The sequence below is a fragment of the Neopsephotus bourkii genome, unplaced genomic scaffold (assembly GCF_033783945.1).
Source record: "Neopsephotus bourkii isolate Nb327-2 ecotype Australia unplaced genomic scaffold, CSIRO-AGI_Nbou_v1 NB_1350, whole genome shotgun sequence".
Classification (NCBI taxonomy): Eukaryota; Metazoa; Chordata; class Aves; order Psittaciformes; family Psittacidae; genus Neopsephotus; species Neopsephotus bourkii.
Window position 1 is genome coordinate 2,915,298 of NW_026901829.1, and position 144,179 is coordinate 3,059,476.

The 144,179-nt window shown below is 39.6% G+C and overlaps 1 protein-coding gene across 3 annotated transcripts; it reads left to right on the plus strand.

Moving 5' to 3' along the window:
• The first annotated feature begins 3,345 nt into the window (after positions 1–3,345).
• On the plus strand, positions 3,346–96,650 carry USP25 (ubiquitin specific peptidase 25). Of its 3 annotated transcripts, XM_061366701.1 has the most exons (26): positions 3,346–3,603; positions 26,288–26,365; positions 27,400–27,544; positions 36,879–37,002; positions 45,635–45,797; positions 57,300–57,386; positions 61,987–62,124; positions 62,966–63,042; positions 63,780–63,853; positions 65,306–65,454; positions 68,889–69,016; positions 69,767–69,862; positions 70,155–70,316; positions 72,762–72,970; positions 73,674–73,744; positions 77,403–77,631; positions 78,662–78,859; positions 80,324–80,463; positions 82,549–82,662; positions 84,542–84,637; positions 88,036–88,214; positions 89,015–89,093; positions 90,162–90,241; positions 94,675–94,798; positions 95,443–95,638; positions 96,051–96,650. In XM_061366701.1, the coding sequence occupies exons 1-26, from the start codon at positions 3,559–3,561 to the stop codon at positions 96,221–96,223; spliced, it is 3,354 nt and encodes a 1,117-aa protein (XP_061222685.1). In that variant the 5' UTR covers positions 3,346–3,558; the 3' UTR covers positions 96,224–96,650. The 3 variants fall into 3 exon arrangements, with proteins under 3 accessions (XP_061222685.1, XP_061222686.1, XP_061222687.1); XM_061366702.1 differs by lacking the exons at positions 82,549–82,662; positions 84,542–84,637 and having other exon boundaries at positions 3,352–3,603; XM_061366703.1 differs by lacking the exons at positions 3,346–3,603; positions 26,288–26,365; positions 36,879–37,002 and having other exon boundaries at positions 27,416–27,544.
• Positions 96,651–144,179: the final 47,529 nt, after the last annotated feature.

A 144,179-nucleotide genomic window follows, 5' to 3' on the forward strand; every position in this document is an offset into this window, starting at 1 on the left:
AGTGAAACAGAGCTCAGCAGGGACCATCACTGAGCCTGTGTCACCCTCTCTTTTGGGCCTGCACAGCTGTTCACACAGCCAGTCAGTGAACCATTTTGGGGAACTGATCTGGCAGAAGAAACCAACATCTTTGCTGGGGGGAGGAGTTCAGGGTGTAGTTCAGGTTGGTCTCTGAAGCAGCCCTGCTGGGGAGGAAAACATGCAAACAGGGGTAACCTTGCTGAGGGGATCAAGCATCTGAAGGCAGAGGTCGTGCAATGCATTGCCAAATGTTTAACACCCAAATCCTGCAATATTAAAAGGCGAGGAGCAACTAAGGGGGAATATGATAGGCTTCTGGAAAAATACATATAGCTATGCCTTATGCTATTTAAGATATTAAAAGTACATTAAGGTACATTGCCCAACTTGTAACTGACCATAAAAGCAACAGGAAGGTATAAAAAAAAAAAAAAAAAAAATTCAGCTCTTGAGACTTGTAAGCAAATGTCATCATGCAGCCTCTGATCACTTCCCTTTCTGTGCACTAGTACCATCAAGAAGACTAGAAGGAAGATAGTTGCAGCTCTGGAAGTGTGACAGCTAAAGGATCACTAGCAACAGGAGCTCAGAAATGTAAGCCTGTGGGCTCTTTGTTAACGGAGCATGTCTCAGAAATAATACTTGCAGGTACTGCTCTGTAAGAGTTTACATGATACAACAGAAGTGGGAAAAAAGCAAGTCTCCTATATGGTTCTTTTTGTGCTGTACCAGTGCAGGTGTGACAGCTTTTAGATTTGAGTTGTCATGTGGAATTCTTTGCTAGGTTCGAACAAAACTCATCTGGGCTCCAGTCAAGGGGAGTTGAAGGCTGAAAAGGAAGGAAGGGTGAAACGAAGTAATTTCTCCTGAAACAGTAGTTTCTTACAGTATTACAGGATCTAAGGAATACTAATACAACCAAGTTACGAGTTCTTTCTCAATTGTAGACCTGTCAAAATCATGTTTTCTGATGAGGTACAAATTCCAGTCTTGTGCTCAGTGTACTTCATATAGAGCTTGTGCTGCAAATGGAACACAAAACTGTGTTCTGTCTAGTTTCCAGCAACACCATATGTACAACAGAATCCTAATTTGCATGGCTATGGTTCAGATTATGTCAGGATTTCAATGATGAGTCCCTGTCTCGGGAGTGGATTGCTCAGCTTTTTTTTTTATTTTAAAGAAAGTGAGTAAGGGGAAGTGAGGAAGCCCTTAAGTGGTTTTTTTTTTTTTTTTTTTTTTTTTTTTTTTGGGGGGTGGGGGGAGGAGGAGGGTGGGGTGGAGGAAGAACAGAGTTTAATGCAAGATAATACTTTGTCATCCTATCCTGATTTGAAATGAACAAAGAGTAAAATTTCTTTCCAACACCTTTTTGGACACACTCTATCAGTCAGGGAAGCTATTTTATCAAGTTAAATGAAACAAAGAGGACTTGAAAAAATAAATGCAAGATGAATGTATGATTTTTTAAATGCTGCATTGAAGCAAATATTATCAAACAATGTGAACAATGAGTAGCTTTGATGAAAATTATCTACACACAAATAGTGCAGCATACGTAAAGAACACAGCATAGAAGATGTAAAATTGTATGAGAAAGAGCATGACTCTGTACTGGAAGAGGACAAGAGGAACTGGCCTAGCATGCCAGCACAGCAGCCCTACAGAAAAGTTTTCCTTAAAATCCCCCAAACTGCTCCTGTTACCTTTCTTACACATAGCCATCAGTCTGAGCAATTTCTTCCCTTATCCCCAGAGTAGTAATTTGCAAGCCATTTCTCATCTCACTATATTATCTGAATAGTTTCTTGTCTTTAGCATGATAAATTATTTGGGAACATTAATTTTAAAATCCACCTTGTATACTGCAGCATAGAAGGCACAAAGCATTAAAACTGATACAATCTAAGAGCAACAAGGGCAAATATTGATCAAATTGCACAGAAGCTGCAGTGGAATAAGGCAGTGTTTGTAGGCTCCTACAAGCTGTGCTCCTGTTGTACTTTAAGCCCAAGCTCTTCCAGTGATGTTATTACTCGATAATCTCAGGTTTAAAAAAATTCATACTCTGCTGTGGGGCGAGGGGGGAACTGAATTACAGAGTTGTAAATGCTCAGGCTCTGTGTGACGAACGAGCAGTAGTCACAATTCATTTGGTTGCATTAGGCTCCCAGCGCACCGGTTTTAGGTACTTGGACCCATCAGAATCTGCAGCTCCCCTCAGCTCTCCCTGCAGCCCAAGCTTCACTCGTTGGAGACATGTACCTGAGGTGAAGTTTCCACGTACCGTGCAGGCACTCAAAAGCTGGGGTGGGCTCCTCGGCTGCCGTTCACCTACTGTTGTCCTAACGCAGTCTGGGCGGCCCAGCGTCCCCGTGGTTCTACCGGGCTGGCTTTCCCCTGCCTATGCCGATGCCCAAAGTCGAGTCTTTTCCTTCCCTGCCCTTTACTCTACAGAGCGGAGTAATGGAGTGGCAATTGCTTTCCTCATACCCTTTACCTGCGATGCCAAAATTCAGTGTGGCTGGCCGAGACCTGAAACCCTCCCTGCACTTCAATCAGCAGTGAAACAGTTAAGGACGTTCCCGTTTAAGCTGAATGTCGAATGCCATCACCTCCCGGCTCACCCAGCTAAGCCTAAACGGGGAGGGGAAGATGCACAACTTCAAGCGCCGTTTGGTGCCGAGGTTTGTGGCCGACACGAGCAGCCAGCGCTGGAACTGCCCAACAGTTTCCTACAGACCCCGAGAAGCGCCGGGTGCTTGCCGCCAAGGCACGCCAGTGGCTGTCAGACCGCAGGGCTCGACACCCTCGCCCGCACGGCAGGGGAAAAGCCCGCAGCTGGCCCCCAGCGGGACCGAGGCGCTCTGGGTTTCGCTGCTCCCCCAGCCAGGCCGTGGCTCTCCCGGGCGGCCGCTGCAGAACGGGAGAAACTCCGCTTCCCAGCGGGTCGCAGCGCGGAGAGCTGCCCCTTCGAGAGGCGGAGGAGCACTTATACCCAGAGGAGGACGCGGGGTGCTTCTCAGCGGCTCGGGGCGGCCCAAGGGTCCGGGCTGCTCCCGATTGGGCCACAGCCAGGCCGGCGCTATCCCGCCAAGATGGAGGCGGCCGGTGCAAATACGGCGGGAACGGGCAGCGGGGGACCTGCGGCCTGTGGGAGAGGGGGACGGCTGTGGCTGCGGCGGGGGGGCTCAGCCCGGGGCAGGTGCGCGGGGCGGCGCCGCCGGGGAACCTCTGCCGAGCGGTGGCGGTGGCCGAGCCGAGGGCGGGGCTGGCGGCAAGCTCGGCGCTCCGGGCACGCTGGGCGGTGGCAGGGGCGGCCGCACTGGGAGTGACAGCGGGGCCTGAGCGGAGCCGCGCTGCCCGATGCCGGCCGCCCTCCCGCCCGCTTGGCGGTGACTCCGGCTCCCCCTCCTGCCCCTCCTTCTCCACCGCCTCCCGCTCTCCTCGCCCAGCTCGGGCCCGGCCCAGCCGCTGCTGCACGGCGCCGCCGCCGCCCGCCGAGCCCGGGGCGCAGCTGGGAGCCGTGTGGGGGCCATGACGGTGGAACAGAACGTGCTGCAGCCCGGCGGCGCCGCCAAGGTGAGACACTGCCACGGCCCTGCGCTGCCTGCCCGCTGCGCCAGGGCCCGGCCTGGGAGCCGACTGCGCGCCCCTTGCAGCGTCTCTGCCCGCCGGCCTCACCGGGCCTGGCCCATGCCCTCTTCCAGATCTGGGGCCACTTCTTTCTTACGGGGCCCCCGCACCCGGTCCCCGCCCCGCCGGCAACTTTTTCCCCCTGCAGCGTGGCTGCAGCCTCCCCATCCCTCGCCGCCTCCCTGCCCTGCGGGAAGGTTCTGTCGGCCGGGGGTATGGTGTATGGTGGGGCGGCCTTCCCCGCTCCGCGGCCTCTCCCGGTCCCCGCCGCCTCAGCCCCGGGCTGAGGCTGGGGTGACCTCGAAGCCACCGCGGGGGCGCGGCCGTATAGCGGCGGCTTCCGCCACCCCGGCCCCGGGTCGGATCAGCTCTGAACTAGGCTTGGTCTTCACCCCTTCTGTGTCCTGACGCTCCCCGGGCGGGCGGGCGGTCAGCCCCAGGCTGGGACGGCGGCGCTAGGGCCCCGGGCAGGCCTTTTCCACTTAGAGAGGTGCCAGGTAGGGTAGCAGGACGGAGGGAGGAGGGGTGTGTGGTGGCGGCGGCGGCGGCGGTGGTGGTGGTGGTGGTGGTGGTGATGGTGGTACTGGCCGTACTGGCGGTACTGGCTGAGCCCCAGGCACGGTGTCTGCCGTGGGCCGCGAGGTAGATGCTGCACATGCACGGCGTGACCCTGGTGCGCCGGCATCCGTGCCTGCGAAAGGTGAACGCTATTTCTAGCGAGTGACACACGGCTCTCCTCCACGCTCTCCTGCTGGGTGAAGGAGTGCTGGGTTTACGGACTCGTATTAACTGGGGTCGTGAAATGGGATTCAGTGAATGGCAGCGTTTGTGAATCTTCCTCTGAGCACGAGGAGTTGCTGGAAAATGTTTCTCCGTCTTTTTTTTAGGACACCTTCTAAAGCTCTTTCTTACTTAAAGTGAACTGAACTGGCAAGAGAAAAAGAAACCTAAAGCTAAATCACCACACTTTTAAAATTATCTTTTATTTTTTAAAAGTAGCTGTTGCTGATTATTGCAACTGTTCTGGTTAGTAGTATTACTGCCTCTTCTTCCCTATATATATTTTTTAATGACCTGTGATGCTTTTACAAGAGGACAAAAGTAAATGTGCTTTGGTATAGTCAGTGCTGAATCTAAATGGCTCCAGCTGTAAGTGCGGACAGTGGGAATGCAGTGATTAAGGTATTATAATTGGTTAAAGTGGCACAACTTATGTTCAAGAAGCTCATTTGGAGGAAGAGGCATGTCTCACCAAGCTGCTATCCTAGTTCGAAGTAGCTAGCACTGATTGAGGCCTTTTCATCAGGAAGGCAGTGGTTGAACACTTACTTTGTCCCCTGGTTCCTCAGTCGGTTTTTTCAGTTGGGGTGTGCTGGCAGGTGGAGTAGCAGAGTTTTGTTGCCAAGTCCCATGTTATCTGTGTGTCTTCTGTGTTTAACAACTTTATTTGTTGCTGTGCACCTGTCAGCTCTAGTAAGCAGTGTTACCTTTTACAAAACCTGTTGAAGATTTACTTAAATATCCCTTAATGATCACAACAGATACTCTGTTATTTAATACTTGGTAGACGCTGGTCAGAGCTGCCTGTTGCACTTTCTGTCAATAATCTCGAAGAGGAAATTGTTACCATTTTAGCTAAACTGCTACTTGCAGGTCAGTAGTTCAGCATTACTTTAGTTTCAAACTGAGGATACGCCTAAAGGGTGGTTGGAGATTGTGTTAGTTCACCTAATAATCCACACTGCAGTGAAAAAGAAAATTAGCAACAACTCTAAACTTGTAATTGGCATCTATGGATGATGGTTACTTGTCTGTGTGTCTAGAGAAACTGTATAAAACAACAAGACCTTTTTCAAGGAAGGGATTTTCTTTTTTATTTCTTCTGTTGAATCATCTTATTATGATATCTGGAACTCCTTGTTGCCTATTTTATCCATAGTTGCGTTTGGGGAGGGAGGAGGGGTAGGGGGAGGTGAGAGAGGAAAGGAGGCCAATCTTGAGAATGTTTCGCAAAACAAAATATTATCTGACTCCAAAGTGCCTAATGAGACTAATAAATAGCTAACTAGATGACAGACTTTAGCATTGTTTGGCTTATTTGCATGTAAGAAGAAAAATTGTCAAGGTAGATTGACTGATGCGTGGTTGAAAGGTGGGTTGGTTACCATACTGTCATCTTCCCTCAAAAGGAGAAAATCCCGTGCTCCACAAATAATGAGTTTGTTCTGGAGACCTCAAAGTTTGTTATGATTGTTTTCTGTTAGTGTGAAGAAACCACATACAAGCAGAAATATATTGGATTTCCAAGAGATGCTTGAGTCATCAGCATACCTTATGCAGAACTACGGTTCCCAACATTGTTCATCAGATGTTTTCTTTACTGTCATACAGGAAGTATGTGTCAAACTTGGAGTTGTAGGTTTGTATTAATAAATGCTCCAACTACAAACAGCCCTTTTCCCACTGAAGCTATCTTTAGTTCATTGTGTAGTTAAAGCATCTGTTTTGGGTCACAAGATATTTTTTATGTTTACTGGTCATCTTGGCTCCTAGATAAAACTTACAATTTATCTCCTAGAGCAAATAATTAATCATGTTTCTGTCATTGCTCACAGGTCTTGTGTGCTGCTCTAATGTCATTAGGCGTCTCTAGGTTATCAGTGATATTTGTATTAAGACTAAGGCATGTGAATAAAAGTAAATGTCCTGCGAAGTTAACCAAAATAGTTGCTCATTTTGTTCTGTCTGTATTTCTGTCCAGTAAAACCCTTTTTGTCAGGCATTTTTCTGCGGAAGAGCTAATGCATGTATGTTGCAGGGTTCCTTGGGGGCAGCTTGCCCTGGTGCACCCGGATGTCAATTTTCCTCCCAGAGGAAAAATGTCCCAGGCTGGCCGTTGTACTGCACAGACCCTTCCCTTGGCCCATGTCCCTTCCTTTCTGGTTTTGGCAACATGGGTTGGGGTGGATGCTGATTTTACTAGTAATTGGAAGAAGTGATGGAGAGAGGTCATACATGTTTCGGCAATGTCTCAGTTCTAATAATTACCATGATGGTCATCTTGGAACAGCAGATGGAAGAAGCTGGGTTTTAAAAGGTGATGCTTAGCTGGCCTCTCAGCAGTGTGTATTATCAAGTTCTGCTGCTTCTGGAAAGAGACAGGCCAAGTATTGGTTGATACGTCAATTTAAAGGCTGGTTTATCTATTTTGATTTCCCACACCCACTGTTATTGCAGACCTGTGATTCGGCAGCATATTGGCAGTGTAATCACAGGAGCAGTAGAATAAAGTTAGGTGTGTCAGCTCAGCTTTTTGGTGTTTTTTTTTTTTTTTTTTGGTGTGTGTGTTTTTTGTGTTTTGTTTGTTTGTTTTGTTTTGTTTAAAGCAGCACAAACCTTCACAAATATTTACCACTTGAAATAATACCTGCCTTAAAGCAGGGTCTAACACTGCTTACTTCTCCCTTGCTCTTTTTCAGGGTAGTAAGGAGAAAATTGTACTAGCTCACGTGTGTGCTTCTGCTCTGCTTATACCATGCATTTGAGGTGTTTTAGTACTGAAAGATTTAGCTAATGTGGTACTTACTGCTTACTGAAAGCAATAGCCGCTGCTTAATACTGTGGTAGTTGTTCATATAAAATGTGATAGTCATATGTCTCCAACAGTTGAAATAGGGATGTTGATGCAGAGCTGAATGGCAGGAGGTGATCACAAAGGATACCTACTGAGGACTTGGTATACAAGGAAGATATTTTGGGAGTTGTGCTCATTTTTTTTTTTTTTTTTTTTTTTTTTAAATCTCCATAGGTGGCAACCTTCTAAGGGTGCAGCCTTTGAAATCTTTGTGCTTCAGTCAGTTGAGTTCAGGGTTGCCTGACTGACCATTTGTCTGGTGGAATCGGGAGGCTTCAGGCTCCTGCTCTCATTGCATAGCCAGAGCCTCTTTTGCCTGTGAGCAGCATGCAGGTGTCATCCTGTACCTGAGAACTGCACTCTGGTTCGTCTAATGAGGATGGGTTACATATCTCCGTGAACGGGCTGTCTGTGTTTGAAACGTATGACAGGCAGGTGAGCTTGAATATGGGATGACCTGGTTCTGCTGGTATGGTTATTGAAAGCTTTATTAAGTCTTTTGTCCAGGATGGGCAGAATAACCAGACTGATTTACTGAAAGTGTTTGCACCAGCCACTGAGTAATTTGCAAGATTATTTGAAGTGCTATGGAGTTATTGAGATATTCACATCTTGTAAAGTATTAAAAAAAAGAGTTCATAAAAGGAGTTTGTATTACTTCTAGTTACGCTTTCTGCATAGATTCTTGTCTGTGTTTTCTGAAAGGTAGAGTAAGGTGCAAAGGTCAGGGATTCAGAGTAATTTTGAAAGCCCTTATCAGACTGGTATGCTGAATGCTTCCGGTTTTGTGAGTGTTCTGATGGGTTTTGCTGGGAGGGTGGAGGTGTGGTTAAGTTTGGTCGTAGGTGGTTTTTTTGGGGAGGGGCTGTTTCGATATGCAGTCCTGCTGAATCGTGGATTTTTTTATCGGTATGATATGAATATGCACCTTTCCAAAACCTTTAATAGCAATTTAAAGCCTGTTGCATTCTAGCAGACCTTTGAAAAAACTTCAGTAATTATTCCTATTGTGGTAGCAGGAGTTGACAACTGTAGTACAACCATGAGCATCTGTCTGAAACAATGTATTTAAGTATCTTTTTGGTTCACACCTTAAAATACCGCTTCAGAATGTGAAAATGTAAAGTTTATACATTTTCCTGTTAACCTTTTGTAGTACTACTTCTTAAGAAAAAAACCCCATTTTTTTAGGATAACCCTGTATCTACAGAAGCAGTCACAGAAGATGACAAACCCCATCAGCTTCATTAAAGGGACAAAACCATGTCTCAAAATAGAAAATATTTCACGTTTTTAGGAATGCTTTGTTAAAGACAAGTGGGAAGATAATTGCTTTTCTTGCACTCTTATGCCTGAAAAGACAGGTGAAGGTAGGAAGCAGCATCAGTAGTCCTGTGAATTTAGTTGGCATTCATGAACTTCTCTAACTGAAGGGGAATGATAGAATGAAGTATGTGATTTCTGTTCTGGTTTTGGTTTAATCTTTTTTTTTCATCTGGCTGAGGAATCTCCCCATGTGTCAACAGTCTGATTATTCAGTCAGCAAGGAGCTGGCTACATAATTTCAGTGCTGTGAGTGGTTGGGCTGAGGGAAGTGCTGGATGCGGGTGGGGTGCAGTAGCCAAATTGTCAAATCAGCCCAGTGCCCGGACCTGCTTGGAGGCTGCCTTTTCAGGCTGGGCCGAGATCTTTGCAGAGGTGTCTGGGAGGTTTCTAGCCCTCATACATCATCTGTGTCAGGAATTGTTTGGGGTGCTGCATCAGTCACCCCATCCCAGCTGTTGCTGGCAGTGCCAGTGATGGGGGGATTATCGAGGTGCCCACATGCTTGTAGAGTTCCTTAATGTTTTATTTCTCTTTGCTTGCTGTAGTGAAACTGCTGATTTGCAATTCCCAGCTGGACATCTGGCAAAAGCTAAGAGTCAAATGTGACATTCTTGATAGTCCTTAGCATAAAAGGTAAACAAAAAGCTTAAGGGCTGTGTCTTCACTTACATGTTTTCATGTAGGAATGAATTCCTTTAAAGGTCTGACTTTCTGGTTTTGTGTGTTTGGTTTTCTTTATTACTGACTTCTTGTACTTCTGATGGAACAGAGCTCTTAAAATTCTCTGTGTGTGTTGCCAGGACGTGGACTGAGACAGGAAAGTCTTTTCTGCTTTCACTGATTAGGAAAGCTGCGTATGTGGGAGCAGCTTTCCTGGGAAATGAAAGTATCCTGAGTGCTTTCACTTTCTTATTCTTCTGTCATAACCAGTGTGATTACGTAAGAGTGGGGAAGATTGTGTTGGTTCTCAGTGAAGGTTTGCATTGTGTGTATTACCAGTGTAATGATGTTTTGGTCTTTAGCAGCAGATACGCACTTGTAATTTCAGCTTCTCACCAGGGGGCTGTTGACTTGTGTGTGGGGTAGCAGTGTAGCATCATAATCTAAATAGCAAGCCAGAGTAATGTAGGAGAGGCTGTTGTGACAATGTATTTCTGAATGATTTTATGAGTTCAGGGTAGACTTCAGTCTGTTTTTCCCCACCTTAGGAAATAAAGACCACTTCTGTTTGCTGGTGATTGCACTTCAACAGTTGGGGTGCTGTTAAAGAAGTCTACATCTGCAAGAGTAGAAGATATTTGACTGGAGTGAATGTCAGGTCGGTTTCACCTGCTAGGTGAAACTAATATAACTTGCATGTAACTTTTGCCAGAGAGCAAAGTGTGCAGTAAGTGAGGTGGTAACTCCACGTGTTCACTTGGGGGCTGTGAAATGTGCCAAGTTCTGGTTTATGGGTGGTCAAGTATAATTAATAGGGAAAAGCTAGTACCGTGAGTCACAATAGTTGCATGTAAAACTATGTAAAGTTGAGACTTAGGGTGAATTCTTCATATTTTTTATTATTGAAAAAAAAAGGGGGAGAAAATACAGTGACAAAATAGTATAAAGCTGTGAGGCTGAAGTGAAGATGGGGTGGTGAGATGGTTTACTGCTGAACAGGATAGCGGGCTCATGGCTTGCATGATGGTACAAACTCAGGGCTTCATGCGGAGTAAAAGGAAATACTTTTTCCTGTTTCCTGCATCGGGTTGGCAAATGGCATCTCTTGCTGGTTTTTGAAAACCCTTGTAGCTCATAATTTGGCAACACAACCTTCTGAACGGTGGCTTGTCAGATTTTTGAATGTTTACTTACATTAACACTGTGCTGAATATGAATGTTGTCAGAAGCTGTATTGTGCCAGCATACCTCAGCCAAGATTGCAGGTAGAATGGACAGCAGCTGTACCATGGTTGAGTACAGTCACCATCTAAAATGTAGCATTTTTTTACAGTATTAAAATATGTGCACTCTCATTTTACTGCAGGCTTTAGATCTCTTTACCATGAGGTTTCTTTAGGACTTCAAAACTTGGAATAAACTAAGAGTTCTACAGACCATTAACAGAACATTTCTTTTAGAATCATCTTGTCCATAGCACCTTTCAGTTCTATATTACTATCCCAGTTTTCAGAAGTGAATAAAGGGAATGTAAGCCTCTCTTGTTGCTGCAATGGGTTACACCTCCCTGGACGGATATTCTGGGCAAGTATGCTGGTCTGTGCGCTGGAGTAGGTACAGTGTTGTGCTGCCTTCTGCTGATAGCTGCAGGGCTGTGCTTTCTGGGAGAGGGGTGGATTTAACATCCTGAACAACATAGTAGTTTTCCTGGTGAATGTGGTGCAGAATCTGTGGGTTTAGGCTTTAACATGAATGAGATGTTAAATAATGTTTTGAGTCAGTGTTGAGATTCTGCTGAAGTGCTGTGAAGGAATAATTGGATCCTAAGATGGTGTCAAGGACAGATTGATTCAAAATGTCGTGAGTAGGACATTGTGATAACTTAAGTGGTCCAATGCAGGCTTTGTGAGGTCTTGCCTGTTTAATTATAGACTGGTTTTGCATGTATTTAGTAACATCATCAGTTTCAAGCATTTGAAAATCACAGTGAAATTATTTAATCTGCTTAGACTCTTGCATTTTAAGAAGGCACTGATTTATTTGTTTTCCAGTTAGGTTTCACAGTTTTCATTCTTTTGAAAATGTTTTTGCCTACATGCTTTTGCTTTTCTTTGCCATAATGGATGAAATTCAGGAGCATGTTGAAAACAGTGAGCAAGAGAGTTTTCCTAAAACCTGATGTTACCTGATGATGGGTCTTTAACAGAAACAGCACTGTTGTGAGAAGTGGCAACACTGAGTGCCCAAGGTTTTAATGTAACTCTCTGAAGCCAAAATATTGTAGAGATGGAATCTAGAGAACAGATGATGTGGCTGGAGTGCAAGTAGGTTAACTTTGGCAACATCACCTGACGCAGATTTATGTATGTAAAACCTTTTTTTTTTTTTTTTTTTTTTTAAGGCAGCAGAAATACCAGTATGCAAATTCTAATAGTTTTTATTCTGAGAAGCACAGCTTTGACTTGATGTTTTTGTTTATGGTAGGTTTCTGAATTACTTTAGCTGGTGGATTCTTGCTGGAAAAAATTATACCCTACGCAACATTTCTTCTGAAATGTTTCTGCTCTCTGCTAATTGGCAACAGTCAAGCTTATCAAAGTTTAGGTGTCAAGCAAATGCAAATTGTGCTTAGAATATCCTTGAGTAAAGCTTTTTTAGCCATCAGGTGAAAGCATATTTTTAAGCTTTACAGTAAGCATATGTAGACAGAATAGTCATAGTATTTAATAAAAGCTTTTCAGGGAGGCATTAATGTTTTCAAGGCATGATCCATAGCTATTTAAATTTAGTTGACATGTATCTTACCTTGGTCTAGGCAGAATTCATTGAAATTAATGCACATGGAATAATGGCATTGTATGCCTCTGTAGTTCCTTGCTACCACTGATGTGTCATTTCACTCCCATAGTCCAGAGGGCTCCTTTTAATAAAAGCAGGGTGTTTACTTGACATTAGGGTCTAAGTCCAAGATACAAAAGTTTCGGATCATGAGTTGTGTAGTTATATTTAATGCCATCTATTACTTCTGGTGAATGCTAGGCTTGAGTTTGTGATAGCTATTCTCACAGTTGTATGACTTCAAGAAAAGCCAAATACCTGTGCTGAAAACTCCTATTCTTATTCTTAGACAAAAAATTACTCTAAATTTCAGTAAAAAAAAAAAAAAAGAAGTTGAATTTAGTTGGGGTTCTACTGGGATTAAGCCAGAAAAAAAAATGCTGTGTGGAAATTGAAAATAGTATTCATTTACATTCAGGTGAACACTTTGAGGGTGCTTTAAAGTAAACAGCTAGAAAAGGCTGGGTATACACAGGCACGTGGCATTCTTCATCTTCTTCAGAAGAGGAGGAGATGGTGAGAACAGACTCCTACTCCACTTCCCTCTTCTGTTTGGTTTCATTTTATTCCTCTGAAAGTTAACTGCTTCAAAACGGAAATTTCTCCTGGGACTGTGGGTGTTGGAAATGTACCTTAAAAAAAAAAAAAAAATAAAACCACTTTTCAAAGTACATAGGTATAAATGGCGTGGTTAGAGGACTGAATACTGTGTACTTCGTTGTATCCCAGAAATCTTAGGTTATGACTGAGAAAGCATTCCTGTGTTTTGCAGATTTTAACTTTTGCTTTGTTTTGGTACAGAATCATGGGAAAATATGTAAGAGAAAGCTTTTAAGCTTGTAAATATGTTTTTTAAATTTTTTTAGTTTCTTCTTAAACTAAATGGTTTTTGGGCAGCTTTGCTTGCAGAGTTATTTCCTCTCTTCGTATTACCTACTTGCCCATTTGTCAGCTGCTTTTCTTCAAACTCTGCTTCTGTCTCTCATGTAACTTCTCACCTATTTGAGGACCATGCCATTTTCATTTAGAGACTTTACTGTTTTGTTTCCTTACATTAGAGCTTTTTAATTATTTGGTGGTAGTAATTGGCAAGCTTTTTTAATTCAGACACCTAAGCTTATAACTCTCTCTTGTCTGGGTTGTTTTTTTTTTTTTTTGTTTGGTTTTTTTTGTTGTTGTTGTTGGTTTTTTTTGTTTTTTTTTTTTTTTTTTTTCTTAATGAGGCACTAGAATTACGTCCTCTCTCTCTCACTGTATTCCTTTACTTGTTTGGAAACTAAAAAATAACCAGTGTCTTACTGGCAGCTTTTAAAAGTTCCTTCTAGTCCTGCATGTGTTTTGTGGGACTTGATGCTGAAAGCCACAGAGCATCTCTTGTGACAGTCCTGGCTGGACTCAGATTTGCTATAGATACACCATCCTGGAGATGTTCAAAGCCAGGCTGGATGTGGTTCTGGGCAACCTGATCTTGTTGAAGGTGTCCCTGCTTGTTGCAGGAGTTTTGGACTAAATGATTGTTAAAGGTCCCTTCCAACCCAAACTATTCTGAGGTAATTGTCCCTTCATCTGAAGCTGACTGGGCTGTTTCTTTAGGTATAGTCTTCTGGTCCACTGGGTAACCTCTGGTAAAGATTGGCAGATTTCTGCATCATCACCAGTTGCAGCTCTTACTAACTTGGTATGTTGCCTTGAAGCTTTTTCTGTGGGTGACTTACAGATGACTGGTAAATGTACCACCTACTTCCCAGTGCTCAGTGAAGGTACGTATGCAGTATACAGACTCTGGTGCTTTAATACAGACCAGGGAAGGAGTTTGCAACTGCCTGCTGTCCCCAGCAAAGATGCCAAATACTCTGTTCCTTTGTGACCTTACTGAGTAGAAAAGGGTTGAAGAATTTGCTCTTTGAATTTATTATCTCTATTGGATGGGGAATGTGTTGGCATAGTACTGCTGCTAGGAAAACAGCACAGAATTTAAAATTTTTGTTTCAAATTATTTTTCAGAAATGTAAACTGCTTAGAGGAGTCTTTCATACCCCTTTTACTCAGGTCAGCCTACGGAGTTTCAGCTAGTGAAGGATGGTGGAAAGTTACCAGTGGTGATAAGACCACCACTGAGACAAGGAAGACAGGACTGAATTATAACAAATTGGGATCATAAACTAAAGTTGTTGTAAGTTTCTTGAGACCGTGTCCTAACATGTTAGAATATAACACATTCAGTTTTCTGTGGCAGCTGAGGCAAATGTGTGTTTCAGTGTAAAGTAATTAAAAAATCATTAAAACCAAACCAAACCGAAAAAAACCAAACCCAAAACCCAAATAAACAAACTTGAAACAAACAACCCAAACTAACAAAACACTGCAAACAGAGATTCTCAATGTTATGTTTTTTTTTTTCTCCTTGAAAGAAAGCAGCCTAGAAAATGTCAGGTTGCCTTTGTGGAGTGCACTGCTGAATTTATAATTGAATTTCTTCAGTTGTGAGGTTGTAAAATTATATGCTGATCATTGGTATAAATCACAACACATCCTTAAATACTTTAATGTCACTGCTGTGTTTGAGGCTCATTTTAATTCTAATGTCATCTGCATCCGTTATGGTTATTACCTAATGCACGTGAAAGCTGCTCGCTGACCTTCACAGGCCAGCAGCCTGTGGTGTTGCAGCAGCCTTTCTGCTGGGATGCAGCACGTGCCACTGGCTTCCTGGCATTTCACCCAGAAAAGGCTGGAACTGCTGTCAGAAACCTGTCACCTTGCAGGCAACCTGTTAATACTGCCCCAAATCTTAGCTGATTCATGTCATCTGTAGGCTCATTCTTTGCAGAGAACTAACAATGTATGTCTCTTCATAGGACTTGGTTTTAGATGATTACTAGGGGTAGGATAAGCTGTTAAATAGTTTTACTGAATGCTGTAAATAATGGTGTATAACTTTTCTGATGGAATTTCCTCTTGTAATGCACCTTGGATTAAAAGTTGGGGTGGGGGTGACTGTAAGACCTCACTGCAGTGGGGTGGAGGTGCTCCCCTCTGTTGCTGTTCCGCAGCCTCCTGTGTTGTTTCAGCCTAATTTCTTCTGGTCCGTGGAGTGGGCAGCAGCAGGCAGCACTGTTGGGAGCTGTGTGCGAGCAGGATGGAGAGCTGGGGTGCTGCTGAGGCTGTTGGGGGGCCCTGGGGTTGGTGGCCTCGTGTTGTTGGGGCTGTTGCTGAGAGACAGGAGGGCCGGCTTGCCTGCGTACATGCATACTCTGATCACAGGGCCTGTTTCCTTAGGAAATCGGGTTAGTAATTGCTTTTTTCAATCTGACTAAACGGAAAAGCCTTTATTGAAAGGCTTTCTGTTACTGTATTTTTTTTTCCCCCTCCTATTCAAAGCAGACGGGTGAGGTCTTTGCCCAGATGTGTCGCTGCTGTTGAATACTCTGCATAATACAGACCTGTCTTATAAAGTGCAATTTAACTTTTATTTAGGATTTCTTTTTTATAGGATTGCTGTACTATTCTAAACTTTGTGTGGAAAAATTTGTTTATGAAATCCAACCTGGTACTGCTTACCTAGGGCATATGGGGGAGTTGTTCAACATGAGCTGGTACCTCTGATACCTATGCTATTAACAGTTAGTGTAAATGAAATCTTTTTGTTTGTGAGTACCTAAACCAGGGAGTAAAGAAGAGCATATGGAATTTCAGCTTTTGCAGGCTCAGACACTCATTTGATGGTGTGCATCTTTGTATGAGTGTGCATTCATTTGTATGGTGTGCAGCTTTGACCAACAGGAAACAACCAGGAGCATCAGATCCATTACTGTATGAATTTTATATTAATCTTTTTTTTTGGAGTAAGTTTTCTACAGTAGTGCCTAAGTAGGTCAAGGACTGCAGAAGGCTTTTTCCCCCTTCAGTTTCTTTCATATGATAAAACCAGGATTAAAATAAAGGCAGTGAAACAATTCCCTCTCAGGAGGCTGCAGCTCCACAACAGTTTAATGTAGTGGAATTAGGTGCAGCCTTAGTCTTGTCCTCTCCCTTGTCCCACCCCTGGCTCCTGCGAAGTCAGCAGGAAATTAATTAAAACCAGAGAGCATCTTTCTGATGGTTTATTGAGAGCCTGGTCTGGCTTGCCAGGGGTTCATGTAAGTGGCAGTGCTGGCTCAAAGGGAGGAGTGGCTCGTGGCCAGAGCAGGCTGTATGTGGCAATAACAGCCTCTAGACTGGGCAGCTCTGGCAGCAGCTACAGCCAGGGAAGGACAGCTGACTGATCAGAAGCAGCCTGTGGTCTGACAGCCCCTTTGAACTTCATTGTTTGCAGGCATTGCAGAGGCTGGGATCCCACCAACCTGAGGACACTTGCAGCTTACAGAGTTGGTCTGCTTGTTCATAGAGTTCCTGTTATAATGACACTGAGGAGAATGAAGGGGCTAGCTTGATATTGTTTGTTTTTGTTTTAGGAGTTCTGTATTATGCAGAGCAGGATGAGATTATCATGATGGCTATTTGGAAAAAACAAAACCCTAAACAAATAAATCCACCACCACTCCCCCCAGTAAATAAACACTTGAATGGGCTAGCAGGGCTGCCCTCTCAATTTGACAGTTGGCAAATAATAAATGGGTGATGAAAGGACTGTGAAGAGCCTCAAACTTGAGGCAGAACAGCTTTTGTTTGGTGTGATGAGTTAAACTGGTTGGGATGCAAAAGAAAAAAAAATCTTGGAAACTAAAATGTAGGTCTTTGCAGTATTGTTTTAGACTTCAGAAAGACAAGATGTCATGAAAGGCATTCCAAAGGACATTTTTAATAGCTGCTACAGTAAAATAATGATACCCTGGGCAATAGACTTTCCTGTGAGGAGAAAGCTTGTGCCTTGGTGATACTACCCGGGCAGACACTGTAAAATACAGTATTTAGGCATGATGGTAAATGTATAAAAACAGAAGAAAAAACAAAGTAGCCAAGAGTGATTGGAAAGTATGTGTGTATATTTATGTTTGTGTGCGCACACACAGCTGTCTGTCTCTTGTCCTCGAGCTTTCTTCTCCTTGCTATTTGTATCACGTCACCTATCATTAAGTCCAATGGCTTTAATTTGCTGTGGCTTGTGCATAATGTTGACAGCTCTCTGGATATTGGAGTATGAATGTGTTGAGGTGGGACTGGGTTGTGGACCGAGGCTGGTGCATGCCACTGCTGCATGGCACTGTCCAGCTGTTGTCTACGGGTGGGCTCTTGGAGGAATCCTTCTGAATTTTAAGTGTAGTTTATAGATAATGTGTGCTGGTGCTTTGAAAGATCCCCCTCGCTGCCACCAATAACCAGTCACGCATCAGATTTGGATCAGAGCAGAGAGATTTTTGCTAATTACTGTCACAGTTATTGGAGTGTGCATGAATTGAAAGGGATTTTTGGTGAAGCAGATTTTCCTGTGGCTGTTCAAGTGCATACAACCTGAAGCTTAACTTACATCTAGTTAAATGAAACTAAAGATCTCACTGGTTTTACTGTAGTTAATTAATTTTTAGAGCTGCTGTCATTACTATTGGGAACTTCGCTATTGTGCTGAGCAGGGTGTAAGAAACCATGACGGTAGTTTAAAACACACAGACCTCAGAAGTCTCAGTAATTTTACATTTCTGACACCTCTTATGTTTTCACTAAGTACAAAGGCTGCTCTCCTTTCTTGATTGTCAGCCTACCACTGAAGCTCGTTTAAGAGTGGTTGTCAGTAAGAGCTAGAAATGTGAAACTAAGCAATTTTTTACATGCTCCTTCACTCAAGCAACACTGTTCATGAATCAGTTCATGGAGTAATTTTAAGACAGAGCTTCAGTTACTTTTATGTTGTTTGTTCCTCTTTTGGTTTGGAGGGTTGGTTTTAAGCCATGTTGCTTTGATGGAAATGACAAGATTGTTGATCCAGTTCATGCTTCTTTGTCATAGATCACACCATTTATTATTCTTGTAAGTTAGTTTATATGGCTTTATGGCCTCGTTAGTGTCTGTTCTTGGTTTGTCTTTATAATGGCTACTCATCTTGCCTTCAGCTACTGTTTCCTTCTTTTGTTGTTGGTGGTGGTGTGTTGTTGTTGGTTTTTTTCTTTTCTCCACTGGGGAAAACTAAATCTCTTGGTACTGTAAACTGAGTATGGTTGGTTGTACTCCAGGTAATAGACCTGCAAGGCAGCTGAGTTGGAGTCCAGGGCTGAGTTTCAGTGCTTTTTTGGCCTGAGGGAAAACGAGACAAGATCCACTAAATGAGTTCAAGGAAGTGCATTTCTGTTCCTTTCTGAATGTTCTCCATACTATTATATGTACTTAGTGGTGCCTTTTCCAACTTTGGCACCCCAGATTTTTAGCACCCTGAAATTTGCTTAGGAAGATCCATATAATAAGGTGATGCTTCCCTCTTGCTTTATTCTTCCCACCCTCTCCCACCCCAAGCTGTGTAAGAAATCTGGCTTCAGTGTCTCATTCCTTCTCTGTGTTGTTTATGTGGGGTTTGCCTTATATTTACTGTCAGTAACTACAAACCAGACTCCTCAAACCTCGCTTTACAATCTCAAATCTCTCTTTACAATTTCAAAAAAGTGTAAAAGTAGCTTGAATTAAAATAAATGCGTTATATGTTGAGAGTACATGAGACTCAGCCACATGGGAGGCTCAGAATAGTGAGCGTTTACATGAATGCATGCTCTCGTGTTGTGTAGAATCCTTAGTATTAAATCTTGAAAGTCATTGAGAAGTCACTTGTTAAAGCATTTTCAGTTGAAGCAGTACAGCTTTGCTATTGTTCATAGAAATGTAGTGAGAGTATTCTGAATGTTGTCTTATGATTAATACAGTTATATAATACTGTGATTAAGTAGGATCCTTTCGTTTTTTAGGGAGGACTGTATGTTTGCAAGTAATGCACTCTGTCCTTTTCTGCATTTTATTTGGTCCAGGCTGTGGTTGACTGAAGGTTACAGCCATATGCTGTGCCCTTTTGCTTCCCTGAAGGAAGTTTGCTCTCAGTCCAGTTGCAGATAAGTGATTACCCACTTTGCCCAAGCTGCTGCTGTAATTGGCAGGTTTTGGAAGTCTGTGCAGAACAGTCCTGGGCTGAAAATCCGTGGTCTTGGTGCTTGTCCTCTCTCCCCACTGGTGAATTTTGTCCAAGCCAAAGCTGAGATGCATTTTGCATTTGTATGTGTATAAAAAACTGTCTTTATCTACTTTCATAGAGAATATGATGTCATGCAAGAGGTTTCCTTTTCCATGACAGAGCAAAAGGAAACCTAGTTAGCACATAACAGGCAAGGGAACCTAACTCTGCTGTGCTTTAAGAGGTGCTGTAATAATCATAGAATGGTTTGGGTTGGAAGGGACATTGAAGACCACCCAGTTCCAACCTCACTAGACCAGGTTGCTCAAAGCCCCATCCAGCCTGGCCTTGAGCATTTCCAGGATGGGACATCCACAGCTTTTCTGGGTAACTTGTGCCAGTGTCTCACCTCCCTCACAGTTAAAAAATTCTTCCTAATGTCTAATCTAAATCTACCCTCTTTTAGTTTAAAGCTGTTTCCCCCTTGTCCTGTCACTACGTGCCCTTGTAAAAAGTCCCTCTCAAATTTCTTATCAGCCCCCTCTAGGTACTGCAGTGCTGCTTGAAGGTCTCCCTGGAGTCTTCTCTTTCTCCAGGTTGAACAGCCACAACTCACTCAGCTTGCCTTCACAGGAGAGGTGCTCCAGCCCTGAGATCATCTTTGTGGCTCTTCTCTGGACTTGCTTGAGTAGGTCCATGTCCCTGTTGTTTTGGTGGCCCCAGAACTGGACATAGTACTGCAGGTGGGGTCTCATGGGAGCAGAGTAGAGGGGGAGAATCACCTCCCTTGACCTGCTGGTCATTATCTTTTTGATGCAGTCCAAATACAGTTGGCTTTATGGCTGCGAGTGCACACTGTTGGGTCATGTTCAGTTTCTCACCAGTCAACACTCTCAAGTCCTTCTCCATGGGATTGCTCTCAGTCCGTTCTCTACCCAGCCTGTATGTGTGCTTGGGATTGCTCTGATCCAGGTGCAGGACCTTGTGCTTGGCCTTGTTGAACTTCATGGTGTTTGCACTGTCCCGCCTCTTGAGCCTGTCCAGGTCCTTCTGGATGGCATCCCTTCCCTCCAGTATGTTGACTGCACCACACAGTTTAATGTTGTTGGCAAGCTTGCTGAGGGTGCACTCAATGCCACTGTCCATGTTGCCAACAAACATGTTGAACAGCACCAGTCCCAGTACCGTCTCCTGAGGAACAGCATTTGTCACTGATTTCCACTTGGACTTTGAGCCACTGAGTCTGACTATCCAGACAATTCCTTGTCCGCTGAGTAGTCCACCTGTCAAATCCATGTCTCTCCAGTTTAGAGACAAGGATGTTGTGTGAGACAGGGTCAAATGCCTTGCATAAGTCCAGGTAGATGACATCTGTTGTTCTTCCTTAATCTGCCAGTGCCGTAGCCCCATCATAGAAAGCCACCAAATTTGTTAGGCACATTTTGCCCTTAGTGCAGCCATGTTGGCTGTCACTGATCACCCCCTTATTGTCTATGTGTCTTATCATGGTTTCCTGGAGGATCTACTCCATGGTCTTTCTGGGAACTGAGGTGAGACTGACTGGTCTGTAGTTCCCCAGGTCTTCCTGTTTTCCCTTTTTTAAAATGGGGGTTATGTTTCCCCTTTTCCATGAAGTGTGAACTTCACCAGACTGCCAAGACTTCTCAAATATGATTGATAGTGGCTTGGCCACTTCATCTGCCGGTTTCCTCAGGACCTGCGGGTGCATCTCATCAGGTCCCATGGACTCATGCACCATCAGGTTCCTTAGACCATCTGGAACCTGATCTTCTCTTGCACGAGGTACCTTAAAACCAGTGCAGAGATTTATCTTGGTCTTTGCAGTAGCAGAATACTGCTTTAAAAAATATATGTATACATATACCCAGTTTTTCATTTACATATTTATATATATATGTTTATTTTGCACACCAGAGAGAAAAATCTTGATGGCAGAGATGCTAAAAGCCTTCTGGAGTTTACTGTTTTCTCTGTATTTCAACTTAGTATCTTCATGGAAGGAGTTTGTTTTTATTTGCGTATTTGGAACTTGACCAACAGTTTATCTAGAAGATGGCTAATGTATCTGTGTTGCTGGAAGCCATAATGCTCAGCAGTGTATGTGGGCTTTTTAACTCTTCCTGGGAGATATGATTAATGTGGCAGAAAATGACATTTACAGTAGTAATTGAGGTTCTTTAGCTTGCTTGTCCTTTGTATGTTGGTTTGTTTGTAGCAGAAGCATAAAGATTTTATTTATAGAGGATTATCTTGTTCTAATTTCTGTGATCTTCTCATGAGAGCAAAATCATATGAAGAAACCAGCTTACTAGTTGCTTGTCTCCAGGTGGTACCATTAGCATGTTACATTAAAATTGTCTTTAATATAAAATATTTTATGCAATGTCATTTGGGTTTTCCTCCAACAAATAGCTCTTACAAACTGATGTTGCACGGGAAAGTAAAGTAAGTGGGTTTCATATGGAGGGACAGAGTCAAGATGCTGTTCTCAGCAGTTGCGTTCCCCCTTCCCCTTTCTTTTTGCCTCTGGTACAAGTATTCAGCCCTTGGGAAGAAAGGGATTCCCATAGTTCAATTTAATTATGTACTATTTAAATGAAGTGCATAGTGAGGCAGTAGGCCCTGTTTTCTTTTGATAGTGTTTGGACCATCTCATTTATTACTAATTGTACAATGTTTTCTGTTCTTGGAAGCTGAAAAAGGTTGTTTTCTAAGGTGGAAAGTGCTTGTGTTGCAAATACAGATATTTGGATATGCCATGAATAAAGCAAAAGATTACGTGTATTTCTTTAGAAGCTACAGAGGTGAGAAAATAAGCAGATCAAAAGGTAGTTATCTTTGTCCCCTAAATTTAGCTGCGGTATAATTCAGAATTAGTCAATTTATGAGATTTACTGTGTCCAAAACTTCATTTATATAATTTAGCTTTTTTCTCTGATTTTGACAAGTTATCAGAGCTTATAGTACTGTCACAGAACTAATTTGGGCACAATATCTCCTTACGTAGACAATACTGTAAATCCTTTTCTGCTTCAGTAGTGCTGGCACAGCTACTGAGTATGCTATTGTGTGAGGTTATAAACCAGATAATCTTAATTGGGCATTTCCTGAGAGGAAAGGAAGATGACTGAAAAAGGAAAGAATTGGAAATAGGGGCATGCATTCCTAATATACGAATTTGGCTTCCATCCAGGAAAAGGGTGAGAATTTCCTGTTAGTTGAAAACTTCCAAGAGCTGAAAGCCTGGAGATACATACTGCATACCTCGAGGAGCCAGAGGAAGGGGAAAGGCTGGGAATAGCTCATGCATGAAAGCCCTGGGGAACTGATTGCTGTGGCCTGTGGTGGGACCAAGGGGTGTGAGCAGCTGGATCTCAGGGCAGTGATAGCATCAGGAGACTGTCTCCTTTTTCTGGCCAAGGATTTAGGTTACCCTATAGCAGCTGTGCCAGCAAAGTGTAGGCCAGGTCCTGAAGCCTTTTTAGAGATGAGTCAAATGCAATTCAAACTACATGGAGTGTATGTGGTACATATATATGCGCGTATATAATGTACCACATTTGGTGCAGCACTGCAGATGCATATAGAGTTTTGACTCGATTAGCTGGAGGATCCGTACTATATAGATAAATTATGGAATCTGTCATGTAAATATGAAGAAAGACAAAAGTGAATACAGGCATATAGGATTCAAAATAATTGAAGTGGATTTCTTAGCACCTGTACTTGCACCTGGAATAGTCTTTTGGGATGTGCATTTGTATACGTTAACATTCATGGACATTTGAGGGTCAATATGCTTCAGTCATTTCAGCTCAAGTTAGCCCAAGCTCCAGGAAGAGTAAAGCTTCTAGGCTAGATATAATCAGAAAGAGCATTAATAGGAGTAAGGAAGGTGGCTTGCTTCATATGTAGAAGTCTGTCCTAAGTATTGTATTAAATATTAGTTATGGTACAGAAGAGACTTAATCATTTAGCAGTTGCATTAGAAATTGATCTCCAAGCTTCAGTCATAGATAATGGTAAAATCTTTGTAATATTTTTAAATCATCCTATGTGCCACACAATAGGCTGTACTAAAGGAATATAATTCAAAAGAAATGAACTTTATCCGGTTTGCCTTTAGCAATCTAGTACAGACGCAGTAAATTAAAGTTACATCAAGAATTAAGTAATAACAGCTCTCTGAATATGTGTACAATTGTGTTTCATAAACCTCCTAAGTGAAAAGAAAAGCAAAAAGAAAACTGGATCTCAACCGCTAATCAATGAGTGGGGAAAAAAGGTTTGATAGGGGTTACTTGCACTGTCACTTGTAATGAAAGGAAATAGAATTGCCTTTGTTAACACAGTTTTGTGGGTGATAACGTATCAATATCGTGGTAAAGGAGAATAATGGCAAAGTTAAATGTGCAGCTTCAGGAAAGGTCTGTACACAGTGAAGATGATGCATATTTGAGGGGATAAGGGGAAGATGGTGAATGTGTGGAATAGAAGGCTGCCAATGGAATGGTGAGTTAAGGAATTTTTTAGCTCCCTCAAGTAGTTTCAGAATTGTTTGTGAAGACCTCTTTGTTGGCACATATTAAGAGAACACAGGTGGAAACTTTGAATCATACTCTTTTGTTGCTTTGTTTTTATCTTTTTCTTCCTCCTTTTTGGAACTCAATGAGAGATTAATGACAGCTTCTCCACATTTACCTGAAAAGTCAGTAATGTCTGAACCAGGTGTTTGTGGCTCTAAAGCAGTTCGGCACCATTTGAGATACTCGGGATAACTGTTTTTTTTCCTCTTAATTTATGTCGTTTGTAACTGGGATGCTTATGGATTCTCTGTGTTCTTCACTTAACTACCAGTTCAGAATTTTGGAGCAGAGTGCCTTAAAATCTTGACCTGAAGAAAGTATATTTAGGTACTTAAATCATCTCTTTATGAGAAAGGAACATCTCTGTCTCTGGGCCTGGTTTTGATCTGTTAAATGTGTATGTCCTTGGGAAGGGGGCCTTGAACCACAGCTTTACACCAGAATACTGAAATCTGGATATAAACTACAGGTCTCTAGGTTTTTAAGTGACAGCTGTGCTCATAAATTGACAGCCAATATTTTGAACTGCTAAGAGATTGTCTGTTGGTAAACTGTGTCTCTTCTCTCTTTTCCCAGTTTTTGTGAACAATGAATATTCTTCAGTGAGCCTTTCCAAGTGTTGTATCTATAGTTGGAGATAGAGAAATCTGTTATAACTTGTTATGATAATTTATAGTGAAACTATTTTCCGTTTTATTAACCATCATGTTGGTAGCAAATACAAAAATAAATCCAGTTTGCTGCCATGCACTGCCCTTGAATTGCTCCTGCCAGTTTTAATGCTTTGTAATTACTTTTCCCAAATACTTTATTTCTTTCCTTTGCTTCTTGCCAGACCCAGGGGCAGGAAAGCAACTTTATAGGGAAAACAAGCCCTGCCTTTGTACAGTGCTATGAAATGCACAGAGTAAACAAATGAGGGGGTGAGGGATGGGGATAGAGCAGGAGTTTGTTTCCCTGCATCAGATCACTTTCCTTGTGCCAATAGCAGGGTTTTTAAAAAGCAAAGACAAAAAATAGAGGGCAAATTGGATTGTTAGTAATGTCCCTTAGGATCATAAATGAACAGAAGATTGTGTACATAATTCATAAACATCCTGAACTATAAGCCTTCTATTTCAACTTATTAGGGCATGAAGTAGCGCCTGCCAGGTTAATTTCACACTGGGGAATTCAGCATTCATGCAGTTCTTAATTTCCTCCTCTGTACAAAGCTGTGATAAGGAGAGGATAAGGGTATTTGAATATTTGATTCCAAATACTTAGTTTTAAAGAGAAGCATTGTAGAAATAGCTGCTAGCCAATTGTAGATGGTGGTTTGTTATTTTTTAATGAATATGGAGAGTAACAAGAGAACATTTATTTGTCACTGATAGGAAATATGCTTTTTGTCTAGCAAACAAATCTCTGTACTTTACAAAATCTTCTCTTTTATAGATTAAATTGTTTTGAGTTGAGGATGTGGTGGGCAAACAATAAAAAAGAAAAACCACTTGCAAATACCACTGAGCTTTTCTCCTTTTCCCATTTGCCAAAGAAAGAATGGAATTTCTTAGACTGGAACAATGATCAGTCCTCTTTGTTTTCATGGATTTAATGTTTCGGATGGTTTTAATGGTTAAGTGGAGTTCAGGGATTCTTCCACGCTAGTGCCTGCTTTTTGCTTCTGTGGTGTGATACCTGAGCATGAGCAGAGGGAATCGGCTGTTGGCTCTAAACAGGAATGTGACCGGATTATTCATTAAAAAAAAAAAAAAAAAATAATAAAAGGGCCAAAAATTCTCATCAAGTGAATATTTAAGAGACATAGAATGTCTTTTATTCCATCTCCGTGTGTTACTTTAAACTCAGTCATGGATGTTGACTGATGTGATTTGAGAGAGTTGGATTTAACTGGTCTAGGAAGGTGGTTAAGATAAATTGTTAAGGTTTTGCTTTTGTCTGTTTTGTTTGATCATTTTTACAGCATTTCTCTTAAAACAGAAATGATCAGTAGAGAAAAATTTCTTACTTTTGAGGTTGGAATGGCTGGGCAATATGTATATTAAAGAAATACTGTGATTGAGAGTAATTGGGAGTTGAAAAAACTGGTTTTGGTGAGAGTTCAGTCAACCATTTCCCCTACTGCCTTGGAAGACCAAGCTTATTTATTCAGGTGAGCCAACTGTGGCTTTATGTAGGTCCTTAAACCCATGTTGCATAGGCTCACTCATTATAATTCTTTTTGTTTTACAAAATAAAAGCCAAAGCACTATACCCCACCAAAAAAACCCATTACATTTGGGAATTGAAAGGGCCCAAGTTGCAGAAACTAAGACAAACTTGAATAATGAAGACTACACTGCTGTGGTGCATAAAACTCATGGGGAGATACTTTTAAAGGTTATAGAGAAGCATACTGTTGTAAGTTAATTGGTTTTGCTGTTATTTGTCTCCTATTTTCATGATTTTTTTTCCTTTTTTTTTTTTTGTTTTTAGCACCAGCAAACATTCTTAAATCAGCTGCGGGAGATCACTGGGATCAATGACATCCAGGTTTTACAACAGGCACTGAAGGTAAGACGGATGTCTGACTTGTAGCTGAATGTATACATCTTATAGCTGCCTGTGAAAACTCTAAACCCCACCCTTTCTTACCCTTCCCTTCTCAGCTTTTAAATACTTTTTACATTTATTTTGGGGAGGGGAAAAAATACCTAATAATGATGGCTCGTTCACTTTAGAAGGAATCTTGATCTGTTTTGGTAGGAATAAATTAATTTTTTTTAATTAGTATTAATACATAAATGTTAACATAAATCAATCTGGTGTTAAAAAATGGGAAGATGGGAATGGTATGACTTGTCTTTAACCTTTGGCTAAACTGTTTTGAGAAACTTTGGGGCTACTACAGCTGGTCAAGTGTTTTCTTGTCAAGGTGTAGGACGAAGAGCTCTTCTTGAACTTGCCACCCTTTGCTAATTTGCTATTCTTTCTTTCTTTTTTTTTTTTCTTTTTTTTTTTTATTTTAACCATTGTAAATTCTTTCACCGCATAGAAGAATTCTTTGATGCAAGTAAGGAATGGCAGGTCTCTCTGTGTTCTGTTTCCTCCAATATATATCTATAAATAAAATCTCCCTCAAGCAGAGGTTTTTTGGGCATTTAGACATGGTAAATAAGGATTTAGTGAATTTACATCATAGATAGCAGTTCAGATCCAGCATAAATCATGTATGCACCTGCCCCTCAAAAGCCAATATTTCTGGCTTTAAAAAAAGAAATGGTGGATTTTCAGAAGAATTCAGCTGAATGGTGTTGAAGGCTGAGTGTGTACTGATTATGCTTGTTGAGGGGTTAACCTGCTCTACAAGACCTTTATTTTCTTTCTGAAATAAGTGGAATTCTACCAAAGTAAATTTTATAAGATGTTTTATCTTTGTTTTGATTAAAAATATGTTAAGTTTGGAAACTTCATTTTCTAATCAGTATTTCACCTGACAATACAATGTATCATTGATCTTCTGAGCTGCTTGTAATGGCATTTGCTTTTGAGGAAAACTTAAAAAAGGGTGAGGGGACTCTTATATCTTGTTCTGTTGATACTTAAAGGACAGCAACGGTAATCTGGAGTTGGCTGTGGCTTTTCTTACTGCAAAGAATGCCAAAGTTCCCCAGCTAGAGGAGGCAACTTACTACCAAACAGCCCTTCCTGGAAATGACAGATACATCAGCGTGGGCAGCCAGGCAGACACCAGTAGGTATTTTTTCTTTTTATAAGTTTAGTATAAAGGCAAGGAGACTAAAAACTTGCCTGTGAGATGGCTGTTAATATGCTGCTAGTTTTTACTTAACAGTTTTTTTATTATTATGTGTTCTTTCTTTCTTTAAATGGTGTTTGTGGTTTTTTTTTTTTATTATTATTTGAGCTATCTTCACCTGGTACTGATGTATGATACTGATCAGAGGGTGAACAACAGGGTTTTCAATCTTTTTCCATGATTTTTCCTATCATAGGATTTATTTTGGGGTGATGCAGTAAATAAGGCGAACGCTGGGTAGTCTTCTGTCAAAATAAAATAGAATATGTGAATGTCTATCTTAAGTTTATTAATCTTTAGCATATTAAGAGTTGCTTCTCTGTGGCTGCAGTGACTTTCCTAAAGAAAGAAGTGAGAGTTTAAGTGTGAGTTTGTAATAAAAGAGGAGGTATTTTATATGTGAAATCAACATAAAATATACTTAGTTTTAAAGATTTTTATTTAGTTGATACAGGAGGTCCCTCAATCTCTGTTTCTTTGAGCCATGCGAGCAAAGCTTATGCAAAGCATAGTCATTTTTATGGGGGGCGGAAATGTGTTAAGCATATTAAATGTGTTCTGCAAATAAATACAGAAAGAATATGAAAGAATAAGTCAGAGGAAGTTCTGTAGTGGAAATTACTTCTGTAATCTGAGTTTCTTGATACTGTATTTACATCCCAACATTCTAAATACAGATGTAGAATATTTCAGTTATATATTGATACTTCGACCATGTATGCAGTACAGCTATGTCGCTTTTATTAAATGAGTTATTTAGCTTCACCCTCAGTAGGGATTTTTCTCTTTCGTTTCACTAATACAGCGGTGGCTACAGTGGCACCATTGTAGAGAAATTTAGTTAGGTCTTCTTGTCAGCTGCACAATTGTTGGGGTTTTTGATTTTTTTTTTTGTTTGTTTGTTTTTATTAGAAATGAGTTTATTCTCAGCATCTCAGATCTGAAAACTGCATTTAAATCCTTGGTGTTACTAGTAATCCTGTATGAAATGCACTGAATGCATTATAGGTAGCTGTATTATCCTCTCAGTGAATTGCGGGGGGTGGTTTAAGTTTCCCCTCCCTTGAAAGAAAACACACACAAGGCCCCCTGTGTATTTAATTGTCAATGTCAGCAAATGGACATCGGAGAAATGGAGACTATTTTCAACAAACTTACCTGTTGTCAGTTGTTGTCACAGTCTCCATTGTTATAGTGTCCTGTATAAAAGACCTGCTATGGCAGTGGAATGGTAAGCTGGATTCTCTTGCAGTCCATGTTTAATTAGATTTATTAGTAATCCATTAATACAAGTGTTTAGTTTTGTTGTCACTTACTGTGCTATGCAGCCTTACTTAACATGTGAGGTGACAAGGGATAGAAGAGGGAAGAGTCAAGCCTGCAGAGTCCACATTGCCCATGACTGATGATCAAACTAAACAGAGTCAGTCTCGAGTTGTGCATTCCAGGCTGATTTTCAGGATTCTCTTTTCTGGAGGGCTGAAGGCAGACCCAGATTCCTTACAGGTTTATAGCACTATAGGTCACTAATCAAGAAGCTGTGGAAAAAAGTTTTTTTTCTTGTTACTGTGTTGATTTTATTTTATTTTATTTTTTTTTTTTTTTTGCGGGAGGGCTGGAGAGAAAGGGGGAAAGTGTTTACATCTTTAGTGTTTGGTCAGGTCTTCACTGGCAACAAAGATGAGAGTCCTTTGCCAGCCTTCACAGTTTTAGTTAGATTGGAAGCATGCTATGATATGAAGGCATCTTGGCCTTTTCTTCACATTGGAGGATTGACAGGGTAAGAACTAAACACAGCACAAGAAAAGTCTAAACCAGTCTGATCATAGAGCTCTCCTCATAGAGATCTAGTAAAAGCTTCCTGCAGAAACCTGCAGTTCTCTTGTGATCTGCTTGCATGTCATGATTTTGATTATGAATTTAAAAAATGCACTATGCTTAAAATGTACAAGTTTCAGGGCCCTTTATTAATAAGTACTGTCATGTAAGGGAGTAACATGAAAGACAGCAGATGGTTTTGGAGAAGAGAATGGAAGGGTGGGCATAAATGAAAAACATCTGCAACCATCATCACTCCCTTCTGCAAATAACACTATTAGCAGTTCTCAGCAGCTATGCTGAGTGAGCTTTGCTGGCAATATCTTGCCTTTCAAAATTGACTCCCTTTTACTATCCCACGTAGGTATAATTACATGAAGATAATTATAACTCACCCTTACTGTTCCTTACTGCTTAGCTACCTCTATGTGTTTGGAACTTAGAATGTTATGAGTCACTGAGCTTCACAGTCCCACAAAGTTAAGTCATCCAAACTTGGGATGAAAGCAAGTTACAGATAAATATCAGATCTGTTTTATGCCACAGAAAACCTTCAGCCGCTTACAAAGGCTTTTGAACATACGCCTTGCATTAAGGTACATCAAATGTATGTTGTGAGCTTGACTGGCTACATTTCTTTGAAATGGTTACTTAGTTAAGGGGTAAAATAAAAATGTATATGTATGAGCAAATAAATGGGCGTCTAACAATCAGCAATAGGCTGAATTGTGCACTGGCTCTTGCGAAAGTGACCGTGGGTCATTCAACTGTTTGTGTGTTGTATTTTGTATGTTAGGAGGTATAAGAAAAGCTGATTTCTCTTATTAGCAAATGCAACATTTCATCAGTTGCAAAAAATATTAATGAATTTACGTAAAATTTACTCCATCTTTAAAAGCAAAGGATGACTTGCACAATCAGTGTTATTCATTATGCTTGCCTTTTTGCCTGTTAAAAAATGGCATGTGCAAGCACCTGCAAGTGTAGCTTTTCAATGTCAAGAGTGATGCATGCTTTATCTGATACTTTTGCAAAGGTTGCGTTACTCTTTTGGAATTATTTTTGTAATTATTTTGTTGTTGTTTTTGTTTTCCTTCTGCAGTCTGCTAGCGAGCAGAAGGTGCATTAGGGTTGCAGTGTACAAATGAACACACCTTTTAATCTAAGATCACTTAAATGTTCTGTTTAGTAGTGTAAGTCCTAGGCACTGCACTTCAAGCAAAGCAAAAGACGTTTAGTAGTACTTTGTAATATTTCCCTGTATTGATTTCTCTAGAAACCTTTTCTTTTCCTCCATTTGAGGTAATTCAATGTATTTTCATCTGTGGCTGCACAACAGAACTGTTGCATTTTTAAGCATCTATCAGTTTCCTTCTTATTAATTGAGAAACTTCCAGAACCCATGGGTAAAGGAAGCAGCAAAATGAAAACATGCATTTTAGAAGTTGTATTGTCTTCTTATGCAAGAGCTGTCAAGACAAATTCTCTCCCTCCCTTCTTTTGAAAACTCAAAATACTTTTCCACAAAACCTGAATTATTAGTCTTCACAATAGTACATTCCACAGCTGAAACAAAAGATTTCAAGCCATTTTATAAAGACATAGTACAATGTCACTATAAAATGTCATGCACACCAACTTGAGGGTTGTAGATTTCATCACTTCTGGGACCTGGCTTTTTATCTCTTCCTCTTCCTAGAGCCTGGGTCTTTACATAGATTTCAAAAGTCAACCATTTCCAAGGAGGCAGACTTAACTGCACCTAAAACCTCCCAAAGGGTTGTTTATATAACATTTTTTAAAAAACATTCTGTTCTATAGATTCTGAAAAGTTTATGATTTGTTTTGGTAATTCACTGACCTTATTGTAGAATCTTAGTGTCTTGCCTTAATCCCTCTCGCTTCAGCTGAAGTCTTTTTATTCCTTGTGCTGTCTCATGTGGAGATTGTAATACACTTCATTCCTTTTGTCTCAGATGAAGTGTTTTATGCTCAAATGTGGTGTATCATAATATCCCCTCAGACTTTTTTCATAGCTAAACTAGAGAGCTCAAATTCTTTCCAAGGCTTTGAATGTTATTCCTGTACCTGTTGTTACTTTTTTTTTTCTCTTCTAGACCTGTAATAGTTCTGCCTTTTTTATGAATTGTGACATTCAAAACAATAAACAAGACTTCAGCTGAGTTCTTAAGAGAAATGGACGAATTGCTATAAATGTCTGTTGTAGTACTCTGATAACATACCTAAGTGTAACACTTTGTATTTTTCAAGTGCTGCGATGATGTGAGTTGCAAGTTGAACATGAGTCGGGTGCAGCTCCTAGGTCCTTCTTGGCACAAGTCCTAGTCAGTCCTCATTTTATAGCTGTGCATTTTATTGTTACTGTGAGTAGAATTTGATGCTAGTTTCTTCTGTCAACCTACTCAACTCAGATCTCGCTCTCTGACATTTCCTTCTATTTCAGGGATAATGTGACGTCTCCATCCATGTTTCTGGGAGTGTCTCTAGCTTGGTATGGCAGGGTCCCTGCTTTAAAATGTCAGGAGTCTTGTACCTTGAGGTCCTCCTTACATCTTACAGATTCAGTTGTTTCTTTGTTCCATCCTGCCTATACTTTCTATTGCTCTCAGTGTGAATCATCAGTTTAAGGTGTTATCATCCTGGGATAGTGTAAATGCAGCTGAGATGAGAAAGTTCCTGTGAGATAGTGGTGACCAACATTTGCTAGCTGTTTCATTAACAGAGCTGTTTGAGTTGGCTGAGTAGCTTCTGGGGTGCTCCATACCCTTTCCTCATCCAGTTTTAACCAAAATTGGCATATATAGCCAATTAAAATCCCTTAAATCTTTATGTAGGAGCCCAAGACATTCATGATAGAATAGAATAGAGGGTAGAATTTAGGATCTTGCTTAGCTCTGCTTGTAATAAACAAAACTGATATAGTCTCAACTTCAGTGTTTTTTCTTTTTGTGTTGTTGCTGGTGCTGAAATTGGAGTCTTGTTGCTGTATTTCCATACTTAGAACCTGTCCTTTGAGCCCATCAGGCCTGTCCCTTCATTTTCCTCTCCCTTTGCCAGCAGTTGCATCACTGTGATTGTTTATTGCCTGTCTCTGGGTTCAATTGCTGCTTCAGATCTGTCTCTCATGCAGTTGCCCAGCCTGCTCAAGTTTGAAGTTCCTACTCTCTGCCTCCTCCTGATATAAGTAACCAGTCAATAACATAGCAATTGTTTTAATGACCTAGGCAATTACCAAGTAAGAACCATTTATTTAAGTCATGATAGAAACTTCCTAAGCAAACAGATTGATAAGAACTTTGTTTTTTTAGAAAAGAAGATATATGGGGATAGATAATAGTGTGTGAATTTACTACATATACACTGATATATTTGTCACAAATTTCAGTTTACAACTTAGAATTGCTTTATAGAATTACAAGCGATGTTAAATTCTTTGGATCTGATGTACCAGAACCACACATCATTATATAACAACGTTGTAAACCAAAAATACATTTCTTAGTAAAGCAGTTGATTAATTCTGCATGTTAATTTTAGTTGAATAAAGGTCATAAATGCACTAAGGCAGACTTTTGATGAGCAGTTTCTTCATTCATAGAGTTTTATTTTTTCAGAAGCAAATTTTTTTGTTTGTTTAGTAGTCATGGTTTAGTTAAGAATGTTTGCGCTTTCTAAGGCTGTGTGATACACACAAAGAAGTATCTCTGAGCATAAGCAAGTGTATTGTCTTTAAATGTTCTGTGGCCTAAATGAGAGGAGTATTACAAAACTGGCATATGTAAATTAAAGTCAGGTGACTACAAATTTGGAGAGGTGGCATTCTTAAACCTTAATGAAATGCATTGTTCAGCCTGTCAGAGGAAACTCATGTGTCTGATAAATACTTTGTATAAAAGTCAGCTTTTACTCCCTGCCCTCCCCTTTCAAACTCAGGTCTTGAACACAAAAATCAGTAGGACACATAGGAAACTTCAGTAGGTCAGTTTCATGATTGAATTCCAGTAGTAATCGCTATAAAATAGAGAGTCACAGGTTCACATTAACAATATAAAATTGAAGAGTAATAACTATTTTAAAACTAGGTTAATCTTTATTAAGATTGTGAGAAAAGACAAGGTGATCATACTTGTAGAATAACTGCTTCAAAATTTGACAGTTTCACAAAAAAACCCAAATCAAAACAAAAAAACCTAAAGAAAAACTCAAAACCAGAACATGTAAGAATTTACAAAACATGAACATATTTTTAAACAAACAAAAAAATACTACTGCATGAATTTGACATAATGCACATTTGTATAATCTATAACCAAGTGACAGGAATGCAAACTCTGCAGACAAGCTGATATATGTATTTTTTAAGAATTTAGTCTCTGACTGTTTCCCTTCTGTTATGACTCCTGTTGAGATCTCCTCTTTATAATCCTATGGTTTAGGATTTAAGTCATACATGAGCTCTTGCAGCTTAGTGAATTACTGTGTCAGCTGAGATGCTGAAGAAGGCCTTGAACCTACTCCAAGTACAGCAAACATGAGCTAAAATACATGACTTTAAATCTCCAGAACATTTTTATTTAATATTTGCCACAAACTAAAAGCTTGCGTGGAGTAGATTACCATGAGTCAGCTGATATTTGGAACTGTATTTTTCTGATATAAGTTATGCTAGTTAAGCCTTCTGTGACATGAATGAGTTGCAATACTCACATGTGGTGGTAGTATCTGGGAGCAGGTCTTCACTGTATTGTCTCTCGTCATGCATATTTGGAGCAATGTATATGTGAAAACAGCATTTCTAAAGAGAATCCTGTATTGTCTGCTCCAAAACTTTTGCATGCCAGAGGAAACTGTTGTGTCAGTCCACTTCCTGAAAGCAAGCGGAAGTCAAGGGTTTGGGATTTTGATATTAAAGTGATGCAATTATTGGTGATATGAATGGTAGTAAACTTCTGAACACACACTTATGAAAGATTAAGGAGCCAGGGAGGTGCAAAGAAGTGGAACAATTTAATGAAAATGTGAGGTGCATTTGACCTTGATGGATTTTTGGATAGCAGTGGGACCTTTTGTTAACCACAGAATTTTCAGCTGGGCTATGAGTTCTTTTCTGGTAAAACACTTCCCATATAAAGGAGTGTACTTCTTAGTCTGAATTTCTTATTTATTGTTGTAAAAGAATTTCACCACTCTGACCTGACTAGAGACTGTTAAAGGAAGGGATATTTCCCTCTGTAAGTAATCAGAGTAATCCTGTACTTCTCCATCAGCATGTGTGACTGCTGGATTAAGGCTCATTCCATCTTCAGTTTTGACCACTCTTACTAGTTTCAGGAAAACAACTTGTCTCCAGTGGGATGAGGTGTTTGTGTGTGAATACATGCAAATGAGTAGAAAATATAACATGAGCACTACATTTTAGAGTGTAATAGGTAGTGTATGGTCATGCCATCCTCTCATCGCTGATGACATTTCTAGCCTTTCACCTGTAGAACAGAGCCATGCTTGCTTGTGACCCTGGTTGAGTTAGTATTTAGCCTGAATTACCTTGTTCTCATCTCATATATCAAATTTCTCTGGGTGAGACTTCTGCTGGTGATTGTTGTAATTCCTTAGGAGGAGAAAGAAATTGTGAAGGAGAATTTCAGACATTTGAGCTGAACTATCCTGATACGTTGAAAGGTCTGAGCTGACTATAAAAGACATAAGAAAAAAAAATGAAAAAAAAAAAGTGAAGTGTTGCTTTTGTGGCCATAGCACTTTCCCATACTTCCAGATAACAGATTGCCCAGTTTACTTTGCAGGTAAGAACGCTTCCTTAAAAGGCTCACTAAATAAAACAGAAACTCAACCATCTTCACTGGGGAAAGCAGGGCAAAGTTTAAAGCTAGCTGTTGAAGATGCTGGTGTTAAGAGAAATGTTTCTTTTATGACTTCTATTCAGTTTCGGCTTTCTGTGAGGACAGGTCATCCTGTTTTCTATTCATATGTAGCTATAGCAGTGATTTTTGTATCATAAGTTCAGTGTTTTATTTCAATCCAGTGAGAAATGTCACAGACAAGTAGGCTCACGGAAACAGGGAAAGCTGTCTTGACAGCAAGTCAGCCCATCCAGGAGAAAAGTCAGAAGCTAGATGGAGAAGCTGTTTGGGTATGAGTAATTGAGCTGGCTTGGGGAAGAAGAAATTCAGACAAGCTTATCATCTGTTTTTGTGAGCAATCATCAGTTTCAAATCTATATCTCTTTCTCCCAGCCTTTTAGCTTCTAATGTCCATACTGCTGTCTGGAGATTAGTCCCTTTTGCAGCTGTTGGGGTAAGCTTTGGCCTTGGAGGAGGGAAACTGAAATCAGCCAGCGCTCTATGTGTGTCTGTTTAATACTGCACATGAAAGTCTCTTTTGCACTTTCTCCTCTCTTTCTGGATGAATTTGCAAAATGAGACTTTTGCCCTTGAAATCATGATAACCAATGACCTTGGCTTTTCTGAAAATCTTGTGCAGTTGAGGGACATTCCTGTTGGCCCTTGCTGCTCTGAAAGCATGGCTATGCTGAACAGGGGGATGATTTGTGTTACTGTGTAATGTGGGTAGGGAACCCCCTCTTTAGGAATGGCAGTGCTGTCAGGAAACGAGATTTTCTGGGAATGTTGGCATCTGATTCTTTAAATAATGGGATTAGAGAGGGAGGCAGAAGTCGGTCTTTGTCATCTTCCTTTACAGTCAGTAGCCCATTCAGCATTCCCCATATGTCCAAGTATGGATTCTCATTTTACTTCAATATTTGTTTTCTTAATTCTGTTGAGATGGGGTACTTCCAGAAGACAGAAATCTGGTGTAAATGCATTCAGAGAAGCAATTCAGAGACAGAATAGAAAATAATTGGGTTAAGTAAGGACCTCTCCCACATGTTACGAAACTGTGTGAAAGTATTTGGTTCACCAGTGAACAGAAATACATATATAATTTGGTGCTATACTGGGAAAACTCTGTACATGTTCCTCTGTTAGGAATGTAAACCAGCTATGCTCAGTTAAGGTATTCTTTTTAAGAGCAGGCTATTTTCATCGTCTGTTCCCTGGAAGCAACGCATTATTGTAGCTAAAGTAATACATTTAAGTGTATTGCTTTAAGAGGGCTTTCAGAAACCATGGATTCCTAAATTTGTCCCATAGGTTTGCAAAACTTAAGACCTTTAGGAGGATGGGAGAATATTGCCTGTCATATCTTAACAAGAGCAAGCTGCTGAGGCTTTTATCTGACTTGGAGGTGGAAGGGAGACATTAGCAGGGTTAGTAGTTGGAAAAGTTCAGGACAAAGGAGGGATGGACTGGAATGGCGCTCAGCAATCCACTTGGGCTCTCTCTCCTCTACAGTAAGACTTGCCTTTCATTCTGTTTCACTTTTAATTTTGAGAAAGATAGTTTTGCTTTTCAGATGTGATTGATCTCACTGGAGATGATAAAGATGATCTTCAGAGGGCAATTGCCTTGAGTTTGGAGGAATCAAACAGGGCATTCAGGGAGACTGGAATAACAGATGAGGAACAAGCCATTAGCAGGTAAACAAACAACTTATATAAAGCAGAAATTAAATTAAAGAGTTGGAGATTGGCCTGTATTGCTTTTTTTTTAAACTTTTAATTTAACAAAAAATAACTTGTTTACTTTCACTTATGCTACTGATATGCCTGGCTTCAGGATGTTGCTTTAATGTATTGTATGTTCTACACCAGAAAATAGTCTGTTATGTGGGTGTGCTAGGATTTAATAGTATGTTTCATGTTGGTGTATTTGTTTAAATATTGAGGAAGTAGTTGGAGGTAGAGGGTATACAGTCATATTTAAGTAGGACCTACAACTTTTGTGTATCAGGTAAAAAGCAAAAAAACCCCAAATTATAATTAAGTAGTTAATAAATTATTTGTCCTGTTTTTTGCAGTGTTCATTACAGTAACATTTTCTTACCCCTGTACTAAGGCTGAGATTGAGGGAGGGGGTAGTAATGCTGTAACTTGAGTATACTAAGAGCAGCTACTGCATTTTAGCTGATAAAGTATGTTATTAACCTGTTTAACAAATAGGATTTATAAGCTTTGAGTGAAGTTAACTTCTTGTTTTAAAGTTTTATGAATGTAATTTTCTCGACTTGGCTGTGATAATAGTCTATAAGTTACCCTTTAATCAGATTTTTTACAAGATTTTTTTGAATACGTGTGTTTACATATAAATATAAATTTAATTATGAAATATTCAGGACTTGAACTAAGTGTGGGTATAGGGATGTTGGTGGTTTTCATCTGTGTCTGGCCGTGGGAGAGAGATGTTTGTTTTCACATTTGTGGCTGGCCTTTTTCTAGGAGAAAAGAGCAATGATTTGATCCTTGTGTTAGAAGGTTAAGTACTGCCTTCTTGCAAAGGCTGATTTTATAAAAAAAATATAATGATGGGGGAGATTCACCTCAATAATTATTTTCCTCAGTTAACTTGATTTGACAGACTAAAATTTTTACCAGCAAAGTCTATCTCTGAGAATGTTACTTTATCCCCAGTCATTTCCTTTTTCCTTTTGTAAAACAAATGGACTAGTTGTGAGAGTAAGCATATGCCTTCGTTGCCCCCATTTGTGATAAAAGCCATCTTGTTTTATGAATTTCAGGTAACATATTTCAGGACAGAAACGTGGGATGAAAGGGATTTTATGTTCTGTTAGTAATTGGAAGAATATTTAAAGTGGTGTGTTGTGGGTTTGGTTTTTTTGGGGGGGCGGGTTGTTTTTGGTGTTTTTTTTTGGGGGAGGTGTGGGTTTGGTTTGGTTTTTTTTTTTGTTTGTTTGTTTTTCCCCTAAGGTCTCAGTATGTGCATGTATATGAGATTATGGTGGAAGTTCTGATTAGTTCTGATTCAGAAGTTCAGCTCTTGCATCTTCCTTTTTGAAGGACAGAATCCTCATATTTACCAGAGTTGTGGTTTAGTCAGGCACTAAGAAAGATGGACTTATTTCTGGATATGGAAATCTTTTGCCTTTTTTCCCCCCTCCCCAGGCCCTGACTGCTTTTGCTGTGCTCACTTCTTGAGAGCCTTGAAGCTTTAGAATGTTTCCTATAGACTTTGTTTTTCAACTTATCGAACTAAAAAGTCTCTCTTAGTCTTATTTGCTTAGCCAATAATTAAATATAATAAATACATTCAATTTAAATGGTGGTATATTTCTGGTTGCAGAAGATAAAGCGTGCCATTCTTTTTTCCCGTATATTCGAAGGCATACAGACAATCTGTTCAGTTATATACCAAGAAAATGCTGGTCTTTTGGATGTATATTTGATGGAAAAATTACGCACAATAGTATATGCCATACAGAAATGCTCACTGAAAGATCCAGAGTGTATCATGACATAACAAAGGGAATGGGACTTTGCTTGTGAATGGAGGCAGGGAAGAGTGAGAATCTTGGTAGTTTTGGCAGCATTGAGGTATCAGATCAACTCAGTTACATACAGTTCAGCCTGAGTTGATGGCAAATTATGTCCAAGCTGTACAAATACAGGAAGTTCAGTACTGAATTCTTGATCCAAATTGTTCAGGCAGTTTCCTTAAGGAGAGGACTTCAGACTGTTATATAAAAAAAAAATAAATAAAAAATCCCTTTGTAGTTAACACCCCACAGAAGAATGTTGGCATTCCAATAGAAAACACAGTATCTGTGCAGGACTTCTCAAAAAGTAGAACACTGTGGTTGTAAACAAGTCAAGCTGCAGCCATTTGCTTTTGTTTTTGTAGGTTAAGTAAGAGACAGAAATAAAATAAGTCAATCTCGTGGTTTAACCCCAGACAGACAGCTTGTTCACTCACTCCCCCCCCTTCTTGCCCTCCCCCTATTCTCGGAGGGACGGAGAGGAGAATCAAAAAGAATGCAACTCTCCCAGGTTTAGTAACTAAGGTATAACACAAATCACTACTGCTACCACCACTAATAGTAATGATAAAGGAAATAACAAGGGAAGAGAATACAACATCTCATCGCCAGGTGACCGATAACTCGCCCCCCCAGCCCGACCAATACCTCCTTCAACCCTGCAGTCCACTTAGCCCTTCCTGGTAACTCCCAATTACATCCAAGGCATGATGTGCCATGGTATGGAATACCTCTTTGGTCAGTTTGGGTCAGGTGTCCTGTCTCTGCTTCCTCCCAGCTTCCCTCCTCCCTGGCAGAGCATGAGGCTCGCAAAGTCCTTTGGCCAAACCAAAACATCATTGTTTTCAGCTCTGTTCCCAGCTGAAAGTCAAAACACAGCACTGCACCAGCTACCAAGAAAGAGAAAAATGACTGCTACTGCTAAACCCAGGACATTATCCACCCCTTATTCCATACCATTCATGTCATGCTCAGATCCTACATTTTCAATATACCAGCACTCTTACCTAAGTGCACTCTCATCATAGTGCATGGACCAGATCCTATAAAGCTGCTGAGTCCATCTCATCCATAATGTCAGGCTCCATCTCTTGCAAGTCTTTTCAGAGCACAAGAGGCTATGTGCAGAGTTCACACTTGTGAATAACCTGGGCAATAGTGTCCATTGCTAAGTCCACCCCTCAATCATGAGTCTATCTCTATGTTGCATCTCTGCTCTGTTGTCCTTAAGGATCATGGGCCCACCAGGCTCAAAATAATTCACTGTCCCCTTCAGCAGTTTCTGCAGCTTGTAGCTGGGGACTCCATACAGCTGCCTTCCATCTCCAATGCTTCCAAAACACTGGAGGGGCCCAGTGGACTTGATACTTGCCCATACTGTCCCACATGCCCTACCACTCATGGCTGTCCAGCCTTGGGGGAAACCTCTTGGTCCTCCCATATCGTCGTCTAACCCCAGACAAGACCCAGACCTGACTCTGCTTAACTTTTGAGATCAGACAAAGTGGTGGTGGGTAAAACACACTCTGCATGTGTGCCAACATGCTGATCCCCATCACAATCAGCAGGCAGGTCCCAAGGGTACCCAAAAGCCATCCAAAACCTTCAGAACTCTCAAGCGATGCTGCTGTACTTGTCACTGGGGCTGGTGTAGCTGCTGTGCTTGCTGGCTCTCCCACCACCAGCTTCTCTTTTCCTGAGTCCAGCTCTTCCTCCTCTGCCTTGCTGGGAAATGCTGCGGGGTCTCCTGCGTCCTCCTGGGGCTTGGCAGGCGGCTTCCGGGGAATGCTCTCTGCCGTCGCGGGGCTGGGCTCAGCCGCGGGGCTCGGCTCCTCTGCCGCCTTCTCCCGCTGCTCGGCAGCTGCCTCCTTCCGCTCCTCTACCGCCCTGACCTCCTCCACCAGCAGCAGTTCCCTCGCGGCCTCTGGCCCTGCTCCCGCTCCCGCTTGGGCCCCGGGGCCGCTCTCCCTTGCCGCTTCAGCAGCAGCCGGCTCCCGGGGCCACTCCCCCTTGGCTCCCTGTGGCCTCACGCAGACGGAGGCGAGGGCGAGGACCAGGACGGTGAGGAGCAGCCAGACGGCCAGGGACCAGTCCACAGCCACGTCCGTCCCGTCCTGCTGCTGGAGCCCGCCAGTGTTACAAGTGATTGCCATAAAGTACAGTGAGACAGGAACCTTAGCCCAAGCCCCACACTTGATAAACGCTAACACAGCAAATACCAGCTCTAAGTAATGTACTGCATTCTGAAGCTGTGAGATCAAGAGGAACAACTCTGAGAGCCAGTAAATCAGCATTGTGACGAGTAACTACCAATCCGGTCAGATCTGTCGTTATCTCAACCCCTTGTGCCCCATGTTGGGCGCCAAAAAGAACTGTCGTGGTTTAACCCCAGCCAGACAGCTTGTTCACTCACTCCCCCCCCTTCTTGCCCTTCCCCTGTTCTCAGAGCGCTGGTGAGGAGAATCAAAAAGAATGCAACTCCCACGGGTTGAGATAAGAACAGTTTAGTAACTAAGGTATAACACAAATCACTGCTGCTACCACCAATAATAGTAATGATAAAGGAAATAACAAGGGAAGAGAATACAACACCTCAGCACCAGCCGATCGATAACTCACCCCCCCCCAGCCTGACCAAGCACCAACCGATACCTCCTCCAACCCTGCAGTCCCCTTAGCCCTTCCTGGTAACTCCCAAGTAAGAGAAATAAAACAAGTCAATGTCGTGGTTTAACCCCAGACAGGCAGCTTGTTCACTCACTCCTCCCCCTTCTTGCCCTCCCCCTACTCTCGGAGGGATGGAGAGGAGAACCAAAAAGAATGCAACTCCCACAGGTTGAGATAAGAACAGTTTAGTAACTAAGGTATAACACAAATCACTACTGCTACCACCACTAATAGTAATGATAAAGGAAATAACAAGGGAAGAGAATACAACACCTCATCACCAGGCGACCGATAACTCGCCCCCCAGCCCGACCGATACCTCCTCCAACCCTGCAGTCCACTTAGCTCTTCCGGGTAACTCCCAGTTCCCTCCTGGGCATGACGTGCTGTGGTATGGAATACCTCTTTGGTCAGTTTGGGTCAGGTGTCCTGTCTCTGCTTCCTCCTAGCTTCCCTCCTCCCTGGCAGAGCATGAGGATCACAAAGTCCTTGGCCAAACCAAAACATCATTGTTTTCAGCTCTGTTCCCAGCTGAAAGTCAAAACACAGCACTGCACCAGCTACCAAGAAAGAGAAAAATGACTGCCACTGCTAAACCCAGGACAGTCAATAATAAGCAAATTAAACTATGGACATCTTACATTTTAAATAATGTAGTAGGTGTGCAATTTTAGATAGGCTTTTCTGTGGAGGTAATTTTTTTTTTGTTTTTTAAAGGTATTCATAGAGGCTTGGAAGCTAATTTGCACTGATTTTGTTAAGGTTTCCAAGGGAGCATTAATGGAATTTCTTGACTTGTGTAATAAATGTTTTAATGTGCATAGAATTTGTCTTCCTGAATGTAATTGCCTTGTGCTGCTTAATGCGGACAGATCTGATTACTATGTAGGTGTTGAGAGGAGTGCAGCTGAAATGTCCAAGTGTCCAAGCTGAACATCTTGTACATGGCATGTTTAAAGTTTTCTTACTGTTCCCTTTTTAAGTCTCCCAGTGAAATGTGCATGATCAGTGTATTTCCTAATATGAAAAAGTTTCTTCTGTTTATATTACTTTTCACGGATTTTCATGGAGGATGAGGCTGGCCAGATAGGGCTTCACTGAGGAAGCTACTAGGCTATGACTGAAAGGAGAAATTAGCTGCCCTGTGTTGTGCCTAGTGTAGTAGCTATATTAAAATGAAGCCCATACTGTAAGTTTATATTATATATATATGCTCATATATATATATATATATAAGTTTAGAAGGATGTGCACAACCCTTAGGCACTTTTTTTTTTTTTTATTAGATTATGGTCAATGAAACTCCTGCAGTCCCTCTGCACTGTGGTTAAGCATTGTGTGTATAGAACAAAGGTGGACCTGGGGAGGGTTAAAAGGTTTGGGATATTCCTGGATGTCCAGCTGTAAGAGAGTCACAGGATAAGGACCTTTCCTTGTTCCTTTAGCTGAGTAACAAGCCACAGTGGGCTTTTCCACAGCACGTTTAGTGGGCTTCTACAGAATAGTTTGGCTGAACTTTTGAGCTGTGAACTCACTTTGCCCAAGGCTTATTGCATTGCCTGGCTAGCTCCATGCACGCAGCTTTGCAAAGCTGCTGGGCTGTGCCCAGCTTGTTACAGAGAGAAATAAAACACTGCTTTCAAGACCCATGCTAAGCGTGGCATTAACTAACCCTTGCTCCTAACAAGATTCCAACACTTGGAGGTGGGGAAGCCTTTGGTCCTGTGAGGCTATGGAAATGCCATACCCTGCATGCAGCTTATGGCTCTGCTGCTGTAGCCTCCAAAGGTCTCAAAGAGGGTTTTTTGGCTACATAATCAGAATTGCTAAAGCCTTGTAGTAACTTTCTGGAAGGATGCTCATTTTGTTAAGAGCAAAGTGTGAGTAAGATTCTTTCTCAAGGTGGTCTCCCATATCAGGGTTATATGAATATAATGTAGTGAACCTAATAGTATAAGAGGTATACTCACTATGCAACTTTTGAGCTTCATTAGGTTTCTGTTTACTGAGCTCACTTACTTTGGTTTGCATCACAGCTATCATCATGGCTAAAAATGAATTTGACACATAGGCTGTGCAGGTATTGTATGTGTTGAGAACCGATAATGTTACAAGTAAAAGTGAGGAAAAATACCATGAAGCTTTGAGAATCAAACACTGTTAAGGCACAGGAACAGACTAGAAGTGGAGCTAGAGTAAGTCTTTTACCTGCTAAAGAAATACAAAATGCAAGGAAGAAATTTTAGTAGGTATTTAAGTTGATAAATGGTAAAACTCTTGAGATTAGGGAACTGTTCCAGATTGAGAATATATGTATTTTTTTTTTGAGCTTGCATTTTGAAATATCTTGAAATGTTCTTGAGCTTGGTGGAAAAAAAAAAAGTTTGTTCCTCTGAAACAAAAAGGCTATGGTGTAGGTATTGTAGTCCTGTTAAAATATTTTCCCAGTCTTTCAGTCTTCCCATCAGTTTTAAAGGTCCATTTGACTTAGTTTAAAGAATTTTTAAGTAATTCTACCTGAATGAAAAACCACTTGAAATACACGACATTTATTTTGAGTTAATTTTTAATGTCCCCATCAAATAACTTTTACTCTCACAGCAGAGATACACATCATCACTTTTGAGGATTGTATCAGTGAGAAGGGAAATTAATTTGCTATTTCTTTACATTTTTGGGGGGTGCTTAAGAGAGAACTTTATTGTGAAAGACTCTTGTAGCTTACCAGTTTTAGGTTCTTCCTGAGATACATTGATGCAAAAGTGGTATTTATATCAAATGGTGCCTCAAATTCTGAATGCGTCTATTTCTTTCCCCCCAAATAAGTAGAAATAACAATTTAGTATGCTCTCCAAAGCAGTTATCTACAGTAAATTCATATAATGCTTCATATCTTGTAAGATAGCTTTTCTTTGTCAGGAGCATAGCTTGAAATAAAAATTTACAGTTAGGAAACTGAGTGACTATGTCATGTGTGTGTTCTCCCTCATGCTCCTTTGTTTTTTCTAAGGTGTTCAAACTTTGTCCTTTAGGAACTCAGTTTACAGACCTGCCTAAACCTGCCTTTTCTTGAAGTTTAGTGAGTCTAGAACTGAAGGGAGCAGCCCTTCATGTTGCTGAGACTGCTTAGATGCTTGTCATGCAGCTTCTGAAATCCTGTGCTTGGTGAATGTAGTATTTCAATAGCAGCTCAGCCTTTTGTATGACAGTCAGACTAGATGGTTGGGGGTAGTGACTACTCTATTAATAGTGCACACGCTAGGCAACTTTGCTTATGAGTTACATGATCTGAATGTATCCACTCCGTCTTTCTATTTACAATATGAGGCTGCTACAAATTGCCTTCAGGGTGTTTTGTCACCAGTCTAAGGACATGTGCCAGTATAGAAATACTGTGTTGAGTGAAGCTTGAGCTTGGGAGTGTAATACGTATAAGATCTTATGCCATGTGAAATATGTACATTCAGCATAAGTCATGTGGGAACAGTTTCCTGCAAACTGTGTGGTCACTGAACCATGCAATTAACTTGCTGGGTGGCATTTGAAAAATTGTGGGGAGATGCCTGTCCATGGCTCATAAAGTAATTACTCGCTATGTAAACTGATTAATACAATTGCATAAGGTGCAAGCATGGAACCTAAAAAGGCTTAATTCATTTTTGAAAGTTGCCCAGCTAGCTTTGGTTTCCTATCAGTAGAATAAGTATTGGTGACTTTATACTTTGCGCTCCAATAAAAGCATTCGTAGATGAAAGCACTGCACTTAATAGTTCTCCCTAAAATTTCTTGTTGTCCATCTGATTTCAGTCTGGTTCTTAAATAACTGATGACTGACAGACATAGCTCTTGCATTGAGAGCTCTCACAGGAAATTCACTCACTCACTAATACCATTTTCCAAAAATAATGGAACTACTGTAATATACCTAAAAGTAATACAGCGTCTTATGTTTGAAGATATACTATTGCATGTAAATGTAAAACCAAGCTCAGCAACAAGTTAGTGAATGATGTAATAATGATGCCTGCATTAGTAACTGAAGTTGTACTATGCCTGTTTTGTTTTTTTGTTTTTTTCCCTTGCATTTCCCCCCCCCCCTTCTGTTCCCAAAGAGTTTTAGAAGCCAGTATTGCAGAAAATAAAGCAAGTTTAAAGAGGACGCATCCAGAGGTATGGAGTGACTCTCCAAATCCTTATGATCGAAAGCGGCAAGACAACTGCCCAGTAGGATTAAAGAATGTTGGCAACACATGCTGGTTTAGTGCTGTCATTCAGGTAAGCACCCTCTTCAGTTAGCAAACAGTACTCTTCATTGTATTTGTTGTGAGGTGAATTACCTTATTTTAAGTGGGTAACTGGGGATTTTAGGCCACTGCATGAGATGGTTTTGAGCATTACTTATTTATTGCATCTCTTAACATGTTCATCCATTAGTCTGACTGAAGTGGAGAAAGTACTATAGCATAACTAAGTGAAACTTCAAAATGTTTCTTATTAAAAAGCTGTTGAGGACCAGGAGTTTAGTCTCTGAAGATCCTGGGTGTCTGCAGCTCATGCTGACATCAATAACAATTATGGATGCCTAAAAACTGGAAAATTAGATTACAGATGAGGACCAGACCTTTTATGTTTAAAGGAGTGCATGCAAGTGACTGAAAGGAGGTGGCTAAGAATGGAGGTAGGTAGAGAAAATGAGACCCCCTCAATTGTGGAGTGCTTACTGGAATAGCTTGTAACAGGTGAGTAGGGTAAAAGAAGGATTAACTGATAGAAAAGGAAACTTCAGAAGGAGTAAAGTGAAGGTCTGATATGGATAAGGTCTGGTATGGATGCAGTTGCTTCTGTAAATAATCTGTAGGTACATTGAAAAGCATCTGAAACCACAGAAAACTATGGTTGAAAGTGTAATACAAGAGAGATAAATTTCTCTTTAGTCTACAAGAGGCAAATTCAGCATATTGTAACTTTTCAAAGTCTGACATTTTAAGAGGAAGCAAATAAAGTATTTAATACCAATTTTTAACACATTACTATCAGACTGAAACACTTCATATAAACTAATACAGTTACTTCCATGCTGGTGGTTGTTGTACTTCAGGCTGAGTCCTTTTAGATCAATGTTCTGCCTAGCAATTTCAGCAAATGGATGTTTACAGATGAGAAGACATGATACTGCTCTGTTAAAGCATTGCCAAGCCTCCAACTGCTTTCATCTTGGGGGAGTTTCTTTATATTTCGCAGTTTTAATTACTGCGAACCTAGTGAACCTCTCTTTTATGTACTTGCCTCCCTTGAACCTTACAAGTGTCTTGCACCGATAGGGTCCTTTGGATAGGAATTCCATAGTTGTGCTTCCTGTTGCATAAAGAGCTGTCTTGTTTTTGTTTGTTCTTTTAACCTGTCTCCCACAAGCTTTGCCTGGTGGCCTTCATGTCTCCTGGTGTCAAGGCAGTTGAAAGTTGATTGCTGTTACAATTTTGTGGACTGCTGTGATAATTTCTCTCAACAGGTCTCTTTTTTCCAAGATGGTTGCTGAGGAGCTGCCTATATAGAATCTGTTCTAACTTCTGATCCACTTTGTTGCTGTTCTTCAGAAACAGATCTTTTCTAGCTCTAGTAGCATTTTAGTTAGGGGACCAGGAAAGTTTGCAGGGTGTGAGTGAGCTATTATGGTATGGTGGACAGAGACAAGCTCTTCAGGACAGACAAGTAGGATGACAAGGAAGGGTGTTGCCTTCTTTGAAAAGGAAAAGCTGAAATGTACGTGGCATTTGTGTGGGACAAGATGACATTTGATTCTGAGAAAACTCCAGGAACTTGCCAACAAAGTTTTAAGTTGACAAGCAGGTATTCTTTATTGCGGTGCCGGGAGACACGGGGGATGGCTGCTCCAAAGAATACCTGCTTGTCAACTGAAAACTTTGTTGGCAAGTTCCTGTTTTTGCTCAGAATCACAGTTTACCATGAAAGTTTGTGGGTCACTAACAGAAAAGCTGGTAAAGGTACCATCATAATTAGGCTGTTACAGACCACCCACCTCAGGATGAGGGTGTGGACAGAGCTTTCTCTAAAGTCAACTCTCTGAATCACAGTCTGTGATTCCTGTGAGGAACTTTAATAAACATCCTGACACCTGCTGGAAGTCCAGCAGAGCAGGACACAGCAAAACAGATTTTTGGAGAATACCACAACTTCCTGATAGAAATACTAATGGGCCAACTAGGGGTGATGCGCATCTGGGTATGCCATTCCCTGAAAAGGAAGAACTGGTTAGATGTGTAGTAATTTGGGTACTCTTGACTACAGTGACCACAAAATAGTGGAGTTCAACATCCTGATGCAAGTGAGGAAGGAGTAGTAAGGTGCAGACCCCAGACTTCAGGAGAGAAGGCTTTGCATTCTTCAGGAAGTTGGTATTTGGGACCCCACAGGAGGCAGTTCTGAAGGGCAGAGGAGCTCAGGAAAACTGCTAGCATCCTCTTATTGCAGAAGGGGTCCATTATGCTCCTCAGAGAACTCAGGGCCAAGCTCCAATACAAGCAGGCATTGTGCAGCATCTGGAAGCAGAGATGGGCTGCTAAGGAGGAGTTTGGAGATGTTGCCCAGGCATGAAGCAGTGATGTTAGGAAAGTGAAAGCTGACCTGGAACTGATACCTCAAGGGGTGTCTAGGGTAGGGGTTTTGATGCTACACTAGACAAAAAAGTCTGAGCAAGGGGAGCACAGTTCTGTTATTGAATAGAGCAGGTGACAGAGTGCTTTAAGAAGCGAAGGTACTCAGTGCCTTGCTTTGCTTCAGTCTTCACTGATGAGGTCTCCAAGACCACTGTGCTTAGTTGGCAGAGAGGAACTCTGAATATGGTTAAGGATTGAGTCAGAGATTACTTGAGGAAACTTCACCTATGTAAGTCCACAGGACCCATTGAGCTGCATCCAGTGGATGGGGAGAATGGGGGAAAGGCTTAGCAAGGCCACTCTTATCATATTTGAAAGGTTTCTGATTAACTGCAGATTGGCCAAAGTCAACCTGGGAAGTTATGGGCTGATGTGTTACCTAACCACTGAGAAGATGGAGCCAGGCTTTTCACAGCAGTGCATATTAGGAGTATAAACAGCAATGGGAGTATGTTAAGAGAGGTTTAGAGAAGCTTTTTTTTCCCCATGGCGACAGGCAGGCAGTGGAGGTTGCTTGGAGCGGCTGTGCAGGCTCTGCCAAACCTTGAAGGCTTTTAAGGCATGCCAAGAAAAAGCCTTGAGCAGCCTGACCTGAGCAGGAGGTTTGACAAGAGATTTTCCATCAGTCCCTTCTGAGCTGAATTACCCTGGAATTCTATAGTAATATTTTCAGTTTAATTCTGTTCTCATTTCTTAATTATTTTATCCTGCTTTTAAGTACTTCATGCGTAGAATGATACTTTCATGGAGCTATCTATTGTAAATACAACGTTTTGAATAGTAATAGTTTGGTGCCCCTCATTTTCTGTAAATTTTGTCTGCTTTCCACTGTCTGTCTCTGCACACTTATCTCTGTTGAATCCATCTCTCTTACTACATAGTCGCTCAGTCCCATATGATCCTTCTGTCAGCTGGTATTTGCCAGCTCTTGTTTTTATTACACTGTGTATCTCTGTACTGAGCAAACTTGGTCATCTTGCCGCTTGCTCTCTCTTTTGGATCTCTTCTGAATTTTGCTTTCCAGCACAGACTTCAGCACAGACTTAGTGAATTTGCAATAACTTCCCTTCAGGCTGGAACAAATAGGTTGCTCATGCCCTTTTCCTTTTTGATTGCCTATTTGTCTGTGCCTGTGCCTTCCATCTTTACCTCATCGCTGCTTAGTTAAAAGCTTTTGTTCGATATTTTCTTCACAGATTGCTCTGAAATCCTAATAGATACATAAATTGGTTTGCTGTTACCCATGTTCTTTGTGACTTCTTGGTGTTGGGTGGGTTTTTTGTCCTTTTGTTTTCATTTGTTTAGGGTTTTTATTTGATTGGGGGGTTTTGTTTGGTTTGTTTGTTTGTTGTTTTTTCTCTTATGGGCAGGATTTACTTATCTGCAGGTAATGGTGTAGATAATGAAATGAAAAGACTTCTTAATTTGTTCTACCACTTTCCTTCACACTTTACACACCTTATGCTCTTAGGCCTTTTTCCTTTCAGCATCTAGTAACTATCAGGTGATTGAATTATCTGTTTTCTGAGCTCTTTGTTTCCTTGTTAATCTGTCCTCCTTACCTTATTCTTTATGCATATCTCTTTTTCTAGTAGCGGAAACATTGTCTTTGGTGCTAGTATAGAGAAACATTTAATTTCCACAAAGCTCTTCGTGGAGTTATTGTGATGTAGTGTTTTACCTTCTCTGTCATATAATTACCTTTTATGTACCATTGTAGTCCCAGGGTCTCAAGGTGACTGATTTTATGTGTATGTGCATTTCTCTGAAACATTTGCAGTTTCCTGTGTATAAATTATATATTTTCAAGGAAACATGAATTTTAATTCATTAGTAACAGAGATGAGAACAGAGGCTAGAGAATGTTAAAACTTATGCTAGACCTATGATCTCATGTTATTTATACCCAATGTGCAACTTTATACCTTGAAAACAGATTATAAAGAGGGCTGGCTAGTTCTTATGGTCACCACCCATATTACGTGAAATTCTGTGGCACTTGGAATTATAAAAGTTTGATCCTAAAAGATAGTTAAGCTTCTGTATTTAGGTCTATAGCATGCGATTCAAACAAACTATTGAAATATTTATAACTTAGTTGAAAATTTAGGTCATTAATTTTGTCTGCCAGGCGGGAAGACTTGTGTTTCAAATAAGCATCCCAGGAAATTTAATGCATGTTAACTTAGAGCATTAGCTAATACCATATTTATTTATCCACAGGGCAGATTGACTCCTTAGGTTGCATTGACTATGTATTATCAAGCTTTCTTTAGGAGACTTTTGAAACCTGACACATCACATAGGTCAACAATATCTAAATGTTAACTACTGTCAGTCACAATGATATATTGTGTAATGTAATCTAAAACTAAATTGCAAAGTAAGAAAAATATTCTTCTATTTAAGGGGTGCTTGTTAAGGAAAAATAAAGCTTTTGGCATTTTGACGGTTTTGTTATGCAATGTTTATTGGTTTTGATAGCCACCAATTTGCTGATTTAGTCAAATACATTCATCAGTGCCGTGGTATATTGACACTGAAAGCGTGAAATTACTTATGTTTGCTGTGAGTGACAGCAAATGCTAACAGATTCAAACATTGCTAGAAATATCGCCTTTTAATCTGTATTTATTTGTGCATTAAGAAATATGTACATGTGGAAGTCATCCTCTTTTGTAGGGGAAGAGGGGAGTTTTTCTTCAGATAGCTCCAAAACAAAGTTTTGCTTTCAACAATTACATTCATCACTATTAAAATGAACAGGTAGTATTTTTCCACAGTATAGCTTCTAAAAATCTGTCCTACTGTTGAAGACTTTTGACTTGATTATAACTTCTATTTAAAATTAAGTCCCCAAGAAAATATGTCAACACAAAACTGCATTAAAAAATGAAGTTATGCCACAAACTTATTTCGGGTTGTGCATTTAGGCAAGAAGTTGGAAACTGTAACCATGTAAGGAAATGTTGGCTGTTATTTTATGTCCTAACTTTTTTTATTTTTATTTTTTTTGATCTTGCTTTGAACATGTCATAGAGGAGTGGTTGAATGGCATTTTTTGCCAAGAAACAAGCGTAAAGTGAATTCTTCTGGACACATATCATACTTATCTGTCTTCTGAATTGTAGTCATGTTCTGAGTTTGTTGCTATAAACAAGTAAATGTTCTCTTAGTGCAGGCTGGTAATACCATGGCGAGCTGTTTGTTTAAAATGTTGACTTAACCCAAGCCTGCTAGAGGTCTTAAGTTAGTTTGACTTTCTAGATCAAACAATATGAAAGCTGCTTTCCATTTTTTTCCGTATTGCACCTCAGTTTTTTGTAAAACCAAAATATGACAGCTTAAAACTGCATTTTATACTTTGGTTTTGAGCTGTTTGGAATGCTGGTTGATTGGCTGTTTATAAGTAAAAATGTCCTTTTTGAGATACTTTCCAAAGCACTTAAGATTTGAAATTGAATCTCTCTGTGACTTTGAAAATACATGTTATCTTGACTTCTCACATGGTACACGTAGGGTTCTTCTGCTGAAGCTCAGCCATGACATGGTCTTAAGATGTCTGTAGGAGCTTTGTTCTGGAGAGGGGGAGAGAAAAAACTCCTCTTCCTATGCTTTTAAAATGAACTTTGAACAGGAACCTGCTCAAGTCTCGGCTTTGAAGCTGTTTTCCTCTCTCATTTCCCTTTCCCTTATGTGCAATTTTCTAAAGAAGGTAAGGATTTTTATGAAGGCTCTTGACTGCCGGATGCTCAGTGCCTGGAAAGAAGCAATATCAGGAATTTGAGTGTTTTACTTGTTTTCTTAAGTTTGTGGGTTGTTTTTTTTTTTCTAACAGGTAGAACACAAAACAGGGCTAACGTGCTTAAGATAAAATACATTTTAAATTCTCTGTAGTCTTGTTATAGTAATTTTTTTTCTACATCGATTAAAATATGTTAAAGCGAATTTGCATATGCATATAGCAGTCAGTTTCTTTTTGGTTTAAGCATTATAGGAAGAATTATTATTGTAAATATGCTTGCTGACTTCTATTGCTATGTAGTGCATGCATAGGCTCAATTATAGGCCTGATGACCAGTTTTAATGCCTATCATTTGTCTGTATTCTGAAAACAGGATTTAGCACTTAACATGAATAACACATGCACAAGTGGAGTGAAAGGCAGCCCCAGTGTGAGTTACAGGGGTTGCTGGGTAGAAATGAGCATAGCGTGGGCCTGTGCAGTGGCAATAAACAGCCACCTCATGGACTTAAGTGTGAGAAAAGCAGGTGCAAGAATATGAAACAAGGTAAAATTGTAAATTAGATCAATAAATAGAAAAAGTGGGGAAGGTCTTAAAGAGTTGGGAGAATTGATTCTCTCAAATTAGTGTTACAGAATCCAAAAGACTTGAAAGTTGGAGAGAAGTAGACTTGCCTGCCAGTGAAATTGCTTATGTTTTTGCAGTACGGAGCTTTCAAAACTAATACTCAGTCTAATGAGTGCAGGGGTGTTAAGTCACTAATAAGCCTAAGTGCACTATTTAGGAGTACTTTTATTTTGAACCCTGAGCACTTCAAATATTGATGACAAGTAAATTTAAAGTTCTTAATGTTACTGGAAGGAACATATGGTAATGCATGCTGGTGGGAGCATACACAGCATAGAGTTCTGCATTTTCTTTGCTTTAGATTACTGGTATGAATAAAAAGTTAACCCTAATATGGCTGATCTACCTCACTAAGCCTAGTCTTAGACACAGTAAACCACCAAAATTGTTTATAAAATGAAGTGAGAACATAAGTCTGTTTTTTCATGTTGACAGAGGCATACTACTAATAATATACTTAATGACATAGGCAGAGCTCTATATTTGTTTTTTATATTTAGAACAATAATATACTCATCCTTTAAAATTGCTCTCTGCTTGCTACACAAAATGAAGGTAGATATGGCCTCGCTTTGTGGCTTTAAAATCTGCATAAATGTAAAACTGGAAATGCATAAAAGGCCCCAGATGACAAACTGAGGCAAATGCTGTATGTTAATGCATATAGAATCTTTTAACTTGCACAAGATCTTGTTTTAGCTAAGTACCAGTACCTGAAGCAGTCCATATAAGAGCTCTGAAGGAACATACTTTTCTTCCCTCTGCTGAAGAGCTGCTTTTCAAGCTGTACTAAGATATTTTTAGTTCTTGGTTACTAGCCACATTAAGTCCTTCCTAAATTATATTTGCCGAAGTTCAAGTTAGTCTTTGCATTTTTCTCCTGGTAAATCTCAAGCCATGGCACTAATCTGAATGAATTCCTAGCCAGTACTGACATGCCTACTGACGTGTAGGTGTCATTATACACTAGTCGTGGCATCCTTACCTGTTGTTAATCTGCTTCACTTCGGTAAAAGGGAGCCTTCTGTTCTTGTGGCCTGCCACAAGAACAGAAATTGTACAGCTTTTCTTGGAGCTGTTCTAAGAGAAACCTGAATGATGACCACATTTCACAATATGCTGGTGGTGTTCCAACTGGGCACAGTAGGCATGTCCTATGTCCTATTTTGTTTGCTAAACTTCGTTAGTAACCGTAGTGGGTTTGTTTTCAGTTTTTTATAAATTACTTACTTTTCTTACTTACCTTAGGAGAGGTTTGGGTTCTGCAGCCGTTACAGCACTGGTCAAATGTTGTTCATTCTACTCAAGCATCCTATAGAAGATTTTCTGCCAAACGAGAATGCTTTTGGCATCTTGCGATCTGGTTTAGAATTAGTAGTCTGAAAACTCTGCAAGTATTGTGGATGACAGTAACTTTACTATTTTAGGACTCTGCTGGTGGCTCTTAATGATCTGTGTTACATGCCAAGCTTTTATGGATTTAATATGCTGACTGATTTATATTCTTGCAATGTTAATGCGGTTCTTGAATGTTAAGAATTAATCCCTTACTCGGGCAACCTGTATTCTGCCAAGGTCCTTATGTTTGATAATCCTAGACATTAAGGGGGTGAAAGGGATAAGCAGGGTGTTTTAGGTGAAACCAAGCAAGCTTATGTTCTGAAATTGTGTTTGGACACATATATTTGGATATATAGCGTGGGTAGACATTACTCAGAAAAGTGACTGGTTTTAGTATCTTACTGAAGACTACTTACTGTAGTTTTGAAGCTACAACTTTGCCTAGTTCTCTCTGATACGACAGAAAGTCCGTCTACATTGTCACCACCTATAGCAGGGGAAAGCCACAGTATATCTGTTGTCATTCAGCACGGTTAATTTGAATGTCCCAAACTAACATGGGATTTTTGTTGTCGCTTATTCTCATTTGCTTTTACCATCTTGTTCAGTCCCCAGACTGACAAAATAAGGGGCAAGTATTCTAAAAATCTGTTGACTTTCATGGCAATTTCGATTGATATAACTTATCTGAGCCTTAGCTTGGTTGAGTTTCTGGATGATAGCTTTTAAAATAGGTTTAAATACACTGGAAAAATGCACCCACCTTTTAGAGAATTTTTCTTGCATGCATGAGTTTTGCATACTTTACACTGGTAAATTTTAAACCTATTTGACCAAGGCCAGTAGATAGGAAGTATCTGCCTTTCAGGTTCAGCCTGTTTTCATGCACTGGGACTCCTGAAACCTTTTGTAGCTGAAGCCAAGTGGTAAGTTCTGCCCCATGCAATGTGTTTGGAAGCCCAGTGCTCTGGCCTGGGGCCAGCGGGTGGTACTTGGGTCAGGGGTAATCTCTGCTGCTTTTCTCTTGGTGGCTGCAGAAGAACAGCCTCTGCTCCATGATGTTGCCTACCCTGGGTGTAGGAAGTCCAGTCAACAGATGGCACAGCAAATGGGGAGTTGTTTTGTCTAGCCTCTTCCTGAAGTACTGGCGTGGTTGGCCATGGGAGCCCTATGTTGCAATGCTGGGCTTAGGTGAGCTCATTTATATCTCCTTACTTCAAGAAGAATGGTAGGTTTGTCCTTGAGGTACTTTGGGCACAAAAATTGGTTGGTCTTAGGCACACATTGTATATTTGTTTACACTTACACTGGTACTGTTCTGTTAGCATTAGTGGTGTTGGCAGTAGATTAACTGTAAGCTGTGCCTCAGGGCAGCTACACACAGCATAAACTGTTCCAGAGAAGTTTTTATTGCATAAGAATATAAGAAATATATTGCATAAGAAATTTTGAATACAACAAAGCTGAAGCAGAAAAGAGCATATCTGACAATCCTCTTAATTATTTTCTGCAGCTTGCAGAAATAGGTTCGTTCATCTTAGTGATGTGTGGAGTTACATGTTCAGAGCTTAGAGTTCTCTATTAAAGAAACAGGGTTTTTGTGAAAACTTGTGAATTGAATGCCAGGCAAAATTTCTCAAATTTAGTACAATTTTCTGTACATAATTTGTGGATGTGTAGTATTAAATTGGCCACCTCAGCTGCTTGGGACTTTGATGGCACTTGGATTAGTCATAGAAGTCAGTCTTTGGATGCTACATTTCAGCAGCTGGTTTATTTTGTATGTAAGACATTGCTATGTTTTGCTTGATGAAGAGCCCACCAGTGGAATGCTGTTACATCATTAAATATAACTTCAACTAATATCAACTTCTAGAATGACACTTGAATTAAATATTAACATTTTCTATGCTTTGAGTAAGTAAACAAAGGACTGTGTGTTTTAATCTCACTTCTGTGCAAGGACGGATAAAAGGGGAACCTGTATCTTCAACAGCAAAAGAGAAAAAATGAAAAGCTTGACTGCTTAGTTGTCTGTATTGGTTTGGCAAGGTCAGAAAGATGTGGTTTTGGTTCCTGTTATTTATTTATTTATTTCTAATGATTTTATTTTTAAATCTAAGAATGTTAGGGAAGACTGTTTCTGCCTTTTCATTTTGCTGGAATTGCTGTGTACTGTATGGTGTGAAAGAGGTTAAACTTGGTACAGACTCACAGGAGAGTCAGGAGTGTTGCAACTTTTCACAGACTCATCGAGTTCTTTTTCCTTTCAACATGTTCAAAATTACTACAGTAACTACAGTGCCTCTACACAGTTTGAGTTTCACTGTGGGCTTAAAATCCTCTTAAACCTGCTGTGGTCTGTTACTTAAGTCTTTACCTGTGTAGAGCAAGTTGTGGGATCAAAGGCTATTGCTTGGGTAGGCAAGCTCTGCCTTTCAAAATTAAATAGCTAATATGTGATTGGGGGGGGGCCCCCCCCCCAGTAGCTAATTATAGATTGTAAAAGCAAAGGGTATGAATAGGAGGGCAAATCTTTTCTGTGCTTCTCTCATGGGCATGTTTAAAATACTTCAGACTTTTTCTGATACTCTTTTTTCATCAAAATGCTAGTCTAATGAAGTGAACATCAGTTGAAGTGCTTTCTGCCTGTACAGAAAAGCAATGATGCAGTTACACAAGTGCTGAGGACTTCAGTTCTCGGTCATTGCTTTGGACTTTTATTTTTGCAACCCGGAGTTGTCTTGTTCTTGTATTCTCTTGGCTTCAGGCTCTGTGTTACACTGTAGGATTATTTGTGGGTGACAGACACCTGTTTTCATGTCTTACTGACCATAAAATGAGAATGTTACCAATTCCTTACCTGAAAAGATGTATAACCCAGTTTCCTTGCTCTAATGTACATCACTTATATCCTCTAATAATGGGGATATCCTATAATAAAGGGGGAGTGGACAGAATGCAGTTAGTACAGATAATTGCAAGTGGCTTTAAACAGCATATGTAGAGATGTACTCCCTCTACACTGAGGTGGTAGATGATAGAGGGGGCTATAAGGTGAATTTTACATGGTTAAGCAGGCTTTAATTTCAAATTGAAAACTGGCAGTTATACAAGTAATACAATTTTTGTTGTAAAAAGTAATTTACCTATCATCTAAAATTATTGTTCCATCTATGGGATAAATGTAAATGAGTTTTTTTGCTTAAGCTGTTTTTTTGGTGGAAATACATTTAGCAAAGTGAAATGATCTAACTTCTGAAATGAAACCTTAGCATTTCATATTTTTAACATCTCATTTATTTCATAAAGGCACATTTAGAAGAATTTTGTATTGTTTGTAGAAGTGCTTAGAATTTTAAACTTCCTAAAATTTTTTTTCTTTTCAGTCGTTATTTAACCTACTGGAGTTTCGAAGACTAGTTTTGAATTTCAATCCTCCTGCAAATGCTCAAGACTTGCCCCGAAACCAAAAGGTAAAATTAGAAATTAACCTCCTGGTGGCTGATAAGGGCACTTCTCCCTTGTAATTGAACTTTGCACCGTTCTGTTCCTCAAATTAGCATGGATTTTATAGGTGCTAATTAACATTTCTCTGAGCTTCCCAGTATGGATCTTGCATACATAATGCTGTCTTCACAGTATGGTATGGGGCAAGGTGTTGAGTGAGCAGAGTTTGCTCAAAGTACTGCTGCTTAACCAGATTCAGTGGAAGGGCTTTGCTGGTACAGCTGTAGCAGCACTGCTGCCAGTGCATGACCATTTCTGATGCAGACGTAGCTTGTGTTATCAACCATATTTTATTCTAGTTCCCTTACACTGTGCAGCTACAGGCATGCTTTTTGGTTACCTATATGGTTTTGATCTGTATAGCTTTGCCAGCAGTATTGGTAGTATTGGCCTGGCGACTTCATTGTTTATTTTGAGGATGCTAATTACTTGTAACTCATGATCTGAGATTAAACTTTTGGTTATTAGCTTGTCTTTTTTGGCCTTTTCATGAGGTGGTTATAAGCATAAATTTATCTATGTTTATTCTAGTACTTATATGGGATTGGAAAGGGGGGGCCTTGGCTCAGGTTTCTTGTGACCACAGACTAGTGAGAGGAGATGGTCATAGGCTGAGGGACAAAACAAACCAGTTTTTCTTTTTTCATGTGTGCCCTTTGAGGGCATACATGAAGGATACATGGGGGCACTATGGTTTCTATGTTGTGAAATAGAGAGGAATAAATTGGAAGAGGAAGTGTCTGTTTAAAGCATGAAGGCATTAGATCGCCTGACCTTTAGCAAGGGCTTACAGAACAGTGAATTTTTGCAGATCCAAAAATTAGATTATTGCCTTTTGCCTTTTTTCGGGTTTTAAAAAGGGAGTGTGTTGTTGGCTTGTTTTTAGTTGTTTGGCACTTCAGGCCTGACTGGAATGTTCACTAGCAACAGAGAGCAATTAACAAAAGCGAAAGAAAATGGGCATAGAGGAGGCAGTGTCTGTTTGCTAAACTTCTAGGTATGTACTGTAAAAGGGAAGTTGAATGTTCCATCAAACTGTGTAAGTCTCTCCTGCTGCCCCATCTCCCAAAGACTGGTACTGGAATTTTTTATTTATAAATTTTTCTATTGACTTTCTTCCTGGTATTTCATTATTCATCATATAATTTATTTTAGTAATATCCTCCAGTACTAAAAGTTCTTTACATTCATTTTTTTCAGGGTGTAAAAAGCAGTTGGCATCCAAAAGGTAATATGAAATAGACAATAACAAGCTGTTGTCTTTGAAAAACATCTTGTCCAAGCATTGGTACTGCCATCCTTTAGCGGTTCCACAGTGCTATTTCTTAGACATTCTGACCATAACAGACAACATTAAGGCTATGTGAAATGGTGTGACACCAGGCAAGTGTATGGATTTGTGCAAAAAATCTTGCGTTCTGCAAGCCTGCTAGTAAAATTTTCTGGCAGCAATTTCTATTCACTTAAATTTCACAATGAAATAACCTTGTTTGATGTACTCCTCTGTCTTACCTACAGCTTAAAAAGGATTGTATTAATGTTGAAATATGTTTTGAGGTCAATTTAGGAAAAGAACTTAAACAAACAGAAATAAGCATTCATACCCCCAAACAGGGTGATTTTGTTTCTTTATAAGGTGAAGTCAAGTAGAGGCAAATTAGTGTAGAGTTCTAGTATAAACTATTGGTTGACAAAAAAGAGGCCATGGAAATTACTTCTTTGTGCTTATTTGCTTTAAAACTATCTTGACTTGGTTTTGTTTTGGTTATTTTTAATCTAGTATTAAGGGCTGTATGTGATTGTCATTCCCTAGGATCACATTTCCGTGCTAAAAAAGATCAAGTTTTAATAATCCCAGATTTTCAAGACCTTGGTTTACATCCTACCTTTTTTCCAGTTAGTGGAAAGTAGAGTTTAATGGTAGGATTGCGACAATGTCTTGATTTAGAATTAAAACATGTGGTTGTACTTCAGGGAATATTACACAGCAAAGTGTTCTTTTCTTTCCTATTAAAATATTAAATCCAAATGCTATTAATAATTCAGCGCTAAAATTTTTAATCCAGAAGTCAGTGGTATAATTTTTTACTTTGAAAAACCCCAAACCAAACAACAACCCCACCCTATTTGCCTCAGCTAGTTGGAATTTGTTTTTCTGGATTTTAAAATTGCTCGTACGTCTGATCTGGTTTTATTCTTTTTCACTTAAAGTTGTTTTTTCTTACATGGTATGCTCCTCGGCTTCCTTCTGTAGAACAGATATGGGTCTCTGAGATTACTGCAGCTTCTTTGCTCTCCCAGTTCTCTTACTGTCATATCAAACAGGTCTTTTTTGTTGTATGCACTGAGGCCAGCTAAATATTTAGCCTTGATATCTTCAGGAAATGTGTTATTATGAGAGCAAGTGAATACTGTGTTAAGAGTTTAGCACATTCTTCTCCCTGTTTCAACATCATCGTTATGCCAGTGTCCTAGCATACTGATTGGTGATAATGAATGTTTGCTATGTATTAAATGTGTAGATTGTTTAGAGGCATTTCTAATCATAAATTATTCCAACATAAGAAATTATTAAAAAATTATTTATGCAGGTAGGATAGGTGATAAAATAGGGAATGTTTTAGATTATGAACTTTCCATACAGTTTTTATTTCAAAACGGATTTTGATTTTTTTGTATTTTGTGGGTGTTGATGCACCTACAATATGCTATAAAATTGAGAGCTGTGTGCTGTAGTGTGATCACCTTATTAGTTCTTCAGTCTTAATGTGCAAGTCCTTTGTGCAACTGTATATACTTTGTCTTTGGGACTGGCTTACATCCTTCTTGAAGATCCTAGGCTTTGTTCCATGAGAATTGCTGCTTGTTGTGGTAATGCTCATGTAATCTGGGCAAGGATCATGCCTAATGCATTAAATAGAGCTTTCTCAAAAAAAAAAAAGAAAAAAAAAAGCCCAAACAAAAAACCCAGCAAGGATTTTTCTGGTTTTAGGGAACTTTTATAGGCTTTACAGAGATATTTGTTCTGAGTAATCCTACTAACATCTGTAGCTAGTTGTTCAGCATAAAGATACAAAATGCTTAAAATTGGGCCAAATTAGTAGCGTACGTTTGGGTAAGTAATGCAACACTACTCACTGCCTACCTACTTCAGATTTATCAAAAGGAAGGTGAGGTGTGGAGTACTCTGTGGTCAATCCTCTATATTATGCATATGAATCATCACTGGTATTCAGTCATCTTGATAAAATATGTCTGTACCTAAAACTTGAAAATCTATTGATCTTTTTAATAGATCACTTTATGAAAATGCTAAGAAAAAAAACACAATTTGTTTCTCTGTTTTGTTGTTAAAAAGTGCTTTAAATGTGTAAATAGAAGATGGATTTTATTCTTATATTATGATGATTTAAAGCTGAATTAGGTTCATTTGATGAAGTCTTCAGCTTTTTCTGTGAGCATTGTTCATAGTTGGCTGGTGTTTTGCAAGGTGGACTAGATGAACAAGTAAAACCTGGGAGTTTACGTGACTAGAAGTATTTTTTTAGATGTTATGCAGAACATATTCCAATTCATCACACACAGGTTTTAAACCTAAAATAAACCAGACTTTATGCACGAAAAGCCTTATGCATACTGGATTGACATAGGAGTGACTAAATGAGTCTGCTGTTTGAGCATGTGAAATGTTTTATCATGAATTAATTCTGGTTTGACTGGCATCTGACATCAGTGCTGCCTTTGAATGATACTTACATTCAAAGTATCTGTATTTAGAACTACTGTTCTGAATACAAGTAGATATTACATGGGTTTTAATTTCACAAGTATTTTTCAACTATCTACTTAGGAGTATGAGTGATATTTGATCTCCGTAGCATTTGTAACCTGTGGTTTGATCAATGGAATGACAGATTTGTGTTTCAGTTTACTTACTTTTCATTATACAGGCAGAAAATATTTCTTCTGCTTCATTCCTGGAAACCAGAAGAAGAACTCTATCTTGCCAATGAATTATACTTAAAAAGTTAGGTAGAAAGGAGGGCATGCCATCTCTTTCTTTTGTCAAGAGAAATAATAATGATTTGTGTACACATTATAGATTTAGTCTTCAGTATAATATAAAAGGTAATAGGCAGTGTGTAGGTTTACAAGTTCTCCTAGAGGTATAGGAATACTAATATATAAGAATACTGATTTCAGTAAAATTAATGCGTATTGCTGCATTGTATTACTTAAGGCATTGTGAGTCTCAGGAGCAACAGTTCTGTCTTAAATTCAACTCAGCTTGTCTATTTGTCCCTATTTCAACTCAAACAGCCACATCTAGATGTGATTTCAGGGAGCTTTCAGTTCTGAAACGTAATTTTATTCCCAGAGAACTACATTATTTTACAAAACTGACAAGTAAAAGGCATGCAACACTACCTTGGTACTACTACAAGTAAGCTTATATATTATTACGGTGATTAGCTGGATATACCCTTAGTTCACTGGGTAATGATTCTGTAAAGTAGATTTTTGTTACCACTTTGTTAAATATATTTAATTCTTCTTCAAATACAGGAACATAGGAATCTGCCTTTCATGCGTGAATTAAGGTACCTGTTTGCACTTCTAGTTGGTTCAAAGAGAAAATATGTTGACCCATCAAGAGCGGTTGAAATCCTTAAAGATGCTTTTAAATCAAATGATTCCCAACAGGTAATTTCTATGTATTTTCATTGAAGTTCATGCATGCTTTCATATGGTTATCTGGCAATAAGAAATACTTTACATGCACAACAAAAATTCAAAACGTCCACAGAAAAGAAACTTCTAATTATCAGTTTTTGAGCTTTTTCTCTAATATTATGTGATCTCTGGTCACTTTTATAAATAAAATCTGGTCAGCTTGACTGTTTTATTCAGTACACTTTCTTGCTATTATTTTTGGAAGTAACCAAGAGTTTCACATTCTTGCTTTTGGGGTTTTATTTCTAAGGCTGTGTTTTTTTTAAAGGGCTTTATTCTTGTGCTCTAACAATGCTTCCAGAGCTGGTACAGACCTATTTGTCTCTGTAGATACTAGTTTGGAGTATCCTAATACTTGTATTCAGGATTCTTGCATAAATCATAATGGGTATATTTTAGTTTTCTGAGAAACACTTGGTTTCTTCAATTTTTTCCCCATGAGGTGAAGGTATTTGACTACAACAGCATTGCTGAATTTAGTGGTCGATGAAAGTAATATTAGTCACCACTTGTTAGATACCAAAGGTTTTGAACAATGGGATTCATAGGATGCCTTTGGACTAGCATGGTATGAAAGCTGAGCCCAAGTAATAAAGATCACAGGACAGTGTAATGGCTGAGGAACACCAGAGCCTTAGTGTGCCTTAAGAGCCACCTGCAAAAAAAAAAACATTCATGCAAGAGTCCTGGATATAGTGTGATTTTGGAGCTACTTTTAAGAGGAATAAAGCTATACTGATCTTGTAAGGTGGCATTTTGTGTTCTGTTACGTGTGCGTACACATACTGATCACTTGATATTTTTTCAACAGCAAGATGTTAGTGAATTTACACACAAATTATTAGATTGGCTAGAAGATGCCTTCCAAATTAAAGCTGAAGAAGAGAGGTAAGGTTTTGTTGTTTTGTTGTTTTTTGTTTTTTTTTTTTTATTTAGTTCTGCATGACAAATGTTTTAATGAGAAAAAGCAAACTGAGCAACCAGAAATCCACATCCTCTTATATTGCAGAAAAAGACCCAACGCCATAGCTTTTTTTAGTTCAATATACCTTTCTTTTTCCATGAATTGTCCATTTTCATTATCTTGTTTTATGCTAGAAACCTTACTGAATGAAGTCCAGAGTCTATAAAGAGTAGAGATGTGTTTTGTACATAACCAATTAGGCTTTTTTTGTGTGTGTGTTTTTTGTTGCTTGCTTGTTTGTTTGTTTCTTTTCATTTAAAAGCAGTTTTTCTTTTCAACCCTGTAGCTTAAGTACTTCAAACCTTGCTCTTGTTTCTCTTCTTAGAGGTAAATACTCATTGTTTGTATATCTGTACACTGTCTTTTTGAATATATCATTGTTTCTAGGGTGTCGCAGGAAATGATTTTTACACAGATTTTGTACACTTTAACCACTCAGGAGTTGAATCTGATTTACATAATTTTTCCTAGAATTAAGTGCTTCTGAAACTTACTGCAAATACGTGAATCATTATTATTGTCATTAGAGGGAAGTGCAAAACTAAATGAAGAGTATCTGAGTAAAATAGCATTTTCACAATAAATTCAGAATATTCTGCTCATAGTTTTGTGAAAGAGCATTGTGTTTGATTTCTTGCACTTACATGCGTTCTGTTTTCAGGGATGGAGAGAAATCAAAGAATCCAATGGTGGAGTTGTTTTATGGACGATTTCTAGCAGTAGGTGTACTTGAAGGTATGCATCTGAGCTTACTTGGACTTCTATGCTCATGTCTGCTTAGTGCTTTCTAAGGTTGTAGCATTTTAGCTACTTTTGCAGAAGTATACTTGGAGACTACACGTTCAGTTTGTCACAGACTGTCATGATGAGATTGAAGTTAAACCGAGCTGCAATGGTCCAGAAAGATATTTTTTTTCAATAGCGTTCAGGAGCTGAGCATATTTAAATGCAGAAGTTAGTGTGAGATGCTGACAGAAAATGCTTGCAAGAAATTACCATCAGGGCACCTTTTGCTGCTTACTAATGGTATGCGGAAGGCAAGTCATTGTATTTTGTTGAGCTAGTCTCTCACGCAATTTCTGCTTCATTTAATGCAGTTTAACATTTCAGTTATTGCATTTTCTTCTGAACAATTCCTGGTATGGGTAAATCACCCTCTTAAAAGTACAGTCTGTTGAAAACAAGTCAGTGGAAACCTGTGCAAGGGCAGTGTCAGAGTACTGAAGAGGAGGAGACTGTACAAGCTTCCCTTTATCTTATCTGCCTATGATTAGTAGATCTGCAGAATTGCAGTGTTCTCTGTTTCCGGGAGGACAGCAGTTCTGAAAATATTCTAATGGTGGTGATCCTTTCCCCCATCCTGAGAGTGAATGATTCCTGAGATGCAATTGAATGAAGCAGCTATGATCTTTCAAGTGAATTCCAGGTTGTTGCTCTACCTTAACAATGTATCTAATGATTTGCTTTCGGACTTAAACATTCTGCAAATTTCTTGCTACTAGCTAGCATTCCTGCTTCTTTGCATTCAGCTGCTTTCTTTCCTTATGTTTTCATCTTAACTGAGGAGATATGTAAAATCCAAACCAATGGAAAGAAACTAGCTGATGTAAGAAGACTTGTTACTGACTTTAGGATGAAATAAATTTAAGTTGTAGATTGGAAGCTTGTCACTCACATTTCTTCTCATGTTTGAACTTGCATCTCTATACACTGTTACCAAATCATGATCTTGTTTTCAGGACAGAAATAGTGAGTGTTCTCTTTTGTGCTTTATTTTTGCAAAAAGTACTTATACAAAGGGCTGTTTCATACCAGCAATTCCACTGACTTTGCTGATACAATGCAGAGTTGTATTACTGAGCTGCTATTTGCAGGAGCAGGACTTTGATTTATATGTGTAAAATTTCCCATACATTTGTGGTGCCAAGTCAACTTGAGTTTTGCTTATTACCAAGATGCAAAAACAATATAAAAAAATGGGCTGAAGAGGAAAATACAGTAATTTTTGATATTAGATTCAAATGACTTTCTTTAGTAACTTGTTTTCATACATACAATTGAATTGCTCAATAACAAAATGTAGGTACTGTTCAGTAGACTAGGCAAAATGACCTAGGATTGTTAAGCTTTTTTTAAAGGCAAAGTTTTGTTCCTAAAACCTCAACTGTTTTAATTTCTTATGTGAAGGTAAAAAGTTTGAAAACACTGAGATGTTTGGCCAGTATCCACTCCAGGTTAATGGCTTTAAAGATCTGCATGAGTGCCTAGAAGCTGCAATGATTGAAGGGGAAATTGAATCTCTCCATTCAGAAAACTCTGCAAAGTCTGGTCAGGAGGTGAGTTAAGTTCTCCTGTGGGCTTCTCTCAGGGGGTGCTGTAGTGCTCTTTAATTCTCATTTGGATTCGTGGCTGTTTATGTGACCTGCTGCTGTGTTAGGTTCTGATGCCTGACAGAACTGGGTTGTTAATCTGAGGGGTTTGTATCTCTCTGAGTATCCAGAGTATCATCTTTTTGGAATTTTTCATAAGACACAAAGTTCATGCTTATTAAAAGCTGGCACAATCAAGTGCTTACAGTGGTAATTTGGAACAGGCTGGTTCCCACCTGTTGCTGATATTTGATCGCCAGAGAGGTCATGGGTGTAATGTCCTGTGGTAGCTGACTACGGCTGACTGACTTGCTGACCTGTGCCATGCAGTAAAGAGCAACCATGAGCTGTGCATTTGACCGTTGCTACAGAGCATTGTTGTTATTCCTCTTTGCCTGTCTTGTAACTCCTCAGCATCCTTCTTCCCCTTTTTGTGATGTTTCCCAGCATCCTTCCCTTTGCCCCCTACCCTCCTTGCAGCAGTGGGCAGGTAATTCTTGTTCTGTGGGCTGCTCTTTTTCCTCACAGAGCTCTTGCTAGAGTAGGAGGCTGCCAAATGTCAGAGCATGCTGAAAACATGAGTGGATGGATTCAGATGGAGCCCCATTAAGAAGTAGGATGTGTAGTGTGTGGTGTTGGGGTGAGATGATAAACAAGACAAGTCACAGATTATGGAAAAGAGGTAGTTGGATCATTGGTGACTGTAGAATGAAAAGGGAGGGTATGCTCTGAAATGTCTCTTCTTATTGCTGGCATGTATGTATATGCCCAGCATTTTTCTCTGGCAGAGCTCTCTCTAACAATGTGTACATTATTAATGTGGAAATACAGAAATTCCCATTGCCTCTGGAGGCTGAGCTGCTTTATCTTTAGGCAATTGTTCATGTTTCATCACAGTTATTCTAAAGATGTGAAATCTTAGGAGATTTCTTTTATTTAAGTAAAAGTTCAGGTATAGTTTCTTCCTTGATATCAATCTTTTGCAGTGATGAAATTTTGCTTTCTTTAATCTTATCAACATACATGAAGAGTTTCATTACTAAGCCTAGTGACGTACCCTGAAATCATCCTTCAGTCTAAATTTCTGTTTCCAATTTTGTGTTATCAACAGAAGTTTTATAGTGTCCCTTCTGCAGTTCCTTTTTCTGGTCAGCTATTGCTGGTCGAATATTGATCAACCAAAGAGGATGTTAACAAGCATTTTCAAATGTATTTACACAACTTACTGGATGTGTTTTTCTTTCGCATGATGTTTCCATTTTATTTTATTTTATTGAGGTTTTTGTTTTTTTTTTTCCTTATTTCAGCACTTGTAGAAATGTCTTAATACACTGAGCATGTTTCCTGAAATATAACTGAAAGAAAAAAAAAAATCTCTTAAATATCTTGGTACAATACAAAGCTCAGTTGCTTTATGCAAGTTGAAATCTTGTATGTACCTAATACAGGAGTAAAATTGTTCATCTTATGGATTGAAGAATGTCTTGCAGTTGCATAAAATGTCAAACGCTTGACTAGACATGTCAGACTATTTTTATTGCTTTGTTCTCATTTTGAGGTGTATTTTTTTCACCTGTAATTTCGATGTCTAGAGTGTTAAGATTTGTGTTTTGTGAAACTGTCAGGGTTTTAATCAGTTTGGCTTCTTAGCATGTGGAAACGGAGGTAAAATAATCGTATGACAGATTGACAACATTGGCAAAACAAGAAAAGTAATGTGTTAAGTCCAAATTTAGAAAAACATTACTGCATTATTACCAGTGCCAAGTAAATTGATTACATTTCCCTGAACTGAAGTCATTTATTTATAACGGTTGCTGCTGTTAGTAGTTATGTTTAAACATAGTGCCTCAAAGGGGTTACAGGGCATTGGAAAGTTTGGAAGTACTGAAGGAAGGTGAATTTCTTCTAGTTTTATCAGAGTCTGACTCTGCTGGACAGAGACTTCAAGTGGCATTCATCCGAGATAGTAGATATCAAAGCTTCAGGGCATCAGCAGCTTAGTCATCATTAGGGAATTTGGGTGCCTTGCAATAAAAGAGTTTAAGGTGGAGGGGTTGTGGTGTGGCTTTGCTATTAAGCATTAAGATCTATTAGCATTAAAATCTATTGCTGCATGAAGTTGCTGCAAAAGAAATGTTATGATCTTTGAAACAGAAAAGGTGATTAATGGAGGCTGTTATAGGCCAAAAAAAGGAAGGCAGCTTACTTTGCTTGTGAGCAGGTGAGGGGAGTGATGCTGAAGACAGCAAACAAGGAAAATTAAACAACATCCTGGAAATGTTAGTGTGAAAAGGCTCTCTACACTAAGGCCAGGCAAAAGGAGAAGGGAGGAAACATTGCACTGACATGTGGAGTTATGAGAACCTAGACCTCAATTTTAGCCATGTGCACAGAAGGAAAAGGCTCTCTTGGAGGTATTGCATGAAAAGACTATTCAAGACATTTGGCTGGATAGGAGAAAGGGAAGCAAGCCCCAGGTCAGATGCCATGTGGGGGCTATGGACACTGGTGTTAGAAGTATGTGGCAACAGTGTCTGCGGCAATCAGGGAAGCTTGAGTGAATGTTTAGCATCCTGGTTTCAGCTGGGGTAGAGTTAATTTTCTTCCTAGTAGCTGGTGCAGTGCTGTATTTTGGCTTTAGTCTGAGAATAATGCTGATTGATAACACACTGATGTTTCAGTTGTTAAAAAGACTGAATTCGTCTTGCACCTGAAGAAATCAAGTATTTAAGGAAAGAAATAAAGTTAGACCTCTACTGAATACTCAAAACTGGGAAAAGGTGATGTCCGTGATGTCCGTCCGTGGACGTATTAACAGTGGTTAGTGACATGAGCAGAAACTTCAGAAGAGGTTGTTAGTATGGAGGAGATTTAAGGAAAAAGTATGACTTCTACAGTGCCAAGTGAGCTAGTTTCATGCAGCCCAGAGTACCTACTCACTGGTCCTGCTTCAGAGCTCACTGGAAACTCTGATACCGGGTGAATGAAAGGGTCAGAAACTTGAGCCTGAGGGAACTGTCGGGAAGAGCACTTGATACAATGTAAACAACCCTTTCAGTGGCATGGGAGAGTTAAAAGAGGACAGGACAGTTGGCAAAGCAGGTGGGTTCAAGTGTAGGCCGCTTTTAGTCTGAACAAGACAAATGTGAAAGGAAGAAGCCTTTGTGCCTGCTCTGCTTTAGCACAGATAGTGATAGATGAGTTGGAAAGCTCTGCAGCATGGATGACAAATGGTCTCTGCTTATAGTGAAGGGGAAAGATGGGAACTTTGTAAAGTGTATGCTGATCCACCTTCTAAACTCAGTTTCTCTTATACCTGTGTCAGTCTGCAGGTATTGTACCATTATTACTAATATTCTGCATTAATTGTGGGGTGTTCTGTTTTTTCTTTTGTTCAGCACTGGTTCACTGAGCTTCCTCCTGTCTTAACTTTTGAGCTCTCAAGATTTGAGTTTAATCAGGCTTTGGGGAGACCAGAGAAGATACACAACAAATTAGAATTTCCTCCAATTTTGTATCTGGACAGGTACAGTATAATATTATCGACAGAGTCCTAGTTTGAATATAAATTACATCTCATGAGTTTGGTAAAGTTGCTGATGCATCTTATCCATGCTTAGATCACAGTAAATTTATTTTTTAGCTAGACAAGTTAAAATTTCCATGGGTTTCATCTGTTTCAGGAAATACACGTAGATAACAATTTAACACATACTGCTACATTGTGCCAAAACATTCTTGCACTTCAGTCTTTAATTTATTGCTAGATAGCGGTGTACTAAGGAAAAATAATCACACAGTTTATGAGTCCAATTGGGAAGGAGGGTTAGAAGTCAGCTATTTCATGGTGTACAACATAGACCGCATGGTTTGAAGAGGATTCTCAGCATGAGTGCATGCAGTTTATGTGTTGAGGTGGAATACCATGATGCCTTTCAGTTAGGTGCTAAGTATTTATTTGTGAGTCTAATTAATGAAACAGGAGTATTGCTATGTGATTGCCTCCTCAACTATCTAGTTTAGAAGCTTTCTGATTACATGTTTATCATCCCTAGTATGAACTTTTGATACTGGGGGGGTAAAGCATCTTCAGAAAAATGTGGGAGGAAGATTTTAGCATTTTCTTCTCAGTTCTGCTTTACTGCTTAGTGTATTGTAGGTTCTAGAGAGTGAGGTTTTTATTAGCCCTAACTGGTATGGCTGATGGGTACAGACCTCAGTTTCAGTGATTGGATACTGTGGGCTGACACCTCTTTCTAAATTTCATGTTTTACAGGTATATGCACAAAAACAGAGAAATAACAAGAATTAAAAGGGATGAAATCAAGAGACTCAAAGAATACCTCACAGTTTTACAACAGAGATTAGAACGGTACTATAGATAACTGTAAATGCAAATAATATTATGGGCTCCATAGAATCAGTCCTTGCAGCTATATACTCTGTATGTAGTTTTTTGCTCTAGATTTCCTTTCTGCATCTCTTTTCTTTTACTGTTTTCTTTGGAAACTGTGTATAAAGGCAGTAATTCTGATGCATGAAACATATTCAGAAAGGGTTTCTTTATTTAATTGCAGTCAACCACAAAAAAATAATTTTTTTTTTTTTTTAATATGTCGTTTGTATATGTGAGTCATGGCATTAATACATTTTATGGTTAACAGATATTTAAGCTATGGTTCTGGTCCTAAACGATTCCCCTTGGTAGATGTCCTGCAGTATGCCTTGGAGTTTGCTTCCAGCAAACCAGTGTGCACATCTCCGGTTGATGACTTGGGTGCTAGTGCCCCTGCCAGCAGCACGCTGCCAGCCCAGACCCCACCCAGGTAAGAGCCACCTCCTCCTGCTCTCCCAAAGCAAGAGGCCAATCGTCCGCTTGGTGCAAACCCAGCCACTGAGAGACAGGGGAGGAAGCTTACCTGCCATGTTCACCAGTTTAATACAGCTAGGCATATTCTAAGGTGTAAAGTTTCTGCTCTCTTCCTAGAAGTATTTTTCAGCACAACAGATGACTTAAATGAAACAAAATGTTAAGAATTTGGGTTTGTCTCATGTGCTTATAAAAATGTCTTCAGGTGGAGAATTATTATTTTCAAATAAGGCCCAATTCATAGAATCATAGAATAGTTAGGGTCCGAAATGATCTTAAGATCATCAAGTTCCAACCCCCTGCCATGGGCAGGAACACCTCACACTAAACCATATCACCCAAGGCCTCGTCCAGCCTTGTCTTGAATGCTGCCAAGGATGGAGCATTCACAGCCTCCCTGGGCAACCTATTCCAGTGCTTCACCACTCTAACAGGAAAGAATTTCCTCCTTATATCCAATCTAAACTTTCCCTGTTTAAGTTTGAACCCGTTACCCCTTGTTCTGTCACTACAGTCCCTAGTGAAGGGTCCCTCCCCAGCATGCCTGTAGGCCCCCTTCAGATACTGGAAGGCTGCTATGAGGTCTCCATGCACCCTTCTCCACACTGAACAGCCGCAACTTTCTCAGCCTATCTTCGTACGGGAGGTGCTCCAGTCTCCTGATCATCCTCGTGGCCCTTCTCTGGACTTGTTCCAACAGTTCCATGTCCTTTTTATGTTGAGGACACCAGAACTGTACACAATACTCCAGGTGAGGTCTCATGAGAGCAGAGAAGAGGGGCAGGATCACCTCCTTTGACCTGCTGGTCACGCTCCTTTTGATGCAGCCCAGGATACGGTTGGCTTTCTGGGCTGCAAGCACACACTGAAGCCGGCTCATGTTCATTTTCTCATCGACCAGCACCCCCAAGTCCTTCTCCGCAGGGCTGCTCTGAATCTCTTCTTTAAAGAGATTCCACCTAAAATTCCAAATAGACATAGTGTCTGGTGAAATCACTTCTTCCTAATTGCATTGTTTAATAATATTAATTTGGTCAGTATGTATGTGCTGCAGAGTTTCAGGGTTTCTGATGTACTATTAATCTGTTGATTTAGCCTCAGAGTTAAGCTTCTTTTCTGCTCTGCAGCTCACACTTCTCACAGAGCTTGTCAGGAACCTAACAGTCTGACTTTTTCAACACAGAGTAGCCAAAGTATGATGGAGATAAAGCTCCAATAATGTCATTTTTCTCAATATTGAAGCTATTACCGACAGCAGTATAACTTAGGGTCAGACTTGGTTAGGTGGACACTGGTAGTTTATAATAGAGCTTTTTATATTGTATTTGAAAAGTAGAGTTCTAGATTCTGGTCCAGTCAAGATGGTTAACTTTGTAGTTCAGACAAGTGAAGTAAATGAATCTAAAAAGCCTTTGAAAGATTTCAAATGTTTTACTGATATAATGTAGAAATCTTGACGATAGAAGACAAATTGTTAAAAGCTACCATTATTTGCATGAAGTACAGGGTCAGAAGTGATATACTTTGTTCAAACTCCTATAAAGGAAGTTTGTTCTGTAAAAAAAGCCCAGTATTAATACTTTCGTCAATCTGTAGAAACACAACAGAATGTTATATGAAGTGACACTGTCAGCTCTTGATGTTCTCAGAACTTTTTAACCTACTGAAGAATCTAGGTTCCTCAGGCTGTATCATGATGTTGTACACAAAGTAAAATGCTAGAAAGGTCTTCAGGTTTTTTGTTAGTGAATGATTACATATGGGTGGTCTCTCTGGGCAGAGAAAAATCTGTAAAAGGTTGTCGGTTTTGATACTCTGCTGCTCTTGTAGAATTTCTCTAGTTTTCCTGGCTGCTTTGCTGTTTTGAGTTAGGGGATGTGTTTGAAGCAAGTTCAGATGGCTTGGTGCTAGATTTCCAGTGTGCCATAAATACCAGAGGTCCCTTTGTTGTTGCTGTTCAGTTAATGTTAATGGTAGGTAGGTGATTTTATGGATTTTTAGGATTTTATGGTCACTGGGCCATAAGACAAGCTGCTCTGATTTTTCAGTTTCAAGTTTGTCAATAAATGTTTCAAACTGTAGTGATTATTTGTATGATGTTATTTGAAAGTGTTGAATAGCATTTCAAGTAAACCAAACTGTAGCTTGACCAATCCAATTCCTTTATTTTTGGAAATGGCAGCCAGAGTTATTGTGCTAACGTGTACTACACCTCCAGGTTTCCAGAACTGACATACTGATGCCATATTGATATTGTAGGTATCTTCCCTGTAGGAAATTACTACCTTTAAAATTTCTGTTTTCAGGTGAAAAGCTTATTTTTACAGTGTAGCTTTTAGTTTATATACATGGTGATTCAATTTTTATTTTTTTTTTAATTTCATGTTTTGAATGAATGTAGCACAATAGAGCAGCAGGGACCTTCATCATCAGATGTTCCAAGCACATCTCCTGTACAAAGATCAGTAATACATAAACCATTCACACAATCACGAATTCCTCCTGATCTGCCAATGCATCCGGCACCGAGGCACATCACTGAGGAGGAGCTGTCTGTCCTAGAAGGCTGTTTACATCGCTGGAGGACTGAAGTAGAGAATGACACTAGAGGTAATGCCACAAGCTGGGGAGCGCATTTGCCTTCGGAAAGAAGTTGTGAAAGTGGGGGAAATCACCTTAATGTCCATGTGTGTGTTGAGTTGCTTGTTTTGTGCTTCTAAACTTGCCTCTAGCAAATAGGAAGGGAAGTTAGAGATTGTAATAGACTGAAGGTATATGAACGGAAGATGCGTATTGGGTGTTGAGTGAGGCGTACACAGTGCTTCAGTGTGCATTGTACTGGGGGAGTAGAGTGAAATACAAGTGTGATCCATGACAAAGAAAGTTTCTGCAGTCGTGTCTGAGCTGTCACTGTGGTATTGGCTGGGCCCATGCTTTGAGTTGGTGCTGCAGGGGAGTTTAGGATAGGGTGACCCTTTCTACATGGGAAAATTCGGTAAATTTCTGAGCCAGGGCTTTTTGGAGTGGGTAGAGCTTACAGTCTGTTCTGTTGCTCTGAGGAAAACAAAGGAAGTTGTTGTTCCAGCAGGAGTGGGCTTGGTTGAGCTCTAGGAAGCTAGCAGCAGTGCATTATGAATCACTGTCACTGCTTTATCATCTGAGAAGGTTTAGTGTTTGGCATGTAGATAGAAAAACAGATGCACCAAGTGTGAAATGTATCCTTGTTTGGCTTTTAATGAGATAAAATAAAGATGAAGCCACATGCAGTTATGCGGCATCACGAAAGAGAGCTTCTTTTTTATTTCTCTTTCAGATTTACAAGAAAGTATATCTAGAATACATCGGACAATTGAACTGATGTACTCTGACAAAACAATGGTCCAAGTAAGTATAATTTCTGCATGAAATAAATCAAACCGAGTCCTTTTTGTCACTTTAATGAAAGTTCTTTGATGCTTGAAAATAAAGCAGGTATACAATAGTTATATGTAGTAGTTTGTGAAATTTCGTTAGAAAGTCATAATGAGTTTTGTGAACCTTTTAATTAAGCACAGTCAGATGAAAGGGAATATTACAATGTTTTACAGGTGGCGTACTTGAGTTTAAGCAGCTTTGTGATGAAAAGCCCAAATATGTTCTATGTCTGCTTCACCTTCTTGACTTGAATGCAGAACTTCAGGTTTTGTATAACAAAATTTTCTCACCCTGATCTGACAATATTGCTAGGCAATCTTATGGCTTTAAGGTGGCAAAGCATTAGACAGGAAACAATTATTTTTATACTCAAATGCTTATTGCCTTTGTGTATTGCAACTTGCATACTAATACTTAGGAATTCAAGGCTCCTGGTTTAAATTTATAGTTAATAATGCCAGTGGGCTTGTTGTTTTGGTTTTGTTTTTTTCTTTTCTATTAAAAAACCCCCTCAAAACCTCTGTCTAGATTCGGTATTAGTCACAACCTTGACTGTTAGTCTAAGCTGCCTTTTAGGGAGTTTCTCATGCTGTGTACTCTGAACAGCATTTTTAAAACGCTTTGCTATGGAGCTGTGGCTCCTGTGGTATTTCTTATGTTCACATATTTACATTCACTCACTTCGACAGATTTTAAGCTTAAAAATTACTTCCTCTGTTACTTTGTTAGGAAAAAGAACTATTTTCTTTCCATATAAGAAGTGTTTAGCTTACAGTTTTCCTTGAAGTATATCTTTGTTTTGTACATGGCTTGTAATAGTTCGTGGCAGCTCTGAACTGTGATGTTAAGGGTTTCAGGCAGACTTGCCTAGATGCGTTTCTTTAGGATTGCTACTGGCAGGCATTTTCTTTACTGGAACATTCATACTGCACCGGGAAGGCTACAGGCTACCTATCATCCAACAGCAAAATGAAGTAATTTGCTAATTTCACATCCAAACAGCCTACCTGTGTTGGCTTAGGTGTTACAGGAGGGAGGAAATACCTGTGCATGGCGAAGCTATGTCAGCAATCATTACAATTGAAAAAGGAGATTACTTAGGAAAACACCTCGTCCTAGTGTAGTATAATATAGACTAGATGCTTTTGGTTTTGTTTTGAAACAGAATTCCAGCAAAAGGAGGATGGAAACAGTATATAGATTTGTAAAGGGCGTTCCTGTGCTGTGCCTGAAAGTAGTGAGATATGTTAAGTGACAGTTAGGGAACAAGTAGGTACTGAATCCATCTGAAATCTCAGGGTGGCAGTGAAGGCTGGCCTTCTACAGCTCAGCCTGTTTTGTCCCTGTGGGTGTTTTGGCACAATCAGGTGGCAGGTGCATACAGCTGTTTACTTTCCCTTGCCTGACTCTGCAGGGGACATTTGGATAGATCAGTATTGTCCCATTCTATGGGAGCAGTTTCACATCGATGTTTTCCTCTGAATGATACGATTGTAGCACTGAAAGCTTTACTATTGTGAGACGATAAGGTCTGGGCACATAAAACTAAACTTTTTAAGGAAAGCATATTACATTTGTGGGATACTTCAAAGTGTTCTTATGAATTACTTAAGAAGCTTTTCATCTTGTGTTCTTTTTGATTCTAAGGAAATTACAGTTGCTCATAAAACTCTTGTCAAATTTTCATATGAAATATATTCCCAAAATTCTTATTTTGTCTTCTCCTCCTGAATGAGTAAGTTTCATCATTCAATATTTGATTATTTCCCTCGTTAAAGAGATGCACATGTTTTTCCTATGGGAATTCATCTTTGATATATCAGCTTTGATATATCTGTTCTGTAGCTACATGTGAAGAGGATGGTGAAGCTCCATTTCTGTTTCATGAGTAGTAAGTGTAAGCTAAGTGTAAGCTAAGAAGTTTAATGCCAACTATTTACTTGATGTGTTACCCTGTACTGTGAATTACTGTTGATATAATGGCTTATCACAAGAGATGCCTGTTGGCACTGGACTCGCCTGTCTGCCAGTCACAGACCTCTCTGGAGGACTTTCCTGTAAGTTCAGCATGGATGACTGACAGCTGATACTCCAGAGCTGGAGGAAAGGGTAGGGGACCTCAAGCTGACCCTGTTAACATGGTTTTAAGATAAACGATTTAAATTCAGCTGGGATTTTAATGCCCTATTTTGGAGTGAGGAAATTTTATTACCAAAGTCTGAAGAGACTTCACTAACCTTTTATTTATGAATCAGGATCTGTATATATTTATGTGCATATGCATGGGCTTGCAGTCATTTTAAGAAGGCTTTCACACTATTATCATAACAGATGTTAAAAACCTCAGAGCATTCAGATTTAAGTACTTGCTAAGATTTCTTCTGTGTGTGCTTCTTTGTGCTTGGGAGCTTTTCTGTGCTGTTTGGTTTCTGGGATGACAGACTGTTTGATTCCAGCTGCTGTGCAGTCAGTCAGCTTTATAGTTCAAGGAAGGTTGCAAAATCTCCAGCTCTTGCATATAGCCTGGAAGAGAATGATCAGGCTAAAAATAACGTCAGGGAGTCTATGAAGTCATAGTTATATATTTATTTACAGTTACTAATTATTGTGGTGCTGAGATATTTGCAACAAATATTTAGTGGACCTTGTGTAAAATAGACCATTTATCTACAGTCCAAACTGTGACACCAGTAGAATATGGTTTCAGGGTTTTCATCCTAGCTGAGCTGTTGTCATTCAGGCATACTGTGCATAGCAAGAAAGATCAGGTTTCTCTTTTATGTTGTGTATGTTACTTCAGCAGGTTAAAATGAGCAGCATGTGCTTAGAAGTAAGGAGGCACTGATACATTCTGCTTCTCTTTCCCTCAGATTTCCAACTGCTTACATTGAAACAAAGTTGCCTATCCTTCGTGCTTGTTAATGAACTCATGGGATACTTTTTATGTTGACCCTAGAAATTGGTATCTTCCTTCTTTCCTTGGTGAGGAGGGAGGTCAGCTTCATGTGTTCCATGCTCCTCTCAGCAATGCTTTCACTGATACGGTTAAAATACTGGAAAACAGTTGTATTCCTATTCTACTGTAAAAATTTTACATTTGGGTAATGGAAGTATTCAACTCCCAGATACTTCTTAAAATAAACTCTTGCTGGCACATAGAAAGCACGGAGTAGTTTACCTTGAATTTGCATATGCCTTTCCAGACTTCAGGACAAGTTTACAAGGTCAGAACTGGAGCAAATCATGGACACTCAAGGCTGACACATTTGAAGGTTTCTGTAGATTCAAAGAAAGTAGGAATGCTAAGGAATTAAGAGAATGCCTGGCAGTGAAGGCAGCAGAGTAGACATTTGTGCTCACTAGTGTTTTTAAGATCTCTTGTAACAAGTAGCAGTAAGTAAAATAGTTCAAAGTCCTCATGCTTAGTGGATTGGTAGTTTTACCTTTTTGGATTTCCTTTGTGCTGTGTTTTGATCCTGTTTCATCTTATTTTTGTTACTTATATTTAATGTAGCTATTATCTCTGACAGGTAGTAGGAACTAAAGGCTTGCAAGAAGAGTTTGGCATTTTTATGGTTCATTTTGTTTTTTTTTTTTTTTTTTGTTGTTGTTGTTTTTTTTTTTTAAGGTTCCTTACAGGTTGCATGCTGTGCTTGTTCACGAAGGTCAAGCTAATGCAGGACACTACTGGGCATATATTTATGACCATCGCCAAAACAGATGGATGAAATACAATGATATTTCTGTGACAAAGTCAACTTGGGAAGAGTTGGAACGGGACTCTTTTGGTGGTTACAGGAATGCCAGTGCATATTGCTTAATGTATATAAATGATAAGGAGCAATACTTGATACAAGGTATTGTTATAGATGTGTTTTCTGCATGATAAAGAATATTGAATATGCCGAATGTATTGATAAATCGAACTTCTTTTGGATGGATTTCCAGGTTTTTTAAATGGGTTTAATAATTGCTAAGGTTCTATTTCTGCTCATTACTGTTATTCACATTGGTTTTTGTGTGTTGAACAGTTGCTCTTCAACTTCTAGATTAATAAAATAATGCCAGTATTTCAGGATTAAGACAGCAAAATAAATTACATTTGCTAATTTATAAACATTTAGCAATTTCTCATTGAAATGTGAATACCGTGGCCTTATCAACCACATGTTAACAAAAGTAATACGTGAATTGGGATTTTTTTTTCAGGTCATGTAGTAGTATGTAACTATAAGGCTTGTATGGAAGTTTTTGGAGGGAGGACAAAGATCCCTTAGGATGAGTTTTGTGGGGCCTGATAATGGTGGCTAGGTTTATGGGCCCTGTAGAGTGGCTATACCACTCTTAATTAAGTCTGAGGCCTGCTTGCTGCAGGACAATTGCAAGGTGATTTATTTCGCAGCATCTGGGGTACTCTTGCAGAGACCATTTTCAAATCAAAAATGAAGGTTATTCAATGTAGCCGGTGTTCTTAGCAGTTGGCCTTCCAAATCCTTGTTGGCCTACCCTCCTTCCCCTCTTCTGCTGGCAAGTCGAGTTGTGTCCAGCTCTGTGTGGCAGTAGTCTAGCTGTGGTGTGGTTTTTGTGAGGTTTTCTTTTACTGAATGTTCACAGTTATTGGGTGCTCAATGGCACAAGAGACTCATCTTTCCAAATGACAATGATCTGGTGGTGCCCAAGAACATATAATCCAATGATCACAAGAGCAGTATCATACGTCTCAGTAGCAGATAAGCGTCTGACAGATAGTAAAATCAGTTAAAAGTAATACAGTTTTTTAATGCTGTACTGTATGTTTTCAGTAGTTGAGTTGAGGAAATTTGTTGAACATACTTCCTTTTCCCCTGTTCTTTCTTTTCCTGAAAATTCTATTTCATGTTGATACAGAGGAGTTTAACAAAGAAACGGGACAGGTCCTTGTTGGAATGGACACACTACCTTCTGATCTAAGGGATTATGTCAAGGAAGACAATAAACGGTTTGAAAAAGAACTTGAAGAATGGGATGCAGAACTTGCTCAGAAAGCACAGCAGGAGAAGTTGTTATCTCAGATACCCAGGGCACCAGCACCCTCACCTGCTCCAGGTTAGCTTCTTCTACTTGTTTGTAAAAGGAGTAGAACAAAAAAAAAAAAAAAAAAAATCACTGGCTTTTGTATCTGTTTAACAAAAGTTAATTTGTGTCATCTTTAATGACAACTGTTTACTCAGCCAAGGTAACTGTACTTGAAGTTTAGTCTGGGGATTTGTTTGCATTTTACTTTTTTACATAAAGTACAAAAAAAAAAAAAAAAAATCCTGGCTTTTCTGCCGTCCCTCCTCCCCCCCCCAGTTTTGCTCAGCTTTTACTGATTTTTATTTTTTTTTAAATAGAAACTTTGGCTTTTTTAAGAAGACTTCTCAGCAGTCCTTGAGAATTTATTAGTCCATGAGTGATGTCTATTCTTCTGTTCAGAGTGATTGAGTAGAAGACCTACCTTCACATTTTAAATTAGGACAAAATTTAGAGCTGAAGAGAAGAATAATGTATTTGATGTGATGTATTGAATAGATCTAGCAATAGTAGGGCCCACTTAAGAAATTACTATGTAAAAACAAGGTTGTTAAAACTGTGGAAAATACTCTGAACAGCACCACTGAGGCCACTGCTTTTAGGAACCCAGCTACCAAAGACCACTGGCAGCGTGACTAGAAAGCATGTGCCTGCTTTGACACAGAAAAAGCTGTTGGGTTTTAGGTTACGTCTGCCTTGTGGTCCATTACAGAATGCTGCATGTACATTATGTGAAAGATGACACAATGGATTTGTGATGAGACTGCTGTCCAGGTGTTCTCATTGATGTTCTTGAGTCATTAAGACTAAGCATATATTTCTGATAACTATGACTGCAAACTGAATGTAAAAAGTGCAGTGGTTTAGTGACATTTCTGTTTTTGCAAACTGTGGATAATGACTTCATCTTCTAGATGTTTTGGCTTCACAGACACTTTGAGACACGTTTTAGTTCTTTTCTTAGTAAAGGAAAGTATTAAATGAATGTTGTGTTTGTCAAATCTGCTTTCATCATGTAAGAATATAAGATGTTATTTATGCTAATCAATTTTATTGCCCTCAAGTGGGGGAAACTTTGAGATTTCCCTTAGGCAGAAGAATATAATGTATTGTTAATTTTGCAAAGTAAAAATCTGGCACCCAAGTGGTTGTAGGTCATTCCATATATTGGAATGTCCAAGTAGAATCTTATCTTTGTTCCCAGTATTCCCCCATATGATTGTTGAGCACCTACCAGTCAAGAGCCTTACTGGGACTATAGACAGGATGGGTCTGTTGTTCTTCATATAAAATCATGGGTCTATTTTTATATGTAAGTGTTCAAGATTACCTGAGACTAAGACTGGTGTAAAGTTTTATTTGTGACTGGTGTGACCTACCCTGCATTTTCTGGGTGTGTTACCTGTCTATGAGACAGTGATCCAAATACAACTAATCAATTCAAAATTTATGCTTATGTTAACACACAAAATTTTCATCTTATTTCTATTCACGAAGTTCAAGCAGGAGAACCAGAATATTTAGAGCAGCCATCAAGAACTGATATTTCAAAGCACTTAAAAGAAGATTCTGTGCAAGCGATCAATAAAGCTTTAGCTGAACAAGAAGATAGAGGTCCAGAAGCTATAATGGATACGGTGAGGATATTTTGAAGCTTGAAATACTTTTGCTTTTGTTTTGCAAGTGGAAATGGTACAATAGCTGCTAAAAGGGGGGGGGGGGGGGGTGTGGCTTTAGAAACTTCGAACTGAAAATTACTGTTTCTTCAGAGACTGCCCAACACTAAAGTCCGTTCAGAAAGAGTGTACTACAGTAAGGGGTGTAGTAGAAGAAAAATATTTAGATGCCCTCTAAGTGATTTAAGTACTTGTCAAGAGTACAGCATATACTGGAGATACATACAACTTAGGTCCGTGCAAAATTTGAAGCATGCTTCTGAAGTTCAGGTCCTCATTACCCAAAAGCAGTACAGTCCCAGATATCTTTGAGGACAACAGGAAAGTCCACTTAAAACCTTTGAAAACAAGGTGGCAGCTTGACTCTTAGTTGGGACGTGTCCAGTCCTTTCGCCTGTGGTGTCAGGAAAGAAGTGCACTTTCTCTGCTAAACTGAAATCAGAGGCAACAGGGAAACTATTCCAACCCTGGATGAAAAGGTGCTCTACCACTAATGTTTTAGGCTGCTGCGTGTCTGACTGTTTTGAGTTCTTGGAATACAGAACAGCTTATGGGATGTCTGTTTAATATGAACGACCTCCAGCTGAAGGGGTAGTTGTGAAGATACCAAACCCATGATAAAATGTTTTGCATGGTGGTGTCCTCGTTCTAGGGTCTGTGGGCATCTATGCCAGTGGACTGGGGAAGAATCTTACAGAGTTAATTCTACAGATCAACTGTTTTAGTTCAGGCTAGTGACACTGCACAGTGATCAGCCTTAGAACTTCACGACTGTGGTTGAGGAGCCACATGGGGAGCGTCATGATAGGCATTAAGAGACAGGTGCAGGTTGTCTTATTCCAATATTTCCACTGCATTGTTCTGCAACAAGGTGGATGGCTCTTTAAAAATAAAACAAACAAACAAAAAAAAAAAAAACAAAAAACCCCAAACCATGCAAACTCTTATTTGAAACAAATATATTTTAGCTATTAGAATCTAAAGCTAGTTTGTAGGTAATTTGAGGGTTCTCTTAGTAAAAACTGCTCTCTGTATACCCAAGTTTCAGTTAGGCAGAATTGTGCTTCATGCATTCTGACATGCAGACATATATTCCTTTCCTCCACTTTCTGTTTGTCTGCTTTAAAAGAAGAAAAGACAACACCAGACTATGCAACAAACAGGATTGTAGGTTAGCCACCACATGATCATTTGTGTCCATTTTCTGCCCTTTTGTCCTTTTTCTCTGCCCTTTGACTGCACAATCTTCTTTTGTATTTATATGGTGCTGGATGTAAATAGATACTCTGTGTTTCTAGAATCTTTGTTAAAAATGAGACTATTGTAATAGTTGCAAAACAAGGAGCATGGCACTCTGCTTAGATTAGACTCAAGGTTTAAGTACTGCAAATGTTGTAAACTGGCTATTATACAATGATAAACCATAGGAACTGCAATTTGCCTCTGTTGTTTAAAACTGGCTTAACATAGCAAGAATTTTGGTGACTAGCATAGTTTTCCCGTTTTTCTGTGTAGTTGTTCTTCTAAAAAAATAAACCAGTTGAATGTAATGTGCCTTTAAATATATTTTATAATACCTTGATTGCAAGAGGGTTTTTTCTCCTAAAGTGTCAGGGAATGTTAGCCTTCAGCTTGTTGCTATCCCCTAGTATGAATTCATCAGGTACTTCAGATATATGTATTATCTTTTTGGTGAAATGCATGAAAAGAAGTGGTGGGTTCACATCCTTCAACAACTGCCTGGAATTGGTAGTACATGTTAAAGTTGCAATACTGGCATAGTAACCTCTAGATGGGTGAATAAAGGACAAATGAAGTTGGTAGCTTTTTTTTAATAATTAATGGCTTAATTTTAAAATGTACTTATTAAAAAATAAGAAACTGTAAGTAATTAGAATATATAAGTGATATATATATATTTTTCTCAGAATTTCAGCAGTGCACATGATTTGACTTGATCAGTGTCAGTTTGTGCCTTTCCATCTTTCTCTTGTTTTCTGATTAATTTCCCCCCCCCCCCGTACTGATGATGGTTTTTTTCTGCAGACAGCTGATAATGCCCCAGCTCAACCAGCTCCTAACCAGCGAGTTGTAGAAGTGGCGATTCCTGATGTAGGGACTTTTGTGATTGAGTCAGAGGAGGGGGGTTATGACGATGAGGTACATTTGATTGCAGTTGTGTGCACCGCTCCTTTTTGGTGCTTTTTTGTGCTGCCTGCCTGATGAGAATTTTTGGCATGTTTGCACATCATGGCACCTAACAGATTCTGTGAAACTAAATGCTTAGTGATTTGTTACCTTAACAGTGTCTTAATTTGCAATGAAATGAGAAAGGAAAGCACTAGCTACTCTAATTGGGCACGCTTTGCATGGTACCATTTACACTGGAGGTGTATATGTCTTTTTAGCTGTGGAAGTTGAGTGTTTGTGTTAGGCCAGGTAGCAATTGAAATGCTGGCCCTAGATTGTGGACTACTGTGTGATTTAAAAAATGACAGGATGCCGAGTGATCTTAATGTTTGTGCTTTCTTGTCAGTCCAATAAAGCTTAAATTCAAGTCTGATACCTTATTTGCCAATGCCAAGGTTAAGCTTTTCAAATTTAAAGGATTAAGTTATCCATGGTTTAGTGTGAGGTGTCCCTGCCCATGGCAGGGGGGTTGGAACTAGATGATCTTAAGGTCCTTTCCAACCCTAACTGTTCTACAGTTCTATGATCCATGGAAATAACCTGGAACTGATATGGCTGGTGGAGCTGACTCTTCCAAAGCTTGAGAAACAAAACCATAAAGTTCTTGCCCTCCCCCTAAAATCAAACCTAGCATGGTGTATGTACCTGTTACTACTTGAGGAACAGATATCATCTGCCCATGTTATCCTGAGAAGCCAACCTTAACAGGTCATCAGACTGTCCTGCCTTGGCACAGTTTACTCCATGTTTGGTTTGGTTGGGGATCGTGTTGTTGCAGCCCATAGTCTCAGGTTTCTAAGCATTTGTTCTTGGGTGGACTATGGGGAGCTTTTTCTTCCATAGGCAAATGGGTACTTCAGGTCATTCTGCCCTTTAATTGGGATCAGTTGTAACTACAAATATGGGGTGGGGAGTAAAATAATTTAATTGACATTTTCACACTGAGTTTGGCTTGTTTTCCCCACCATTGTTCCCATACTTTTTCTAGAGGATGGTAACTTTCTTCCGTATTTCCGTGTTCTGTTTGTAAGTGTATTCACTTGGGTTTTTTAATGTTGTTCTTGTGTGGGGAAACCTTTCCAGAAGGTTTAAGGCTTTTTGTCTTTTGTTGCTGTGCGAGTTGCTGTGCCAGTTATAACTCAGGGAGAGAGGGAGTTTTTCTTTACTCACAGATAACAAAGAAGAAAGGCCTTCCTGAGTAAACTAGGTATATCAAATTGTTTGTCTATAACTGGTATGAATAGCTGTGAGATGTATGTTTTATGTTTGGCTTTGTGTTTGTTAAACATAAGAATTTGTCTGCGAATGGTTCAGGGACCAATTGTATTTTCAGCAATGGGGTTTCTTATTTTGGTATTGAAATACGCATAAAATACAGGCGATATAGTTTGTTATGTTTTTAGTATAATATGTATAATAGTGTACTAAAAGTGTGTTTGGTTGTTTTTCTTTCTACTTGAAACTGGTCACTGGTAGTGCTTATCAATATGTACTTTCTGACGGACACTAATGCTGAAAGATGCATGTTTCTTTCCTGGGAAGTTTTGACTGTGTAACTTTCAAATTGCTTTTGACATAGTTCTGTTGGGGTTTTCTTGTGGGTTGTTTTTTTGTTTGTTTTGGTTTGTTTTTGTAAGCTTCCTGTAATCATATGTCCTTACAGTAAAAATATATACACATGCCATGACTGACTTGCAGAATGTATACACCAGATCTGTATTGAAATGTGCCATTTCAATGTATGCATGCACTAAGTTGCATTTTGTCTTGCATGAGACTAAAAGCATATTGAATTTGGTCATTAAAATATTAATCATTCAAAACTTTTACCTTAAATCCCTTGTGGCAGGTCATGCTGACCCCGAACATGCAAGGTATTATCATGGCTATAGGTAAAGCCAGGAATGTTTATGACAGGTGTGGGCCAGAAGCAGGGTTTTTTAAGGTACAACTAACATTTTCAACTTTTTCTCCTCTGACTTTTGTTGTTAGATAAGCTTCTCCCTTCACCCTTTAGTGCATATAAGGGCAGTTCCAACATTTATACATACTCTGATATCAGTCCTCCATTTAGATACTTCTCACATTGAAAACCAGGCTATTTTCCTGTCAGTTCAGCAGTACACTGCCTTGGTATTAGTACCTTATATACCTTTCTGCATTTTAGCTTTCTAATCATAGTAGGATGAAATTTAGATATGTAATCAATAAGAATATGCATTGTTTTCCCCTGCTAGTAGCAAAACCCATAGCTTTGCTAGACTGTTTGAGAATTCAGGGTTTTTTTTTCACCCAGGGACCTTGGCATTTAGTCATTGGTTAGTTATTTCGGAGATGTTCTTGTTTTATATTCCTCAAAAGATTTTCAGTACATCAAAATTACTTTTCTTTGTGTAACTGCATGTATGTTAATAGTATTTATTTATGCAGTGTTTTATTACCAGGAATTAAACATAAGGCTTTTTGTGGTTGAGGCTTTTCACAATGATACCAGATTTTCAAATGTGTTAGTCTTCTTAAATATGTGAACTTCTGAGCATTTTTTGCTCATGATCTGTCGAATTTTCAGGGTATTAGAAAGGGAATTACTTTGACATGATGTAAAATCCTCTCATGTGATTTGGAGCAGGGGAAGAAGTTTCTTGCTTGTTGTTAAGTAGTGATCTGGTTTCTTCTTAATGATATGGTTGCATTAGAAGAAATGTAAAAAACAAAACAAACAAACAAAAAACAAACCAAAACTCAAGCAACAAACAAACAGAACCCAAGTGAAAATCACCACCACAAGATTTTCAAATGCCTTGGTAAGGAAATCAAGATCTCATGGTTGGTTTGGTTGTCTGTTTGTGTGGGTTCTTGTAATGGATACCTGTAATGGACCATAGTCTAACCCTCTCTCAGGGAATGGAGAGATACCTGCCATAGGCTCTGTTTAGTGAAATAGGTTTTGTTTTGGATTCAGTCATGGGTTTTTTGCTTTAATTTGATTTTGTGTTTTTCCCCTCAAATTTATTACTTAATGAAAATGTCTTTTTTGGTGGTGGTGGTGGTGGTGTTGTTTCTGTCAAGTTGAAAAAAGCCCTGCTCATTTGGTCAAATGAGACTCTTTACCAGAAAGTTTGTTTGCAGCCAATTATTTTACTTAATATGAAGGGTGTTTTAATAATTTTAAACCAGAAATGCAGTTCAAAATAAGTTTCTTTTTATTGCTTCAGAGTTGTCAGCTGAGCCCTGTTTTGATATGTTCTTTGGTTGTTAATTTTTAATACTTAAATGTTTTCACTTCATGGGGACAGAATTTTGTCTTTAAGTGGGAAAACGTTCTGACACAAAATTGTTGGAGAGTAGAAAAGTTTCCTCACTCATTTTCTGCTGATTTGTGTTTTCAATAACTCATAAGGGGTGGAACGTGCTTCATTTTTTGAAGAACGCAGTGTGAATGTATGCAGATGAAGTGGTCCTACTTTTTAACAAAATTTGTATTTTGAAATGTGTCAGATAAATCTCATGTTACTCCATAAACCTATTGTAGAAGCTTCTACAATATTTTTTTAATACTGTTATACTCTGGGTCTTTTCATGTATTTGATTTTTATAAAGAGAGTTTCTACAGAAAATTGTGAGTTCTTTTCTATGATGTCTTTATTTTAGTGTAACTTAGATAAAGCCCATTTGATGTGGGTCATTGTTACTGCTAAAGTTTCATTCCCCCTTTAGAGTGAAAGGCTTGAGACATGACTAATACAAACCCGTTAAGATGCTTCTTCATTGGTGACCTCTTCCAATCATCCTTTCTTAAACTTTATAGACAGCTCCTTGCAGAATGTTTGCCTTAAAATTTGTATATAACATTCTCAGTGAGAAAATGAAAGCATGTGATATTTTTTTCTATCATCCCTTTTTCCTATATGCTGTGTAAAGAAATAGTGTTACTTTTTTAAATTGTACATAGGATTTCTGAATATGTAGTAAAACATCTTTTGTTTACATATGTATATAAAATAGAGGGCTCATGTTGCTTTTTTCTTCCTGGTTCTAAGTAATTATCTGAAAAATGCCTAATAGCAATTGTCTTTGTTTCTGGCCTACCCCAATGAACAGGGTTAGGTTGCATAGTTGTCCATGTTGGTTTTCTAATGGTAGAATGTCTTCTGATGTAAGATAATAGAAACCTAGTCTGTGGCTTTTGATATTTATAATTGGTTCTCACAGACTTCCTTTTTAATGGTAATGCATATGAGTAATATTTAAAAATACTGATGCAGAACATTCTCCTTGGTTTTAAAGTTCTCCCCATGCTCTGTATTTAAGTCTCTATGAATAATATCCTACCCATGTGTTTAGTCCTGAAACAAAAAGTGTACTAGTGATGGGAGCCTAAATTTCTCATGGTTAAAAGTCAAGAAATTACCTGCCACTGCCAGGTATTTCAACATAAAGGAATTTGAAATATTCAAGAGGGTATTTTGTGAGCTTTAGTTTATACTTCTGTTGCATTGAACTTTGCTAATGTGTGAAGCTACTGTGCTAAGTTATTTGTTTCAAGTTGGCATTTAGTGTTTGCAAACAATCCGATCATCTCCCTGTTTTGAGAGATAAATTATGGAACATATTAATATTTGTTACCGTATTTCCAATTTTTTTTTTTTTGTTCTTGTTTAATGCTGTATAGTTTCAGTGAATCAAATCTAATTGCTATAACAGATGATGTTCATTAAAACCTAATGTGCTGGTGAAGCTGGAAAAATAAATGCTTCTGATGACCTAAAAGTCAATATTCAGTAAGGACCCTGTCCTGCCCTATAGAAGACCAGTACTATTTGTATTAAAGTATTATTTTCTTTAGAAATCCTACAATTTGATTTTTTGAAAGATCTTTCTCACTTAGTGTTTCCAAAATCATACATGTTCCTCAAACTTTCGGTAGAATTTTTCATTCACGTATTTGCATTTTAACCCTGTATTAGAGGTACTTTTTTTAACCTCATGAGGTTTGTAAAGTGTATGAAATCTTACACTGTTTCTGGACTGTAAAAGCTCACAGAAGCCTCTCTGGGGATTGGATAAACCTTTGCTCAGGGACTGTTTTTGAAGTAAAGGTCTGCCTGGGATTTTGGCAGGCTTAGTTGGGGAGACACAGGAACAGGTTTACCATTTGTTTTTGTTGTTTTTTTGTTTGGGTTTTTTAAACGTAGTTCAGATTTGTTAGAAGTGTGATCTGTGGAACTGCTAAAAATATATCTTTAGGCAAGTGGCTATGGGATATGGATTATCCTGTTAGTGTTTATGATGCTTAAGAGTTAAAAGCCAAAATGAATAATATATATTTTTGAAATTATTTAGGCAATTAAATTGGAATACACACGCTTGCTAAAATTAGCCCAGGAAGATCCACCACCTGAATGTGATTACCGCTTGCGTCATGCAATTGTGTACTTCATCCAAAACCAGGCACCAAAGAAGATAATTGAGAGAACATTACTGGAACAGTTTGGAGATCACAATCTTAGCTTTGATGAAAGGTAGTAAGATTTGTATGTCTCATTTCCTGTGCTCGTGAATGTTCTCTGATGTGTGGAGAGGCCCCCGCATATTCAGCTAGTGTATGTTTGCTCGTGTGCTTGTTTGGCTTTCTCTTCCAGTTAATGGCTTGCAAGTAGATTTAAAAAAAAAGACAAAAAACAGCATCTTTATAAAAATCTCTATAAAAAGAGTAAGGAAGAAGTTGGGCTTCTATTCGTATGAAATAAGGAGAAAAACACTCAGTGTGATTCATAATTTTGCACAAAGATTTCTGTACCATCTTTCAAAGCACTGTGCAAGTCTTTGTAATTTGTGTTTCTTTGCTGCCCTGAAAGCCAGCAGTAGACAGCAAAGCATTACAAGCTAGATGGGTAACTTACCTGAGAGTAAGAGAGTGTCTTTTCCACTTGAAATTCTATCTATTTTTTTTTTAAATAAGTAAATAAATAGAAAGGCAGAGAACATAATTTTTGTGTATTGTTATTAGAATAACCTTCTAATGTTACTTTTGAAAGTGAATATTTGGAAATTTAAAGCATTCTGGATTTTAAATTAAAAATTGGGCAATGCTGCAATTTAGCAGAATAAAACAAGAAGTAATTCTTAGATAGTACAGACCTCTATCACATGTACTTCAGAAATATGCCCTCTCCTGCTGAGAGCACATTTTTCACAATGTTCTCATACTGGTTTGCATAAGGCTGTAGCTTATACCTCTTTGAGGCTGTTGTCTGTGTATGGATAATGTTCTTTGAGAATTTCCAGTAATACTCCATGACTTCTTGTTGCTTTTTGTAAGGTGCCGTAACATAATGAAGGTTGCGCAAGCTAAACTTGAAATGATAAAACCAGATGAAGTAAACATGGAGGAATACGAGGTCAGTATTTTTTTATGCTTTGATTTAAATTGCAATGTGAAATAGTTATCAGTAAGCTGAATTTTATCTTCACAAATTTCTTCTTGTCCTACACTGAGAAGTTAAAACTGGTTATTGTAAGACCATTTCTTTGTGGGAAGACTGTTCTTATCAGTTGGTCTAAAGCTGGATAATTTTTTTCCCCCCACATCTAATTCCAATGACTTGAGCCTAAATAGATGTCATGTATTTTTGTCATTTTTCACCATATGAGCCAACTGGCTTTCTCTAGTTAGAAACAGCAACAGAGTGAAGGTGGTCTAAGCCCAGCCTTACTCATATTGAGTACTGGGTCACAGCACAGTCACATTTGTGGTTTTCTTCCAGCTGTCTCTGCAGCCGTTCCCTTTTTCTTATGAACAGATTATTTTGTTTGATGAGAACATACATAACCAGTTTATGTATTTAATTTTAATTCCTCTGCCATTAAAACAAAAAAATCAGAAAAAGAAAAGCTAATCTTAGATATTAAATACTTGTGACTAATATTTGCTGAAAATAATTTATCTCTCATTTAAAACTAAGTTTGTAGCTGATTTTTAGTGTCACTTTCAACTCTGAATAATACTGTTCATTAAGGACTCTTAACAGTGGATACTTATGTCCTAGGCAGATTCCTGTGCACCACTTAGAATGCTTTCTAACCACTTACAGAAGCTAACACTTTCTGAGTAAATAACTGAGTGCAATGTAAGGAAGAAGAAAAAGGCTGTTAGCTTCTCAGCTGTTTTTGAGAAGAAAGGGATCTCTTATAATTCTGACTGTGGTTCCTCAAAGATGCTTTGTGTTCCTTTCAAACGGTAATAGATTCTGTAAAAATTATCTAGAAACAGTTTAAAAATTTAAGTATTTTCTTTTAATTGAGGCAGGGCAGATTTAGGCGAGCTTTACACATGCAGGCCTCCTGGGGTCCTTAGCACTTACTGTGAGTATTCAGCACTAAGTAAAGCATGTTTGTGTGTGTAAAAGAAAAAAAAAAAGTATTTCATGTTTATGAATGAAGTTATGTATACCCTTTCTTATATGCAGAGATGGCATCAAGACTATAGAAATTTCAGGGAAACAACCATGTTTCTCATGGTAGGATTGGAGTTTTTCCAGAAAAAGAGGTAAGTGTTAATATAGGACTCAAATGTAGTAGTGATTTGAAGGCAAAATGTAATACTGATAAGTAAAGCTATTTTTTAAATTAAGAACTGTTTAACATGTTCTTCATTTTAGTTAAGTATTTATTCGGTCCATTACTGTCTTCACTCTTGCATCTTCCTCAAAATTTCTCACAACTTCCTATTCTTAATCTCCATTTCCAATCTCTTGCCAAGCTATGGACTCTTTTCAGAGCACTGTCCACATGCACCCATATTCCTCTTTCTCCCCTACTCTTAAGTGCTCTGGTATCCCTCAGCCATAAGAATCTTTCCTCTCTGTAACCATATGTGCACATATATTCATCTGTTTTCATCAGCAATCACAATTAGACAGGTTAGACCGGACCCTCCTTTTGTTGTCTTTTTTTTTATTGGGTCTTCCCACAGAAGCCAAGTTTTTCCTTCTGCATTTATCTGAGCCAAAATTCCACCCATGAAGGGTTTTAAAGGTCAGGAAGAAAGAACACATATGAAGAAATCTATCATCCGTAACTGTCATAGTTGTAGCTGCTTCTTCTTAGCTCCATGAGGCAATGGTGATTTATTCCCTGCTCTTTTTGAACCAAGACAGGAGTTATGGCTATATAAAATTGGTGACATTTATATACTTAATATACTAAACCTAAAATTTATTCTCTGATCTACAAATGCAAAGAGTATGGTAATTACAGCATAAAAACCTCAAAAGATTCTGCAGAAGAGTCTTTAAAACCGAATTGCCTCTTTCTTCCATGCCCAGCCAAAGGAATTAAATGATGAGCTGCAGAATACCCAGTGGCTGACATCTGTGGTGTGAAAATTACAAGCTATTGCATGATACAGATATTTGATTGTGAAAACAATTCTGTAGTCAATGTTTAGCTGATTTCTCATGTATAGCACAGTAGATAGGGAAATTATAGCAGGAATAAAATTTAATTTTTTGTCTATATGTTGTGTAGTAAATTGCTTCATATTTCTCTTTTTTGTGTTATGTGCTTCCCAAAAAAAAAAGGCCCCAAACAAAATGGGAAAATCAATTGCAAAAGACACTGTCTTGTCTGTGACAAGCTATATCTTTGTATAGTGGCTAACACAATGAACCCATAATTTTGGTTTGTCTTCTTGTTGCTAGTATGTCATTATTAGAACATTCATTAATAATCTAAATTGCAATAGGCTATTTTGTCAGTCTTAAACAGAATATAAAGTCAGAAGATTGCCTGGCTTATTTAAAAAATAAACACTGCCCTTGCCTGATCCCTTAGCAGTAGAAAATATCTCTGGCATCGGTGTGGTATATAGGAAACCTCCTTGTTATCCCTGGACTTCATGCACACTCAGAGGATGCAGGCAGGAACAGTAAGACCTTCAGGTTGCTTGGCACTGGGACTCCAGGATGGCACCTTCAGCTGTAGAATAGCAGTGTTTTCAGCAATCTGTTTCTTATCATAATATATCCTGATTATGCCAAGGGAGGGAGGGAAGCACAGGTTTCTTCTCTGTGCTGAACAGCATTTTTGGTATATGTTTACATTATTTACATCAGTTTGCAGAATTATGGTGAGGCATTTGTTACCAAACATCTTTATAACTTACAAAACAAGCCCATAATGACCAGTCTTAAGAAATGAAGTTATCAAAAAAATCATCAGATTCTGGCAAGAAATGCAATTTCATAAATGCTTCAAGAGGTATTTAATACGAAGACAGTAAGACTAGAGTTAGGAGTTTCTGGAGCATGCTTAGATGATGGGTGAGGATGTGGGTATCCACTGACTTGATCTAAAGACATGTTTTGCAATTATGAACCCATGTTTCATCTACAGGTTCCCAAAGGAGATACTTACTGAGGTTCTTACATTGTACACTGTAGAGGGCAGTGGTACCATCCTTATTCTGAAAACAAGACTAAATTGATGAACTATTTGATTCCCTTCTTAACACTGAAATAATAAAAATGTAACTTTAAAAGTATTTATGAAAATACAGACTTTCATAACTAAAATACAGTCTTCATTAGCAGGACTGTTTTGAGGCTTTGCTTCAGAAACCCATCCCCTTCAGTTGAACAATTTCTCTTAGGTATAATAACAGTAACTGATACCTAGCAGCACTCAGTCTGTCCCTGGAACTAAAAATTTGCCTTTGTCCAGGTGGGCTCTGATTTCCTTTAATAATTGTACTGTGATGAGCAAACACAAAATGAACATTAAAGTAGTTTGGCATATCCTACTTTCAGTATTCACTTATGATCCCTTATGGTGGTTGACAAGGCCCTCTTTCCACTGCAGGTGGCAAATTAGAGGGTCTTTCAGTCATATGTCCTCTAATTGTACTGTAGTGTGGAACCCATAATGTGTGACATAAATGAAGCCAGCTAACAAACCTCAGCAGGAGTTTTACCTGCAGCTCACTCTTGCGGTAGTAACTGAAAAGTGAACAAACCACAGACTTCAGCAGTTGCCTTTTAAGTTTCTTGGAAAGCCAATGCAGTGTTTCAGTTTTGATTGAAATGCTGTCCTGGGTTCAGCCTTTTTCAGAGTAGTCTAAAATTTAGTCATCCTGTGCCTTCTGCATCTTTTCCAAGCCTAGGCCCAGTGAGATCCATGATTCTGTGAGCAGCTTTAGTGATTTTGGCTTAGGCTTCATAGTCTGGAGCTTATATGCACTTTAAGGTTTGAAAAACCAGAATCTGTTTGCTAATTTATACTCTAGTAGTAGTCCTCAGGCTCTTAAGACATAACAACTCAAGGTTGGATTTGCAGTAGTGATGATTTAAGGTAGTTTATTACACTGTTGTTAGATAGCACTGTGGCTGTTTCAGGGACAGGTCATACAACTGGGGGAAGGAGCAGGGACTGTGAATAAGACCACTACCAGCAGCAAGATTTTAATTTGTTTTAACTGAGTTGTTAACATTGTAATTTCAACCTGCAGTTTCACAAATAGCTGAACTAAGAATGGAAAGTGAGAGAAGGTTCTACTCCCAGCTTTGTAACCAGCAATTCCAGTTTCTTGCATTTATCTTCTCCACTTTCCTCCTAAATTTTCTGCAGTCTGTTCAGTTGTGTTGATTATCAGTGGTGTGAATAGTCTTCATGGTAGGAGAAACGGTCTTGAGAGGGTAACAGGAATCTTCTTTTAATGAAAGAATAACTTTGTATTTTGAGGACAAAATGTTGGAGTGCCATGACTGTACTTACAATATATTGGTAAATATATAGGACTGCAAGGTACTATGAGCAGATCTCATTGGTGGAAGAAACAGTATCACAATTCTGAAATTATGGTGCTGGGGTTCATTTTGTTCTTCTAAACAGGGATATTGAAAAGTAAAAGCTTTAAGGAGCCATTGCAATTTCAAGTAGCCTTCTTTCTCTACGTTGTCTCATTGGGAGGCATTACTGTAAGTCTTGAGTTTATTTACTTTGGACAGTTCTCACATGTATTTTTCAGGTATACTCTGTGCATGCTTACACGTAATTTTTAGCTATGTTTCGAAGTCTTGTGGTTTGGTTTTGGTAGCTTAAACTTGACCTCCTATTCTGGAGGAGTGCACAGTGTTCTGTTCCTCTAACCACTCCTTTAGGAAAATTATCTTCTTTGATTCTTTTACGTTTGAATAAGAATGAGATTTATAACTGCTTGTTTTTAGGGTAGCTGCCTGAACTGCTTTCAGTGACTGTCATAACTGGGTTTCTTTAAGTCAGAGAATTAACAGTTTAAGGTGTATTCTGGAAGTGGTATACAGCAGGGTGAGGGGAGATTGTGAATCAGTTGGGTAAAGAGATCTCTGATTATTAACTGTAGATTCCTTGGTTCTCTGTCATTCATCCATTAGCAGTTAGGCTTGTATTTATGTTCTACATTTAGACTAAAGACAGAAAAATCAACGGTTTAGCAGCACTTCTGGTGTTGAAATGCTGTGGATTCGTCCCTCACTTTAAAGTTTGAATGTACTTGCAGTTAGTGAGGCTAAAAATTCCCAATTTACATTTTCGAAATAAGGTGACAGCTTTCAATTTTATTTTCTAAGGTGTAGAATGCTATCAAGGTATATATGGCAACAGAAGATCAAACCTAATATGACATAAATGCATGCAGGAAAAAAGTTTTCATGTATACTCAGAGCTATTTTTTAAGTGAGTGAAATGATATCCATTGTTTTCAGAGAGCTCTGGATCAGACTTCATGTGCAAGTGATGTAACCTGATAATAAAATAAATTGTTTAAATGGACATAAAAGATGGAATTGTGTGGTAGAAAAAACACTATGAAGAGATTGTTGGGGAGGGGTAGACTTACAGTCAAACAAGCAAGTAAAGTTACCTATCCTTTAAAAAGTGTAGGAGTTACCTTGAAACAGAGGGTACCTAGATCTTGCATCTAATGCTTTTCTTTCTTTACTTCAGCTACATGGAAGCCTTGCTCTACCTTATCTATGCCTACCAGAATAACAAAGAACTCTTGTCGAAAGGCCCATACAGAGGGCACGATGAAGAGTTGATATCTCACTACAGACGAGAATGCTTGCTAGTAAGTGAAGGGAGAAGTATGTTTCAGAGTTGAATGTGCTGCATAGCTTTAACAAAATTAATTAGTAGAAAAGTGTTGCATTTTTGTTTCATTTACAAGTTGTTACTTAAATTTGTATAAGGAAAAAAATAGTAGAAGTAATAAATTATTGCCATTTTGTGGGGAATAATTAATCATGTTCTTTATGACTGTAAATGGTATGCTTACTGCCATCATATCTGGGTTAGGTAGGAACAGCAATTGACAGTGTTGGTGAGCAGACTCACCGACTCACCCTGTCACCACAATTTGATGGGGAGATAAATACTGGGAAAGGCATCAGGAGGAAACCGGGTTGTTGGTTTTCCTTGATTATGTCACTTTTAGCAAAAGTGAGAAAACCAAAGCAGGTGACAGGATCTTGGTCTTCAGCTGCAGAGGTTGAGTCGGGAGGTATCAAATTAAGTGGTTTGAGGAATAGCACAAGATCAAGTGGTTTAATAGAGTATATGATCCTTGCTATAAACAATAAAGTGTAACTGTGGTTAATACAAATTACCAGGTAGCTTTGTAGTAAGACTGTGCTTTAAACAGAAACTGATGCATGGTAGAACATGAAATGCTGTGTACTTAAAGGCTTTCCTTTTTTGTGGTGGCTTATGAAGAAACTAAATGAACATGCTGCAGCACTGTTTGAATCAGGAGATGATCAGGAAGTAAATAACGGCCTGATCATCATGAATGAGCTTATTGTCCCATGTTTGCCATTACTACTGGTGGATGAAATGGAAGAAAAAGATATTGTTGCTGTAGAAGATATGAGAAATCGTTGGTGTTCCTACCTTGGACAAGAAATGGAATGTAAGTCATTTATTCATACAGGTAAAAGGCCCTTTTTATAAATGTGATGTTTTCAGTGTCTTGAACTGAACCTGTATCTTTTCTGCCTTGGTAATGTATTTTGAGGTACCCTGGCTTTTGAGTAATCCCAGTTTTTCCCATATATTGCACTGGGTTATTAGGCCTTAAAGGAAACATGCTTTTTGAATGGAAAAACATTTGTTTTTCTTAAGACCTTAAGGGGCATTTATATTAACATCTTCCTAGGAATGGTATGTCCTAGTTATCACTGGCAGACTCAAAGGAAGTGGGTTATTCCAAGTGAAAGTCCACCTCCTCCCACCACCATTAAAGAAAAATCGGGCAGAAAAGGGAGAATTCCACATCCAACAGAAATACATGCTTATGCTTGGCTTTATTGTTTTATTTGCAGCCAACTTGCAAGAAAAGCTGACAGATTTCCTGCCAAAACTGCTAGATTGCTCTACAGAGATTAAAGGTTTCAATGATCCGCCAAAGTTACCCTCCTACTCCACACACGAACTGTGTGAAAGATACGCCCGAATCATGTTGTCACTCAGTCGAACTCCAGCCGATGGAAGATAAATCCTGCAACCTTCCTAAGCACATTGTATAAACTTTTTTAGTTCTTAAACCTTGCCTTCCTGTCACAGGGTTTGCTTGTTGCTGCTATAGTTTTTAACTTTTTTATTTTAATAACTGCAAAGGAGAAATGACTGTACAAACTTTAGCCAGACTGCAAACAGTTAAAGCTGAGAATCGCATGGCACTCAGTTGTTTCAACCAGAATTGATGCAACATGCAAGTCTGATCATTATGGCAAAACTGCTTTTTTTTTTGCCACTTATCTGTTACAGTATTACTTTGCTTTTATCTTAAGATCCTTTACTTTATCAACAGCTGTCTGGATCATTTTGTGACTGCAACTACTTTAAGTGTCCAGTGCTGTGTAAATACATGGTACTTGGTAGCTTGTAAATGAAATGAAAGAATAAAGTTTTATTTATGGCTACGTCTGTGTTTGCAAGCAGATGCCGTGTATATTACTGTAAAATATGGGTATTTTTAGAAGAGATAGAGTATATTGATGGGTTACTCAATTTTATAGACAAGGTCCTTCAGGATTTATGGCCAGTTTAGTTACAGGTAATCAGAGATTACTGTCTGTGAATATACTGAAAAACTGTCACAGTATTATACATTATGGGGTTTTTTTTGTATATTATTTACTGATCTGTATGATACTGCACCTGAGCACACGTGTGTGTATGGCCATGCCAGGTTCTTTCTGATAGTAGGGACTGGCTTCTGAAGCAAAACAATAATGCACCTTCCTTCAATTCTTAGAAAAAAGTTTGGAAAAAGAATTAAAACTATTTTCAGTGGAAATGTATTAAACCCTTTGAGAAAAATTTTTAGACATTGATTTAAGTAGAAGAAATAAAGATTTTAAAAGTGAAATTTGTGAAGCTTAAGAATTAATCAATTTTTCAATTGGTATTTTAGTCATGTAAGTGACCAGAAATAAAACTTTACATTAATTCCTTACTTGAAATGGGTTGCTACTGTTGCAACAAAATATCTCAGAAATTTTTTATTTGTCCTCATTAAATTTCTGTTGGAACTGGAAGAAAAGATCCATAGGGCTTGTTTGGTAGAACTGAAATACTGTCTGGTTTTAACAAAGAAACCTGATTATCTTGTGGAAGAAGAAATTTAATACATTCTTAGATAATCCTGTTACTTGACACTATTTTGATTTTTACTCTTTATAGAGAACATTTTGTGTTAGAACAGTAAAATGTGTAAATGTTTGTTTCTATGTTTTTATTGGAGCGGCGTTTAACTTTTTATTAGAAGCTTTCAAGTGGCATTTATTCAACTTATCTACTAAGAAAAGAACACAGAGGGAAGGAGTGGTTAAGTTCAGACCATGTAGAAATACAGTGAGCGGAAATGTAGGCATCTCTTATGCAAGAAGAGGCAGAGCTCAATCTTAGTATGTATTGGTCTTTAAAGTTGTTCACTCTCGGGAGATACTGGTTTGCAATATACAGTGAATAGAACGTGGCCATCAATTCAGAACCTTTGTAGGAACGTTTCCCTCTCCTGTTTTCAATATTGGAGTGCTTCATACTTTGTCAGAGTATTCATTTATCAAAATTTTGTTTAAAAAAGAATATTGAACTCTTACAAGTGCAGTACTACTCAGGAGCCTTTTTTAGATCTGAAACTATTGATGGGTGAAATACCAGTTTTAAAGGAAAAAGATGTGCATATTGAGAAAAGAATGAAGGTACATTTTAAAAGATTTCATATGTTGTATCTGTTGCACTTTAATTTGAAACTCAAGAATATGCCTACTTAGCACTGTGTTTTTAAACAAGGCTTTGAACAGATTAGACTTCTCATTTGCCTTTTTCAATAATGGTAAAAACAAAAGTGAAAGATCAGTTTTATTTCTTTATTACTAACATGTTTTGAATTCAAATGTTTGTGAAAACTTTTAAGGAAAGCTCCCCTGTAGCCCCGCAGGAGCCAGTTACCCTCATCTGTGTAAACTTCCGTGACAAACACAGGGGAGAAGGCACTCTTTCTAAGGTAAAAAGAGGACGAAAGTATCTCATTTGGGAAGAATATCTAAAATATTAAAATCAGAAGGAAGCAAGCAAGGATGAGATGTTTTCTTCTTTTTGTTTCAGGTTTTTTCATCATTTTAAAGTGTGACAATAATCCATCATAGTTCATAGTACTGAAGATAAATACATATTTATTTGCAATGACTTGAATTTTTGAGTTGAAAAGGTCTGTCTGGTAGAGCAGAAATAAATATGTATTTTACTATTTTATTGTCTTTTAAGTATCTTGTATGAGTTTAAATTCTCACCATAAATTCTTAAGGTACTGTTTTGTTTTAAAAACCTTGCTTTTTTTCACTGCAATAAGATAGCTGATAGCATGGATTCAAGATGCCTGGCACAAAACCTACATAAGTAACTGTAAGGTAGTGAAGCATACAGTCCATTTGGGTTAATAATCTGTGACTAAATTACGTAAGTAGATATTTTTCTTCAATATAGGAATTACAAGATTTCTATCAGGCTGCTTTTTCAGTTTACAGAGCACAAAAAGGGAGTTAATTTACCAAGTCACCTGCAACATCTAGTAATTGTGAGGGTTGGTTGTTTTTTCCAGGTGTGTCTTCATCACAGTATCACAGTATCACAGTATGTTAGAGATTGGAAGGGACCTCAAAAGATCATCTAGTCCAATCCCCCTGCCGGAGCAGGAACACCTAGATAAGGTTACACAGGAACGCGTCCAGGCGGGTTTTGAATGTCTCCAAAGAAGGAGATTCCACAACCTCCCTGGGCAGCCTGTTCCAGTGTTCCGTCACCCTCACTGAGAAGAAGTTTCTTCTCAGGTTTAAGTGGAACCTCTTGTGCTCCAATTTGTACCCATTACCCCTTGTCCTTTCATTGTTTGCCACTGAGAAGAGCCTGGCTCCATCCTCGTGACACTCCCCCTTTATATATTTATATACACTAATAAGGTCACCCCTCAATCTCCTCTTCTCCAAACTATAGAGACCCAGCTCCCTCAGTCTTTCCTCATAAGGGAGATGCTCCACTCCCTTAATCATCTTAGTTGCCCTGCGCTGGACTCTCTCCAGCAGGTCCCTGTCCTTTTTAAACTGAGGGGCCCAGAACTGGACACAATATTCCAGATGAGGTCTCACCAGGGCAGAGTAGAGGGGAAGGAGGACCTCTCTCGACCTACTAACCACCCCCCTTCTAATACACCCCAGGATGCCATTGGCCTTCTTGGCCACAAGGGCACAGTGTCGGCTCATGGTCACCCTGTCGTCCACCAGGACCCCCAGGTCCCTCTCCCCTACACTGCTCTCTAACAGGTCGTTCCCCAGCCTATACTGGAACCTGGGGTTGTTCCTGCCCAGATGCAGGACTCTACACTTTCCCTTGTTATATTTCATCAAGTTATTCCCCGCCCAACTCTCCAGCCTGTCCAGGTCTCTCTGGATGGCAGCACAGCCTTCTGGCGTGTCGGCCACTCCTCCCAGCTTAGTGTCATCAGCAAACTTGCTGATAGTACACTCAATTCCCTCATCTAAATCGTTGATGAATATATTAAATAATACTGGTCCCAGTACCGACCCTTGAGGCACTCCACTAGATACAGGCCTCCAACTAGACTCCGCCCCATAGACTACAACTCTCTGGCTTCTCTCCTTCAGCCAGTTCACAGTCCACCTCACTACCCAATCATCCAGACCACACTTCCTCAATTTAGCCGCAAGGATGCTGTGGGAGACCGTGTCAAACGCTTTGCTGAAGTCAAGGTAGACCACATCCACCGCTCTACCATCATCCATCCACCGTGTTATTTCCTCATAAAAGGCTACGAGATTGGTCAAGCACGACTTCCCCTTGGTGAAGCCATGTTGACTGCCCCTCATAACCCTCTTATCCTTGATATGCCTTAAGATGGCACCAAGGATAAGGTGTTCCATCACTTTCCCAGGAATGGAGGTGAGGCTAACCGGTCTATAGTTACCCGGGTCCTCCTTCTTGCCCTTTTTGAAGACAGGAGTGACATTTGCTTTCCTCCAGTCCTCAGGCACCTCTCCCGTTTCCCAAGACTTGGTAAAGATGATGGAGAGCGGTCTAGCAATGACCTCAGCCAGTTCCCTCAGCACCCGCGGGTGCATCCCATCTGGACCCATGGATTTATGGATATCCAGATTGCTCAACTGGTCTTTAACCCATTCCTCATCGACTAAGGCAGACCGCTCCGTTGACCTGTCTTCATCCGAGGTCTCAGCGGTACAGGGCTCTTCAGGACTGCCTCCGGCAGAGTAGACAGAGACAAAGAAGGCATTCAGTAACTCTGCCATCTCTGTATCTTCTGTCACCAGGGCACCCGTCCCGTTCATCAGCGGGCCTACATTGCCTCTGGTGTTAGTTTTACCTGCCATGTATTTGAAAAAGCTCTTTCTGCTGTCCTTGACCCCTCTCGCCAGCTTTAATTCCAAGGAGGCCTTAGTCATCCTAGCAGCTTTCCTACATCCTCTAGCAGCAGCCTTATATTCTTCCCAAGTGGCCAGCCCTTCTTTCCATGACCTGTAAACTCTCCTCTTCCACTTGAGCATACCGAGCAATTCCCTATTTAGCCACGCAGGTCTCCTGACCCTCTTCCTTGACTTCCTACGTGTCGGGATGCTCCGATCTTGAGCTCGGAAAAAGCAGTCCTTGAACGTCAACCAACTATCTTGGGCCCCTTTCCCTTCAAGCAGCCTAGCCCACGGGATTTCCCCTAGCAATCGCTTGAAGAGGCCAAAGTTTGCCCTGCTAAAGTCCAGGGTTGCGATTCTACTTGCTATTCTACTGACCCTACCACACAAGATCCTGAATTCCACCATCTCGTGGTCGCTGCAACCAAGGCAGCCCTCAACCTTCACTCCTTCAACCAGACCCTCCTTGTTAGTGAGGATGAGATCCAGCAGCACACCTCTCCTGGTTGGCTCATCCACCATTTGCATGAGGAAGTTATCATCCATACACTGGAGGAACCTCCTGGACTGCGGCTGGGTTGCCGAGTAGTCCTTCCAGCAAACATCAGGGAAGTTAAAATCCCCCACGACGACCACGGCCTGTGACTGTGAGGCCGCTCTCAGCTGCCTGTAGAAGGCCTCGTCAACTTCCTCACCCTGATCCGGTGGCCTGTAACAGACCCCCACAACAGTATCGCCCCTGCCAGCCTGCCCCTTAATTCTCACCCACAGACTCTCAACTCGCTCATCATCTGTCCCCGGACAGAACTCAACGCATTGTAGCTGCTCTCGCGCATAAAGAGCAACCCCACCACCCCGCCTGGCTGGCCTGTCTTTCCTGAAAAGGACATAGCCCTCCATGACTATATTCCAGTCATGTGAGCTGTCCCACCACGTCTCTGTAATTGCCACCAGATCATAATCTCCCGACTTAACACAGGTTTCTAGCTCCTCCTGCTTATTTCCCATGCTGCGCGCATTGGCGTACAGACATTTCAGGGAGCGAGCCGAGCACACCGATTTCACCCTAGGATTACAGGAGGCCTCCCAGTCTTCATCAATTCCGGAGCGCTGTCCCACTGAGGCAAGCCCAGCTACAACCCCATCCCCCTTCAAATCTAGTTTAAAGCTCTCCAAATGAGCCCTGCTAATTCGTGCCCCAGCATCCTTTTACCTCTGTGCGATAAACCTTTCCCACATGCCAATGTCCAGGCCGGTGCCCTATAAAACCAGCCGTTATCAAAGAATCCAAAGCCCTGCCTGGAGCACCAGCCTCGAAGCCAATCGTTTATGGACTGCATTTTCCCATTCAGTCCCACATCATCAACAGAAGATGGAAGGAGCGAAGAGAAGATCACCTGAGCCCCAGAGTCTTTCACCATCCGCCCCAAGGCCCTGTAGTCTTTCTTTATCTCCCTCAGACTGCGGGAAGCAACTTCCCCTTCACCCGTCTGGAAGACCAGCAGCGGGTAGTAGTCTGTCGGGCGCACCAGGTTGGGGAGCACCCTGGTGATATCCCTGATCCGGGCTCCAGGCAGACTACACACTTCCCTATGATGAGGGTCAACTCTGCATATCGGGCCCTCTGTTCCTTTCAGAATGGAATCACCTACTACAATGACCCTTCTTTCTTTCTTACCAGAGGCAGTCTTGGGGTGCGAAGTCGACCGCTTTTTCCTATGTGGCCTTGTAGGCAGGCCTTGCACCACATCCTCACCTACCTCCCCTATTCATACCATAGGGGGACCCTGAAGGCACTGCAGTCTTACAGTTATGTCTACCCCCCCCCCATGTGTCTTCTGTTACCTGACCTGTAATATTTCTGCACTTTAACTGATACTTTGGCATATTAAATACCCTGTTGTTTGCTGCCTAGAGAGGCTGTGGGATGTCCTGCTCTGAAGATATTCAGAACCTGCCTGGACACGATCCTGTGCGACCTGCTCTAGGAGAACCCACTTTAGCAGGAGGGTGCTTTAGATGAGCTCTAGAGGTCCTTTCCAACCCCAGCCATCCTGTGATTCTAGTTGAAGCTGCCGTAGCAGGTCTGTTAGTTCCAACCTAGCAGAAGACCATGAGCAGCAGCAGAATTAATCAGCACAAATGAAGTGGATTGATGGGAGTTAATTTGTACTACTTCGATGTGATATTTGAGATTACACCAGGCACAAGAGGGTAGACTAGACCAGTGTTACTGAGTCACTATTGCTTTGTGGACAATCTGTACTTTAGTTGCAGGGAATGGATGACGCAGTGAAGAGATTTGCTCTAGAAAACGTAAGTATGAGCATAGTCAAAAGCATGTGCTTCGGGTTCAAGCATTAAAACCCAACAAAATCTGATGATGTCTGTATTCAATATCTTTCAGATTATTTTAGGTTACTCCAGTAGCTGTGAAGACTGCAGCTTCAAAAAGGTACCAAACATAAACAGTAGCATACAAGAAGCAGTCTGATACTGCCCAAAATACATAAAGGTCCTAAAAGCTAAAAGAGAGTAGTGGTTGTTTATATTCTTAATTTTGTGCTGCTTCTGAAAGTCCAATGAGTCAAAATGTCTGTGGGAGGCCTTACATAAACACAAGAATGTTGATGCAACCTCATCTATATAGCATTTTCCAACATAAATACATAACATTGATTTTTTAAAAAAATATATTCTGAATTTGTATCTAGAAGGATGCAAGATAAATGGTGAGAAAGTAATGGAAAGATTGCAATACCTGCTTCTGGAGAGAATATTAATACAGATATAATAAAAAATCTCTTATCCAAAGAGGTCTTTTAGCAAAATCAGGTAGGTAGAATTCAACAGAGAAGTGAGTCTTTCATGTGAAACAGATTCTTTTTCAGATGATTAATACCCAGTTTTTCTTTACATATTGTGTCCTATAGAAGATGTTTTGAAATCCTGAGCTTGGTGGATAAGCTATTAATTGAAAGGACTCTTAAGGAGCATTTTTTGTAGGTAATGGTATTGGTATTCCCCTAGTTGGGTTTCCCTCAGCAAAATCTTCCTGCTTGGCTCAGGTCTTCTATTTCAGTTTTGATCCTTAAAGGAGCAAAGACACAGAACTTTTGCAGACACCTCCATTTCTTGTAGCTCCAGCCATCACTGCTGCATACACATGTTCCAACTTTACTGACTTGGCTACATACTTTTCTGTATAAGGAATTTCAGCTCTTCACTGTAAGTAGCAAGAAGAGATCCATGCTTCTCACAAATAGCTCCTTGAGGCAGCGCTTTGAAAGAGCAGCTTGACCTTTTTTTTTTTTTTTCCCTGTTAGGATCAACCCAAATCCCTTCTCACAAGCTGGGTAGCGTATAGTGAGAAAGGAATGTGTTCACTGGATGGATTCGTCATGAGTGTTAAGGATATGGTCATCCTTCATCTCTCCTTTGATATCTTAACTGAGGGAGCTCAAATAAAGGCTTAGGCTCCATGATTTGTTATTTCACCCTTTTTAGTTTTCGTTTTCCTCCTGCCCTGTTGTTCCCCATTGAAGTCACTTAAGTATCTGCTTTCCAGGCTTAATAGTTTATTTAGTTTTTGCTTCACCACCAGCTGTTCTAAACTGGTAGGAAAGGCATGGTGGTGATACAGAACCAGGATTCTTCTGCTTCCATCTGATTAGTATAGGCTTCAGTTTTCACCTCTGCAGGCTCCTGAGTGCTTTTCTTGGCACTGCTCTGGTGTGTATGCCTGCGCAGGATCTCTGGGTCAGATAACACTGTCCACACTTGCTGTCTGGCAATTCAGCACTGAGAGCCTGAAATAGGAAAGTTATGGCTAGTTCAGGCTGCTGACTTTTTCTGTTCAGTCTCTTGGCACATCAAAAAAGAAATAAATAATTTGTTGGAGACTAACTCAACAGAGCATTCTCTGAAGCGGGCACTCTGGAAGTGTGAGGGGTGTCTTATGTATTGTATCTTGGCACTATCTGTCCAAGTTTATGAAGTCTGTACAGGTTGTTCCTGATGTTGAATAATCTTCAGTTTACCCTGCTCTTCATGCTTTGTTTTGCATATTAAAATTGCAGTCAGATATAAATTTTGGCAAAAATCTTGCTGTGGTGGTTTTAGTTAGTATCTAAGCAGTCCATACCCTATCTGTGTTCTGTGCCTAGGTATTTCCTATCACTTTGCAGGACTGTAACTTCTTCACTGTCTGTGTGAAAGTTCTATGACCCCATTTGTTTTTCATGGACATGCTCGCAACAGGGAGAGAGCAGTAATTCCTGTAGAAGTAAACATAGTAAACTTTTACATGGATTAGAAAAAAAACCCAAACATTTTCTCATGCTATGCAAAAAAAGTCTGTGAAATAATGCAATTTGAAGAAAACTTTATGCCTTCTTAAGGAAGAGGTTGAAGTGTTAGGCTTTTGACACGAATCTTGATCTGTGGAACTGAAAATCTTGTAACTTTTAATAGCTCAAGGTAATAACATTCCTGTAATCTTAAGAAGGTCTTTTGTTTGGAAAGATTCTTTAAGTTTGCTTCTCATAAAGCAAATTTAAAAAACAAGCAAACAAACAAACAAACAAAAAAAAACAACTGCCAAAATACCTTTCCACACAAAATCAAATACCAAAACCTCTGCTCCATGAGGGAGATAATACTGTTCTGAGAAGTCCAAGTTAAGTTTACAGTATGTATCACAGTATGTTAGAGATTGGAAGGGACCTCAAAAGATCATCTAGTCCAATCCCCCTGCCGGAGCAGGAACACCTAGATAAGGTTACACAGGAACGTGTCCAGGCGGGTTTTGAATGTCTCCAGAGAAGGAGACTCCACAACCTCCCTGGGCAGCCTGTTCCAGTGTTCTGTCACCCTCACTGAGAAGAAGTTCCTTCTCAAGTTTAAGTGGAACCTCTTGTGTTCCAGTTTGTACCCATTGCCCCTTGTCCTATCATTGTTTGCCACTGAGAAGAGCCTGGCTCCATCCTCGTGACACTCCCCCTTTATATATTTATATACACTAATAAGGTCACCCCTCAATCTCCTCTTCTCCAAACTATAGAGACCCAGCTCCCTCAGTCTTTCCTCATAAGGGAGATGCTCCACTCCCTTAATCATCTCAGTTGCCCTGCGCTGGACTCTCTCCAGCAGGTCCCTGTCCTTCTTAAACTGAGGGGCCCAGAACTGGACACAATATTCCAGATGAGGTCTCACCAGGGCTGAGTAGAGGGGAAGGAGGACCTCTCTCGACCTACTAACCACCCCCCTTCTAATACACCCCAGGATGCCATTGGCCTTCTTGGCCACAAGGGCACAGTGTCGGCTCATGGTCACCCTGTCGTCCACCAGGACCCCCAGGTCCCTCTCCCCTACACTGCTCTCTAACAGGTCGTTCCCCAGCCTATACTGGAACCTGGGGTTGTTCCTGCCCAGATGCAGGACTCTACACTTTCCCTTGTTATATTTCATCAAGTTATTCCCCGCCCAACTCTCCAGCCTGTCCAGGTCTCACTGGATGGCAGCAGAAGTTTGGATGCACAAAGGACTTCTTATCTCCTCCCTTCCATGCTCACATTATTTTAAACAAGTACGTTCAATTTTGGAATATGTACAATTTCCGTTTGTATTTCTGAAGGAAATTCATCTCCAATTTCTTTGAAGATGAGATTAAGACCTGCCATTGTATTTGGCACAGGCACTTGTTCCACTGTCAGCTGATGGTGATTTTAGTTACGTGGTTGTTGCAAGGTACTTGAACAGATGTTTTCTCACTTCCGTATCCATCCGTCAGATGGATTCCTCAATACTTTGCATCTGAAGATTTATACTGGTGTACTTGAGCAATTGACCCCATTACCCTTTTTAATGGTCCAGTTTAATTCTGCTATTCAGATGCCTTGCACTGGGCAAGTAAAGCAGTACAGATTTTGTTCGCTACCATTTTGTTTCCACTGAATACAGTGGAAATGACATCCCTGTGTTATCTGGACTTATGAAGAGATTGTGTAGTGCTTTGTGCTCTGTGAAATTATTTGACTGAAATGCAAAGTTGATGGAGTTAATTACCTTCTGTAATGGGAGCTCCTCCAGGGGTCCGTGGGCTCTCCCTGCAGGCAGCGCTGGAGCTCCCTGTGCTGCTTGGTACTAGACTTGCTGTAACACCAGCATCATGGTTCTCCAGCATAATAGCAGATGTCATAGAATCATAGAATAGTTAGGTCCCGAGAGCTTGTGCAGCAGGGTCGTATAGGAAATTATCAGGATGCATGTGGGAAGCTACTTCTAGATGTTAAGTCCCTGAGTTACAAATTTCAGCATTAGTAGTAGGCCATCTATACCAGGGAAAGATAGATACTCAGGTTGAAAAGACATCAGGCAGACTGCAGATGAGAACAGGTATGCTGAAAGGGAAACCTTTGTGTTCTGAAAAATCTGATGAGATGGCAGCCAAGTAGTGAGGAATACAGCAAATGTACTTGAAGTTTTCTGTTCAATTCTGACCAAGCTCTTACGTCCTGTAAAACAATAGTTTAAAAGGTTTTATTTCTTATCTTAAATGGTCCATCTCCCTAAACTAGAAATACGGAACTTTTCACTGCAGTGCTCCATTACAGTTTATTTATTTTTGGTTTATTTTCCTGTTGATCTTATCAGCCAATCTATATAGGAAATCATTTGAAAGGAATGCATAAATTTGGACAGCCTTTCTTCTCTAAGCATATAAAAAAAAATCAACCCTATGTATTTTTGACAATGCTTTTGTATTACAGATTTTACAGTTTCTGTGGGACTTCGCCTTGACCAGGTTTGGTTTGGTGTTATGCCTGTGATGCTTTTTCTGTTTTCTGGAGACCCGCATGTTGTAAGTGATAATTTCAGAGACTTTGATGTAACTGTCTTGGGGAATTGGTCATCTATGGCCTGAAGTGTATCACTGTTGTGCACCGTTAAAGGCATGAACGCTTCCCTCAGCGATGGGGACAGTGATGTGGGGGTTTAATATTCAGAGGAAAAGGATTCTGAAATGTTTGAAATCTCTTCTGTCTGTATAGGTGTACTGAAAGTATCAGTCTGGTGATGGGTGATGAGGAACTGCAGAACGACAATGGGAGGACCCTGCCTGCGCTGGGGAGTACTTCCGGAAGGCCCAGGGATGCTCTCCACCTGTAGCAGCAGGTTTCCAGCTGGAGGTGGGCAGGGATCTCCTTTCCTGCACCCTGAGGCTGGGTTCATAGAATCACAGATTGGTTTGGTTTGGAAGGTACCTTAAAGATCATATAGTTCCAAATCCCCTGCCATGGGCAGGGACACCTTCTACTAGGCCAGGTTGTTCAAAGCCCCATCCACCCTGGCCTTGAACACTGCCGGGGATGGGGCAGCTACAACTTCTCTGGGCAACGTGTTCCCTCATAGAATTTCTTCCTAATGTCTAATCTAAATCAATCCTCTCACTTCAAAGCCATTCCCTCTTGTGTCACTACATGCCCTTGTAAAAAATCCCTCTACAGCTTTCTTGTAGGCCCCCTTCAGGCACTGGAAGCTGCTCTAAGATCTCCCCTGAGCCTTCTCTTCTACAGGCTGAATAAGATGAACTGTCTCAGCCCATCTTCACAAGATGGGTGCTCCACCCCTTGGAGCATCTTTGTGGCCTCCCCTGTACTCAGTCAAGCAGGTCCAAGTTCTTCTTGAGCTGGGGGGCCCCATGGCTGAATGCAGTAATACAGCTGGGGTCTGACAAGGGCAGAGCAGAAGGGGAGAATCGCCTCCTTTGGCCTGCTGGTCACACTTTGTTTGATGCAGCCCAGGGTACAGCTGGCTTTCTGGCTGCAGGGGCACACTGCTGGGACATGTTAAGTTTCTCATCAACCGACACCCCCAAGTCCTTCTCAGGGCTGCTCTCAATCCTGTCTCTTCCCAGCCTGTTTGTGCTTGGATTGTCCCGACTCAGGTGGGGGACGTTGCACTTGGCCTTGTTGAACTTCTTGAGGTTCTTTAAGTGGAGCCGAATTCCCCACCGCCCGGGGCACTCTGCTGGTCACGGTGCCGGGGGAAGGCAGAGGCCGCCTCAGCAGCAGCTCCCGCCGGCGGCGCTCAGGTTTCCCGAGGCGGAGAAGCCCGAACCCCTCTCGCCGGTCTGGGGCCGCCATCTGCGGGACTAGGGCGACACCTACCGGTCACCGTCCGTCCGTGAGGCGGGGCAGGGGGAGCCCGGGGAGCGGGTCGGTGAAATTGCCGTGTTTAAACTTGCTCTGCGGCAGGGATGATCACGGTGCCCGCCTGACACCTGGGTGACTGGGGGGCTGCAGCGTCCTGTTCACTGCCCGTAAAAAAAATAAGAGGAGAATAATCTTTATTGCATTCACCTGTTTTGAGATTCAGTAGGCAGAGCAGAGATTATCTAATTAGGCTCTCTAATTGAATTTAAAATGTTATTAACCTTTTAAATAAGCTCTTCAGAGTGGTATGTCAGTATGTGTTGAGCTAATCTGCAGGCAGCTATTGGTTCCACTTGCAGGGCTGACAAGTGGAGGGCAGGCAAGGGGTCAGGTTGCTCTTTGGTGAAGGGAGGGCAGGGAAATATCTGGGGCCCTGCTCTGCCACAGCCAGCGTGCAGGAGGGGAAGGTGGTGCTCTGGCAGTGACTGCAAACGTGCAGCTTCTCCGTGTGTAACACTTGGCTGGGTACATGCCCACGTAGCTTTCTGCCTTACTCTCTGCATCACTGACCACTCACAAAGCTAGCTGGGATTGTACCAGGATGCTGAGCGAAGAGAGAAAACTCTTATCAAAAGGAGTTTTTTCTGTCCTTTGACATTGTCTTGCCTTTGTGTTTGCCTTTTACAAGGTGCATATTGCATTTCTTCATCCCACAGGCAGTAAGGAGTTCCTCCTACACAAAACCACAAGATGCACATTACACAGTGCCTAAAATGACTGGCCAAAATTGTGGTGGGGACAAAAGCTACAGAGCAACATAATGTTATTTGCTGGACATATTGGATGGTATGATTGCTCTTTTACAGTTTTTTGGACCAGAATTGTTGCTGGCTTTTTCATTTTTGATGGATTAAGTTGTGCTTAATGTTTGCTTCTCCACGTTACTCAGTCCCGAGTGTGTAAAGCCAAAATAACACTATATGAAAATGTCAGAGGTAATGAGAGATAGTTACATATACTCATGATCAAAACCATAAAGATGGGTGGAATTTGGGTCTGCTGTGGTATATCTCCAATAGCTTCTCTGCAATTATTTCACCTCACCAGACGTGCTTTTGGACTTCTGATATTTTCTGTCTCCCTTTAACAGCCTAACAGTACATGAAATCACGTAGGCACAAAAGAAGATACATGTTTATTTACTCAAACTTTCCCTTTTAAGTAGAATCCAAATTTACAGTGTGAAACCTCTGATACTCAGTTTTCATATATCAGTAAGAAGTTTAAATCCCCCAACTCTCAAGACCCGTTACATTTTTCTTTCTTGCCTTCATAAATGCTGTTCCACTGCTTGTAAGATATAGCATGCTGCAGGAATTGGGGAACAGAGGACAGCACTAAGCCATCTGTGGCGGCTGCACTTAAGAGCTCTGTCTGATGGATTTTATTAATGCAGCAGTTGCTCTGCTGCTTTCCATCCTGCTTTCTTGACCAAAGATGATGCTCTACCTGCTACATGGAGCTCAGCCTTACTATCCCAGCAGTGTCACATGGTGGAATGCTGGTAGCATGTCACACGGCTGTCAGTCTGGTGACGATGCACTTGTATCACTTTGCAAATGGAAAGCTCAAGGGCTGACAGCAGCCCTCATGTGCCAGCCTGCTCTATCAAAGTCCTGGCACTGTATAGAAGGAAATATGTTTCTGCTGCTTAGCTTTTTCCTCAGTTCTGTTTCCAAATGCTTTGCTGAATAGTAGCCGGTAACTTTCTTCAGTTGCTTTCCTTTTTCATCATACTCATTACAAAATATTCAAAGAGAAGGTTTACCAGAAGTCAAGGATGGAGTTAGTGCATGCAGAGAAATGCTCAGTTCTTTTATCACACAGATCTTTGTTCCCTTTGTGTTAATTTGCTTGGTTCAGCTTGGAGTGAGCATCCTGTAGCTATGAAATGCCAGACTGGGATACAGAATTTCTCTTGATGGAGAGGTACCTACAGTGTTGGGAGAAGTAAAATAAAAAGCACAATTTAAAAGGAAAAAAAAGCCAACCTCCAAAGAAATAGTACTTTACCTGCCCTCACATTATTACCAGCTATATGTGTGCCTTCTTGTGGAATGGAAGTGCAATAAATTGGACCTTTTTTTTGTCATTATAGACTTTGTTCTTACTGTTAAGCTCTTTCTAAAATCTATTGGGAGGTTTCTGAACTGAGTCACTCTCCAGCGTATTCAAACTAACAGTCCAGCCCTCTCCACTCCTTATGTATCAAGGCTTGTAGGTCCTCTGTGTGATTCATTCAGCAAAGTTTATGCTGTAATGGAAATGTGCAGTGGGAATATGTAGTTATAACCTGCACAGTCTGAAATGACACAGACTTGGAAAAACCTTAATGTGATATGTTGTAATGAGAGGTTATAAAAGTATGGAACAAAAGTTCCTGCTCTATTTCTCCTTTGAATGATTGATTGGACACTGCTTGGAAACATGCTTTCAGTTTTGGAGAGCCAAGTATTGTCTGTTGTCCCTTCCAATCTCTAGCATACTGTGATACTGTGATAAGCAGGTATCCCTGAGAAAATACAGTGCTTCAGAAACTAGACCTGACACTTACTTGAGGCAAGGAGGAAGGCAAAACTTGGAGATGTGTAGTCTCATCATCACGATCTGGTTTGTGTTTAAGTATACTGTTTAAACTTCAGTTGAGAGAAAAACTCTGCTGTTAGTGTACTAAAATAATGAGCAGTAATAGTAAATACCTGTCTTGAACATCTAATTTTAAGAGACAGAGTGGAGAAAGGTGTGTCCTTCCCAGTGTATGAAAAGGAAGCTGAGCAGAAATAAACAAAAAATAAGGCTAGGCTATGCGCTTGTGGACTGTATTTCTGATTGGAATATAGAATCTCACTTACAGAACCACGAGCTTCCAGAGAAGCTGGTTGAATGATTCCTCTTTCCCACTCAAGAAAGCCTAAAATATATTAAAAGCAAATTTTGATTGTGTGCTGTCAAGCCAGTCTTCATCTGTTCCTCCTACAGATCAGACAGAACAGTTGCTGGCTATAGTCTGGGATTGGCACAAGTGTGTGTGTGTATGTGTGTGTGTGCATATTCTGATTCTTCCTCCACAGTGGAGAAAATGGAATATAGTGTACATTCAGAAAAAGACAGAAACCTTTAGACTTCCATTTTAACACGTTCGTGGATGGCTGTAGGGTTTCCATGCAAGCAGATTTCTATGCAAGGCCTCTGTGGTTCCATCTTGAAAGTTGATAATCAATATTTTTTTCAAAGCTACTCAGACCTCTGCAGATATGCAACCCTAAAAATGATTTAAAGATTTTGTTTTGGTTTTATTTTTGAAAATCTAGTTATTGTAGAAATCAGTTTTGAAAGTAATGAAACATATGAAAACTATAAAAAATGATGAAAAAATCTATAGAGATAATAGGTCAAATATAAATATACAGGTTGTAGAATGGTACATGGAACACACTTTTCAGAACATTAGCCTTTGGTATCCTACATATTGATGCTCCAGCTCAAATCTGTATTTCTTCTCTTGAATAGCATTGTCATTTTATAGGTAATATGGAAGAAAATGTTATTTACAGTATAGTTGAAAGCAGAGCAAAACCCATTTTAGAATAATTGTAATGTCAAAGTCAATTAAAATTCAGCTTTATCATGCCAATATTAAAAGTGTTGGAGCATGTGCACCACAGGGAATTATTTAGCTATTAGCTGTTTCTGTGCTAAATGGCATTTCAACCAAGCTTTTTCCTTAAAAAAATATATATACTGAAGGCAAAAGTGGACATAAGCTGTCATTTACAGCTTCTAGTTTGTACTTTTTCCCCTCTATTAAATCCTTTGTGCCCCAAGTGAACTGCAAGATTCCAAAAGTGTTTTGTGCATGGCTTTTTGCATGGCTACCATGGCTCACTGTTTGCATAAACAGCAGCAGCAACTTGGATACCAATGCAAAACAGCCTTGTTGAAATGACCATTTAGTGGCAAGTGGTTCTAGTATCCTGCTTTTATTCCTTATTTAGTTGTACTTCTCTCCTCCTGAAGAAGAGAGGAGAAAAAGCAAAGCTTTGCTGTCATCACTCATGTCAAAATTAGCTGCTTTCCAGTCCTTTGTGTCATAGTCAATCAAACCGCTGTGCAAACTCTTCCTGGCAGTAGGTGGAATATGTGCTGAGACAACTCCTCCTTCTCTGTGATCTCTAAAAGGTTTAAAAGAGAGAAAACAGAATCTAGAGTCAGTGCTACTGTGCTGATGGTGCTGCGGAAGGCAGATTGGAGCAGAGGGGTTGTTACAGCTGATGCTTCCTAGCAAAAATTTTTGGCACTGGGCTATGGAATTGCTAAGTAGCACCCTGAACCCGTTGCCTTACCAGGACTCCTGTTGTGGGACTGGTGCCTAAGGAAGTAGAGGCTTAGCTGTTTTTAGCCCTGTTAGTTTCTGGTGTCAAGTGCTTCTGTTGCTCTTTTTGAAATTATATGGACAGAGAAGTTGTTATTATTTTGCTTTACAAAACAGTGCTGAATATACTTCAGAGTCCTTAGAGGTAAATGCCCTTGATTTCAAAGTGGAGGAAACAGCAATTTTGAATCCCAGTTTTGAAAATCTTTTTATCTCTTATAATGGAAGGCAGAAAGCAACATTAGACACATACATAAAATGTTTCTTTTCCTTTCTCTATTTCAATCCCAACTGCTTTTTCTAATATCCTTTTCAGCATTTTCAGGACAAGTTTTAAGGGCCAGAATAATGCAAGTACAAGTTTAAAAGTGTTTATAAGAGGCGTGCCCAGATATGTAACAGCAGCAATATGAAACTTTGAATATATTGCTGCTGTGTCCTCCTAACTGATATTCTGATACTGGTTGTAGGTTGTATGTGTAATAGTATAATCTATTTTAAGAAAATAGCATTAGAAAATAGGTACTATTGTTCTGATGTCAGAAGTGAATAAAGCACTGAGGTCTTTAAATCCCATTGCTATCAGCTGATTGTCTCTTACGAAGTTCCACACCATCAGGGTGCCTTTTTTTTTTGGCTTAGGTATTGAAGTACTGTGAAAAAAATGGGGAAAGATGGTGTAGAAGGGCATACTAATGATTAATACACTTATGTATTAGTCTATACATTTTAATTTATGGCAAGCTTTTAAGAGACACTACTTACAGTAAACACCTTAGTGTCATTAACACTGGGGGACAACACTTAATTTGCTTAAACCTTTGAAAGTCCAGATACTTTCTAGCACATGAAGAAGTGTTTAAGTGATAGGATATATGAAATCTGTCTACTCTTCCTTCAAAACCATGAATGTGAACTATAAATGCAGTCCTATGTAACAGAAATACATTTGTGAAAGCAAGCTTTGGTAATACTTAAGCAATGTGTGTGTGCCACTTTGCGGTAGTCATGTGAATTTACCTGTCTTTCTAGCAATAATGAAGAGGAGCTGTAGCTGTACTATTTTAAGTACTGATTAAAGAAAACCTCAAACTGTTCACTTGGGCAACTGAAAGCCAGACTTGAAATGTATTATTAAATATTGACTTTTCAGAGCCTCTGTCAATCTTTTAAGTCATTAAGGAATTTTATCATACAGGCTTGGGTAACATTGCACTCTTAATGCATCAACAATATTGCCTTTTACTAGTAGTTTAAAAAATCTAATAATCCTATTCATTAAAAAGTTATCTTTTTATTTATTGTTATATCTTCAGAGGATTGAGGGAACACTAGGAATAATGGAGCTATTCGAATGGAGGATAACTTGCACTTTTGGTGGAGGTATTTTCTTGCTTATCTCATATGAAATGAGTGGGTTTTTAACAACATAAACAGCCAATGTTTGTTCTTATGGCTTCAGGTAAGATATCTTATGGGGTTTTTTTGCTAATAAGAGGTGGGACTGGCATTCATTTCTTGCTCCTAACTAATGAAACATTTATCTGTTTAGCAAACAGACCTCAGTTATTATAATGGAGGAGAGATCACATGTGCTTGCTGCAGTGTTTTCCTTAAGACTCATTACTGGATAATATTAGGGGCAGGATGCAGTGCTGGAAGAGATTTTGGCCCTGGCCAGTACAGCCCTTTTTACGTTCTTGTTACCTGGCACATCTGAGGTTTTCTGCCTGCTTCACCCTGCAAGGTGAGCTTTCGTGTTTGGTCCCCTGCTGCACCCTGGGATCCACCTGGGAGGGTTGGGATCAGAAACCTTCTGTGGTCATTTTCTGCCGATTTCTGCAAGAGCAGATGCAGCTGTTTTCAGTTCATGCTATCTGCTATGTTCTGTCATCAAGTGAGAAACGTTCCCAGTAAGGTCCTTGGGTAGAGAAAGAATAGGAAATAGTTAAATTGAGAAACTTCCTTGGCCAGCTGTGCTTTGCAGTGCTTTTCTGTAGAAGATGTGTTTGTTATCTTTCTCCTGTCTAAACCAAGGCTGAAATTAAATTTGAATGTCCTCTAGCCATGCAATACTCCTGGGAATGAATCCTATGAAACAGCCTATATGAGGCCTGTACAAATGGTATACCTGCTTAGTCTGAATGAGGTTTGACTTCATTATGTTAGTACAGAGTAATTAGTAGAAAACCAAAATGCAATTTTCCTAAATAATGGCAGTTCTGGGGCTTTACCTCACCTATAGCCTTGCAAGGCTTTTAGTGTCCTGACAAGCAATCTATCAGAGCGGGAATGTTGAGGGCGTTCATTTTTTACTTCAGTTCTTTTCTTACAGGAGCTCAAGTGACTCCACTGAAACTCTGGCATTTATCACAGACAAAATTAGGTCAGAAGAGAGCACAGAGGTACTGAACTGAAAAGAGATAAATTCGTCCTTAGAATAAAATAAAACTCTCAAGCTGCAAACTTGGGTTTCATTTGTCTCCTCCACATAAGGTAAGACTTTTCCTGAGGGATTTTCCAGCCACGCTAACAGTATCTTTGATATAAATGTGCTATCAAGTTCTATAGGGGGAATATTAAATATTTTTTGTTGAGCTGTGTAACTTCAATTAAGTAAAGAGAGCTTTTTTTCCCTAAATGCAATCAAAAGCAGCCTGGGGAAGAATCTGTTGCAGTTTGGTCTCATGGTTAGTGTCCAGTCATGCATGCTGCTGAGCATGTTTGGGTAGTAGCAAGAATGGTGGGATTTATTTGTCGTCATTATTTTGTAGGACCTTCGTACTCACACTCTGTTTACAACCATTATGATGATAAAACTGATACATGACAACTGACTATATTTATGAATGAGTACAGGTGTGACATTTTCTAATGTGAAAATATATAACTTTCTAATTGGCATTTAAGGAAACTAACGTTAGCATCTTTGCTATAGAACATATTCCTAATTGTATATGCTGTTACAGTTTAGACAAGGTTTTGAATTTTTCACTAGGCCTAATTGAATATATGCGTACAGAAATAGCACACTCTGAGGAAATAGCCGTGTGATGAAGATGCCTCTGGTTTTACCTAAATAGGTTTCAGAAAACATGGGTGTATTTGCCACTTGCCCTTCATCTCATGTAAACCTGATGTTACTCATATCCTTTCTACAGGGATACTTCTGAAACCTTTTGTTAAGCAGAATTTACTACCTAAAGCTGTTATCACTATTGCCTCTAGCAATAAACTGGTTACGTCTGGGTAACTACTGCAGATCTATCAGTTATTTTTGATATATATACACACACAAAAGAATAATTATTGAAAACTTTCTTACAAACAACCTACAACTTTCTGCAAGAGGGAAATCATCTCGTTCACACCAATAGCACTGCATCAAACATTTCATAGTCCCAGTGAATAAAAATCTTTTACAGCAGAGAGGGTGTGGGGAAGTATACTGGAAAGGGCAGGCAGGATGCAGGAGATGGTTTCTGATCATTTTTCTAGTGGTAAAAATGTGTTATCCCAGGCTGTGTACTGGTCCTGTTATCTGCATTTATGATGTGACTGAATTCCTTATGGCTACCCTTGTGCTCAGCTAGTTTCTGATCAGGAGAAAGAACTTGACAGAACTTTGGCCACCAGGCTGCAACTCTGAGAGTGAACAGCCGAGGTGACCAGTGACCCCTAAAATAAGTCAGTAAAACACATGTGGTTCCAGATGTTCTGTGATTTGTGTCAAATCAAGGTTATCAGTAGAGCCCATTCAGTCCAAGTGTAAAATTTCTGAATATAAGTACCTCCAAAATTTGACATTTGCACCCTAATACTGAATCCTCGTAGTTGAGGCTAAGTTTAGCATTTTTTAGAAAAAAAATCTATTCTTATTTTGAATGCAAAGTACATACTAGTTGAAGAAAAAATAAATCTAGCTGAACGGAATAAAGATCTTGTTTTCCTTCATCTCTTAACAAAACTTTGAGTGAGTGTAGTGCAGCTACACAAATTGTATTTGACAAAACTAGTAGGTGTTTAAGAGCATCTCTTATCACCAAGTCACTGATAATAATAGCTTAAATTTTGATACTTCTGATATTAATTTTTTTTTAATATTCTTAAAAAATTGTCAAATACTTATGTAAAGTAGATGTATCTTGGGGTGTCAGACACAGCCTTTTTAATCTAATTTAAGAAATATTACTGTAATTCAGCACTTCCCATAGTAAAATCAGATTCTGAAAGGTAAGGGCAGACTTTTTCTAAGGTTGGTAAGTCAGAGTTACTCTGTTTAAGATCCTACTGTTATTGCTATAACATATAATTTACCAACTTCTAAAGAATTACCAAATCTGCATACAGGAAGAATAAATCACTGAGGTAGAAGGCACAAGACCTTCTTAATGTCCTTGTAAATAACATGGAGAGTCAGAAGACTTGCCTGGGAGCTGATGTAAAAGAAAAATCTAGTTTAATGTGCTGACCTGATTCTGTTCCTCTTGGTAACCTTGCTATAAGGTTTTAAATCAGATAGAGAGTATTTGAGAACCTAATAGAAAGCAGTATATGTAATTAAGTGTTGCAAATGAAATGCAGAAAAATATTGGTAATTCTGAGTTTCAGGTTGGGGTTTTTTGTTTTTCTCTTTAATTTTTTTCTTTCAAATATGGCAAATGATTTTAGAGCCTTAGTCTATATACACCAAAGTGTATTTGTTTTCATGTGCTGTCACTCAGTTAAAAAAAGAAACCAAACCTGTGTCTGTACATTCACATATATATGTATGTGTGTACAAACACACATTATATTTCATTGAAATGAAATTAGATCAGATTTAACATAAGCTTTAAGAACTTAATGATGTTTTTCAACTTTTACCACCCCAAATGGCTGCAGCTATTGCTTTCTTCAGATGTAATGAAATGTATTAAAACACCTTTACTGCATCTTGACCATCAGCCATGTTAGGTACCACAGCTTAAAAGCAAGACAGAAAATTAAGCTGTGTGTCTTGCTAAGCAGTAGTACACTTGCAAAGAAGATGGTGGTGGGAATTACAGTAGTTCAGGCTAAGTACTTTCTCTGATACCAAATGAACACAGTGCTAGAGCATTTCTCTTTGAAATGCTCTCAAAACTGCAGTTGCTCTAGGGCTATAAGAGGCAATAATTTGAGACAAGGACAAGTCAAATGTCTCTTTTGAAGTGGCAAATTGTATTTTTTTTCGAGCACTGTTCTCAAAATGGAAGAGAAAGATAAGTGTTTTGCAGGAGAGCTTCAATGCAATCTGCACTTTGGAGAAAGCCACTGTGTTTTAAGTGTGAGTGATAAGGACTTTTGCTATACTAAATGAAAGTGAAGGACTTCAAAGTTCAGTGTTTGCCTTGCAACAATTGCCAGCTTCTGCTGTCTAGGCTCTGAAGCAAGTTTGATCTTTGCTCTCAAAATTGCTCATTTTCTCTCAGAGATTGAATTTGGCAGGTTGACGCTAGACTTTCCTAAAGCAGAATTCTGGTTTTCGTTTCAGCAGACTGCTTCTAGGTAGGAATTGACAGGATGCCTGCACAACTTTTCATTTGCCCCATGTCTGCCTTGTATGAGTGGAACTGATTGAAAATTTTCTAGTTAATGAAATCTGATCTAATTCTGATTCATAAGAAATATTCCTGACCCACCCTATAGGTGGGTGGAAGAGAAGATGAAGGGTTCTGCTGCCAAGTAGCAAAATGCAGTGTTATAAAAGCTCACCCCAGGAAGCTGAGGTTCAGGCTAGATTGCTTTCTCTCCCGCATGACTGGAGGGTGTCCCCCAGCCCCCAGCTGTCCAGGCAGGATCTCCTTGCACTATTTATACAAAGTAGAATAGCTCCAGCAGAGCTGGAGTTACTTTCTCCAAAATAGCTGATGATCAAGTTACAGCTTTGGGAACTTGGAGACCAATGTTCAAATGCTTTTTCTGTTTCACCAATAATTCAATTTTGGAACAACTTGGACACAAAGGTTTCTCTGCCACATAAAATCCCACTTCAGGCAAATCAGATGTGCAAGTCTTGGTCTCGGATGTCTAGGAGATGTGCCCTGAGAGCTAAGGTATTCTGATGTGAATCTGGGTCCAAAACTGTGAATGAATGGATGACTTTGAAAGCTCTCATTTTCTGTCTTGATATGACTTTTGTTGTCATTCAAATCTTGATCTTCCATGGGATTTCTCTGTTAGTTTGTAAGGCAGTCTGTAATAATACCATATGGTGTTACTGACAGCATCAAATGGACATATAACTGTATGAACCTCTGTTGCCTTCTATCACTTGCAGATTACTTGCTAAATGCCATACTTTGCTCAGATCACCTGTGAGGAGAGAATTAGGGTTGTGTAGTAAGTTAGGCTGCCTATGAGATCCTTGCTTTGCTGTGGACGGTATGTAATGAGGGAACTGGAAAAGCAGACAAGTGCCAAAGAAGGCAATGAATTGCAGACAAGTTAAATGATACCCAGGTACACTGTATTAAAAATACATTCCTCTATTAAATGAGTATAGTCCCCACTAAATGAGCTACAAAATGGTTAGCTGAGGAGAATATGACTGCCCAATAGTGGATTTCTGTGAACTATTTCTTTAGTGGTTTTCATTCTCATAATAAATGGGAACCACTGTCCTGTTCTAGATCATTTTGTTTGGAGACAATTCTTGTAACTTCAGCCTTGCTCTTGTCTGTCATCATTGCTGCCTCCTTGCTTTATTCCCCTGCTGTCCACCCCAGGCCTCTTATCCGACACCTGCTTCATGCCTTGTCCATCCTGCCCATGCTGCTAGCTGTGACGCACTGGCGAATCAGACTAAACAAGATTTCCCCATACAGCGCCCAGGTGATTTTTCAGTCATGCTTCAGAAGATGAGCCAGTGATTGGAACAAAATTAAATTGCATTTTAAGTTACACAGATTTTAGACTAGTCAGGCTTGCTTGCGTGATAGGCTTGATAGGCTCATTTGGAAAAGTTACCTCTAAATACTGTGAGATGTCAAAATATATGCTCCGATGAGCATGTCTTCCAAAGAACATTGGAAAAAACCTGGCACAGTGAATACAATTCTGTGACATATGAGAATAAAAGGAAGCAGTGTTAACTGCATGTGTAGTGTTTGTGATACCAAGACTGTAACCAGTCCCAGTATTATTAGTGTGGCCCTGCGGGGTTGTAACACAACTCCATATATCCTAGCATTACATCTCTGACAGTTGCCAGTAGTGGATGCTTAAAGAAGGACGTATAATATATCAGCACGCAGTGATACTTCCCAAGAATATTTTCCTAACCTCCAGCAATTTGTAGTTCAGGAACTTTATGAACTAAGGGTAGTGACTTTGCAGTGGAAAACTGAATAGTTACCCATTTAGTATTTATAATGAGGGAGTGAACGCTCATTTAGCAAATGTTATATGAGCACATAAAGACTCTGTGTTCAGTTTGTATATATGAGTGAGATGGGGAAATAATTTCCCCATTTCCTGCCTTATGAATGTTTTACTTAAGAATGTTTATACTATTTTTTAGTTATGTTCTGAAAATAAGGGGAGAGCCCCATGGTAAGAAGTGATTTGACAGGGGAAATCAACTAGATGATCTTTAAGGTCTCTTCCAACCCAAACCATTCTGTGATTCTGTGATTTAAAATAACATTAGGCAATGTTCTGAATGTTGTGAAGAGAGTTTCTTTTTCCCATTGCAACTCTAGTCTTTGAAGGCAAGCAAGTTCTTTTAAATGTTGTGGCCTTGTCATTCATTTTGTAGGTGAATTATTTTAGCATTACTAGGACATTTAATCCATCATGTAAGTCTATAATATGAAAGTGAGGATGGCCAATTATTTTCATTTTATGTAATTTCGTTGTAGGCACTGACATCTGTCTCTGGAGAATATTTTCGGGTAGTGTGAGCAGCTGCTCCCTGTAAAATTTCCTCATGTTCTGTCTCTAAGAATCTTCTGGCAAATATATACCTATTTTTAGTTCATTACTATTCAAACGTGTATTTAAAAACATTTGACATAACATTGTTTTTTGTTGTTATTGCAGAGATGCAGTAAAAAGCAATAAGTAAAGATTTATTTTGGGGAGGAGGATTTATAAAATACAGGTAATTTAATCCCTGAAGCAAATCTTCCTGTATTTTAGAGAACATTATTACTTTTGAAATCAGTTTTAGACCCTGCTCCTGCAAATTCAGCCATAGAAGGTCATGATATAAGATTCTGGGAATCTGATGCCTTCAGCTCTGAACAAACACTGGAAACGCAGCCTTGGAAAGTGTGTTTGGGAAATTTTTTCTGGAAATTTGTCTTGAGATTTTTCTAACTTAGCTATCTAGAATCTGGTTCTTGTGTAGCAGGAAGAAGATTCATTCCAGGCCTCACCATGGTGGCTGTTTTTACATTAGACTGTTGTCTAGAGAGTAGAAGCAATATTGGAGATGAAATGAGGAAACAGCTTACCTTTTCCTGGCAAAAGTCCAGGTCCTCAAGTTCCCTCCTGCTGATGCTCCTTCCGGATCCACCAGTTTTCATCTCCTGATTGTACTCTAGTGTAGGATAGAAAGTGCTTCTGGTGTGCAGGCTATTCACCTGGCTTGTGAGAGTAGCAGGCAGGTCTGGAGCCCAGTTTCTGCAATGCCTGAGAAAACGGTCTAACCGTTATATCCGTTCCACAAAAGAAAGGTGCTGACAGCTTCTACTTCTCCAAGTTGCACAGGTTGAGATTCAGTGGATTTGTTCCTGCATCAGCCTCTGAACTTGTGCACCTAAATTCTAGTAACTAATTTTTTTCCCGCTTTAGGTACCTAAATTTTCAGTAGATTTGGCCTTCAGTCTGCTATGATAAATCTTGTTCAGAGACATAATGACAGAGTCCTTCTGTCAGACTTTGGTGTCATCGTGTAGACTAGTGTAAATTTGACTGATTTATTTTGTATTCATGTGATTAATTTCCTTATTGAAATAACTTCTTGTGGCTATTTTATTTGTGGCTCTTCCATTTCTGTCAAGGAAAAATTTTAGGTTGGTATGGGAAAACTACAACACTTACAGACTAGTAAGGTGTTTTGGATGGTCTGAGGCTGTAGCATTCACATTGCCATGGTTATTTGCCAATCAATCACCTATCTTCTCTAATTGGGGTATAACACCCCTGGTCATTTATCAGCAAGAGTTGCAGTCAATCAGTCTCTGGCCTTTTCCTGAACTCTTAGGAATTGTGACTTTTTTTTGAACTCTCAGCTTTTAGTTGCACTGACCCTATTGCCCATTTATAACTGGTGGACCATCTATCATTCTTAGGCTTAGAAACACGGTTAGCGGAAAAGACTCAAGTGCAATCATTCACACCTATGGTCTCTTTGTGTTTGGGCTTCACAGTTTCCGTGTAGTGTAACAGATAGGGAGAGATCAGTTACAAAACCCGAATTCCATTGAAGCATTGTGATAATACTGTACCATAAACTGTATATGATGCTCAGGAGGTTTGACATAATTGGGTTTCTGAGATTAAGTTACAGCTTTTACCATTAGTCTCTGTCAGTATCTGTTTTAGAAGAGGGGTTTTGTGTAACCCCAGTGTAAAATACAGGATATTTTGTAAGTTTGGAAACTTGCTTTTGCATTAATCCTCTGAGTCATGCTAATAGTTAAACTACAGCATGACATAAACCAGGTTTTGTACAAAAAAGACATAATTTATTTTTTTTTTATATGTTACAGAGAAATTCTCTGTACTGACTACTGGCAAGGTTTTGGCATATCAGACTAAATTGAGACTACTCTGGCATTTTAACAGTTTTCCATTCTGAAATAAAAAAAAAAAAAAAGCAGCATGTAAACCTACCAGAGTTACTGGTGAGCCCAGAGTATCATTCCAGGACAAAAATAATCAGTGTGTATTTTAGAAGCAAAACAAGCCTACTCCTTTCTCTTGCATTCCCTTTTCCCTATATAGTTTCTGCTATTTACACACTTACTTTTCTTGTGCCCCTAGGAAACTATAGCTTTGCCTTCTTTAAGTGACTCTTCACACCTTCCTTTTATCTCATTTTTCTTCATTTCATTCTCTCCTGCCTTGTAGATATTTACATCATGTATGTGAGAAACAGTTGACTATGTTGTGCTTTAATGTAATTGGGCCAAAGAATACTTATTTTTAAAATGATTTGTCCTTATGTAGAAGAAATAAGGAATTGCTTCCAAACTCCATCAAAGTATGAAGTTGTTAATATGGGCGAGAGATCTTTTCACAGTTCATATGAGGAAGACTAGCTAAGGGAAGAGTTGAGAAAGCTGAATAGCTCCAGCTAATACTTTGGACAGAACTCTCCTCTTCTGAGAGTAATTCTCCTGTTATGAGAAGAGTAGATCAAAGCTTAGGATTTCATGCCATGGAAATAAAACATGTTTTCTTTGAAATCAGAAGATTTTTTTGCTTTTTTTTTGTTCATTACTATAGGAACCACATAGGAAGAAAATGATTAGAATAGTTATTTCACTTGGCAGTCTCTAATTAAATACTTCAACTTTTATACAAGCTCCAACAAGCTTATTTACCATTCTTCCTTATTTTTTGTTTTGCCTCCTGTGTCCAAGCTTCCTGCTTGGATGGAGTCTCTACCCATCCCATACCTCTGTGATCACAGTATTGCTGTGCTGTGGTGTGATGTAGGAAGGAAGGCTGCAGAGGTGTCTGAGCCCTTTTCCTAAATGTCTGCCTTCAGTGTGCTGTTTTAGGAAAGAGAAATGTTACGTGCCTATGAAGAGTTCGATTTATACTTGATAAGTAATAAACCAAAATATTTTGGGAGATACTTCAAATTTCCTGGTATACATGTGCCAAAGCATCTAACAACTTCCCTTGCATTTTCAAAACCACTTTTCTCTTTACTGTGAAACACAACCCCCTCTCTGGTGTTACTTGTCGTGAGTGAAGCTTTTATGAACATTTAAAAACTCCTTAGAAGGAAAAAAGCATGTGATTAGAGACTAGTTATCTCAAGCACCAATTAGCCAGAAAGTCTTAAGCCACAGGATCCCCAGTGCATACGTTTACTTTCTTGCAATTCTGATTAATATGTCTAATATCCAGGAGAGGCATAAGGCTGGAGAGCTGGTTTCCTTTTTCATTCTCAGCATTTCCTGTTCCCTAGCTCTAGATAGTTACATGCCAATATTTCAGTTTGCCTCCACTGTAAGGTGATTGTTTTCAATCATACTGAAGTGCCTCACTCTGGTGAGAAGTCTTGTCTCCTCACAAACAGATCTGAATTTCATGTGGTGTTTGTAGAGCTAGCTTGATGTTATGCTTTGCAGTAATTACCATTTAGAATAAAGGAACGTTGTGCTATCCCAATACAGTCATTAGTTAGGGTGCAATACCACTTACATTTAATTAGTAGGTAATTACTCATTAGTAATTGTAAATGTTGTATATACTGCAAGCCTTTGTGACTAGCACTTTTGTATTGAAAGGGTTTCAGTTTTCATCCATTCAGGGTAACCTACTTACACCACTTTGTTTCTGTATTCAAAGTTCATACTCAAATGAAGGCTTGTAAATCTTTGTTCCCCTCAGAGGGGAAAATGTAAATGACATGAACCAGTTGCCATTAGATCTTTTAATGCTGACCTGTTCAAGATAATGTAGTTTAAACAATGTTTCATAAATCAGGTGTGTTTTAGTGTCGTTTAAAATCCTCCTTTTTTAAATTTGGTTTTAAAACTGGGGCTATAACTGAAGCAGCGACATATAAGAAAGGGAAGGTTATTCCTATTTAAGTTTAGACAAACTGGTTAATTGTTTGATTTTTGCATCATTTTCTGGAAGATTCCCTGCCATTCATTTCCTTGCTCCCTGCAGTGTTGTTCAGCAGGATTTGGATCTTACTATTTTAAATTACTATTTTGCAAAGACAAGTATTTTGGTGCAACTTTCAATAGACTTGTTTTGTATTACAAGTAAAACAAGGTTAGTGTTACTCTTTTTTTTCCACAGGAAAAGAAATCGTAGCCTTTTGTAAAAAGAAAACAAAACACAACGAACAAACAAACCCCCCAAAAAACCAAAACCAAACAAAGAAAATGAAAATGCTACTTCTAGAAATTTGAGAAGATATCTTAGTTTCTTTTTGTGGACAACTGACTGAGAGTTTGATTGAGTTATGTAGAAGGTGGCTCTCCACAGCAAAGCAGATTTCATAACTCTGCCTCTGTAACAACAAATTATCCTCTGTCTAAAAAGTATGTGCACGTATTTCAGAGCTACCTGGGTTAAGTGAGTTTTATTTTTTTGTTAACGATTCAGAGAGGATTGAGAAGCAGTCTGTGTACTGTAGGGACATAGTATATATCATATTCTCAAGATAGCCTCCACGCATGCTCTTGTGTTTCAGGGTAATGTTAGATTTTTGTTCCTGAGACTGTAAACCCCAGGGAATTTCCCTCCTGAGTGTGCAGAAGGAAAAATTGGGACAATTAAGTTGCTTGTCTTACTTTTTTTTTTTTCTCAGTGGGTTATGAAGAATTAAATAATTAAAATTGGACTATAAATAATGTATTGAACTTGCTCTGCTGAGAGGTGCAATGTTGTCCTTCTCAGTAGGAGGACAATTTATACGTTAAATAAAATGAGTTAATTCTGTTGTCCAGGGACTTGAAGGGGCAAATGAGAAAGGAGGAACTAGCACAAGCTGCAAAGCGGTAAGATCCAACTTTAATTTATCAAACCTAGCCTTGCTTCTGCAGCTCCACACAATTTAAATAAGACCTATCTCAGCATGTACATGTGGATTTTATTGAATGAACTCTCCATCTGGTGATATGGGTTTTTTTCATATGCTTTACGTGATCAGTAATATATACTCTTACTCCTTTCCCTCAGATTTGAAAAAAAACTGTAGTGGCTGCTGATACTGTTTTAATGTGCTTTTATAACATTGTGTTCTTCAAATTTGAAGTTCAGGAAAAAGTCTGGTATTTTAGTGACAGCAAATGCCTACAGCTTAGATTCTTTGAAAATGTGAAAATGCTTTGTGACAGGAATGCAATTCACCCTCTTAACATTCTCTATACACTGTTCTCTGATCTGTTTGCTTTCCATGTACTTTCAACCCCATTGAAATTGCCTTAAGGTCCTACTTGATAACACTTGTGAGTTGAAGTATGCTGAACCTCTAGAAGATGATGAGAATGGTCAGCAAATTGATGCATCTGAGTGTTCAAAAAGACCTGGGAAAGATTGCTTTCTTCTAGAGCTTGCTTGCAATTTCAAGTTTGACAATAGTTTCACTGCTTGGAATTATGTGTACATATTAAGGATTCATTTTTGGCAGATCTCTGCTTCTAGAGCATTACAGAACATGCAAATTCAGACATGGAAATATATTTTGAAAGGTGGTATCTTGATTGATATTTCCTTGAGTAAAGCTAGTGTAGGAGAGCAAAAGGAAGAATAATGACGATGAAGAAAAATTAAATCCACTGCTTTTGTGGGATTCGTGTGGGAAGTTCTGAGAAGGAGATACAGCTTTAAGAAAAAAAAACCAAGCCAAACTCAAAACAGGAAAAAAAACCACCACCTAGTAACATTGACCTGGTGATGTTGGTTTGTTTTCTGTTTTGGTTTGGGGTTTTGTTTTGGTGGGAGGGTTATAGTTGCATAATATGGGATAAGGTATGACTGATTCAGACAGGGTTTTTAAATTTAATTGTTATTATTTTAATGAAATAATAATATTTTAAAATAACTTTTTAATTAATAATTTTATGGAAAGTTTAGAAAGTTTGGATGATTTTTTCTTTCATCAAGTTCTACAATTAGAACTCCTCCTGAGGAGGAAACAGATGTTCTAAGTAAAATAGCACACATGTAAATCTACTACATCAGGAAAGCATGGCTATTATGTGTATAATAACATTATATAGAAATAATAGGCAAGTCTGTCCACTTGAAACTGTATTACCAGCTCTGAGTTGTCCACAGATTTGCTCTTAGGACCATCTTGTGCTCACCCTGAATGTCCTTAGAGCTAATTATGTGCTCTGTCCTGTAATCTATACGGAAGTTCACACTGATTTAGTGATTGAACTTACTGACCTTGAGTGTTTAAATTAGAGCTACAAAAGCTTGCAAAGCCAATGGTTTTGAAAGCCTCACAGCATTTCAGGCTGTGTTACCAGGCTGGAGGTCTGAGTCTGCTCATGTAGATCCTTTGGCCAAGTAATACTGTGCAAACTTGGGGACTGTGTTTATTTTTTTTTTCTAGTCTTAATAACATAGTCATTGACATGTCACCAAGTCCCAAACGCTGAATAATAGGATATTCATTGTTAATTCATGATTCTTCTGAAAGAACATACAGCTATATTTAGGAAGCCTTTTGTTCCCCTCAAAAATACAGTTAAATGCAATGAGAACATTTTTGTCTATAGCATATATGCTGCAACCAGTTAGGAATTATTCATCTTTTGTACTGAGACTGAAACAATTTATCAGTTTCCACTGTCAAAACATTCTGGTTTCTTATATGCCTTACATAATTTCCTTGGTATCTAGTGGCTGTCTGTTAAGAAAGAGTAATATATAGAAAGGACTGGAGAGTTATTTTTATTGTAGTTGTATTTAAAAGCTCCAGCCAGAGTTATGATTCTGTTGTCTCTCTATGGGTGGAAGGAGACAAAACTAGAGCCTGGTTTAGTCTCCTCACACAAGACTTTCTTTGAGAGAAAATAAGCAGTACTTCTTGTTTTGCAGAGACAGTAAAGTGAAGTGCAACAACAATAACAAAGTAAAATTAGGGATCAAATTTTCATGATCTCGAAGCAAGGATGTTTAAAAGCTTACAGTTTCAGGTGCTGAACAATTAGGCTTTACATGTCCTGTTGGCAGTGGCTGCCTATGGATACCTTCTCTGTATTTCAGTCAGCAGTCACCTCTTCTCTGTTTTCCCTAGGTTTTACATGTAGCTTAAATCCATAGCATGATCTGTGAATTGTTGCAAAAATATTTGGTCAGCTTAGTGGTCCTACTGGTAGAGGACCACATTAGGACATAACCCTCATTTTATATATAAAGAACTGTGGTTTGACTTCCAGCTGTGGGTCTCATTGATTTAACAAAAAAAAAAAAAAACCACTCTTCATATGTTATGCTGTTCTTTTTTCTCTTTTTTTTTTGGAAGTTGTTTGTAACTTGTATTTAAAGTGTAAGCAGCGTTACTTCATCAAATTGATCTGGTTTAGAACATCTACATCTGCCTATTCCTCACCAAATGTGTTAAAAAGAGAAAAACCCCACAAACCAGCAAACCCTAAAACTAAAAACCCCCACCCTTGGAAAGCAAAGGCATGACTTTGAGCGAGATGCTTTTTAGGCTTCCGTAGTCTTTGTATTAATCTCTTTGCCATGAAATATGCATTTTGACACAATTGCAGGAATGACTTTAGTGTCAAAATCATAACTAGTAACAGGAATTTTGTGTTCTATATAGACGATGAAATGCATCAACTCCTAATAATCTTGCCCTTTATGTTCACTCTTATGCCCTTCACTTCTGTAGAATTTTTACCTTGCAGACTGTGAGAATCTTTTCTTCACAATATACATGTGCAAGCAAGTTGGCAGCATCACATTTATATGTGATGAAGCACAGTATTCGAGTCTCTTGAGCTTCTGTCTAGTACTGTGACCCTTGGTCATTATTTCTCTTTTTATCCCTTATTACTTACAAAACATTGCCATTGGGTTTGTAAATTTTAAAGAATGGAATTAAGATAAAGCTGAAAATAGTTTTGGGGGATAGTAGTTTTTAAAATTAGAATAGCTCTTAAAACAATCATTTTCTCAATGAAAATGTATTTTTGTCATCCTTGCATGTTTTACTCATGTTAAATATCAGTAGTACAAAGAAAATACAGATCAAACACACTGTTGGTTTGTGCACCTTTCAAACTATGAGTTAATTTTAGCTTCTTGTTGACAGACAACAAAAGCGCATACGTATTTTAAAAGTTGTTGCCTAGCTAGTGACTTGCAAAAGAGCTCAGTATTTATAGCTTTAGAAACCTTGTTGCTGTTCAAGAAATAGTTGTTTGTTTGTTTATTTGCTTTTAGTGGAAGATTCACTCGAGTTTTGTTAAACTTGGTACAATGTTACATGTAGTTCATGTTAGGACTTCTTAATCTAGATATGCAGCCATGCTTTCTCTCTACACCTGCTTTTGAAGTATTAAATAGAATTCAGTTAAAAAGAACTTGTAACTGTTGAAACTCAAAATCTTCCCTTATTCTACTGGGTCTGTTTTATGTAATTCAGGTTTTTTTAAAATACATCTCTTTCTAGATGACAGCTAAACAGCTGAGTCCCTACAGGCTGCAGCAAGTTCAAGGCCTATTTAGAAAAGTCTGAGCCTTACATCCTTTTCTATTTGAGAAATTCAGACTGTGAAGTGTCATTGAAAATAAAAGTTGATGAAGAATGGGGGAAAGGTGGTTTTGTTATTTTGTTTTTTTTTTTTTTCTAAAATGTAAATACTACAAATTTGGCATGAAACTTGAAAGTTAAACTGTTTTTTCTTCTTCTCTTATTGTGCTGCATGCAGTAGAATTTTACTGTGGGTAGATTCTTGAGATTCTTCAACTCATAATGCCTGCAAAGGCACATGAGGACTTTGCCGTAAGAGGTGGTCCCTCTATGATGACACTGGGATGTCAGTCACGTGGGTGCTTGGATAGGTTTCAAATAACAAAGTGCGAAAGGCACCACTGTAAATATGTTCATTATTAAAAGCATAAGGATTTAGCACATGCTTATACTCCATTAAAAATCTTGTGCCTGAGCATAACTTGTGTGGTCAGCTCATACTGTACACACCTCCCTGATGTCCTCCCTCCCCAGCTGCCGCATGCATCCTTAGCAAATCACCATGCAAGTCCTTGGAGAAAGTCACGCTTTGCTCCTGGTTATCTTGTATTTAGCATAGGGTGAAAAGCCTCTGCTCACCTAGATTGGCAGAGGGTTGAGAGAAGCGTGAGACTGAGCTTGTGGTTTTCCCTTGAAGCTTTATGGCTATTAAGGGCAGAGGCAGTGTGTGTACGTATGCACCTCAGGGGGTTTGACAGGTGGTCTGTGTATGTATATGAGCTGTACATCAGGTGTCTGACACTCAAGCCTGTGATGCACTATGCAGAGCTGCTCCCAGGTGTATTCTCCTCCTCTTGGCAGTAACACCTGTTCATTGTGCCCTCTGAAGTGGCTCTTACTGTTCATTGAGCCTCTGGAGTGGCTTGTGGCAGTACCCCTGCTGCTTCCCTCACAGGCAAATACTTGGCTTTGTTGTTGTTTCCCAGTGGGTTCCTATAGGAATTTCTCACTCTGCAGTGAGGAAGAGAGGCACGCAGACCAAGCCATATCCTCAGTGGCATTAGGCTGTATATGGGTTGCTGAAAGTATAACTTCCTTGTAAGAAATTGCTGCTGTAGATGAAACTGACAGATACAGAAAGAATCAAGGGTGACTAATATTTTCCTGTCAGGGTGGTGAGGCACTGGAATAGGTTGCCCAGGGAGGTTGTGAATGCTTCATCCCTGGCCGTGTTCAAGACCAGGTTGGATGAAGCCTTGGGTGACATGGTTTAGTGTGAGGTGTCCCTGCCCATGGCAGGGTGGTTGGAACTTGATGATCTTAAGGTCCTTTCCAACCCTAACTATTCTATGATTCTATGATTTTCTGGTTGCCTATCATTTGAGGGAGTTGTTTAGTTTTGTCTCATTGCTAAACAACATGTTAGAGAAACAGGGATATCTTTGACCCTCCCTACTGGCGTTTTTTATGATAACCCATCAGATCTGGCATTGTATTGTTCTAATGTAATAATAACAACTTTATTTTTCTATTTCACATCTTTTCCCATGCTTTCTTTTCAATTAGATCTGACACATTTTACATTACAGATCCTGTAGGGTATGAGTTTATTAAATACAACACAGAAGGGCTATATATATTCTCCTAAGGCCATTATGAGGTAACCAAATACTATAATTCCTGGTTATGTGATGGAGAACTGGAGTCACAGACTTGTCCAAAACTGTAAAGTGTTTGGCATGCTAGAGTTGGAACCCAGAAGCTTTCTTGGCCCTATGCCCCAACTACCAATAAATAAGGCTGCTTCTCATTAGAGCTTAAATATAACTTGAGCTTTTGATCTAGTACTGAGAGAGAATCCTGCTCTTGATTTAAAGATGCGTTTAGTAAGCTTGTGTTCTTCCACAACTGATTTATGTCAAGCAGATTTATCACCTTATGTTATGTAAGAAGGAACTGGCCATGTGAGATGCTCCATAACTTGTAATGGCAGAATGGATATCCCCTGACTCCTGGTTCAGACTTCATAGAGCTAGATTTGCCTTTGGACAAATATGCAGCATTTCAGTATGCTCTGAGGTGAGCTCTTCCAAACATGTGCCATTTCAATATTTGGTTACATCCAGATATTCCTTTCTATTAAAATAATGCTGTTTCGAATGGTATTCTTGCCAAATGCCCCTGGTCAGAAAAGTTCTTCCTCTCTGTCGAAGGTTCAGTTTCTTCAATTTCACTGCAGCAGGTCAAATTTTAGGTTTTTTTGACAATCCTATGTGCTTCACTATAGGAAGACCTTGTTTTGTTGCATAGTCAAGATGGCTTCAGTTGTCTTTGATTAATAGTATGTGGAATACAAATTTCCCTGTGTAGTCTGGTTCACTGGTTTCAGCTGCTCAGTATGTGTTTCAGTCCTGCTGAATCTTCCCTTTGCTGTTCCTCACATTTGTCTATCTTGATTTTTGTCTGTGTTCAGGGCAAAGATTTAAAGGAGGTTATTGCCTAGGAGGCCACTGTAAGCAGTCCCAATAAGATTAGTATCTTAAGCAACACTTACTAAATAAAGTTCCATATCATCTTATCCAAAAAAAGCTACATGAATTCAGAAGAGGCAAAGATGGTTGCTTAAGGCAAAACTGTAACAGCTAGACAGAAAGAGTATATCTCTTCTCATACACGTCCCTGGACTTACAGTGGTTTGCACCAGCTGAGATCTTGCCTAGCATATACTGATTTTGCAAGAGAAGTCCTAGCTGGGATGGAGAACTCTGGCTTTCCAGGTATCTGATACAAGCACAGTAGAACAATTCTAAATTTGACTCATCTTCAGCAATTGTACTAGCAAACACCGAATTGCTCAAAAAATAGGCCTCTCACAGGCTTATTATATAACTTTTATGTACTGAGAAAAGTAGTGAACCTAAATACAAGCACTACAGGAGTTTTTATGTCACTTTTAATGTGTTAGTAAATGATACCGGTGTGTTGAAATGCAGAAATGCAAATTTCAAGTGCAGTTTACAGACTGCAAGTTTTTTAACCAGGATTTGTCATAGCTGAATTGTGCAGCATTTGTGATTTCTGGTATGAACCTGGAAGGGTTATGTAAGTTGTATTCCTTTATAAGTACCTGATTATTTTAGCATAAAATAATTTTCTTGCCTTTTTCTGCATTTCAGATTAATCTGCTAAATACTAAGGGCTTTAGGAGCTCATGATATGATGTAAATGTACCTATTGTGACTTTAACTCCTAGTCCCTCATAGTTCCATTACTTTAATGGGCATGTAAAAATTAGTGCAGATAAAATATCAGATTAAAATATTTTTTTCTATATCCTCTTTAGTTGCTGGTAGCATTGCAACTCTCAACTACTATTTCCTGTAGTATTTGTAATTAATATTGACAAGATGCTGGGGAAATACTCGTTGTATTTCACTAAATGATGTGTTGCTCTAGGTTTACTGATGTTCCACGGTTTCATCCTGCAAATACTTAGGGCTTCCAGTAGAGGTCAGGATGACATTGTCAGATATTTTGTAAACGTGTTGACCTGAATAAGAACTTTCCAACACTCCTTATTCTCACAGACAAAACTTCTGGGTGGGTTTTGTTTGTTTTACTTTTTAATATGAAGATAAAGCATAGTATAATTATTTTTGTTTCCCCTAGATTTCATCAGCAACCTTGTAAAGTTTAGTGACAAACATGTTAAGAAGAAAATGTGAAGGTTGGGAATAGAGGAAAAACGGTGGGAAAGAGATGACCCTGAAGAATTAACACTGCTATTGAGGTAAAGGTCTGTTAAAGCGCAAATGTTAGGACTAGAGGGCCTGGGAAATTGGTTTAGAATTGTTTTAATTCTTTATACCAAGTGTGTGTATGCAAGTGTATACATACATATACATACATATATGTATGCACATCACACACATACACAGACATACATATATGCATACATAAGAATGCATGTATTTTTATCTAAGGCTGCACTTCATCTACACAGCAGCAATGCTTAAGCAGCTTTTGCTTTGGCCACTCATTTCTGCTTTGTCATTGTAGCTGCTGAGTTTTGGCTTAAGTAAAAGAACAGATCTGGCTGAAAAAGCCACCCTGTGGAACTGGTGGGGGGGGGGGGGGGCGGGATACATTGTTTTCAGGTATGCCAATTATTTGATCAGTTTTGCAGCATAACCATGCACATAAACATACCAACACAATGCACTGAGCTGCCTGGGGGAATCAGGGCTACCTAAGCTGTGTTGAGAATTGAAAAGAGCTAAGGAACACATTATATATTTTTTAAAATTGAATCTTCTAGACTCTGCAACATAGCTTTTTGACCAGGATAAATTTTGTGACAGACTCTGTAATGCAGACCCACAAAGTACGCGTGTGCTGGTGCTGTCACCTAACACTGTGGGTTTGTTCATGCACATACGCAGGCAGATCACAGGATAGCTTACTTAATTTTGCACAGTCCACTGGTAGCTGACATTGGAGTATGTGTTCCTGTTTTCAGGCTTGCTTTGCACTAAGATCTCGAATATACCCCCAGAAGTGCTTGTGCACCCATGCTGCACAGGAAGTTATCTGTGGTGTATTACATGCCTTCTTGCTATTACAAAATTGTGGTGTTCATGCTCCATATTCTTACCGGCACACCCATCAGTGGCACATCAGCAATTTGCATGTATGTACACACAAAGCTCTTTTGCAGCAAATGTATGGTGATCTTCTCTGGATGTATGTATGACCCAACTCAGGCAACCAAGTTTTCAGTGGGCATCAATTCTTGGCACACTCATATCATCACTGTATTCAGAGGTACTTCAGCATCTCTGTTCAGAAAGAGCTGTAGCAGCCTGCTGTTTTACTGCCTTTTAGACTAGCTACAAAATGGTTTACTCGAAGTAGGAGCCAACTACAAAATACTTGTAACATTCAGGCCCCAAAATGCAACTTGGTTACCTAAAAGGAGGAGGTGATGTTTACCATTTCTGAGTATATAAAACATTGTGGAGTCAGATAAATAACTGAGGTTGAGGTGGATTAAGAAGAAAATGAAATAAAATCTGCTTTTCCTGACGTCTGTTCTAAATTATTTTGACAATAAAGGTTTTATCAGACTGTGGCATGCTTTCCAAGGGGAAGTGGTAGAAGTTCATATTGCCAGTGACATTAATAGCTGGTCTGGAAAAAACACTTTGGATGCTTATAGGGAATGAATCAAAAAAGTTCAGTGAGATATATGAGGTAGGTCAGTTGGCCTTTTTTGTTCTACTTATTGTGACAAAATAAAATTAAATATCATGCTTTATCTCTCTTGTTTTAGGAATTATTTTACATCCACATAGATATTTCATCTTCTTATTGGAAACAAGGATAATATAAAATAAGTGGTTCTGGACCAAGATGGTTGCAAATGAAATAAAGCAATACTGTCTCACATTATATGCTCCATAATGTATCATATAAGGCAAGGATAATTTACAAATGACAAGCTCACCTTGCATTTTAGGAGGTTAGGTTTTCTTACCAAAAATGCGGTCTCTTTCCTCATAGTGATTCTTATCATTTAAGAAGTCTACCTAACTAGGCAATGAATACATTCTTACTTGCACAGAAATCCTGAGAGAAGTCCATTGATACACTGGGCATGAGATACAATTGTTGGGTAAAGAAAGGTGGTATTTTATCAAACTTAAGGGCAATTAAGCTGGTGAAGGGCCTAGAGCACAAGTCTTAAGAGGAACAGCTGAAGGAACTGGGGTTGTTTAGTCTGGAGAAAGGAAGGCTCCTTACAACTACCTGAAAGGAGGATGGAGTGAGGAGGTGGCTGATTCTCCTGATTCTCCCAAATAATAAGTGATAGAACAAGAGGAAACTGCCTCAAGCGGTGCTGTGAAACATTTAGACTGGATATTAGGAAAAAATTTCTCCACTGAAAGGGTAGTCATACATTGCAACAGGCTGCCCAGGGCAGTGGTGGAATCACTGTCCCCGGCAGTGGCCGTGTAGACATGGGTATGGTTTAGTGGTGGATTTGGCAGTCCTGGGGTGTTGATCTTAAAGGTCTTTTCCAACCTAGTTGTTTCTGTGTTCAACTCAGTAGGATCAAGCTGTTGCTTCTGAGCTGAGAACTCTCTGGGTACTTGAAATTCAGGCTCATCTTCACTAATCAACCATTAAAAAGGTAATTCTTTAGTAGAGGCACATGGCGGGCTTACTTTATTTTTCACTTCAGTGCATTTTTAAGAGAAAAGTTATAAGAATCAGAGAATAGTTAGAGTTGGAAAGGGTCTTAAGATCATCAAGTCCAAACCCACTGCCATGGGCAGGGACACCTCACCCTAAACCGTGTGACCCAAGGCTCTGTCCAACCTGGCCTTGAACACTGCCAGGGATGGAGCATTTACAGCTTCCCTGGGTAACCCATTCCACTGCCTCATCACCCTTACAGTAAAGAATTTCCTCCTTATATCCAGTCTAAACCTCCCCTGTTTAAGTTTTAACCCATCACCCCTTGTCCTATCACTACAGCCCCTAGTAAATAGTCAATCCCCAGCATCCCTATAGCCCCCACTCAGATACTGGAAGGCTGCTATGAGGTCTCCACGCAGCCTTCTCCTCTCCACACTGAACAGCCACAACTTTCTCAGCCTATCTTCATACAGGAGGTGCTCCAGTCCCCTGATCATCCTCGTGGTCCTCCTTTGGACCTGTTCCAACAGTTCCATGTCCTTTTTATGTTGAGGACACCAGAACTGAACACAATACTCCAGGTGAAGTCTCATGGGAGCAGGGTAGAGGGGCAGGATCACCTCCTTCGACCTGCTGGTCACACTCCTTTTGATGCAGCCCAGGATATGGTTGGCTTTCTGGGCTGCATTGCACACACTGCTGGCTCATGTTGAGCTTCTCATCAGTTAATACCCCCAAGTCCTTCTCTTCAGGGCTGCTCTGAATCTCTTCTCTGCCCAACCTGTAGCTGTGCCTGGGATTGCTCTGACCCAGGTGTAGGACCTTGCACTTGGCATGGTTAAACTTCATCAGGTTGGCATCAGCCCACCTCATAAGTGTGTCAAGGTCCCTCTGGATGGCATTCCTTCCCTCCAGCGTATCAGCTGAACCACACAGCTTGGTGTCATTGGCAAACTTGCTGAGGGCATGCTTAATCCCACTATTCATGTCACCAACAAAGATGTTGAACAAGACCGGTCTCAACACTGATCCCTGAGGGACACCACTCGTTACTGGTCTCCAGCCAGACACTGAGCCATTGACCACAACTCTTTGAGTGCAGCCACCCAGCCAGTTCTTTATCCAGGAAGTGGTCCACCTATCAAATTGATGTCTCTCCAATTTAGAGACAAGGATGTCAAGAGTGAAAGTGTCAAACACTTTGCGCAAGTCCAGGTAGATGACATCAACTGCTCTACCCCTGTCCATCAGTTCCGTAGCCCCATCATAGAAGGCCACCAAATTGGTCAGGCACGATTTCCCCTTAGTGAAGCCATGCTGGCTGTCACCAAGCACCCTGTTGTTTTTCACGTGCCTTAGCATGCCTTCCAGGAGAATGTGCTCCAAGATTTTGCCAGGCACAGAGGTGAGACTGACTGGTCTGTAATTCCCTGGGTCATCCATTTTCCCCTTTTTGAAAATGGGGTTTATATTTCCCTTTTCCCAGTCGTCAGGAGCTTCACCTGACTGCCATGTTTTTTTAAATATGATGGCCAGCAGCTTAGCAACTTCATTTGCCAGCTCCTCCTGGACCCGCGGATGGATTTCATCAGGTCCCATGGACTTGTGCACATTCAGGTTCTTAAGATGGTCTCGAACCAGATGCTCTCCTACAGTGGGCCTAAGGTCTTCATTTTCACAGTCTCTGTGTCTGCCTTCCAAGACTTGGGTGGTGTGGTCAGAGCATTTTCCAGTGAAGACCAAGGCAAAGAAGTCATTAAGAACCTCAGCCTTCTCCAAATCCAGTGTAGGCAGTTCTCATGACACTTTCCGGAGAGGGCCCACATTGTCCCTAGTCTGTCCTGAAATACCACTACTCTGATAGTTTTTTTCACTTACCCGGTAAGGTGGGGGGGTGAGACTCAAGGGGGGGCTCTCCCTTCTGGCGCCAAGTGCCTGGTGAGTGCTGGGCGTGACCCTCTCCAGGAACAGTGGTAAGCAAGGAGTTTGACTGGGGCGGTACACCTGTCAAAGTGTAATGTAGGTATCCTAAGGCTTGCTCAGGTAGGACAGAAACTTCCCGTGGAGCAGCAGGGCAAAAGCTCGGTTGATCTTGATTTTCAGTACGAATACAGACCGTGAAAGTGGGGCCCCACATCCTTCTGGCGTTTTGAGTTTTAAGCAGGAGGTGTCAGAAAAGTTACCAGAGGGATAACTGGCTTGTGGCGGCCAAACGTTCATAGTGACGTTGCTTTTTGGTCCTTCGATATCGGCTCTTCCTATCATTGTGAAGCAGAATTCACCAAGCGATGGATTGTTCATCCACTAATAGGGAACATGAGCTGGAATTAGACAGTTGTGAGACAGGTTAGTTTTACCCTACTGATGATGTGTTGTTGCAATAGTAATCCTGCTCAGTACGAGAGGAACCACTGGTTCAGACCCCTGGTGCTTGTGCTTGGCTGAGGAGCCACTGGTGTGAGGCTACCATATGCGGGCTTATGACTGAACGCCTCTAAGCCAGAATAGCACCTAGACACTTCATGTTGTGCTGTTGCATCATCGGTCGCTTGAGATTGACCCAGGAGATGACAGTCTTGTTCGGAATGCGTGGGTTAAAGCCATTCCTGAATCTTCGCTAGCGAAGTCAGGCCTTCCTTATAGGAGAAGGAAAACTCCAATCTTCAAACCTGGGCAGGTGGAGCTCGTCTAGCCTTGTAAGGTCTTGCATCAAAGAGAAGGACACTCTTACAAAACCTACCACCTGAGGACTTTGTTGTCACCGTCCTAGCTTGCTTAGGCCGTGCCAGTTAAACATCAGGTGTAAAGAGCGGGGCCAGTTCTGCACAAGCTGCGGCTCTCCTTAAAAATCCACTGCGCAGGCTGGAAAGGCTCACTGTCACTTGTCTGTATGGACAGGAGAGGGTTGAAACGGCAGGTGACAAGGTGCTTGGGAAGCTGCAGATCCCCTTCCATGCAGGCAGGTCAGCTCATGGGTCTCTCGAGATTGCCCCAGGAGATGACAGTCGTGGTTGGACACTTCCTGATTGCCTCAGCACCCTTTTTTCCAACCAGATTTGCATATCCCACATGCCCTTGGTCATCGTGCTTGTAGTAAGCATGGTTAAAGCCCTTCCCAAATCTTCGCTCGCAAAGCCAAGCCATCAGTCAATCAAACCTATAGAATCCCTTCCTGTTATCTTTCACATCCCTAGCCAAGTTTAATTCTAACAGGGCCTTAGCTTTCCTAACCTGGTCCTTAGCTTACCAGACATCATCCTTGTATTCTTCCCAGGCTGCCTGTCCTTGCTTTCACCTTTCATAGGCCTCTTTTTTCCCTCAAAGTTTCCTCAGCAGCTCCTTATCCATCCATCCTTATTCATCCAGGAGGTCTCTTGGCCCTTCTGCTGCACTTCCTTCTAGTCAGGACGCAACACTCCTGAGCTTGTAGCAGGTGATCCTTGAATATCGACCAGCAGTCCTGGGCTCTCCTGCCCTCTAGGGCTATATCCCATGGAACCTTACTAAGCAGGTTCCTGAAGAGGCCAAAGTCTGCTCTCTTGAAGTCCGGGGCAGTGAGCTTGCTGCACACTCTTCTCACTGTCCTGATGATCTCGAACTCGACCATGTCATGATCACTACAACCAAGGCTGCCCTGGAGCATCACATTTCCAACCAGCCCTTCCCTGTTGATGAGTACTAGACGAAGCATGGCACCTCTCCTTGTTGGCTCCTCTATTACTTGCAGAAGGAAGTTGTCTTCCACATGTTATTGGTAGACAGTGCAGTGGCATTTGGATTACTTGGGATTTATAAGGAGTTTTAAATGAGACATCTTTGGTGGTTTTAACCTGGTCCCTTTTCAGTTCTTGTCTGTCTCCCCCTAGCAGTTACACCCAGTGTAGGAATACAAAGTGCGTTCAGGTTCTGCCAACTTTTATTCTGTTTGGCTTAAGCAAAAAGCATTCCTGCAAAAGCCTCCCTGAAGACAGTCCCATCATTCCTGTGCTTCTTCCGGTAGCCATTTTCTGTCATTGGCCTAACTTTAACTTTTCTTTCTCATAAGTGGCAGATTTTCTGATAGCCTTGTCCAATGGCACTTCATCCTGCCTAGCCCTAGCCCCAGCCCCAGCTGGTTCTGAGCAAGGCAGTGCTGATGGTTACTGGTACTGTATAAAACTGCGTACAGATACTCAAGTCTTCCTTGCATTCATTTTCCTGAATAGCTGCCTTCTGCTATGCTAGAGTACGTAGCCTTTTGTCTAACTATAAACCTATCACCCAAGCTTCACCAGTGAAAGATCTTGATTTCTTATAATACTCCAGCTAAAAACATTTTCTGTTTTAACTGTTACCGTATACATCTCTGCAGCACCTACCGCACCAGTGAGCAGCACCAGTGAGGAGGAAGGTTATCCATTCCAACTTTGCCAAACTCTAATCTTGCCTGTCAAACTCTTCTCTCTTCTTTAGTCCTATTACGTGTGTTATATCTACTTTGTCAAAAAACAGTGAGCAAGGTTGGAAACTTGGGGTTATTTTTGTCATTGTTTGTGGGGCTTTTTAGTCCTTTTATGCTATTAGGTAAAAAACAGTTCACTCTAGTTTGTTGTTTGGAATGTGTAAAAAGGATGAAATCAGCATATGTCTACCCTCCTGGTCAAAGCACAAGGTTAACATTATTGATAGAGCAGATATTAAAGAAATAATGCACAAAAATATTTGTAAAAGACTGCTACTTCATTCTGGAAAAAGATATCCACTTATTTCTTCAATACACAAAGTACCTGTTCTCCAGGGAAGTGTTTTAGGAATGTGCCGTCCTGAGGAAAAGGCCTACCATAATTATAGTTGTTATTGTTATTCCTGAGCAGTAACTCAGCACTGTTTGTCTTTCAATTTAAATGCAAAGATCTGATTTATACTTTTATTTCATATTCATTGCAGGCTTACTTCACTTTTGTTGATTCCTTTGCAGAGAGGTAAGAAACTTTACATTCTTATTAGCAGTAGTTTTTTATTCAAAATTTAAATTGAAAATGCCAAAGAGCACCAACGGAACAGGCTCAGCTCCTATCCTGTTCTCCTTTTTGCCCCTATTTCTTACCTGTAATGTGGAATATGACCTCTTAGATGTAAGAACCATAAAGTGCTTACCTTTTGACCTCTGATACCCAAAAAATATCCAATGAAGTATTTATAAAGACAGGTTTTTACTGTTTCTGAAATACTGTAGTTAATACATGACACATTAGTCTCTTGTTGCAGCCTGTTTTTAAATTTATGTCATTTAATACATCAAGTATTCAATAACCAGAATGTTGTAAGTAAGTGTCACCATTTTTGTAACAAATACATATTGTTGATCACTATTCTCAGATCCTGGTTTGGAGCACAAATATAAGCTGTGTCCTGAATTTTGAATGTTTATGTGAGTACATTTTTGCAGGAAATCTTATGAGTACAAAAAAAGATTAAATTCTGTTGTTTAAATCTGTGTTGAGCTCTGTCCTATTGTGTTTACTATTGCCCCATGCCATATGCTCCATATTTATGTGCACCTGCCTCCCAATTAAATCTTCATTAGCATGCACATCCACAGAAGGTCTACTTGCTTTCATCCTACTTTAAGTATTAGATATTTTATACCATATAAATTTCTAGCTTACTTCTGAACTTCCTCAAGAAGCGCAGAAAGATTAAAAGCCCAGAAGTGGAAAAAAACCCCACCACAATATTAAAAAAATTTTCAGACTCAAAAGTCTTGTTGAGTTTTTCTCTGGTTTCTTACTTATTTGTATTAATTTTTTCGTATCTTTTTATTCACTGCAAATATAAATGTGTATGGCAGTTTTCATTAGACAATTTGGGACTGGCTGGATGTTGTCTGGGATAGTTGTTGTTCTTCCAGAAAGCTCTTATTTAGTAAGAGAACCTCTTCAAAAGTCTCCAAATTGTGGGACTGATTACAATGGGAAGCAAGTGGTCCACTTTATGGCAGTGCTCAAGGAAACGAAATTTACGCCTGCTGCCATTAACACTTTAAGTAAATCATGTGCTCTACATGTGTTGTGTACATTTTCAGATGAACTTGCATTGAAAATCTGACTGTGTAAGAAATGTAACAAATGCTCACTGGTATAATGATTGGTCTCTGTTCTGTACTAAAGTGCAGAACTAATGTCTAGAATATAGAAGCTGTTACTCTTAACGAAAAAGAAGAAATATAACCATTACTTCAGGTCACCTCTGAGGTCATTGGCAGCACAGCATGGGGGACTCAAGTGTAGCAGCATGACTGCAACTAGTCATGGCTGTGAAAGAGATATTTAGTCCCCACTGGCACTGTGGACTGAAATTGGAATAAGCAAGAATACGTTCCTTTTTATTTATTTGCTTTTTGAAAAAGCAAAGAAAACGGAAACCTTAAAAATGAAATTTGAAAAGAATAGCTTATGATTAAACATTACTGTCTCTCTTGTCATATACCGTGCCATTGAAGATGTAGCCTGTTAAATTAGTAAAATCAACGGTAAGTGGGTTGGTGGGGAGACCTCTCTGCAATCCGTACACTGCTTGCTTTAACACTTAGATTTGGTCCTGTTGTCAAACTGTAGTCCAGCTTTTATCATTCTTGGCAGACAGAGCAGAACAACACTCTGGCACTTGACCTGCCCATAAAAACTTGAACAGGAAACAGCAATAAATAATCCACTCAAAAGGCCCTTGAGAAAAGCATTACACTTGATTTCTAATAGGAATTGCATGGTACACCAGGGGAAAAGTGTGGGCTCTTTCAAAACAGACTATATTGTTAGCATTTTTGTTAATTTTTACGATTAAATGTCTCAGTGGTAGCTTGAAAGATATGTTTTTGTATATAGCAGAGCTGAGAGAGAGTTCAAAATTGTTTTCACTTTTATTCCTTTTAACCAACATAGAAATCATCTTAGAGTATATACATAGACAGCCAAACAGTGTTTGAAACCAACCAACCAACCACAACCAACCAACCAACCAGCACTCGTATGAAGGCTTCAGAGGTGGTCCTGGCTTATTGCAAATTGGGAGCCTGATCCTTCTTGCTCTAAATGGAAACCTTCATCATTCCACAGTAAGAGAAGAGTCTGATTGCAAATCAAACAAGGATGTACCTCGGAACATCCCTGCTAACTTGATGCCTGGGCATTGAAATAGGCATGAGGTGAAAAAGCTATGCAGACTACTGTCACACTTTTCACCTTTAGTAAATTAAAATGATTAGTAGTTAAGTGCAGTGGGTGGGTTTCTTTTTTTAATGTTTTCACTCATATAGTCTGTTTCCAGCTGTGCTAGCTTCTAAGTAGATTCAGAAATTTTGGAAAAAAACACACCAAAAAACAGAAACACGAAAAAAAACAAAGCAAAACCAAACAACCATTAAACTTAACTTATTTTTTCCAGTCTTTATAATTCAAACTCCTAGATTTTTGGCTGGTTAGACAAGTCAGCTTTATTGTAACTATTATCTTGGCTTGCTAAATATATGTGTATTTAAATATCAGGGTAGGTATTGCTCAAAGCCAGAAATTTTATGAAATATTTTCCAATTTGACAGGAATGCTGTTGTTTGGAAATGAACAGTATGCTACCTGAAGAGGAAATTAATAAAATTCTAGATCTTCCTAAGAGATCTTAGTTTTACACTTGGTCTTAGTTCAAAAGTTCAAACCCAAATGAACATGAATCTTGTCTTACAGGGGTACAGAAACTAATATCTCCATTTGGTTGCACTTTCTCCACTTTGTGCCTGCACTTTACACTCCCCAAAAGAACCTGGAATAACTAATGCAGAAAGGTAATTGGGACCAGGTTAACAGTGTAGCAGCTAAAAACCATTACAGAAGTTGATTCATTTCTTCATTAAAGGTATATTGATGATGATGATACTCAAGTAGGCTTTGAACCCATTCCATCTTCTGACCTCTCCTCGCAGAGAAGGTGAAAACACATGCTCATTGCCATGTGCATGAATTTACCTATTTTACATAGGGGCAAGAAAGTGCTGCTGGCCAAATATATATAAGGTAGTCTATGGCTGCTACTTGCATCCCTTACTGAGCAGTCTTGTCCCAGTCATATGCCTGCTGAGATCTGCTGGTAAGGGTATCTCAATACACTGTAATATTGCATTTATGTGCTTTACTTCTCGTTCTTTCCTCTTTTTTTCATAAGCAGAATATTGTGAATAGCTTGAAATATTGGTAATTTCTATAGTATTCAACCAGATTGGAATACATGAGTGATTTGGTAGCAAGGACAGGTAAAATTTTTGGATTCTGCCTGGTACATAATAGTTAAGATAAAAGCATTGTCTA

Coding starts and splice junctions, on each gene's coding strand:
- USP25 (XM_061366701.1), top strand. CDS start 3,559: ATGACGGTGGAACAGAACGTGCTGCAGCCCGGCGGCGCCGCCAAG. Junction 45,798..57,299: donor GGTTTAGTGCTGTCATTCAG/GTAAGCACCCTC, acceptor TTTTCTTTTCAG/TCGTTATTTAACCTACTGGA. Junction 80,464..82,548: donor CAGAAGCTATAATGGATACG/GTGAGGATATTT, acceptor TTTTTTCTGCAG/ACAGCTGATAATGCCCCAGC.